Source organism: Canis lupus, chromosome 27, assembly GCF_048164855.1.
Source record: "Canis lupus baileyi chromosome 27, mCanLup2.hap1, whole genome shotgun sequence".
Classification (NCBI taxonomy): Eukaryota; Metazoa; Chordata; class Mammalia; order Carnivora; family Canidae; genus Canis; species Canis lupus.
In genome coordinates, this window is record NC_132864.1 from 45,309,848 (window position 1) to 45,454,026 (window position 144,179).

Below are 144,179 nucleotides of genomic sequence, written 5' to 3' on the forward strand. Positions count from 1 at the left end.
CAGCATTCCAAGATGATTTTTGAAAATTTTTCAAAGAGGAAGGTTAGAAATTATTGTGGTTATTATTTCACGAATGATGAGATATGATTTGGCTATTTGGTACATGATTCATCCACTGTATTGACAAAATGTTCTTATATTTTTGAACTAATTAAGATTATCATTCTAATATCCAGAAAAAAATGCCTTTGGACATTTCCCTCTTCAATTTTAGTGGTGTATTATTAAAAGATTTATGATAATAAAATATCCTTGCTTTCCTACCTAAAGTCATGTTTGGGAAGACATTCATATCTGTCACTGGAAAGAAGTCAAAGCTATAGTCAAGCTCTAGATTGGCCCCAGTTGTGAATATGAGAAAGTAGAGAATAATTCCAGCAAAATATTAGTGAAGTAGACGTCCATTTGTATTATGGCAACCTATGACTAAGGTTAAGTATATAGGTGCATGGGGGCTTGTGATATATTTATCAGATACTGGTTTCCAACAGCATATACCTCATATGTTTCTGTATAGGAAGATATTTAATTTTTATCATACTCATGCCTTTGCTCAATACAAAACAGTATCTTTGCTCAATATCAAGCAATGATACATGTGAGCAATAATGTCTGCAGTTCACAGAGAGCTGAACTTGATGTCATCATATATTTTCAGAGCCTTTCAGATAGGCTTTATTTTTCATTTATTATTCTGTGTATTTTCTCAGCTGAATCACATATATAATCTTTCTAATTCTCTGTGATTAAGTAGAGTAAACGTCAGGATGAAAGCTAATAATGAATAACCTTTGAAAACACATTCATTTAATGTTACATCCATTTCCCATTTTAGAATGTTTGCATAAATTAAAGCAATGTTAATTTTCTTTCAAAAGTATGTTTGATATAGTAGTTCTCATTTCTTAAATGAAATACCATAACCGCCAAAGTGTTCAAACAAATTTTATCCTTTCCCACTGCTCTATTACATTATTTCCTCCCATTGTTCTCAAAACCACTCTTCTACATAATGTGTGAGTCTATTAGATGTCGGCATAATGAATCATGGGTCTTCGTAAACTCCAGTACAGAAAGGATGATCCTTGGGTGATCAAGCCTCATCATCAGAAGCACAGAGACTCTCAGTCTGGAGCTGTTGTAGTTCCTGACTCACAGCAGAAGTCTCTCAATGGAGGTTCTGGGAACTACTGAGGTTAGACAAAGATCCAGTTCAATTTTTAAAAGATTGCATGAAAAGGGTCCTTTAAAGGACTCGCCAGAAAAACAGTCAGAGGCACCAGATTCTACCGGAAATTCAAATGCTTCATATAAAGTTATACTCTCTCTTCATACCAAACATTAATCCCTAGAGCTTGTCTCAGATCCTAGTTCCTCAAAAAACCCTACCCAACTCCTGCATACTTATCTGAAGGCTCTGTATATCTCTTGGCAATGTGCTTTAGAATCAGACTTGTACCAGACTTCGTTTTAATTGTGTATGCAGCCTCTCCCTTACTAAATGGTGAGCTTCTTTGATATTAGAAGCTCAGACTCAAAGGGTTTGGTGTCACTCGTTACTTTTCTGTCTCTAGCAGTTACAACAACCACTATAAACCGAGGGCAGCCAATTGATATTTAATTAAAGGTCAAAGAGTATTCAGGAATTATCTCAGTTTCATAGCTTTTCTATTGAGGGGACCATTTCTTCCTTTATCTACTTGGTTCTTACTGCAGGAGACTGCACCATTTGTGATTTTTAAGACATTCAACTTTATATAGCTTCATGATCCTCTCACTTAATCAGTACTGTGTATTTTCCTTAGCTTTTCAGCCCTGGGTTAGGGGATTAACATTATCCATGGTCACATAATTGAGATAAGACAGATCCCCCCAAGAAGACTAAGGAAGCCTGGGACCATTCTTGAGTTTCCTGCATTATCCAGCATCCCAGTGCATTTTTATTATTTATGTTTACTAATCAGAGGACCATGCACTCCTAACAACACAATTTTATCAAATTTTTGGTCTTACAATGTGCTATTCTGTTATATTAGTTCTTACATTTACTTTTCAGTAATCATGCTCAGGTCCACTACAACAAAATGTAAGCAGATGTGGGAACAATGTGGAGAATTTACATCCTAAGACTGGATATATCTTTATAAACGGAGCAGGATGCATAATCCTGAGCTGCTCATTTTTCTTTAAGCCGGTGGATATCTACTATTCTTAAATTTAGAACTATGTACTCAAATGATATAAGACCTAGTATCATCCACTAAGAAAGATCTGTCACTTATGAGGGAAAAATATGACAAAGATGTCACAAGGAATTATATCATAAAATCGAGAAACACAAGGCAGTTACCAAAAACACACATAAATATTATTTCTTGTTTACTTTGGTTTCCAGTTATTAAGACTGAATGTTTATTGTAATAGTTTTATGGACTAAGGCAAAAAAAATAACTTAGAAATATAAAAGCAAACTGAAATTTAATTATTTGAAATTCTACTAAATACCATTCACTGACTCTAAGTGCTGTATGTAATGTAATGTTGTTTACTAATTACACAGAACATTTTTAAGTGCCTTATAATTCAAGGTCAAAATCACTGCCAATCTATAAAATTATCAACTCAAACAACAGATGTTGGTGAGGATGCAGAGAAACGGGAACCCTCATACTGTTGGTGGGAATGCAAACTAGTGCAGCCACTCTGAAAACAGTGTGGAGCTTCCTCAAAAAGTTAAAAATGGAGCTTCCCTATGACTCAACAACTACACTACTAGGTATTTATCCACAGGATACAAACTAGTGATTCGAAGGGACACCTGCACCCAATGTTTACAGTAGCAATGCCCACAATAGCCAAAATATGGAAAGAGTTCAGATGTCCATCAACTGATAAATGGATAAAGATGTGGTCTATATATAATGGAATACTACTCAGTCATCAAAAACAATGCAATCTTGTCATTTGCAATGACATGAATGGAACAAGAGGGTTATATGCTAAACAAAATAAGTCAGAGAAAGACAATTATCATATGAATTCATCATATATGGAATTTAAAAAAACAAAAAGATAAACAGGGGAAGAGACGAAAATTAAAATAAGATGATAATTGAGAGGCAAACCATAAGAGACGCTCAACTATAGAAAACAAACTGAGGATCCCTTGAGGAGAGGTGGGTGGACAGGAATGAATAACTGGGTGATGGGATTAAGGAGGGAATGTGGGCAGCCCGGGTGGTTTAGCGGTTTAGCGCCAACTTTGGCCCAGAGCGTGATCCTGGAGACCCAGGATGGAGTCCCACGTCGGGCTCCCTGCATGGAGCCTGCTTCTCCCTCTGCCTGTGTCTCTGCCTCTGTGTGTGTGTGTATGTGTGTGTGTGTGTGTGTGTCTCGTGAAAAAATAAATAAAATCTTTTTTTAAAAAAGGAGGGAATGTGATGTGATGATTATTGGGTGTCATATGCAACTGATGAATCACTAAATTCTACTTCTGAAACTAATGAAAAAAAAAGCCATTGCCAATCAATATGGAGAACAATTTCAAATAAAATACTGACATTTGATTGTAGCCATAATTTCACAAGTATATCCTCTGGATAGTAAAATAGTAACCTTAATTATAAAAAAATTAATATAAATACATATTTATATTTAAATAAATATTATTTTAAGATGTACTGTTTTGGAAATACTCAAAATGTGCAGCCAAATGTGTAAAGTTAAGTAATAGTAGTACATGCACACAACAGAACACTATGTGGCCATCAGGAAATATAAGAAATATCAATAATATATTTAATATATACTTACTGTCCATAAAAGTAGACTAACATACTGTTCATACATATCTACACAGATACGTACTTGGACACATATTTTCAAATTCTTCTACATTGCTTCAAATTTTTATTGGTTCAATAAAAAGGTCAAAACTTTGGAGGCGTCCCAAAATTCTCAGGAAGCCATAGGTATGGTGCTCAGAGATGATTAATAACAACAACAGATTCAAACTTTTCTATTACTATTTTGCTTTTATCTTCTCCATCTAGGAACATGACTTTCTGTCTAAAATAGAGAGGCTGAATATTATGGAGAAGATTCTGAATTCCAATACAATTGCAGAACTGCTAGGCAGCTTTTACATGACAAATGAACCCAAGTCTTTGCCAGAATGTAAGATGGCTCATGAATTGAGTCTTGGCAGATGTGATCATTACAGAGTTCGAAAGTACAGAAGAGGAATCAGAAAGCCAAAGATGGGCAAATAATCAGTTTTCCAAAAAATGAAGGAGGATACTGAAAAATATGTATCAGTGAAGTTAGAGTAAGCCAAAAATAAGATTTTTAGAATGACTATTTAAGATGACAATTTATCAATCATATCTGCAATTATAGAAGTGAGTTTCTAAAAACTAATTAATAAGCCACTTTCCCTCTTTCCTTTTCATACACTCATTATAATACTTTGAGATTCTGGAAATAGAATAAATTATAGTAATAAAGCTGAATTTGAGCAAAGAATTGATAAGTTTTCCAAAACAGTTTTGTGAGAGAGACATGGGCTTTGTACTTGTCTAATACAACTTTAATCAATATTTAAATTCTAAAACTCCAGTATAATTTAGAATCAATTCCAAATTGGATATTTCAACTACGATACTGTATTTAGCCTGTTTTAATTTAATATAACCCTGAGACGCTATAGAAGTTTGTTGGTTTATATTTGAGGAAGAGACAAAGCGGGAAGGCTTCTTGGATACGTTTGATAACAGACTGAAATAGACACTGGCAGATCTAAAGCAGCACATTAATATTCACAAAATAAACATGGTGATAAGTTCAAGATCCTACACTTGGTTCTAAAAAAATGGTACATTCACAATGGAGAAGAGCTAGCTAAACAATAGTTCATACGAAAAGGTTAAAAATTAAATTTATTCAATGCAATTCCGAAGTATGAAAAGTTCAAGCAATGGCTGCCTTGATTTACATTCCACGAGAGGTGATCATCCCATTATATACCAGACAGAAAGGCCATTCACAAGATTTTGTGTTTCATTCTGGACAGTACTTATCAGGACACAATCTACCGCATGTGTATTAATATTAAGGTAACAACAACATTACAATGAGAAACTAAAGATTTGTTTGCCTGTAAAAAAAAAAAATACTGATGGATCAGAACCTATAATAATTGCTGCCCTCAAGTACTCCATAACCCTTCAGAGGAATGGGTACAATGACACAGCATTGGTTGTGCACAGAGAATCTGAGCTAGAGCAGGAAAGATTTCATCTCAATGGCAGTATGGATTTCTTATTGTAGAACCAGTCGCAAGGTGTTGTGGCATTAATGATGCAACTTTTTAATCAGGGAGGTATGTATGTAAGATGTGATTCTGTCCCTTGATGAATGGGAGACCCCAGGAAAAGGAGGCAACGGTCTGAGCTTCAAATCCGTACTCTGTGAAAGGTGGATACCAATACTTCTACGGAAGTGTTGGAAGGATCAAATAGTAGTGTGCACAAAATACTTAGCACAGCGCCTGTTACAACAGAGAACACTCAATACGTGGGGACTATTTTATACTTGGTGTAATTCAACAAATGTGCCTCACCAGTCATAATTCTTGGTCGCAAGCAACAGAAATGCGCTCTGACTCTGTTAGCTAGACTTAAGCTTGGCTGAAGTGACAACAACACAACAAATTCTAAAATCCCAGTTGCTTAGAGTTGTAAACCCGCTAAACAAGGCCTTTTATTGGCTACCATCACTTACCTTTATTACTTTTACACTCATTTATCACCTTCCAAATAAATACTAGACTGGAATGCACAATCTTAGGTCAGAGTCTCTTACTTGGGTGTGGGGGGTGGGTAGGGGATCAAGCTTAGAACAGCTCACACCAGAAATGCTCCTAAGAACTAGAACCCTCATGTCGATTTGATGAACTGGATCACCCTCTGAGCAGACAACAAGAACCTTGTGATTCTCATGGTGTGACGATAAATATGAGGAGCACTGATTGAACAACCCATACAAGTGTCCTACTAAAGATCAGGACAATAGGGGGAAGGAAGTCGGACCTTACAGCTTAGGATGGGCTATGTAGCTGGATGTTTTGAGAACTGCAAACCCCCCCCCCCAAATTTACCTGAGTAATCTGTGATAAACAAAATCTTCACCCTCTGCACTTGAAGCAGGCTGCGTCTTCTGGCCCAGAGACAACACAGAGCTTCACTGGGTGAAAACATCTCAAGAAGGTGCTTACCCCCCTGGAGATGTACTTACCCCCCTGGAGTTGTGCCCTCGTCTTCCTGGGACGTGTCCAGTCTGTGCCTGGCAGTGGGGATGTGCAGACAGCCTGGTAAGAGCAGTGCTGTCCTTACTCTGGAGGAAAGAGACTAAATGCGCAGGGGCCGTGGCTGACCTGTGCCAAGTGACTCTGGGAAAGCACGTGCAGGAAAGGATTTTGGGCCTCTTGGAGCAACGTCCCTCAGGCTCAAGTACAAACCAGAGCACTGCCATGGGTTCTGCATGAAGAATAAATAGGGTGTTTTGGGTTCTGTTTATAATTACTGAGATTGTTATCCTTTCCTTGAATAACTCTACCATTTAAACATACAGTTCCCCCAGGAACACAGGGGGTTGAACTATGAGGGTTCACTTAGATGGGGACTTTTTATGAATACAGTACTGTAAATGTATTTTCTCTTTCTTATGAATCTCTTCATAACATTTTCTTTTCTCTAGTTCCTTCATTGTAAGAATACAGCAATATAATACATATAATGTACAACATGTGTGTTCATGCACCATCAATGTTACCAGCAAGGCTTCCAGGGATGAGTTAGTAGTTAACTTTGGGGAAATTCCATAATTACAGACAGATTTTTGGGTTGCAGGGTGGAGAGGGTCAACTGTATACAGTCGGAAACTAAAGACTGGAAGTTTAAGACCTGAACTTAGCATGCAAACCTTTAGTGTTTAGCAGACGCTGTCAAATGTTTACAGATAATAGTACATGAGAGGCTTCTGGGCAGCACGGTCAGTTAGGAGGCCAATTCTCTATTTCAGCTCAGGTCATGAGCTCAGGGTCCTGAGATCGAGCCTCGTGCTGAGCTTCGTGCTCAGCGGGGAGTCTGCTTCAGATTCTCTCTCCCTCCGTGCCCCTCACCAACTTGCACTCATGCGCTCTCTTTCTCTAAAATAAATAAATCTTTTAAAAACAGTAAATAAATAAATAAATAAATAAATAAATAAATAAATAAATCACATTATAATGCCTACAGCTGGGTCATGCTGTCAAGATCATATAGCCAACACTGTCTCCAAGAGTCTTATATCTATATTTTTCAGGTTATATTTAGCTATATAATTCCTGAAGAAATTTAAGACTATAATCCTCTTTTTAATGGTTGAAACTATTTTCTCTTAGGCCAATGGACTAAATATTTCCAAAATGAATACTCCCATATCATTGCTGATCTTCATATTGCTTAGCACAGATACATGTTTAATAAATGTTCATTTATTAATGAGTATGTTTAGAATTTCATATGAATTTTGTTTCAATGAGAGCATGCCTTGATTACCTAACTATTGCAGAGGATTGCAGACGATATAAATACTCTGCATGGGAACTAGAAAACCATTATATTTTTTTCCATTCCTGACTACTCTTTTATCCTCTCTCTTTTCCTTTTTTTCCCTTTTATTTATTTTCTTTTTTTTTTCATTTAAAACTAATCAAATTGAATATATATGTTTTAGTATTTCTTTCATGTTTATGTTTCTTCCACTTACAAGAATTTAAGCTCCATGTGGGCAGGTATTTTGGACTATTTCATTCACTTCATCTGCTCAGAGCCTAGAATAGGGCCTGGAATATAGCTAGTGCCTGAAAACATTTGTTCAATCAATAAATGAAATCTAAATAGGACTTAAATAGGAATAGGAAAAATTATATCAGTATTCAAAATTACACTGGCAATACTGTATTCCTATAGTAGTAAAGCCATCAGGGTGGATGGAACCAAAGGATGAAAGGATCCAAACCCCTCCTACTTACAGAGTCAAGTAATCACTTGGCCCCAACATGCTGCCAACAACAAACTGCATATATCTAAAAAGTAAAATGTGATCAACGCAACATATGACCACACCTGTGAAACCACTGCTACAATCGAGATAATAAACATATGCATCACTCTGAAGAGTTTCCTCATGTTCTTTGCTAGCTTCCCTCCTGCTCCTCTGTACCCACCACTAACCTACCTCCCAAGTCCAACCACTGACTTCTCACCCATCACTAAAATTAGTCTGCTTTCAATAAGGTTTCCTGGCCTTTATTAGCAGTAAGCATTCATTTAGCTCACAAGTCTGCAGGCTATTTAAGGGTTGACTGGTCTAGCCTAGAGTTGTATCTGCTCCATACATCACTCACATTTCTCAAAAGACAAGTAAGTCACCCCTGCTATGTCATCTCCTGGTGATGGCAGTAGCAAAAGGGAAGGATCCCAAATCCGCAAGCAACTTTCCACCATTTAGTCACACCACACATCCCATTAGCATTCCATCAGCCAAAGCAAATCTTATAGTCAAACCAAAGTCAAGGATTGGAAACATCTACTTTTCCTCTGGTGGAAGAAGCTGTGAGGCCACATGGCAAAGAATGTAGATTCAGAGATGGAGGAGGTGTGAGAAGTAAGGAATTGTGCTGTTCATAAAATTAGCCGCACCATCAAACGAGAGGCCTACTCAATTTTATGGATTCTCATGCCTTCCATAGTATGTTCTTCTGAAGTTATCCTAGTGATCTAGTAATTCTTTGTGCCAGTGATCTCAGAAACTTTAAAATAAATTACCAAAGATTCTGTTCCTTTATATCAAGCAACACTACCAAACTTTCTTCTAAGTCTTCTATTCCATAAATTTAGTTGATTTGTAATCTTTAAATCTCCAATTTTCCCAGAACATTTTTTCAATATGTAACAATGAAAGATAAAGTAACACATGATGAGTAAATGAATGAATTACTAGCGAGCTCTTTCCTATCTTATTTCTTCATGTACATTTAAATAATCAGTAATTATAAGTAAATTTAAAATAGCTCCAGTTTCGACTTGTGATGACAATCAGGTCTTTTGGTGCCAGAAATAACCTTTTATGCCTATATTATCCGTTTTTCATATTAAATTTGCCTCCCATTAGTATTTTTTAAGTCCTCTTTATTTTTCTTCCACTACACCAACAAAAGCAGGCTTGTTTATACAGATTATTTTATCAATGTGCAAAATGGCCAAATGTAATATTTAATAAGCAACTATTGATACATATAATAATGTCATGTGCTTCAAATCATAATAAATAGACACTAGCCACAATGCACCAGACATTGGAACTACAGGGTACTTAAACAGTTTAAGAGTTAAAAAGTATACATTTTGTATGTACATTTTGGAAAGTATTTGAAAATATTTTAATCACTGAAAATCAATAATCTAAACCTCTTTGAATTTTTGCTGTTACATGAACTTAACATACTAACTTGTCATTGTTTCAATATTGGGTGAACTTTGGTTTTTCTTTTCTTTTTTTTTTTAGAATTATTACAATTCTATAGCTAACTACTCAATTATAGAGTTTATATGAGAACAAACACAGATTTGTAAAATACCAAACTGAAACTTACCTTTCAAAATAAAGCTAACAGGGAGTCTTTAAAACTCGGCATTTCACCTACTCGTATCACACAGAGGTTGGATCAAGAGTCAAAAAAAAAAAAAAGTCCAATTAAATTAACATTAAATACTTGTCAACCTGAATGAGAGGGAATGAGAGTCAGAGACAAGAGACTGGATCCAGTTCAAAGGAAGGGCTGGTAGAGAAGTCAGACCATCTTATAAACAAGGAAATCAGTTCTGGAGGGCTGAACCCAAATATGCAAGATGCATATACAAAGCACAGGGCACATTCAAGTAACAGTGGAATCACAGAAGTTCTTGGACCACACCAGATTTCTCTCTATTTTCCCTCAGAGCCTGCAGCTGCTCTTCCCACACCATAGCCACTGGCCATGTGCCGCCGCTACTAAGCACTGAAACTGTGGGTAGTGTGAACTGAGATGTACCACAGGACACTACAGGGTACTACAGGGTGAAATACATGCTCTTTTTGAAAAATTAGGTCTAAAAAGTGATATACAATATTTCACTAATAATTTCATATTACTAATGCATTTGAAAGATAATATTTTAAATATTTAATTTCTACTATTACTAGAAGCAAATTTTCAATTATGTGTCTAGCTGCCATTATATTTCTATTTGACAGTACTAGACTAGAGAAAAGCTAAATCTTCCAAGGTAATTTTTCCCTAATTCATTTTATTTCAGATATACTTAACAAAAATATCACTGTGGTATCTGGGTGGCTCAGTCGATGAAACATTCTTGAATTTGGCTCAGGTCATGATCTCAGGGTCATAGGATTGAGCTCCTGTGACAGTCTCTGTGCTTAGTAGGGAGTCTGCTTGAAATTCTCTCTCTCCATCTACCTCCTACTGCCCCTCCCCCCACCATGTGCACATGCACTCACTAGTACCCTTTCTAAAATAAATAAATGAAAAAAAAATAAATGAATCTTAAAAGAAAACCAAAAATATCATTAAGAATATAAAAAATATATGTATTGTAATAGTGACCCCATATAACTCATACTTTAACAAAACTGGAGGTAAGATACATATTTTTTGTTTGAATCAGGTTAACTTAATTAAGAATTATCCTAATAATCACATGCAAATTAAAAGTTAGGCATTGTATAATGATTCTTAGAATAAATAACATTTATTTGCTCAAATATTTTTTCTGAATTATTAAAATCTAGGGCCTCAACTGAGTAATATTTCTGATTGAATTTTATAACACTACGGATGCCAAAAGAAAGTTCCATAATGAATTTTAAGAACCTTGAGAGAGCCAAATCCAGAAATGTAAGATTTCAATAAAGCAAGAATAACTTAATGCAAATATTATATGTAATTTAGTCTAGGTATGAACAATTTAGGCCACAAAGAAGGAAAGTCTCATTACTTTTACTTGACTTTCACTGTGAGTGATATGGTTCATTTGATCTTGAAATACATAATATAATACAACTTTGAAACCCATGAAAATCAATTTTGGAAAAAGCCTTTATGGTGGATGTTTCATGTTTTTACACAGTTATGGTTGATGCACTTTTGGGTTAAGATAAGATTATCTTACTCCTCTTGGTTTATAGTAAACTTCCTTATCTTCAATAACTTGTATTTTTTCACATTCTTAGAGACATATTACAGGTTGACTTTTTTTAACCATGACAGCTACCAATATATCATTTCATTTTATATCCACATGCAAATGGCCTAAGTTTTCCATAACTGGATATAAATATGATTGAACTGAACCAAACATAAGTAAATCTCTCAGGTAAGTAAAAATGTGTATTCATGGGAGAGCCTGGGAGGCTCAGTCTGTTAAGCGTCTGACCCTTGATTTTGGCTCAAGTCATGATCACAGAGTTGTGAGATTCAGTCTCATGTTGGGCTCTGCGCCGTGGAGTATGCTTAATATTTTCTCCCTCTGCCCCCATCTCTCTTCCTCCCTCTTAAAAAAGAAAGAATATTAATAAAGAGGAATAATATCAAGAACGTTCCATTTAAACATGAATCCTTTCTACATTAAGCTAAACTGCTATTTAAAAAATAAATATATAAATAGCAAAGAAGCCAACTTTCCCCTACAGCCAAAAGGTAAATCCAACATTGAAAATGACCTTTCAGGGGATCCCTGGGTGGCTTAGCGGTTTAACACCTGCCTTCAGCCCAGGACATGATCCTGGAGTCCTGGGATTGAGTCCCACATCGGGCTCCCTGCATGGAGCCTGCTTCTCCCTCTGCCTGTGTCTCTGCCTCTCTCTCTCAATCTCTCTCTCTCTCTCTTTCTCTCTGTGTGTCTCTCATGAATAAATAAATAAAATCTTTAAAAAAAGTGAAAATGATCTTCCAGCTTACTAAAGCATCTATCATTACACTAGTAAATGACATTCATATACAATTTTCAAAGGAAATTTAACTATGATTAATTAAAATTGAAATACCATTTGTTTTCAAAACTGTTTAATATTGTGCTTTGGGGATACTATAATTAGTATATTTATCCAGTATTTATTTTATAGAGAAGTAATGAATAAGAAGATATTTCAAAATGTGTTTTCACCAAGCCACAAGCTTAACTGTGAGGCATCTGTGAGCTTCCACAATGTAAGTATGAATTGGAATAATTCAGAACCAGGACTAAGGTCAAAGGAAGTAACTTTCCCCAGGTCAGCTTTATTCCCCAAAACAGTGAGCAACAGCACATGTTTACCCATAACAGAGACTGATGCTAATACTGTAAACATCACATCTGACAGCGACGTACTCCACATTACTGTCAGCATCTGCAAGCACAGAGATGTGCTCGTCTTGGTCTCTGGGCCCTGAACCCAGTACGAAGCAAGAACAGTCAACAGCAGCAAAACCAGACCATGTTCCCACAAGACTGCATGCTGTAGTGGAACCTTTTGTGCCATGGTTTATTTTAGCTCGGGACTGTGTTTGGTTTTGAGTGATAAGAAGATTAAAAACTGAAGGTCAACTCAACTCAAGACTATCTAAAGGATATAGTCAACTTTCAACCAATTTCTTTGTCATTCTCAGGAAGTTTTGGATGCAGCCTTGAATGGATTCATCTGTAGAGGTTCCTGCGTAAAGTTCAGCGCTGTGAAGTTAGAAAACTTGAATTATTACTCTCACCAATTCTCAATCCTGTTTTCCCTCAGAAAACTAAAAGATAGTACCTACCTAAGCTTATAGCAGTGTTTTTAAGAGGTATACGAAAAGTTGCTTTATAGAGGACGCTATTTTACAAATCTGCAAATTTTTTTTGTTACTACTATTGTTGCTGTCGTGGTAATGATAATTTTGCTGCTGGAAACCAGCTAATAAACGTGCTAATATTAATATCTTGATTTTTGCATGGACTTGAATAAATGATTCATTCTATCATATCTTTTTTTTTTTTTTTTTTTTTTTTTAGTCTTTTAGGTTTTATGCAACAAGCTATCTATTTTCATGTTTATATGTGTGGAGAAGGAGAGGTTTGCCTGGTGCTTGACTCATTCTCAGTGTCTTTAGAAAGAGAACAAAGATCCCTCCCCGCAACTTTTTTAGTGTCCAGAGCTCAGCCACAGGACTCAGGTGTTTATCAATGACTGCTTTCAGAGTATAGCCCTGAAAATTTAATTACTAAGAAAATGTTACTGAATAATCAATCTGTGATGAAGACTTGCTGTAGCACAAGGGCAAGACCTGAATTAGTGCATATAACCAACTCATGTGACATCATAGGTGGCAGGAAAAAGCAAGAGTGGAGAATAAATGAGGTGAGAAGAAGGGCTGGGAAATGGGGAGTGACTACAAGGGATGGAGGAGGTAGATGCTGAGGAAATGAGAAGGGCTCTGGAGACAGCCCCAGGAATGTGAGCCCCCCCAGGGATGCTGCTTTCATCTGCAGCCAACCAACTTCCCTCAGCACCAGAAGGGCTCTTTAAAGAGGTTAATGGGAGCCCAGCAGAGGACACCAGATGCTCACTTAGCATGACAAATAAATCTCTCTGTCGTATCCAGAGGCTTTCAGAAAAAATCCAGAATTTCTGACAACCAGAAGTTTAAATATAAATATGCTCCTAGAGAGAAAAAGATGACTTGACCTAAGTATACTACAAGAGCACTTTGGGAAGTTAACTGTCTCCTCACAATCCAAACTTTGTAAAAGAATATCTAAAACCTATTTGATTTATAAAGCTAAATAGGTGGCTTATTGGGTTTTCCTGGGATGCAAATAAAGGCCGAGTCCATCTGTTTTGATGATCACAGTATCTATGCTTCTACTCTAACGAAGTGTTTTGCTGGCATAGACGGGGTGCGGAGTAACAACGATGAACCCTCACTGATGCAGCAACTCTGTTCTTCTGCATAAAATCCAGGTGAAATTGTTTATGCACCTGTGATGGGAGAACATCATAATCACAAGAATTATGACGAAATGTCCAACTGCATCATGGCCCCATCCTTATGGACTGTTCTCTTCACAGAGGCCAGGCGCTCTATACTGCTTCCTTGTTCCATCCTCCCAGATACTCTGTAAGGTCATGTTTTCTTTTCACTTCACACATACTGAGGCTGAAATAAAATGTTTCCCTTACAGATTCTTAGATTTTACATCCAGGATCTTGGCAGCTCTAATCTTCGTAAAGGATACTTCTATAGCTATGATCAAATCACTCAAGAAAGAGAGTATCTAAGTCAAGAATTATCTGTTAAACCTCGATGAGCACACCACACACAGAACTCTATGACTCTATCCAACAGAATGCCTCACCCTGTATTTCTCTACATCAAGGAACGTACTAGACTTTTTTTTTTGTACTAGACATTTTTTATGGAAGCTTCAACTACTACGACTACAAGACTGCTGCCAGATTTTTATTATTTTTTTTTTTTATTTATTTTTTTTTTTTTTTGCTGCCAGATTTTTAAACATGGACAAAGCTGTACTTGAACCAAGTGCTTTAAAAATAAGAACCTCCCAGAATCCAGTCACCAGTACTATAAATGACCAACCACCCTATGTTGCTGGGACTGCGAGCCTAGTTCCCAGGATCTCCAGGGCTGAATCCAACAAAGTCTTAGGCCAAATGGAATGCACTGGTCACTCTACTCGTGAGATGTGCTGTTCAGATGCCTTCATCATGAAATTAAGTCCAAAACATTCCCTTCTAATTATAATAAGAAATATCATTTGTCTCACATTGGTCCTTAAAAGCTATTTTATTTATTTTTTATTTTTTTAAAAGCTATTTTATATGTTACGCTGGAGCTACCTGAGGTAGGCAAAGATCTGAAGGACCATGCTCTAACACATTTTTCCCCAAGACCAATCAATTTGGGGTGTTCTAAATCACCAATTAGAATACTCATGAATTTTTCCCCAGAATACATGAGATTTCTGCCACATAATTACGTTTCATTTATTCGTGCAAGGACCAGAATTCAGTGTTTAGAGGAATATGCTAGAAATAGATACTATGTGTTTCATATCAGGAATCAGAATCAACAGATTGTAACAATAACCCCTATAGGTGCCCTCAACCTATTTATCAAAAAGCTTCCCTCTCCCTTGACATTTTGAGTGCTCTGTACCACAAGATTTTTCTCCTCCATTAATCTTGAAAAAAAAAAAACCACTCATAAATCTAAATAGCAACTTTTTAATGTCATGCCTTGGTTTCTGTGTAGAGTATGAAGTGATCCATTGGGCATCCATTCAACTAGCATTACAGATCTGTTGCTCACGCCATGGGACTATACACAATTTTGCGTCTGGCACTTAGTAACCTGCCTAGCAGAGAAGATGACCTTGATACAGAGCTGTTGGTACAATAAAAGATTCCCAATGGAAATACGTATAAAAACGTATTTTTACTACTAACTTCATCTTTTAAGAGCTTATAGCCTCTGAGGGGAAACACATCATCCATTAAAAACCATGTTTTCTCAACTTCAACACTCCTGGATATTTTGGGCCAAATTCCTTGTTGTGCTGGGCTTTCCAGGACATTACAGGACATTCTGCAGCATCCCTGGCCTCTACCTACTAGATGTCCACATCTATACCGTAAGCCTGTTCTGACCACAAAAGTATCTCCAGACATTTCCAAAGGCCTCCTGGATGACCCAGATTGAGAACCAGTAGTATAAAAAGTCAGTCACTAAATCTGAGATAACAGTAAGGACAGTTGTACCCCTACCCTGAATGTGACATGAGCCTTTAGAGGGCCACCTGATATTGAGCGGCAGTGAATGGAGGGAGGGGTTAATACATTTGCAGGATCTGGGGAGAAAGCTCTTGAAATAACCAATTTAGTACCAAATCTTCCGGGGCTTTTTTCTTTTTTTAAAGATTTTATTGATTTATTCATGAGAGACACACAGAGAGGGGCAAAAACACAGGCAGAGGGAGAAGCAGTCTCCATGGGCAGCCCGGGTGGCTCGGCAGTTTAGCCCAGGGCGTGATTCTGGAGATGGGATCAAGTCCCAAGTCACGCTCCCTGCATGGAGCCTGCTTCTCCCTCTGCCTGTGTCTCTGCCTCTCTCTTTCTCTCTCCTCTCTGTGTATTCTCATGAATAAATAAGTAAAATCTTAAAAAAAAAAAAAAAAAAAAAAACAAGCTCCATGCAGGGAGCCCGACCTGGGACTCAACCCCAGGACTCCAGGATCATGCCCTGAGCCAAAGGCAGACGCTTAACCGCTGAGCCATCCAGGCATCCCCTTCCAGGGTTTTACAGAGGACCATTTAGTCGTATTTTTATGGGGTCAAATTCTAAATGGATTTTGAAATGATAATTTTTTGCATATGCCCAACCTATTCTTTAAATGCTTTAGAAAATTCCTAAAGACCAATAGTCTAGACTATCTCTCAATAAATCCAGCACTGCCTATTTCTCCCCCAGCCCCGGCACACTTTACTCCTCTCCAAGCATCGGCACATAAAGTGGTTGGCTTGTTCTTAGCAGTTATGCTGGATTTGAAAAGTAGAGGTGCATTCTAGGCTATAAACGCTTCAGGTGCAAGAGTGAAAACTACTCACATTATTTAACACATTTTTCATTGTTTAATTTTTTTAGGTTTTTCCTTTATGGCTGATGATGTATAGCTTCGTTTGTGCAAGTAATTTAAACGTGCCTTTGATGTGGCTTGTCTCTATGAGACAAAGAACGGAATAAAAGACCATAACCTAGAAGGAGGGAGAGATCAAAGTTGAGCATGCAAATTGGAGCCCGGAGGAATTCCCAACATTGGGAGGATGCTGCTGGCCCTGTCAATGTGCTCCTGGGTGCAGTCAGCATGAGGATGGAGGGTTAAGGGTGCTGCTCCAGTCAGAATAACAATGCCAGGAGCACCAGAAGTTTGAGTTGAGGGACAGTGGGGACCCGAGGGCTTGCTGAAACACCACTGGATGGGCGGAAGGTATTTATTTGGAAGCTATGGAGACTGTACCAGGAAAAACTAAGAAAAACTAGCAAATCCATGAATAGGAGCCCATCTTGGTTGTTCGGGAAAATCACCATAAACGGGTTTGGAAGGATAGTGTAAAAGGAAAATTTGGCACCAGACACTTGTTATGAACAGCAAGATTTATTTTATTTGAGCTACTGTGGTAGAATTGAGCTCGACTCTGCACACAGCACAGACGTGAGGGGTACGGGGGTGGAAGGTCACTCAGAAGAACCAGACTGGGTATCAAGGCCAGGGGGAGTCTGCTAACTGGGATCAATGGAACTCTTGGTGAAGGTGGGCCAAGGACTCAGACGTCCACCTACTGGCTGTGCAGCCTGGACTAAATTACTTAACATCACAGTAGTTGTCTTCTGTCCTAGGGCATGAGCATAGGGCATGTCAACCAAGTGTTTTTGCAGAAATATATTCAATTACACGTAGTACTTGGAACTTGACTTGTGTGGATAAAAAGGATGGCAGCAACTTTTTTCCTTTAGGTATGGGTGCAACGTTTACAACTATCTAACATATTCATTAAAAGAAGAAATTTTATCTCATACATTTTGTGAGCCCCTCATCATTCAATACTGATAAGTATATGGCAGTTTCTCACAAAATATTTATTGATCTGCATCAGTAAGTTGATTCACTAATCCCACATAGGACATCGGTCCTAGAAATATTTAATTTTACTTCTTAATTCTAAGGACGTCATAGGATGGTGTTAAAAGCATTTCCCAAATACCTCTGATAAACTGGGCCCTAAAACAAATATTGTTTTTTCTTGAAAGTGAAAATTGGCCTCAGTGCTATTTTATAATTCTGGCACATTGCAGTAATGTTCACCCTCTCATTCCCTGGAATCACATTACCTCAGTGCTCTAAAATTAGCTAATACCTTCCTCCAAAAATTTCTGATTTTAACAGTGAAGTAAGATAGTAAAGAATTCTTTGAGAATTTAGAGGAGTAATAAGTAAGTTTAAACAAATTTCCTCTTGCTTTCACATACATGCATCCACATGCACACATACAAACATACACACACAAGAGGAATTTTTTTTTTTTTTTTAAGAATTAAATTCTACTTCGTTCTTTCCCCAAGAGATGGGCTCTTAGTAGAGGAGCTGCTTCAAGAGGCAACACTAAAGGAATGTCTCACAAAGAAACTGGTATGTTGAAGTCTGGAATGAACTATTTTCTACCGGTTGGTGGCTATTTCTTACACGTGGAATCAGAGCTTCCCAGAAGCTTAACAAGGAACCTGCCCAGAGTGGTGAAATTTGGGCAAGTTCATAGACCAAGACTCCAGAGGAAAACACACAGAAACATTCAAAGAAATGCCTTAAGCTGTAAAAACACCATGTGCCTGGGCAACAACCCTGTTCTTTCATTTAAAACAGAAAAGCAAAACAAGCACATCTTTTCTGCTTATTATTGCATTCACTGGGAGAAAGCAAGGAAATGGTAGGAGCTTAGAGAATTCGAGTTCTGGTCTCATTAAAAGAACATTTAGGTGGAAGAAAAAGCCTTCAGCATGAAAAATGCAACAACTGCAACCCAGAAAAACACTAACTATCCATTCTACTTGGAGGAAGAGAAACAGAGCCTCATAAAATGGAGATTTGTCAACAATAGAGGGGGAAAGACATCACTAAAAACCTAGGCTACAATCCTACCAAATTCTAAAGGGAAAGAAACATGTCTAATTCTGTATAACTGCCAAAGGCACACAACTTGCTTCCACATATTCTTTGATAATAATGAGACAAAGCAGAAACGTTTCCATGCAGAGGAACAGGTGAGTCAATCAACGGCCAATTCGCACCCCAGGTAAGCCAAACGATGGGAAGTAGGGGGGAGCCACACATGAGGAGTGAGAGACAATTCTACCATCCTGCAAGTTTCCTGGCATCTTCTAGCACCACAGACTTACATCTTAGATATAGCCTTCATTCAAAAAATACCCGAGACAACTGTCCTTCTCACATTGGCCAGACTGAAACAAAATAGTTGTCTCTTTCTATAAATCTATCCCTAGCTTTATGAACTATGGCTTTATCCTTCTGAAAGTTGCCATATGCACGCAACAAATCTCAAAGAAAGGTCAGTAGAATGATAAAAACTGTACTTGCAAAATAAATAAATAAATAAATAAATATAAATTAATTAATTAATTAATTAGTTAAAAAAAAACTGTAAAGTCCCGTGGGCAGGCATCTTCAGTTAAAAATAAAGATATCCAAAAATAAATAAATAAATAAAAATAAATAAAGATATCCATTTGTTTTGCTCCTGGGAGTACATCTCAACCCATCCCTAATTTACGCTCCAGCTTACCCCAAAGACCTGGAAGGGATTTGCAGCTGTCAAAGGGCATGAGTCCCCGACCCACCTGGCCCGCCCCGGCCCTGGGCATCACAAAGCTCTCTTGGTGGGCTGCTTTGGTATACATTTCTCTCCTACTTGGGCTACTGCACCTTCTTTAACATAACTACCCTTTGCCAGCAGTGAAGACTGCCTGATAAATTGGTGTGTTTAGCAAGGTCAAACGTATCCCTCCATATTTTATTCCATATTCCAGGGAAGTCTCTTTCCCACAGAGAGGTAGGTAACAATTCTGAACCACTATAAACACTCACTGAAATGAAACAAATATGTATGAATAAAAACAGAGGAGCAAAAATCCATACAACCAGTAGGACGATTACAGGTGCACAAGTGGAAGAGGCCAGAATCATCCTTGCAGTGGATGGATCAGAATCCGAGGCACCAGTGTGAACTCATGTGGAGCTTTACATAGATATAGTCACACATAAAAATTCATACAGAAATGTTTATATTCCCTGGCTAATACACTCACGTGTTTTTTCTTGCTCTGTCATCTTAGAGGGTCTAGAAGCAACGCCACTCCAGAAACAATGGACATGCCCAGTACCCAGACTGTGGCTTTTTTTTTTCTTTTTTTTTTTTTTAATTTTTATTTATTTATGATAGTCACAGAGAGAGAGAGAGGCGCAGAGACACAGGCAGAGGGAGAAGCAGGCTCCATGCACAGGGAGCCCGATGTGGGATTCGATCCCGGGTCTCCAGGATCGCGCCCTGGGCCAAAGGCAGGCGCCAAACCGCTGCGCCACCCAGGGATCCCTAGACTGTGGCTTTTAATGCAATTCTCTGATAACAGGAAGCAGGAGGCCGGGAGGAAATGGCTGATTCTAGAGTGGGGCAGTAAATATAGGAAGGACCCAAACAGCATCCAACGAGCCCCGCACTGATGAGACCATGTCAAATGGGCTCTGAAGCAAACTTAAAGTGCTTTCTACCTCTAAAACTGGAACAATTTGAGCAAGAAAATAGAGTAGCATTGGATTATAATGTAACATAAGTACTCACGAGTTCATGCTGGTATCAGCAAATTATTGTACAGATAAACAAACTGGGGAAAAGGGAAAATCTCCCACCACAATGAGAGTTCACGTCACACTTTTCAGAATGGCTCCCACCAAAAAGCGAAGAAGTGCTGGCGGAGATGTGGGGAAAAGAGAACCCTTGCAAACCGTTTGCTAGAATGTGAACTAGTGCAGCAAGTTTGGAAAACAGTAGGGGCCTCCTCAAAAAATTAAAATAGAAGTACCATATGCCATAGAAATCCTACTGCTGGGTATATATCGAAAGGAAATGAAATCATTGCTTCAAAGACTTCTCTGAACTCCCACGTTCACTGCGGCTTTATTCACAATACTCAAGGTGTATGGTAATTACCTAGGTGTCTGTGAACAGAAAAATGTGGTAGATATATGAAATGGAATACAATTCAGCCTTAGAGAAGAAAGAAATCCTGGGGCCCCGGGGTGGCTCGGTCGGGTAAGTGTCTTGATCCGTGATCAAATGTCCTGCTATCAGGTTCTTGAGTTCAGGCCCCGTATTAGAACCTGAATAAACAAACGAACTAAATAAATAAATATTAAAAATAAAAAGAAGAAGGAAACTTTACCATTTGTATGAATACACGTGAAGATGGAGGGCATGATGCTAAGGGAAATAAGCCAGACAAAGATAGACCAACTTCATGGTATCACCTCCGTGTGTCAAGGGCCACGGGGAGGGGTTGGTAAAAGAGAACAAACTCTCAGTTATAAGATGAAAGATGTCTGAGACTCTCACGTATAACACGGTGCTATAGTTGATAGCACTGTATTACATAACAGAAATTTGCTAATAGAGTAGAACTTAAATTTTATCATAAAAAGAAACCTCCAACACGGAATACTTCCAAATAACTCATGAAGATACACCATTCACAGAAGACGGAGCACAACTCCCCGGCTCCTGAGTGTGGCTGCACAGAGTGACATCCTTCTGAAGAAGCCTGACAAAGGTGGCCTGAGCCAAAGGGCATGCTTACATCAACGGTGACAGGTCACGCTGACAGTGTGCACCCCAGATGTGATGAAAGGACACTACTTCTATTTTCTCCAAGACACAAAGCTCTCTTCTGGTCACAAGATACCACCAGACACCCTCCCAAACATCTACCCAATACTCCTCAAAGCTATCAAGGTGACAAAAACAAACATTCAGAGAAACTGTCACAGCAAAAAGGAACCTTAGGAGACAGGATGACCAAGTGTAATGTGTCACACTGGAAACATCTTAGCCACGTAAGGGACCCTGAGAGTCAAGACAATTATTTTGTTGGAAGTCCATGATTTCAACTGATATCATTCAGGTTTTTAGTTTTGAGGTTAAAGTCTCTTCAGCTGTCCCAAGTGAAAATGTCAATGGAGCCCAAAATAATTAAGATATTAATGAGTTAGTCACTACCACCTTAGTCTTTAAACTTCAGTTAAATAAACCAACAGAAAATTACCTGAAACTGGAAATCAGAGAACAAAACTGACAGTATAATATTTAGAGCAAATACAGTGTGGGAGAGAAAAAAGAATGCACACCCATCAAGATAAAAAAGTGTTATTTCAGAGAAAGGACATATATTAATGGTACCTTTTAATAGCAGAATATTTTTTTTCTTGGAAAAAAAAAAAAGGTTTTATTGACTTATGTGAGAGGAAGAGATAGAGAACACAAACCAATTGGGAGCAGCTAGGGGCGGAGAAAGAGGCAGAAGCTGAATGGGGAGCCTGGCATGTAGGCTCAGTCCCAGGACCCTGGGCTCATGACCTGAGATGAAGGCAGATGCTTAACCAAATGAGCCACCCAGGTGCCCCAACAGTAGAATTTCTGTAGAAACAAGACATTTTTAGAGTTTGACTCAGTCAAAAGGAAGTAGAGAAAATGATGTACAAAATTGACAGTCACATGCTCTGATGAACATTTCCTTACAACTTGATTTTGCCTGGGATTGGGTCTGATGGGACATCAGAAATATAAATAAGGCAATTCATTTTATTAATGATAAAATGATAGTAATATAAGATGAAATATATTTGCATTCATGTATAGTATTCATTACAATTTTATTTGGTAAAAACCATTTGGAAGGTATAAGTAAGAAAAAGAGATGGTTGCATTTGAGTGTATTTTAAATATTTGGTTGAGTTACTCAAGTTAGTATAATAAAGAAGAAAAATTTGCATTGGTCATTATATTAGCAGGTAAAACCAAATTACATTATACACTTGTAGCCTCAAGACCAAAATAAATAGAATTTTTCTGGATTAAATGTCTCTTGCTCAAGTTAATGATCACATAATGAGATAACAGATCAATTAATTAAACAGTAATTACTGACTCGTCATAGGTAGAAGAGCAATATCATCCTTTATCAAATGTCTGGATGGGAGTTTGTGAGGAAATTGTGGGGAGCAAAGGATGAAATCTCAAGCAGATAGACACACGTTGCAAATAAAAAATGGTTGAACATGTTTCCTTAAGAACTTCTTAGATGGAGTAGAGGTTTCTTCGATTGATTGAACATACTCATTGTAAAGAAAACAAGCAGTTTCATAGATCCTCATTAGTCCAATTATTCTTGCTGTCAGTCTTGTTCTATGAAAGGGAACGTGGTCCGAGGCCCAACAGAAAGGCCTGGCTTGGGTCTGTGAACTGCCGAATAAGCACAGCAAACACTACAGACTTCTGCGTAAAGTGCTGATCCTTCTTCTTTTGTGGAGGGTCGACTCCCCTCACAAGAGGGCTGTATGTATAGAATAGGGGGTCAACCTGCTCTAATTTTAAGCTTCAGTTTAAAAAGTACAAAAAGAACTCTTTCATGAGCCTAGGAAAATTGGAGAAGTGTACTCCAAGCACCTTAGGTTTCTAAAGTTCTTTTTTAAAAAATCGATAGCAATATCAGGCGGTACTATATACTAAGAGAAATTTCTAAAGCATTTATACAATCCTCCATCTTTCAATAGAGAGCTTTGATTTTAAGTCCCTGTCCCATTGACACAAAGTATTGATTTTTCTTCCCATTGTTCACGAGGTCCTTTTATTTGTATAAGAATACTACTACAATCCATCCATCAATTCAGGGGAAAAGGGTGAATACACAAACTATAGTCCAGAAAAAGCTTTACTCTGCAAAAATATAAAAGAATGCAATCTATGCTTTTACACTTTATGGTCACTCTGTATATTGATGCGTCATAAATACTGCATGGTTGGTCTAGGAAGGAAATCATTACTTTTATCATTATTTCAGGATCAATAGCGAGAAAGACACTCTAGTAACAGAAGAGAGTCTAGAAAATAAAGCCAAGTCTGTCAGTCTAAGCCCTGCTTCTCTTCACCAGTGACCACAACTGAAGCATTATCCAATTTCAATGTAAAAAAATAATTTTTGAGTTACAGTTTAAGGAGTTAGGATAGTTTTGGTCCCCTTATGTAAAAAAGATCTGCACGTTTCTGACCTAAATCATCTCCCTCTGTCCTTTTTTAAATAAACCCAGATCCACAGGACATTTCTCTGGAACTTAATTATTCTTTGTTTTTTTTTGTTGTTGTTGTTTGGTTTTTTTTTTTTGGGGGGGGGCCTTAATTATTCTTATGTCATGTCTAAGAGCCAAGAGATGTTGATTAAGTACTGTCCTATCCCTGCCTCACACTTCTTTTTTTTTTTTTTTTTTTTTTTATGATAGTCACAGAGAGAGAGAGAGAGGCGCAGAGACACAGGCAGAGGGAGAAGCAGGCTCCATGCACCGGGAGCCCGATGTGGGATTCGATCCCGGGTCTCCAGGATCGCGCCCTGGGCCAAAGGCAGGCGCCAAACCGCTGCGCCACCCAGGGATCCCCATCACACTTCTATTCTTCTATTTCTTCATGACCAAACCAAGACTAATTAAGAGACTGTAAGACTGTAATAAGATTTCTAACTGCCAGAAGGCAACAACAGTCTCACTTTTTAACTGACCATCCTAGTCTCTGGTGGTCTTCTTCTAGAACTTTCAACACTGTGGTGAAGTTTGTTATGGCTGAAAAGAGGTGTGATATAAAGAAGGAAGGCATGCATATATGCAAGGACAACTTTAAAACATAATTTTAGCACATAATTTGCCTATAGGTGTCAGCTGAATTATATTTTTTCACATGGAGCTATTTTTATCTCTACTTTAACAAAGTAGTAAGTTCAATTTTGAAGGACTAAACACTATTTTATGGAATTGTCTGATAGTTTCTTATAATAATATATTTTATTTGGGCATACAGAAGTTTTTTAGAAGTCTTCACTAATTTGAAACTTGAATTACATGACACAGACTTATATTTTAAAGTATATTTTCATTCTAAAAGGTATAAAGTTAGAAAATAACAGAAAATAAAGAAAAAGATTACAATATGTTCATAATCATCCCTACTGGAAATGATAATTTTATTTTTTTTTAAAGATTTTATTTTATTTATTCATGAGAGGCACAGAGAGAGAGAGAGAGAGAGAGGCAGAGACACAGACAAGGGGAGAAGCAGACTCCATGCAGGGAGCCCGACATGGGACTCGATCCCGGATCTCCAGGATCACCCCCCGGGCTGAAGATGCCACTAAACTGCTGGGCCACCAGGGCTGCATGATAATTGTAAATGACAGATTTTCTTGACATATTTATCCTATTTGTATTTGTTACACAAATTTGGAAACATTGAATACACATTTTCAAAAGTACCCAATTTCATTTAATAATATATCATGCAGTCATATAATTAAAATGATTTCTAAACCTTCTTTAGTGACTGGCATTAGATTCATATGGCTATAGCATAAGTTCTGTTAACTTACATCTATTTCTAGGCACTCAGTTTGTTCCCAAGTTTCTCCCTGAAAAAAATAATACTGCAATGTTCAGTTTCCAGTTCTGCACATAAGGGACTCAATATCCTAACAATGAGTCATAAGCTGAACAGATTGAAAATCAACAACTACTTTTGATCCTTAGGAGAGGGCAAGACCAGGCAAACATCCCCCTGAGTCTGCAGAAACAGACAGGTGAACACATACAGTCAAGGTAAGTCTCTGGAGCAGAGACTCATGCGAGATACCACCAAGGGAACCAGTTACAGGGTAGGCAAACCTGAATTCTAACTGTCAAGATGCTGGAGCTCAGTATGGACAACATGAGTATTAGGAGTTCCCAGCGGACTCAGAGAGAGGCCCTCACAATACTGGAGCTAATAAATAACAGGTCATAGGACACAAGTTTGATATACAATAGTCAATTGCTTTACTACCTACCAGAAATGAACAAATGGAATTTGAAATTAAAAACATAATACCATTTACATTAGCACCAAAAAATGAAATACTTAGGTATAAATCTAACAACATGTATACAAGATCTATATGAAGAAAACTACAAAATTGGGATGAAATCAAACAACCAAATAAAGGAAGAGATAGTCTATGTTCATAGACAGGAAAACTCAGGATTGTCAAGATGTCAGTTCTTTTCCCAACCTGACCTATAGAATCAATGCAATCCAACTCAAATCCTGGTAAGTTATTTTGTAGATATCAACAAACTAATTCTAAAATTCATATAGATAGGCAAAAGACCCAGAGTAGTCAACACAATATTGAGGGATAAAAACAAAGTTGGAAGAAGGATGATTTCACCTTACCACAAAACTACAGTCATCAACGCAGTGTGGTACTGGTTTTAACACTGATAAATAATACATCAAAAGAACTGAACAGAAAGCCCAGAAATAGACCTTAATAAATATAGTCAAATAACCTTTGACAAAGGCGCAGAGGCAAGAAAACTGGGCAAAGACAGACTTTTCAACAAATGGTGCTGAAAAGGTAGACACCTACATGTAAAACAAAACAAAACAAAACAAAAAACTCTAGATACAGACTTAATTCCCTTCACAAAAATTTATTAAAAAGGGATCCCATATCTAAATATAGAATGCAAAACTATAAAAACTCCTGGAAAGTAGCACAAAAGAAAACATAGGTAATTTTATGATGACTCTTTAGATACAATATCAAAGGCATGACCCATGAAAGAAATAACTGATAGGCAGGACTTCATTAAAATTAAAAAGCTCTGCTCTGTATAAGACAACATCAAGAAAATGAAGAAAAAAAAAAGAGACAGACTGCGAAAAAATATTTGAAAAGGATACATCTGATAAAGGACTATTATCCAAAATATACAAAGAACTCTTAAGACAGTCCAGGTCAAAGATGAGTAAAAGATCTTAATGGACACCACAGCAAAGAAAATATAAAGATGTCACAGAAGCATATGAACAGACGCTCCACATCATATGCCATCAGGGAAATGTGAATTAAAACAATGAGATACCACTATATATACCTATTAGAATGGCCAGATTATGGTCATTTGCTGGCAACAGCAAATGCTGGTGAGGATGTGGAGCAATAAGACCTCATTCATTGCTGATAGGAATGCAAAATGGTGTGGCCACGTTGGAAGACAGTTTGGTAGTTTCTTACAAAATCAGCCAAATTCTTACCATATGATACAGCAATTGTTCTCCTCGGTATTTACCACAAGGAGTTGAAAATTCATGTCCACACAAAAATCTGCACACAGATGATTATAAGAGTATAATCACCAAAACCTGGAAGCAACCAAGATGGATAAATACCCTGTGTTATATCCAAAAAATAAAATATTATTCAGTGCTAAAATAAAATGAGCTAACTGTGAAAAAAAAAAAGTATGGAGGGACTTTAAACGCATATTATTAAGTGAAAGAAGCCAATCTGAAAAGGCTGCCTACTGTATGACTCCAACTATGTGACATGCTGCCGGAAAAGGCAAAACTGTGAAGACAGTAAAAAGGTTAGTACCTGCTGGGAGTTGGTGGGGGACAGGAGCTGGGAGGGATAAATAGGCAGAGCACAAAGGAAAATACTCTGCATGATATCATAGTGACAGATACATGATATTATAAGTTTTTCCAAACCCAAAGAATGCACACCAAGAGTGAACCTAAATACAAACTATGGACTTTGGGTGATGGTGTATTACTGTGGGCTCCTTACCTGTAACAAATGTGCCACTCTGGTGGGGCATGCTGACAGTGGGGGAGGCTATGCACGTTGTGGTGGGGGGGTGTATGAGAAATCACTGTCTTCCTCTCAAATTTACTATAAACCTTTAACTGCTCTAAAAGAAATCAAGTCTTAAAAAATAATACAATAAATTCGATTGGCATAAAATGGACCAAACTTGTGTGATATTTTGCTCGAGTTCAACTATGGATTGAATTGTTTCCCCTCAACATTCCTACGTCGAAGCCCTAACACCCAGTACCTCAGAATGGGTATTATTTGGAGAACAGGACCTCTAAAGAGTTGATGAAGTTAAAACAAAGCCATTCAGCTGAGACCTAAACCAATTTGACTGGTATCTTTGTTAAAAGAGGAAATTCAGGTACACAAAAAAGAGATACAAAGGAGGCATGTTTATGGAGGAAAGACTGTAGGTGGACACGATAAGGAGGCAGACATCTGTGGTTCAAGGAGAGAAGCCTCAGAAGAAACCAAACCTGACAACTCTTGGCCAATACGACTGTAAGAAAAATAAGTTTCCATTGATTAAGCCACCTCATGTGTGCTACTGTGTTTAGGCAGCCCTATCAAACCATTACAGGTGCATCCAGATGTGATAGCGCTGCATGAAGCCCATGGACTTCTGAAACTCTGGATTCACACTGCCGTTTGGCTTTAGAAAGAGTATGAAGATTTCTGTTTTATTATCTGCCCACAGAAATATTTGCTTATGTGTTTAAAAGAACAAAGGAGGAGCACCGGGGTGGCTCAGTGGTTGAGCATCTGCCTTTGGCCCAGGTCATGGTGCCGGGGTCCCAGGATCGAGTCCCACATCAGGCTCCCCCAGGGAGCCTGCTTCCCTCTCTGCCTATGTCTCTGCCTCTCTCTCTGTGTCTCTCATGAATAAATAAATAAAATCTTTAAAATAAATAAATAAATAAATAAATAAATAAATAAATAAATAAATAAATAAATAAAAAAGAACAAAGGAAGGAAATGAAGGAAGGATGGAGGGAGGCAGGAGGAAAAGCAAAGGCATTGCTCTAAAAATAACGTCCAACAGAGTCTGACATCTTTTAGGGTAAGAGTCTATCTTTCATCTGATGTATTTGTCTTACCTATAATGTAGCCCAAAGCAATTTTTTTTCTGTTAATAAACACTTGAGATAACTCTGGGTTCCTTACACACCAAATACAGGGCAAGGAGTTATACGTTATTTCCCTTCCTCTTAATTACAATCTACAGAATCTGCAGAGAACAACAGAAAGGTAACAAATGTTCTGGGACCCTTTGACAGGAATCTCAGAAGGTGATCAAGTAAGATAATGATAACCAGTGGTAAATCAATATATAAAAAATGTTTTACTCTATACTGTACCAGACTATGATTAGTCCTTTTCCAACACTATGAGAATCTGAAGAATTATCTCACCTACATTTTTGTACAGAACCCTATGATCTAAGGTAGTAAAATACTAGACAAAACTGAAAATAACAAGCCAAGAATAAAACCTTACAGGTAAACTGAATCTTTACAATATAACGGCAATGATTATTTACGACTTTCTTAGTACATTAATCAAATGTCATGGCTTTAATAATTTAGAACTAAATCTGGGCAGGTACGTGTTAAGCTGGCAATATAATACAATCTCTAATTATACAAAATCAATAATAGAGTAGTCATTTAAATGAGTCTTTGAATTTCAAGAGGTTTGCTTGGGGGAGAATCTTTCTCTATTCAAAAACTGATAAAACCTGTTAATGTATGTAATACGGGCAAATGAGTTTGTGTTATACAATATTAGATCTAGATGAACCAGAAGATGCTACATTATTATTAACAATACACGAGTCCCAAGGCATGTTAATTATGTAATTTTGTGTTGCTTCATAGCTGTGATAGGGCAATTAGTTTTTTAAGTGACAACTATACTCGAGAGTAAGAATTTTATATTATTTTTATCATTTTAATAAAGGTGAAATAAAGTTTCAATGACAAATATTCATTTACAGTATTATTTTACATAACTGCATTTGGCTCTAATTCCACACTCACGGGACACACTTGCATCAGCAAGCCTCTCTTCAGCTCAGTGTGTTCGTACTAGAGTCATACATTACATACTGCTTGTTGGTAATCAGAAAATGTATGGGTTTTATCAACGTGTAGCAAACACTTCTACATGAAATATTTTTATTTGGTAGATGGGCCCAATGACCACAATCTTTTGAGACATTCTGGATTAAACAGTTACGCACTCTCTTTTCCCCTGAAGGAATTCTAAGACCATTAATATGCCAAAATGCACTGGAAATCGCTAAGAGAGTACAGATTTTTCAATATTTGCTAAGGTCAGACTGATGATGTTGTTAATAACTATCAAATAAGATTCTGGTTCTAGCCCTATTTATTTCATCACTGTTAAACAACCACGTATACAAAGTCAACATCAAGCTCTACAAAGGAAATAACTCTAAATTCTAAACAATTCTGTTCTCATCCCCATTGCTAGTATTTTGGTTCTGGGCCTACTCTTGCTACACTATTACAATAGTTCTGCAAACATCCTCATCCCATCGAAACCAATTCTTCCCACAAATGGGATGTTTAAATCAGATCTCAAGAAGGCTTCACTTTCAAGGAAGTGTATGAGAATAGCGACTCACATTATGGTAACACGGTCTGTGTGACCTTTAGGGTTAACCCTAACCCTAACCCTAACCCTCTAACCCTAACCCTAACCCTAACCCCTAACCCTAACCCTAACCCTAACCCTAACCCTAACCCTAACCTTAACCCTAACCCTAACCCAGGGGTGCCTGGGGGGCTCAGGCAAATGTCTGCCTTTGGCTCAGGTCAAGAGCCAGAGAAGGCTGAGCTGCCAAGTGTCCAAGGAGTGGATTCAGACAACTGGCCAATCTCCCCCAGTCCCTGGCAGCCACCATGTTACTGTTTGTAAGATTTCAGCTTTAAGACACTTCATAGAAGTGATACCATGTGGCATTTGTCTTCATCCAGCTTATTTCCCTGAGCATAATGCCCTCCAAGTTAGGTACAGGCTTTCAACTAGAAGATGAATTAGTTCTGAGGATCTAATGTGGTGATTATGGTTGATGATACTGTATTGTATAACAAAAATTTGCTCAGAGGGTAGATATGGAGCATTCTCACCCCAAAATGGCGGGGTGATGGATGAGTTCATTAACTTGGTGGTAGGAACCCTTTCACAACCTGAGTATATATAGTAGTTCCCCCACCCCCATCCATGGCACCTGTTCCAAGACTGCGGTGGGTGCCTGAAACCATAGGTAGTACCATACCCTGTACATCATGGGGCATTTTTTCTATATGTAGATATCTATGATATCAAATTTATGAATCAGGCATTGTAAGAGATTAACAATGATAATTAATAAAGAATAGTTTTAACAGTAAAAAAAAAAAAAAACCCTCTTTGCCTGGGGTTCTGGGAGCAAGTCCCATGTGGGGCTCCCTCCTCAGCAGAGAGCCTGTTTCTCCCACATCTTCTGTGCTCTCTTGTCTTCTTTCTCAAATAAATAAATTTTTAAAAAATCTTTAAAAAAGTGTATCAGCCAGCAGAGAGAATATATAGGGAAAAATGATGCCTTTGTAAAACATCCAGTTTGTGCATCAACTGTATTTCAATAATAATAAAAAAAGGTTTTCTCAAAGGAAGAGCCACAAATTAATATAAAATAAAAGATATCCAATTCATTATGATTTTTCACTAATTCCACTGTAAAAATACATCCTTATTTTTTTTTTTTTTATTTTAGCTTCACCTACTATCGTCCTATACTTTGAAAGGAGACTGTTGTGGATAAGATGGCAAACTCCAGCTACGGAACTAGGGTAGGAAGATCTGGGTGCTGGAAATAGGGAGATGAAGGATAAATGAGAATGGTGTCATGACTCCTCGTTTGATTATTTCTTGGATGCCTCTGTGCTAGGGGACTTGCTAAATACATTTACTAGTATCTATGACGTATGGAAAGACAAGAAAACACGAACAAAAGGTGAAGTCAGAGGGCAAACTATTTAGGTCTTACATCCATATAACCATGTGAGTTTTGAGCTTTCACTAGGTGTCAGCCACTGTGCCAAAACCAATGACAGAAAAACGAGTAACTAATTCCAATTCTCATAGAGCACACAAACTAACGCTATGTGAAGACTGCTGTATAAGACATGAAAAATGCCACAAATGACTCTAGAAGCTGCCTGTTATGAGTCCTATCTCCCCAAAAAGTGCTGATGCCTCAAATTCTAGTACCTCATAATGTGGCCTTATTGGCAACAGGGCAGATGCACATGTAATGAGCTAAATTAAAATGAGGTCGTATTGGAGTAACCTGTCCTTATAAGAAGAGAAGAAACACAGAAACGATACACATGGAGGGAAACCACCTGACAATGGAGGCAGAAACTGAGGCGCTGAATCTGCATGCCAAGAAAGATGAAGGATTTCTAGAAAATCACCAGAGGCTAAAAGAGGCATTCAAGGGCATTCTCCTTGACAGCTCTTGGAGGGAGTGTGACGCTGCCTGCATTTTGATTTCAGACTTCAAGCCTCCATAACTGCGAGACAGACAATTCCTATCATTGGAAGGTCTCATTTGGCGTACTTTATAAAGGCGGCCCAAGAGAAGCTCACGGAACGATGAACATGAAATTTCCATATTTGAGCTAGCTTGTGAATTAGCACTCAAAAGAGGAGATATTAGCTTTCCACAGAAAATGGACATTCCGAACCAAAAAAAAAAAAAAAAAATAGAGAGCAATTTGTGGAGCAAGTCATTAATTGATTTGAGGAAGTTTTGTTGACTTAGATATTGCGACGATTCCTTATTTTCTGGACAAAGCAACCCTACCAATGCATATGAGCTTCAATTCGAAAGAGAAGAGGCCACGTGGCACAGGACATCAAGGACTTCCATGTGTCTCCCGTGGCCTACCAGTCATTTTCAGGCAATCTAGCATTAACAGTGACATAATCTTACAGGAACTGACTTTCAAGATTTTCTGTCTCCTTTTATATGTATAAAATATATATTTTATATTTCTCTCTCCAAGATTTTCCTACGGTTTCAGCTGTGTGAGAAATCTTCAAGATTTCCGTCCTGTTTTCACGACCTCATTGGTTACTGACGTACAACATTCCCTTTAACTGCATCATTATACAGCAAACAAAAATTAGTGTGGGCGTTGCGAGACATGTTTATTTCCAAGGACTCAACACCATGCATCAGCTCTGTCAATATTCATATATTAAAGGTTCTACCTATAAAAACACTCAGCAGTTGAACAATGTAAGTCCTGTGTTGGAAATCTTTCCCCAAAATGGCTATTTCCATGCCTACATCTTCAATTTCCTTGAAATATAGAGGTCATTTTAGTTTCATTCCACTTTGTGTGTCTGGAAGTGTTATTTGTATTTTGTTTCTCCAAAAATATGTGTTTTTTCCGTATGGGAATTCTGGTGCTCACCTTACCCCTGATTAGCGGGAGGCATTTTCTACAAGAAGATTGTGCCAGAAGCAGGACAGGATGAAGCTGCAGAATGTATGTCTCCAGGAGTTGAGTGATTTTTGTCTTATTCATCAAGAGACTCCAGGGCTTCAGTCCATTTTGCAAAAGGATACACTCCTCAGTTCTTTACCGTTTTTAGTTTAATAATCTGATTAACATTTAAGAAGTGCCATTATCAACCCTGTTCATTGCTTCTGATTATCTGGCTGATAGATTTACCAGACTCTTGCAAATCTCCCTGCTTCCCTTCTCCAATATTCACATTGATCTGTTCCACTAATAACAATTCATAGTCAAGAGAATTTCAATAGCACATTTTCTTTCCTATGGTTTCAGCTGTGTGAAAACATTTAAAAACCGCTGCATGGTGTCCAGTCTGCGAAAGGTTAACAACTTTTTTTGCTTTCCAGACAAAAAAGCCTTCATCTTATTTACCTTGCCATTAATCATCAATGCAAGCACATATGGTGAGTGTTCACGGCACTTATTGCTTGATGGCTTTTATACGATTCTTAAAATCCAACTGACATTCCGTGTCATTTTTCCTTCTTATTTATACTTTAAAGCAACCTTTTGCTTTCCCATTTACGTTTTTGTTTTTAAGAAGTTTGCCTACATTACTGGAGAGCGCTAGTATCCTTCTTTTGTTAGTTCATCATAAACCATGATCAAAGAGAAAGAAAATTATTTAATTAGTATCATAACAGCATCCATTTTGGAATAACATTTTACAACTTCTGCTTAAAATTATCATCTGTTCTTTCATCTCCCTCAAAGTGTCAAAGGTGAAATTAGAACTTGTCATATATTTGTAAAAGCTTAATTGAAAACATGTTATTTATTTCCATCCAATCATGACATAATGGAAATGGCCTTCCTTCCGTGTTTACCTGCTCTCTCTTGCTTTCTATAACTTCAATTTTGCCCTTTCTAGAATTTACATAAATGGAATCAAGCTGTATTTAGTGTAAATTCTCTATAATTTTGCATTTAGTTATTGTTTTTCAGCACCATCACTTAATGTATCATACATTTTGAATTTCCACAGTTAGCATGCTAATTTATACTGTTAGGTTCTTCTGCAGAATTAACCCATTTATTATTATAAAATGAAATTTTTTACCCCTTGCTGTGAAATGGACACTGGCTGATCCTAATATAAACACCTCTGTAAAATAAAATAAATAAATAAATAAAATAAAATAAAATAAAATAAAATAATAAAATAAAATAAAATAAAATAAAAAACACCTCTGCTTTCTCTGGACTCTCAGGTAGCATCCTATCTCTTCCCATCCTTTACGCTGTAACTTCCCGCGGTGATATTTCCTAAAGTGCATGTGTTGCATGGAAAACCTGGGGGTGCTGGGTACGTTTAGCTTATTGATTATGGCAGTGGCTTCATGGGTGTTTATGTGTGTTAAAAGTGATCAAATTGTTCACTTTAAATAAATGTGATCTATGATACATCAGCTGTACCATAGCAGAGGTGCTAAATGTAATGTTAGATGAGCATAACTCGGAAAAAAACGTAAGCAAGACAAAAAGGAACACAAAACAAAACAAAAATAAAGAAAAGAACACAATACAAGTAATAGGGAAAATAGAAGACAGCAATTTATTAATTTAAACTCCATCACAAATTTAATTACATTAAATATAAACTACTCATAGTAAAAAAAAATTGTTCACATTGTGTAAAAAAGCAAGATCCAAAAATATGCTGTATGCAACGCATCTGCTCCCCCGGGGTGCGGATGGAGGGGCTCCCCGGGTGCGGATGGAGGGGTCCTCCCCAGGGTGCAGATGGAGGGGCTACCTGGGTGCGGATGGAGGGGCTCCCCCGGGTGCGGATGGAGAGGGTCCCCACGGGGTGCAGATGGAGGGGTTCCCCCAGGTGTGGATGGAGGGGCTCCCCCCGGGTGCGGATGGAGGGACCCCTCGTGGGTACCGGCAGATGGAGGGGCTCCCTCCCGGGTACGGATGGAGGGGCCTCCTCCGGGTGCAGATGGAGGGGCTACCTGGGTGCGGATGGAGGGGATCCCCCTCGGGTGCGGACGGAGGGGCTCCCTGGGTGCAGATGGAGCAGATGGAGGGGCTTTCCCCGGGTGTGGATGGAGGGGGTCCCCCCAGGGTGCAGATGGAAGGGCTCCCCCCGGTTGCGGATGGAGGGGGCCCCCCCAGGGTGCAGATGGAAGGGCTCCCCCCGGTTGTGGATGGAGGGGGCCCCCCCAGGGTGCAGATGGAAGGGCTCCCCCCGGTTGCGGATGGAGGGGTCCCCACAGGGTGTAGATGGAGGGGCTCCCCCAGGTGTGGATGGAGGGGCTCCCCCCGGGTGCGGATGGAGGGGCTCCCTGGGTGCGGATGGAGGGGCTCCCCCGGGTGCAGATGGGTTCCCCCCGGGTGAGGATGGAGGGGGTCCCCCCAGGGTGCAGATGGAGGGGGTCCCCCCAGTGCGGATGGAGGGGGTCCCCCTGTGGTCTAGATGGAGGGGCTGCCCTAGGGTGCGGAGGGAGGGGCCCCCAGTCCCTGCTCCCGGGCAGGGGCTGAGACTGCGACTGCATAGTTTTGGGGCCTTGTAATCATCCCTGATAGTCTTTAAAACCATGAGTCAAGGTGTAAAGACTTTCTTCTAAGACACTTGTGGTCTATTGCTTCATATTTCATTTATTCCTGAAATTACACTTCTATTTTGAATCATCTGTGTTCAATGCAAGGAAATGTTTTCTGTACCTCGTTTTCATGAGATTTTAATAATTGCTGTACATGTTTGCTAAATACGTTTTATATTGGACGAATGCACCCCTACTTCATCTGTTACATGCTGCCATTAGTGCAGAAGATACCTAAGTACTACTTTGTAAAAATATTAAAAGAGTGAAATGTTGGCATATGCTGATATTTATTAAATATCCACCAGTATGATTCTTTACCACAGCATACAATTTAGCATAACAAAGCTGGCTACATTAGAAATTCTCCTACTTTGGGACACCTGGCTGGCTCAGTGGTTGAGCACTGCCTTTGGCTCAGGTCATGATCCCCGGGTCCTGGGATCCAGTCCCACATCCCGCTCCCCGCAGGGAGCCTGCTTCTCCCTCTGCCTGTGTCTCTGCCTCTCTCTGTGCATCTCTCATGTATATATAAACAAAATCTTAAAAAATATATTCTCATAATTATCAATAGTGCAATGCGGGTAACACCCCATATCTCTAGAAGATAAATTCTATGAATCTCCTGTCATGTGAGTAAATAATCATAATATAGGCAAATAAACGTAACAAGTTTAGATGCCATGCATATGTGGCTATGCAATATATAAGATAAATTGATAATAAATATGATATGATCAGATAAATTATTGATATTGAAATATCTACCTGTGAGTAAATAATATATGTTTGCAACTCCATCAAAACTTGGGAAATTATTTTCCTGAAAAACCTTTTGACCCAGACAAATTTGACATCTACTGTAAAAATGCAAATGAAAAATATATTTTTACACGTAAAATACATAGTCCACATAGGGTACTGATTTACTTTTATTTTATATGCAAAGCTAATGAACTTGGGTATTTGGCCATCGATACTTCAATAAATTTAAGAGACAGGGCTCACTGAAATGGCAGGGCAGTTGAAGAATTAAAAAGTGAGCTCTTAAAGCAAAAGAAGAAACTAAACTTTGACATAACTTTGGTAAGAATCCCTATGTGATTTGAGTTTTTTAGCATAGCATGAATCAGCATTACATTACATTACTCTCAAAAGTATCACTTATTTTATTACTGGCACAACAGAGTGCTACAAATTACATGTGTTTATGGCAATGAGTCATAAAAATAACAAATATAACAAGTCATTGCCACTGTACTCTTCTGGAAAAGCAATAATTGCTTTGGGTGATTCCCATGACAAGTTGAAATAACTTTCTGGCACCAAAAAGAAAAAAAAAAAGGTAACATTTGCTCATCTAGAAAATTTACATATGTGCCATTATTCAGGGAAATAAACACATATGTTTTTACATGTATTAGAGAGGAAATAGCTAAATTACAGGGTTCAATTGGTAGTTGGTAGATGGTTAAAGTGAGGTAGTTCTCACAGGTTCTTTAATAACCCCTAAATAAAGACCTCCAAAGTACTCATTTCTTTACATCATTAAAAATGTATAGAACAACAAATCATACCCTGGCTTATTCTCTGTCTTACTGAGTATGAATATATAAATCCAAATTGAATTGCAGAATTGTATTTATTGGATAAATCATCATTTTGCTGACGGAGAAACTGTCCTCCTAAATCATTGCACTCAACAAATAAGATTTGCTGGTTTTCTTATTTACCTAACATTCTTCAAATTTTCAATAGCACAGTGTAGTGGTATATGCTATCTCACCACTTCTGGTGCTCTTTTTCAAATCTGCTTTTCCAAATTCATGGGTGGAGGGGAGGACATTTGCAGGAAGGTGGTCCAAAGGTACAAACTCCCCGTTGCAAGACAGCAAGTCCTAGGATGCAGGTATGGCATCCGCTGAATGACACATAGGAAAAGTTCTTAAATGAGTAAATCCTAAGAGTTCTCATCACAGGGAGAGTTCTTTCCTCCTTTATTCTTTTCATTTTCTTTTATCTACATGAGAAGATGGAAGTTAACGGCACCTATCGTGGAAACCATCTCACATCATGCTATGCTCCCTAAACTTCTGCAGTGATGTATGTCAATTATTTCACGGTTAAACTGGGAAGAAAATAAAAAATCATGCTGTAGTAAAGCCAATGAACTATGACATTTTTGTTTTAGGCTGATCTTGTAGTATTACAGCTGCTATTCTTAGACTCTCAGCCTACTTTCATCGAGAGCTTACAGTAGGATAAGCTACAAGATATAAACTATATATTTGCCATATAAAACTATAATTTTTGAACTATAATCTTTTAAAGCTATTTTTAATCTTTCTCGTTGTTCTTGTGCTAATATATTGAATTAACATATTTATTGGGTTTGTTCACACTTTTTGTCTTTTACCATTCAGTGGACGGCTATCATATATGAAGTTCATAAACTCCACGTAGCAAAAGTGAAGCCTAGTTTTATAAAACAAAAGAGAAATACAGAAAATTTTTATTCAGATAATTAGTTCTCCCAGATTTGTTGGAATTTACTACCCACCCCCAAAACAAAATCACTATAGATGATACTTGTTCTTACACTGAAGGAAACCCGTCCGATTATTGTGTTCCTCGGTAATTTCCCACGGTTCAATAAGCAATAAACCCCAAATCGTATTTAAATAACTCTCCTTCCAAATGAAAAGGTCACAGAAACCGCACCATTGCAGAGAGGATATTACACTAAACTTTATTTATTTATTTATGTATTTATGTATTTATTTATTTTTTTTTTAATTTTTTTACCTCTAAACTTTAATGTCCTGCAGCCAATCATTCTGATGTATGATGTGACCAGGTATTTTCCAAGAGCGTTCAGGAGGTGGGAATCCAGCCTGTGGCTTTCCCTGAGAGAAGTATGGCAAGAACAGCTCCCAGTCGACGCATCTCAGGCCTTAGAACTGATTGTTAAGACTAAGGCTGTTCAACCTTACACGTAAGCAACACTGCCTGGCGTTATCAAAGCTCTGTTCCATCCCATGGCTCCTCAGTGCTGTAATAAGAGGCGTGAAAGGCTGTGAGCTCCTGACACACAACCTACTGGGAAGGTTGGCCGGAGTATTGGCTGAGGGACGCCAGCCCTGCCCCCCACCCTGGCTCCTTGTTCACTTCCATTTTTTCATTTAATTCATGTGCTTCACTTTCTCCATCCACTAAGCAATAAATACTTTGTTCACCTTGCTCTGAACTGCTGGGTCAGCGACATAATGACACCCCCCCACACCCAGGGTCACTTGGGTCTTGATTAGATGCCTTTGACTCTGGAGACAGGGCCTATCCGATGATTTAGGAGTGACCTGGAGGACGTTCAGGGTGTGATGCACCCGCTAGGCCTCAAACCTCCTGCTTCTTATGAATGCTGATGCTGTCGCCCAGAGTACAAAATGTGAAGATGATGTTATTTAATAAAATAACTGTAGCATTTCAAGAAATAGAAGAGGATGAGCTATAGCGTTAAGTGGAAAGGCCCGATTCCTGCAGGCAGTGCTTTGGAGCAGCCTGCCTTCTCTCACTGGAGTTCAGATAGATCGACAGCATTTAGGAATGAAGCGAATTAATGTGACGCCCAGAGAGACAACCGTTCCCCCACGTTGCACACAGTAGATCTGAGATGGTGACTGTTCTCTTGGGGAGCAAGCGATCCCAGAAGGAAAAAGCTAGGGTGAGAGTAAAGGTAGCAGGAGTAGTTTCCCTAAGTACTGATTCTACGGTGTCGGGATGGTACGATGAGGAGCTCAACTGGAGATGTTTAGAGTCTTGGGCTGGAAGAGGTGGTTAGGGTAGAAATGGGTTCACCCGTCTCATCCTAGGGGCAGGGGCCTGTGGTGTTGTGGCCGCTGCTTCTTCAGGCAGCTCAGGAGTAGATCCTGACCATTCCACCTGTTGGCCTCTTCCCGGCCTCCCTGACAGCGGTGAGAGCTCTCATGAACCCAGACAGGGATCATGTGAGCTAAACAGAACCTTCCAAAGTAACCGCTGTGCATCTGGAGACTCCCATTTATGATCAGGTTGTGTGAGGCCTGCTGTTGCCCTCATGTCGCAGCTGGATGAGTGATTCACTGTCTCTTGGAGGCCTGGTCCCAGGGGTCTCTTCTGTGCTGCTGTCCACATGCTCCCTCCCTGTAAGGCTGAACGTTGCCCGTATTTCAGAGCCTGTTTGTCGTGGGCTGGATAATAGTCCCATGTGCTGGGTCATCTGAGTGGACCCGATGCCATCAAGGGATGCTTACAGGTGGAACCCAGTCGCTAAAAGTGAGCAGCGGAACACTTGGCCAAGGAACAACTGGCGCAATGCAAGGAAAAGATCATGAGCACAAGAAAAGGTGAGGAGACACATTTTTCTCGAAGCCTTCAGAAGAAACGCAGCCTCACCCCCCTCTGGTTCTACAATCCTGACCTCCACCCCTGCAGAAGGATACGTTTGTATTGACTTAAATGCTGCTGAGCTATGGCCAACGTGTTACAACAGCCACAGGGAACAAATACATGACAAATCATTTTATTGACACCCATAATCACCATCCCACTGGTACATCTCGGGATCCGACCTTATTTACCATTTTCTGTAGACTAAACACATTTTCTAGGACATGGTGGTCCCGACGTTGCCGCTGCAGCAGTTGGAGAAATAAGTCAATGTTTATTTGTTAAGATGATCTGGTATTCTTGGGGGCACTACTGGACCAGATACAAAGCCAGGTAACCCCATGGAAGATGTCAAAGGGGCGGAATGTACTAGCATTCAGTCCTGAGTGGTTAGAAACGACAGCAGATGGTGGGGCTGATTTACTTATATTCCTGGTGTCCTGCACACACTTTTCTGACAGGGACTCCTTCAAATTGTGCTATTTCATGATCAACCGATATGTGTTTTTGTAGCAAAAAGGGTGCAGGAGCAACTCCAGTGAAGTAATTGTTGTTTTTTTTTTTTTTTTCTTTCCTGCTAAAAAATGCACTTGACACAGTAGAGGGGAAATTAACTATATTTGATGAAACTATCACTCATTCCCTGTCTTGCTTTTCAAAAATGTAATATAACTGATCTTCGTATAGTACTTTGGCATTCCCTGCAAGAAGTACCATTATAGTCTAAATTAAGAGAATCTCTTTAAGCCATAAGATAAAGTATGGCTTTATAAAGCAACCATGTGTTCCAGCTGGTTTTGAAATAGGCAGTGATGGAAGATAAATTTGAGATTTTTGGTATAGAAAGGTTTAGAGAGCTCTTCTTCCGACACAGAGGTAGATAGATGCAGAGAGAGAGAACACAGAGAAAGAGAGAGAGTCCAAATTGTGGAAGCTCTCCCGTGTGGCCGCAAATACCACAGGGCAATGCCGTCCTAGAGACTGAGCATTGAGACACAGTCAAAACAAATTTAGACACGATTTTTTACTATATCCTTCATTCCTATCAGAGTGAAAGAATATGCAATTATTATTATAATACAGGAGCATCAAACGAGATAACCCCTTCAAGTTCCTACTGATGTATGATGTCTTCGCTGTTCTCATCATTCAGAGACAAAACAGAGATGTGGATTTGAATATTTAAGTGGATTTGAATATTTAAGTGGATTTGAATATTAAAAGGACTTACAAAGTAGGAAAAAAAATAGGTACTATTATTTCACTTTGCAATTTAGTCCCTTAAATGTACCTCCTAACTTAATGTACCTTAAACACCTCCTAACTTGGGGGGTGTTTACCGTTAAAATATGACCTCCAAAGTAGCCAGTAACTCATCAGCGCCACTGACAGGTTAAGTTACCTGTGTCACCTCCGAGTCCCTCCCGGTAGAACCATAAATGGAATATCCCGTCATGGAGCTCATGGGCTATCGTAAACATCAGTGTGCCAAGCACCAATCGATTTTAGTTTTAACATTGCTATTTCCTGAAGAAAAATGATGTATTTTTTTTGGGTTTTTTTGTGTGTGTTTTTTTGTTTTTTTTTTTAAATGATGTATTTTAAAACAAGACGTTTTTATAACACCAGACTTACAAAGCAGCAATTTGAATACTTGAAAGATTCAAATTAAAATACTCAGTTATAAGAAAAAAAAATTTTTTAACTATTAAAGTTACAATGAGAAAGGAGGAAATTTGCTTAAAGATCCCAAGACCTAAGACCTATCTCTCAGCAAATACCTACTGTGAACTTCCCAGGTAGCACTACCCAACTCTTTATATTTCTCTCTCCATAATTTCAAAACCCCATCTACTTTCTTGGAAAAGGTTGGATTTTTCTACTTTTTAAGTACTTATAAATGTTACATCCATCCTAAGGAAAATAAAAGTTTGGAGTTTCCTTTTCTCATGTTACATCAAAATACATATTTTTTTTCAATAATGAAGATGACTTTTTGGTATCATTTCAAAATTGAGTATGATCTTCAGAATCATTCCCTAAAGACAGGATATTTCTGGACCCTTAAAGAGTAAATATTGTGGGAGAGAATACAAGATGTATTTATGTCATAAAGTCTTCCTAGATTCCTAGTAGAAAAATCAATGATTTCAGAAGATGATGTGTAAAATGGACTCTTGAGTATGTGTCCTAGAGAGGAGGAGTACGAGCAGAATCATTAAAGCGTAGCTGGAACTGTTTGACCTGACAGTGAAGGAAATGAGTCTCCTTTACCTGAATGCCGAGGAACATCCTTTTTTTTTTTTTTTTTTTTTTTTAACATCCCTTTTCTCTGAATGGTTTGTGCGGGAACTTTTGCTTTTAGGAGTAACAAAATGCATCGGTTGAGTTAAGCAACAACACTTTTGGATAAAGACAATGCAGAATTTAGATCTGGGGCATTTGAGAACCAAGTCATAGTTCCCAAATGAGTTACCTAAGCCTGTCGGTGGACAAATCCCCGGGGAATTCGCAGGTTGGAGCCTGCGTTAGACACACAGTCAATATCTGCCTCTTGAAAGGGGAAATCTTGGACACCCTATCAGCTACAAATTGAGTTGGTCCCCTAATTGTTTCCCTTTTAGCAAAATGTCAAGGAAGAGTAAAGACCTTATTTGCATTCTGCACAGCTCTGGGAGACCCCAAGAGGAGGATAGGATATAGACCGCAGCGTTGAGCAAACTCCAGGGGACACACTTCTGTACATCTCGGAGCACATGACACACTGGACACACCAGTTACCACTCACAACTGCAAAACTATGTGGGAAGTCATGGCCACTGGGGCATCTGGGTGGCTCAGTGGTTGACTGTCTGCCTTCGGCTCAGGTCATGATCCCGGAGTCCCAGGATCAAGTCCCACATCTGGCTTCCCACAGGGAGCCTGCTTCTCCCTCTGCCTGTGTCTCTGCCTCTCATGAATAAATAAGATCTTAAAAAAATAATAATAAATATTTATTTATTTATCTTGCGGGGGAAGGTGGAGAGGGAGAGAGAATCTCAAGTAGACTCCAGGCTGAGCATGGAGCCTGATGGATGGGCTGGATCCCGTGACCCTGAGATCACCACCTGAGCCAAACCAAGAGCCGGACCCTGAACCTACTGAGTCAGCCGGCCACCCCCAAGCACCATCTGCTGCTCTGGATGTTAGCTGTGGGCAGTGGTGGCTCCATCCGAGGCCTGTTCCCAGCTTCTGGTGGTTTCTCAGAAACAGGCCATGCTCCTTGGCCTGGCGAGAGCCTGCCTCGTCTCTGCCTTTGTTTCCACACGGCCTTCTCCGTGTCCCTCTTCACACCCTCTTCCTTCTGTGCATGCCTGTCTCTGTCCAAAGGCCCCTCTCTCTAAGGGCAGCCAATCTTTTGGGGCTACGGCCCCACTCTAATGATTCTTCCCTGACTACCTCTGTAAACCCTGTCCCCAAATTAGGTCCCATTCTGAGATCCTGGGGCTTCAAGATACTCAGTTCATTACAGCCCCATTGACTTACTCCATAATTACACAAGAGAAATTAGCCCAGGCCCGACAGTTAATGGATTAGCTCTCAAACACTGAGGCCTATGCTCCTGGGGAGGATCATCTTCAAATGTCACCAAAGTTCTACACTTGCCATGGGACATGTATACGTTTGCAAAGGGCACTTTCTAACCCATCATCTATCCATCCACCCAGAAATCTTTCGGAAACAGAGAATAGTTTATTCTAAGACATATTACCCCCGAGAGGCAGGGCTGAGTCATGATGGTGGTGGCGGGGTGGGGGGGCGGGCGGGCAGCGAGCAGAGGGCCAGGTCTGCCAAACCTCATGGTATTCACGACACAAGTGTGGCCAAGAAACCAGATTCATAAAACACAGCCACACGATTTATGACCCACTGGTCAATAAAGAACGACTAGTTAAGGAACTTAGCCCTAAATTTGATTTAATTGTGCATTAAAGTAATAATTATCCAAGAAATTAACATCAAAAACTTTTAAACCATTAAAATTAAATAGGCTTTTAAAATGTCATTTTTAAAAATTAAGGCATAAAACTTTTTATGTTGAAATCACATTTTCTCTATTTCCCCCTGTGTCAAATGCTGAAGTCTATATAGGAATGCAGTTTTCACACTCGCTTTTGTGTAATGTAATGGAAGATCATTTCCAATTGTGGAAAGCTTTCAATGAGTTGCTAAAAAAGCATTGTGCCTGGATGAATTCTTATACAAATGGATGATTTTGATTTCACTTAGATAATTTTATGTAATTTATATCATAAAAGGCTTTACTGAAGGTTTTTATTTTTTTATTTTTTTATTTTGGTTTTACTGAAAGTTTTTAAATACGTACGCTTTAAAAATATATTTAAAAAATAAAAAAATATATTTTTATTTATCTGAGGGAGAGAGAGGGAGAGAGAGAACATGAGATGGGGGTGGAAAGGGGCAGAGGAAGAGGGAGAGGGAGAGGCAGGGGCACCCCGCTAAGCAAGGAGCCCGGTGTGGGACTCGATCCCAGGACCCTGAGATCATAACCTGAGCTGAAGGCCAACACTTAACTGACTGAGCCACCCAGGTGCCCCCAAAAATGTATGCTTTCAAATGTCAGGTTTAAAGGTATGGTCAGGTTCTTTGACAACGAACCAAATTATAAAAAAAAAAAAACCCTACACAGGTATTATAACAGAGGTGAATAAAATTGCACGAACTTAAAGTAATTACATTGAAATTCTTTTTATCATAATTGATAATAATCACCCATTTTTAAGGGACAATTAAATTAAAGAATACTTAATGTACTAAAATGGATCTTCCTCGAACTCCATGACATCGTCTCTTACCAGCTCGTATATCACAGGAGACAGAGATGCTCACAAGATGACGTTACTATTTCAGATGGGCCTGGACTTGAACCCTGACCATTCGAGGACGCAGATTCTCTATTTGTAAGATGAAGCAATCAAACTTACAGACATCGCGGTGCCTCCCAATCCTTTTCTGTAGGGGGAAGCCTAAGTCCCAGGTTAACGTTCATTCTGCTTCACTCACTTCATCCCACCGGCTAACTACCCTTCCAACTATCCTTTGATCCATTCGTCGAAAATCTAAACCAGTACTGTGGGGCGGGCAGGGTGCTAGCAGCCCGGAATGAAATTTGGAACAACACACACGACTTTCCTCCCGCTTGGAAGGTATTTCCCCAAGAACACAGGCTGCCAGGTCTCTCTGTGGCCTTATTATTTCACTGCTGCTCCAGCAGTCGGAAGGCCCATTGCACCAGCAAGTAGATCATTGCTTTCAGCTTGCGTCAGAGTGTTTGCACCTGCTGTGCTCAAGGAAGACATCGTCACGGTCTCCAGGTCCAGGCGATGATGCTTTCATTGACCTCCTTCATCCCTCACTGTTGCTATGACAATGTCACTGCTCTGGTGGCCTGGATTCCCCACCCGCAGGTGGTGTGTGGTCACAGGAAATGTCTCTCTGAGTCACGTTGGATGGCCTTGCCTGGCCCTCCAGCCTGTTGCTCTCTTCTCCCACATGGGGTCCCTAAGCCCTCAGGCCCCCACTTGCTGCCTGACTCTGGCGCTTCATCAGCCCTACTGGCTCTGCCCCATCCAAGCGCCCTGCAAGCAATCACACCCCCGGCTGTAACGCTCAGTCACTTTTCTTCCGGTTAGCCCACCGAGTCAGGTTACCTGCGCAAGGTGACACCAAACGTGTGTGTATTCATGATCACACTCTTCATCCCAATCCATCACGGAGGGGACACAAAGAAGCAAAAGTGAAGATATTCTGAAAAAGTGTGGATAACCCACTCACAGGCTATTAGGGTGACATCACTTTTGGCTTACTGCGTCCGCTCATTATTTATATTAATCAGGTTGGACTCTGGCCGACTTCGCATTCCATTACATGGGAGGATAAGTATGGACCAAGTAGGCACGGTGTTCCAGAACCTAAGACACTACAAGCCCTTTAAAATTAGGTCACACGGTTATATTTAGAAGTAGGTTCTTTAGAGCCAGAAAATCCTTTTAATCTTTTTCCTCTATTGATTATTATCACAGTGATTTGGGGAAGCTACTATAATCTTCTGAGGGTCAGTTTCTTCATCTGTAAAATAAGGGCGGTAGCATTTAGTCCATAAAGTTATTTTTATGCATCTAGGGACCAACATATTTAGGTCCCTTATCAACGGCTCAGGAGGGTGAAGGCATAGAGATGCTCCCTATGCCATCACCATCCTTGCCATCAGCAGATGCTCCATGAGCTCACAGCTTTAAGGATGATTATTTCTGTAGTGCTTTGCAGTTTAGAACAGTCAGTAAACCGTGGCCTGCGTGGCAAATCCGGCCATCTACCCATTTTAGAAACGTTTTGTTGGAACTCGGCCACACTCCTTCGTTAGTACACATCCGGGCTGCGCTGGCATCACAATGGCACAGCTCAGTAGTTGCCACAGAGACCTTATAGTCTGCAAAGCCCAAAATATTTACTCTCTGATGCTTTCAGAAAAAGTCTGAAAACCTCCGGTTTGATGGAAAAAGGAGTTTCCAGGATAGGCTTCTGTGTCACCCAGACTGGTGACCAGCAAGGGTAAAAACCCACAGTCTGTTTCTGAGGGAGATTAGCCAGAGAAAGCATCTCCTTAAAAAAAAAAAAAAAAATCATAATGCTGGATAAGAAGTGAATTTTGGGGCTACTGAGAATCCTTACGTTATAAAAAAAAAAAGCAGGATTACTTCTCAATATGTATTATGACATTGTGGCTTTTTCAGGAGAAAGAATGCAAATGAAAAAAAGTTATATCTGATAAGCACTTTGACATTTGCTGGAAAATATGAACATGGAGGTGACACATATATATCTGTTACACAGAAAGTGGTTCTGGTTCAATCTAGGAAGAAAAAAAAAAGACTATTCCTTAGGATTGTGACTAATGTGTTCAAGAGAAACTGTTAATTTTTGTGTCAGGGAAGAGGAGCCAAATTACACATTTTTGTTAAAGCCATTTCCCCTCTGCATGTCTGCTATTTCTCACCTATTACAGGAAAGGGCTGTGCTCGATGCATTCTATGCTTCCTTCTACCTGAGAGATTCTTTTTTAAAGGTTTGTTTATTTTAGAGAGAGAGAGAGAGAGAGAGTTGGGGGTGGTGGGCACAGAGGGAGAGGTAGACCCGAGAAGATTTGGTGCTGAGCACTGAGCCCCACAGGGGGCTCGATCCCATGACCAGAGATGACAACCTACACCCAATAAAGGACTGTGCCACCCAACACCCTTACTTGGGAGGTTTTAAAATTCTACTTAAAAAAAAAATTTTCTATTTCAATGGCTTTCCTGAAATGCAACAGACCTTATGATAAATGGTATGCTTTTGATTATAAATTCACTAATTTTTGACATCTGTGAAACCATCACCACAATCAAGATATGGAACATATTCATCACCCCAAAATGTCTCCCCAAACCTCTTCCTATCCCCCTCCTTCCTATCCTCTGATACCTCGATGTCCGCTTTCTATTACTGCAGAACAGCGCCCTTCTTCTAGAATTTTTTTGAACATTGAAATATACAGTATGTACTTTTTTCCCCCCATTTTGCTTCTTTAGCTCTGAATAAGTATTTTGAGAATCAAGCACACCGTGTCATGTATCCGTAGCACATCCTCATCTCTCACCGGGTAGCATTCCATCCAAGAATAAAATGCGGTAGGTGTGTCTACTCAACAGTGATGGACGTTGGGTTACTACAAATTACACTTTTAATTATGACAAATAAAGCTGTGAACACTCATTTACAAGTCCCCCTGTGTACATATGCCTTCACTTCTCTTGGATGAATATCCAGGAAAGGAATGTTAACATTTTTAAGGTCATTGCAACATTAGATATTCTAATTAGCACTGCACGGGCATTCCAGCTCATCTACGTGCTCGTAAAAACTGGGCATATCAAGTCTTTTAATTTTAGTAATTCTAATACGTATGTAGATGTATGTCATTTTGGTTTTAATTCACATTCACTTACTAAGAATTATGTGGAGCATCTTCTCATGTGCTGATTTGCCATCCATATATGCTGGTTAAATGTTCAAGTCCTTTATTTTTAATATCTTATTCAGTTTTGATAAATTATTAAGGACACAAGTGTTATAACAGATATACGATTTTCAAACATTTTTACTAGGCTCGTACATTCTGGGGCCTTCGTTTTCATTCATTCAGCAGTATTTTTCAAAAAGAAATTTCTAATTTTGATGAAGTCCAATGTAACAGTTTGCTCTTTTATGAATCATGTTCTTGTTGCTGCTTCTAGGACATTTGCCTTACTCCAGTTCATGAAAGGCTTCTTCTTAGTCCCCTTTAAAAAAAATATATGGTTTTAAGTCTTGTATTTAGGTGTATGATCTAGTCTAGCTTACTTTTAAAATGAAGTATGAGAGAGGCATTAAGGTTGATTTTTTTTGTTTCCGGATTTTTTTTATAACCATTCTCCCCATAATCAATTTTTCCAGGACCACTTATTTTTTTTAATTTAATTTAATTTTTTTTTCCAGGACCATTTAATAAAAGGCAAATTCTTTCTACTCTGAGATGCTTTTCAACCTTTGTCAAACAAGAGTTGTCCATATACATCTAAGTCTAGGTCTGGATTCTCTATTATGTTCCATTGATCAATTTATCTTAGTTCCACACTTTTGTGATTACTTATAGTAAATCTTAAAGTCAGGTGATGTTAGTCCTCTGATTTTGTTCTTTTTTATCTAAAATATTTTGACCATCTAGGTCTTTTGAATTGCCATTGGAATTACAGAATCCATTTGTAGATTTCCACCATAAAAATCACAATGGTGGTTTGATGGGATTTAGTTTATCCAATTTTGGAAAAACAGATATACTCATAATATTTATTGTTCCAATCTGTGAAAAATGTCCCCATTTCTTTAAGCCACATTTAAATTCTCTCTCGGCAATAATTTGTATTCTCATTTCATGTTTCTTTTGTATCCTTTTAAAAATGTTTTTATTTATATTCCGATTAGTTGACATACAGTGTTATATTAGTTTCAGGTTTATAATATAGTGACTCAACACTTCCATTCGACACCCACTGCTCATCACAAGTGTTGTCTTTCATTTCCATCACCTACTTAATACGTGCCCCAGCCACCTCCCCTCTGGTGACCATCAGTTTGTTCTCTATAATGAAGAGCCGGTTTCTTGGTTTACATTTCTCTCTCTCTCTTCCCCTCATTGCTCATTTGTTTTGTTTCTTAAATTTCATATGTGAGTGAAATCATACATTATTTCTCTTTCTCTGACTTTTTTCACATAGCGTAATACTCTCTAGCTCTATCCATGTTGCAAATGGCAAGATTTTGTCCTTTTTGTGGCTCAGTAATATTCCATTCCATTCCACATTTTATCACTTTATCCATTCATCAGTTGATCGACACTTGGGCTATTTTCATAATTTGGCTATAGGTGATAATGCTGCTGTAAACAGTCGAGTGCACATATCCCTTCAAATCAGTATTTTTGTATTCTTTGGGTAAATACTTAGTACTGCAATTGCTGGATCTTAAGTAATTATATTTTTAACTCTTTGAGAAACATCCATACTGTTTTCCATAGTGGCCACACGCCTTGCATTCCCACCAACAGTGGAAGAGGTTTCCCCTTTCTCCACATCCTCACCAACACCTGTTGTTACTTGTGTTGTTGATTTTAGTCATTCTGATGGGTTTGCAGTGATAGTTTCATTGTAGTTTGGATTTGTATTTCCCTCATGATGAGCAATGTTGAACATCTTTTCATGTGTTTGTTGACCATCTGGATGTCTTCTTTGGAAAACGTCTATTCCTCTCTTCTGCCCATTTTTTCATCGGATTATTTTTTGTGGGTGTTGAGTTTGTAAGTTCTTTATATATTTCGGATACATATCCTTTATCACATATTTCATTTGCAAATATCTTCTCCCACTCCATAGTTTGCCTTTCAGTTTTGTTGATTGTTTCCTTTGCTGCACAGAAACTTTTTATTAGTCCCAATAGTTCATTTTTGCTTTCGTTTCCCTTACCTCAGGACACATATCTAGAAAGAAGTTATTACACTCAATGTCAAAGGGGTTATTGCCTGTGTTCTCCCCTATTTTTGTGGGAAATGTCTCACATTTAGGTCTTTACCCATTTTGAATTTATTTTTGCATTGTAGGAAAGTGGTCTCACTACATTGCAGTGTAGGAAAGTGGTCCAGTTTCATCCTGTTGCATGTGGGTGTCCAGTTTCCCCAACACCATTTGTTGAAAAAAAAAACTGTCTTTTTTTTTTCTCATTCCATATTCTTTCCTGCTTTGAAGAAGATTATCTGACTCTATAATTGTTGGTTCATTTCTGGATTTTTATTCTGTCCATTTTTGTGCCAGTACCATACTGTTTTGATCACTACAGCTTTGTAATAGGATTTGAAGCCCAGAATTGTGATGCCTACACTTTGCTTTGTTTTTTTTCAGAGTTGTTTTGGCTATTTGGGTTCTTTTGTTGTTCTATACAAATTTTAGGATTGTTTGTTCTAGCTCTGTGAAAAAACCAAACACTATTTTGATAGGGGTTACATTTAATGTGTCAATTCTTTGGGGGTAGTATAGACATTTTAACAATATTTGTTCTTCCAATCCATGAACATGAAATGTTTTCCATTTCTTTGTGTCTTTTTCAATGTCTTTCATCAATGTTTAATAGTTTTCAGAGTACAGGTATTTCACCTTCTTTGGTTAGATTTCTTCCTAGATATGATTTTGGGGGCAATTGTAAATGGGATTGATTCCTTGGTTTCTCTTTCTGCTACTTCATTATTAGTGTATAGAAATGCAACAGATTTCTGCAAGTTGATTTTGTATCCTATGACTTTACTGAACTCGTGTATCAGCTCTAGCAATTTTTTGGTGGAGTCTTTCAGGTTTTCTATATGGAATATCATGTCATCTGCAAATAATGAAAGCTTTGCTTCTTCCTTTCTGATTTGGATGCCTTTTATTCCTTTAAAAATGTGCAATGCTTCATGAAATTGCAATGGGGGCTATGTTATCTCCGTATGGTTCCAATTTTAGTATATGTGCTGCCAAAGTGAGCATTGTTTATTTTCAAGTGAGTTTGGTAATTACTGTCTCTCAAGAAATCTATCAATGTTATATAAAAAGTTTTAAAATGTATTTATATAAAGTTCTTCATAATATTCTTTTACCCTTTTAGTATCAGTATATTTTCTCTTGATGTCACCTTGCTCATTCCCAATACTGGTTACATTTGTCTTCTCCATTTTCCTGATCAAAATGCCCAGAGATTTATCAATTTTATGTATCTTCTCAAATACTCAGCATTTAGTTTCACTGATTTTCTCTGTTATTTTTCCATCATATCTCATTTCCATGTTGGTCTTCATTATTTCTATTTATCCTTGCCTCAATTTTGTCATCCTTTCCTGGGTCCTCAAAGGAGGAAACTAGTATCATTGATTTGAGACCCTTCTTCTCTAGAGTTAACATTTAGCACTGACCTTTGCCTCCAAAATCACTTTCACAGCATCACACACATGTTGATGATCACACAAATCACGCTTTCATGTTTACTAAGTTCAGATAGGTTTTTAACTTAATCTTTGAATTTTTTCAGTGAACAAGGAGTTATTTGGGGTTATGTCATTTAATGTCCAAATTTGGGAGATCTGCCAGAGGTCTTCTGTTACTGATTTCTACATGAGTTCTACTGTTTAATGGAAGGATGGATACTTTCTATGGCTTTAAATCTTTTCCATTTTATGGAAGTTTGTTTTAGGGCAAAGAATATGGACTATCTTTTTTTTTAAGATTTTATTTATTTATTCATGAGAGACACAGAGAGAGGCAGAGACACAGGCAGAGGGAGAAGCAGGCTCCATGCAGGGATCCTGATGTGGGACTCGATCCCGGGATTCCAGGATCATGCCCTGGGCTGAAGCCAGCACTAAACCACTGAGCCACACGGGCTGCCCATGATCTATCTTGATAGATGTTCTGTGTGTACTTGGAATACAGTATAATATAATAATAATAATGGATAATTCTCTCGATTGTGTCAGGTCTGCATCAGTTTTGATACACTGATTTTCTCTTCTTTTCGTATGGTTTTATGGTCCTTCCTCCAGGCTGCTTAATAGTTTTTAATAGGATGCCAGGTACTGAAAATTTTACCTTATTCATTGCTGAATATTTTTGAAAGATATTCACAGTCTTTGTTTTTAGACATAGTGACATTAGTTTTCCCTTGGAGTCTTGCTCCTAAGACTTTTAGGCAAAACTGGAGTTGTTTTCTGTCTAGGGCTAATTATTCCCCTTTCCTAAAGCAAGACCCTTCTCTACACTCTAACTACTGCCTTAGAACCAAGAGTTTCTCCAGACTCACTATTGGGAACAGGCCTCCTCCAAGTCCTGTACCTCTGGGGGTTTATATCTTCATTCCTTTTTGGTGGTTTCTCCTACCTTGAGTGTGGTTTCATGGATGTGTCCATCAAATCTTAACTGAACACTGGAGGGGGTTTCTGAAGATCTCTGGAAGTCTATCTTTATACTGCTCCTCTCCCGCCCCCTTACTTATCTGTGAAAACTCTGGTGCCTTGTTTCCCCCTGGCTCTCGGCTCCCACCTTTCAACTCAAGGAGCTCACTGGGACTTGCCTGGATCCCTCCTCCTGTTGCCTGGGCCTAGGAATGCTCTGATGGCTGGGCAGACATAGGGCTCACCGCAGTCATCCCTGAGCAGTGGGGCTATGATAACACTCACCTTATTTTTATCTCTCAGCTCTCAGGAAACACTTCCTTCTGTCACCTGAGAGACAGCATCTTGAGAAATGTCAGTTCATAAGCCTTGCACAGTTTTTCAGCAGCCCAGTAAATTCAGTCCCTAATAGTCTATCTTGCCCAGAAGTGGAAGTCATACATCTTATTTGTCAATACTTTGCTGGCTGTGATAAACTTTTGAAACGATTCCACTGGGAATGTGAAAACATGGAGAAAAAACTCACTTTAAAAATATTTTGTACAGCAGCTTCCCCTGGTTCATTGCCTTACTAAAGGGTAGGAAAAGGGAATTAATCTAATGAGATAATTAATCTTGCAAGGAGTATAAAAGAAATCATGTTTACAAGGACTTAGTGTTATACAATTAGATTCATTCCTGATGATATGCCAAATTATAAAAATCTCGTTTGTGTGTTTCCTACCTGAGCACCTTTTTAGATAGCCTGAAAACTTCATAAAAAGCAATTATTGTATGTCAATTGTATTCAATTAAATATAGTATAATTACCTATTTTAATTCTGATAGGTTATATTAAAATAACATATGGATAATGCTTTTTAATTGTTTATTGACTTTTTTGTCTATGTATGTCATTGCTAGAACAATTACCAGAATTCAAATGTGAGTAAATATATTTTAATGTACCAAATGAATTCAGGTATTAAAGCTATTAATGATAATCCAATTATTTCCCCTTAGAAATTTAAAAAATCACAAACCCACCCTTTCTCAAGTTGCAGTGGTTGATAGCTTTACTATCACGTCTTACTGGATATTGTGAATGCTATTTTGAGGAAGTCAGTACAATTTTTGGTGACATAAGATAACAAACCAGGGGGAAAATGAAGCATCTTTGTTTCCTGAAGTTTTGTTGATATTGTTGTTGCTGTTTTTCTTATTTATATTATATGCCACAAGACTCAGCCAAATAGCCGTCTCAGCTAAAAAGTGAAACATGAAAGCGCCTTCAGCTTCAGTATAAAAACCAAGATCCCACTGCACGTTTCACTTTCTTACTTTCCCTATGTGAGAGGTGAATTAGGTCATCTCCAAGACCTACGAAGAATCACGGGGACTATTAATGAGCCTTAGTAGAGAGGAAAACCACATAAACAAAGTTCTAGACTGTCTGATCATAGAGATAAAATAAAAGATGAAAAATTATATGAAACTCCTTGCATCTCAATGTAGACTTCTAGTGCTCTGGCTGACGACTTGACTAAATATTGAAGCCTGGGGGTTAGGTGGTAACTTGGAATATTATTTGCCTACTGAATAGTCATAATGAATACTTTGAAATTAAATAATGAATCTAAAACTCTCTTTTTTTTTAAATATTTTATTTATTTATTTGAGAAAGAGAGAGAGAGAACACAAGCAGGGGTGAGGGGCAGAGGGAGAAGCAGACTCCCCGCTGAGCAGGGAGCCCAATGTGGGACTTGATCCCAGGACCCTGAGATCATGAACTGAGCTGAAGGCAGACGCTTCACCGACAAAACCACCCAGGCCACCCAAGTATCTAAAACTCTTTAGTTCTTGAATATCAAGGTGACAATACTCTTTAAAAAAATCCTTTGGTATTAAAAAATTAAACAGAAATATAAATTTGTGAATATTCTGTTAATTCTTAGGGGTCAGACCTTAGCTCTACTTCTGTGTATTTGTTCCTTTCTTACACGTAGATCATGTTGGTGGTTTGAGGTTTGTTGTTGTTTTTTTTTTTTTTAAGATTTTATTTATTTATTCATGAGAGACACAGAGAGAGAGGCAGAGACACAGGCAGAGGGAGAAGCGGCTCCCTGCAGGGAGACCCTGGGATCATGACCTGAGCCAAAGGCAGATGCTTAACCACTGAGCCACCCAGGCGCCCTGGTATTTTGAGTTTTATGTTATTATTAAGTCAAAAAAATATTAGATTGTTTACAAAGTCTTTCCTGAATATAATTTTGAATCACAAGAATAATATAATAGGTTCATTCAAAAACTTTTGTGAAGGTTTATATGATTCTACATATTATATTTTAAATAATTCTATTTCCTATGAATAATTTAACATGCCACCTATGATGTTTATTTAGAAGTTTCTCAAAACTACTATACCTAAATATTTTCACCTCTCTTCATATACCTTTTCTGTTTACCTTTAGCAAAAATACCTAACTTCTACTAAATTCCTAAGATATGTCAGAAGATTTTATCTTTACCTCAATTCATCTTTACAACTAAACATCTTATAGGACAGGAAAGATAATAAGAATCTGCCTTCATTGGATGCCTTGTACAGGACATATCTCAATTTCCATCTAACCCTAAAGTTTTCTTAATTTCCATCTAACCATAAAGTTTTCGTGCTACATATAATGCTCCCTAATAAGGGGAACACCTAGGTGGCTCAGTTGGTGAAGTATCTACTTTGGCTCAGGTCATGATCTCAGGGTCCTGGGATCGAGTCCCATGTCGGGCTCCCTGCTCAGCGGGGTGTCTATTTTTCCCTCTGCCCCTCCATCTGCTCATGCTCTCTTTCTCTTTCTCTGTGAAATAAATATTTTTTAAATTAAATAAATACATCTTTAAAAAAAAAGTACTGAATGCTCACTACTGTTTTCTTGTCCCATTAAACTTGACCCAAACTCATTTGTCTATAACTGAGATTCTGGATGTTTGTACTTGTTGCCCTAACACCCATCACATCACAGAGAATTAACATTCTCTTACCACCTTAACGATTTGGAAATGCAGGTCTTATTAGAGCTACACAATGGCAAATATCACCCTTGTGTTGTCACTTTTGAGGAGAGTGCAATAGACAAAGATATTCACTTAAAATATTTGGTTATTCATCGAAAACTTCAAAATGTTCAATACTATAAAGCCAGCTTCAAAAAATTACAATTTTTCCCAAATATGTATTGCACATTTGAAAACACAACTTCTGGGGATCCCTGGGTGGCTCAGCAGTTTAGCGCCTGCCTTCAGCCCAGGGTGTGATCCTGGGGTCCTGGGATCGAGTCCCATGTTGGGATCCCTACATGGAGCCTCCTTCTCCCTCTGCCTGTGTCTCTGCCTCTCTCTCTCTCCCTCTCTCTCTCATGAATAAATAAATAAAATCTTAAAAAAAAAAAAAAAACCACATCTGCTATTGGTTATTTTAGCCCTAACCAGTCTCCAACATCTCTATCTCAATTAACCGGAAAATGGGATGTCAACCGTACAATGTTGAGTCCTGAACTGTGAAGGATCTGATATGTTATGCTAACTTGTAAATTAAGAAATCTGCTTGTTACTATTGTCAGATTCTCTACTCGGTTAGAATTCAGACTCTTGCAATGGTTTGGGAGGAGAGCACCAGAGCATCTGCCTTCTGAGTAAGACTCCACGAGCATTCTGAAAAACGGAGATCATCAACACACCTCTCTCTTGCACCTTTTGGGGTCTAACGTGTTCTTTCCTTAGATATAAGGAAAGATATAGGGACTTGTACCATCCCTCCAACATCATAGAATCTCATGTCAGTAGTTATAATTTCATTTCTTCCCCAATCTTCCCCCACTTACAGATAGACCTTTGCCCAAAAGGGTTGAAGGCAAGATGCAAGAGGAACAAGACATTTTCATAAAAGTTAACCTGATTTAGTTTCAAATCCCCTAGACAATCCTTCAACCAGGCTGCCAGCCATGGGGTTTTCCCACCAGAGTGGCCTAGTTGCTGTGACGATAAAGGGATACATTATGCCCAGGACTGATCACAGCAAAATTTTCAAACTACCTCTATGTGATTCCCGGCTCTTTCCTTGTGATCACTACTCTGGAAGCCGCTTAGTGGAGATTATCCCATTGTAGGAATGGCTGCCTTTAATAATCAAACTGCCTTATTAATGCATATGGACCAGGAAAAGGTGAGGGAAGTAGATGACCAGCTTGCTGTTGAATAGCTTCTGCCTTTCTTACAATCATTTTTCATGAATACAAAACGAAACGCTGTGACAGTGAAATGCCAAGTAAATAGGGCTCTCTGGGCTTCTGGGGAAGTAATTTTTATTTGATAAGGAAGGAGATAAGGCAAGAACTTCCCACTCTATCCTTCCAAGGAGGTTTTCCAAAGATGGCAATATATCTTCAGGTTTCAACATAAATCACCATCATCATGGTATCCAAGTGGATATTGGCAAAGGCCTGTGCTTTGGGCAAGCCTCGGACTCTACGGCATAGTCCAGACCCACGGCTTCCTGATTCTCAGGGCTTCTGTAGGATTGTAGCAACTACTGTGGGATCTGCTCTGCTGTTTCTTTAACTCTGTCCCCGTGACTCCAGGTGCCCACCAGTGACTTAACGTGTCCTGCAGTGTTACCTGCTATTGAGTGGATGGGGAAGGATGTAAGAATTATTTTTTTTTCTCACTACAGGTTTTACTTCTGCTAGTCATTATCATCAAGATGCCAAGTACTCCAATAAGCAACATGAAGCTATAATCTAATTTATTCCTAATCTCCTTAATCATATATTATAGTGATTGCTACAGTTCATATTTTACGAATGGGAAAACTGAGGAATGATGGATTCAATCACTTACACCAGGTCCCACTGCTGAAAATGCTGGAGCAGCTTTTTTTTCTTTTTTTAAGATTTTATTTGTTAATTCATGAGAGACACAAAGAGAGGCAGAGACATAGGCAGAGGGAAAAGCAGGCTCCCTGCGGGGAGCCCGATGTGGGACTTGATCCCAGGACCCCAGGATCACATCCCGAGCCGAAGGCAGATGCTCAACCACAGAGGCACCCAGGTGTCCCATTGGAGTAGCTTTTGAATATGAGCCTCAGACGCCAAATGTAAGCTCTTAACATGGACCTATAGTTTTATATTTTACAAGATACTCACTGATATTTACTTAAGTACAGTCCCAAACTATGTGTCCATGACTACCAGGAATAAGAAGTTCAATAAAATCACTATCCTAAAAGCCATGATCAACTTTGCCATATATAGTACAGTTCTGTGGACTCTAGTCACGGAGACGTGCATCACCTGGTCACAACTTCTTCATTTTACAATTGCGGGCTGGTCCCCTGTGACCAGCTTCTCCCTGACTCCTCCAACCCCAGCCCCTGCTGACCACACTCTACTCTCTGTTTCTGAGAATGTGGCATTTTCACACATTGGTGATATCATACAGCCCTGGTCTTTCTCTGATTTATCTCCTTTGCATAAGGTTCACAAGGTCCCCTCAAGTTGGTGCAGATGCCAGGATTTCTGTCTGTAAATTGCATTGCAGATATGCCACATCTTTATCTACTCATCCATCGACGCTTGGGTCGTTTCCAAGTCTTGGCTGTTGTGACTGATGTGGTGATCGTGGAAATACAGATATCTTTTCAGAGCCCTGTTTTCATTCCTTTGGCTATATACCTAGACATTGGATGGCTGGAGTACGTGGTAATTCTATTTTAAATTTTTTGAGGCATCTTCATACTGTTTTCCAAAGTAACTGAGCCAGTTTGCATTCCCAAACAAGACCCAAAAGTGTCTTTTTTCTCTACATCCACACCAACACATTATCTCTTGTGTTTTTGATGACAGCCATTCTAACAGATTTAAGGGTGTACCTCACTGTGGTTTTGACTATTGCCATTTCCCTGATAATGAGTGATGATGTTGAGTGTCTTTTCATGTGTCTGTTGGCCATCTGGATGTCTTCTTTTTTTTTTAATAATAAATTTATTTTTTATTGGTGTTCAATTTTCCAACATACAGAATAACACCCAGTGCTCATCCCGTCAAGTGCCCCCCTCAGTGCCCGTCACCCAATCACCCCCACCCCCCGCCCTCCTCCCCTTCCACCACCCCTAGTTCGTTTCCCAGAGTTAGGAGTCTTTATGTTCTGTCTCCCTTTCTGATATTTCCCACACATTTCTTCTCCCTTCCCTTATATTCCCTTTCACTATTACTTATATTCCCCAAATGAATGAGAACATATAATGTTTGTCCTTCTCCGATTGACTTATTTCACTCAGCATAATACCCTGGATGTCTTTGGAGAAATGTCTATTCAGTTGCTCTGCCAATTACTTATTTATCTATCTATTTATCTATTTATTTATTTTTAAATATTTTATTTATTATTCATGAAAGACACAGAGAGAGAGAGAGAGAGAGGCAGAGACACAAGCAGAGAGAGAAAGCAGGCTCTATGCAGAGAGCCTGATGTGGGACTCAATCCCGGGACTGTGGGATCACGCCCCAGGCCGAAGGTAGGCACTTAACCACTGAGCCACCCAGGCGTCATTCCTCTGCCAATTTTTTAATCAGATTTTGTTGTTGTTGTTGTTCTTGAGGTGTATAAGTTCCTTGTATATTTTGGATATTAATCATTTGCAAACATTATCTCTTGCTCTGTAAGCTGTTTTCTCATTTAGTCAGTGGTTACCTTTGCTGTGTAGAAGCTTTTCCACTTGATGCAGTCCTGTTTGTTGATTGCTGCTTTTGCTGCTTTTGCTTTTTGTGTCTTTGCCAGGAAATCACTGCCAAGACCAATGTCAAGAAGCTTATCCGCTGTGTTTTCTTCTGGCACTTTTATGGCTTCAGGTCTCATGTTTAAGTCTTTTAATCTCTTTTGAGTTAATTTTTGTGAGTAATGTAAGATAGAGACTAGATTTCAAATATTCTCACCACAAAAAAGAAATGATGATCAATGTGATATGATAGAGATGTTTGCTAACCCTGTGCTGGGAATCATATTGCAACATATAAATGCCTCACCTCCAAATAGTACACCTGAAAATTATACAATGTTATATGTCATTTATAGGTCAATTTCAAAAAGACGTCCTCAACTCAGTGATCTTACCTCATTTCTCAGGTTAAGGGCCTCAATTTTACCTTTTGTAAAACATCAGTTCCTTAGTGCTTTATGCTAATCTCTGGTGGAGTTAAGGTCGTGTGTTTTAATTGCAACAGTAGATCAAAATCATTGACTCTTTTTGAAACAATGGGAAATTTCCAGTTAAATGTAAATCTTAGGTGTGCAGTGGGATCACAAACGAGAGCTACATTTATCTTGATTTTGAAGCCTGTTAAATGATTCTGGATTGGAAGACTCTCCAGCAGTTGGTTCTCAGTCAGTTGGTCACCAGAGCTTACTTGAGCTGACTAAAAGTCAACATTACATTATTGGAATAATTTTAGTTCTGTTTCCATAGAAATAGTTTTGCACATAAGACAAATGCTAACATTTGTATTTAGCTTTCTATTTTTTCTTGCAGATGACAGCAGTGTTGTCTTTTAAATCACACATCTGAAGTAGTTGAGCTTTGGGGGTAAAGATAAAAGCGCCATCATATTTCATCGCATCTATCATTCTCAATATGATCTTTAGGTAGGATCACATACTGCTAATTCTTTCTTCTCCTTGATGTGTTTTTATCTGAACTTTAATAAACATTATTAGGAAAAGTTACCCTATAGAAATGGCTATTGAAGATGAGATGAAATATAATATATATAAATATATAAAATATATAAATATAAATACAACCTGTATTATGTAACTAGATTGAAACATCTCACATACAGCAGCTCGTGTGAAAGGAAAATAAAGATTAAGTGTGGACAAGCTCAATATAGTCATTGAAATAGAAAACCTTTCTGGGGATCCCTGGGTGGCGCAGCGGTTTAGCATCTGCCTTTGGCCCAGGGCGCAATCCTGGAGATCCGGGATCGAATCCCACGTCGGGCTCCCGGTGCATGGAGCCTGCTTCTCCCTCTGCCTGTGTCTCTGCCTCTCTCTCTCTCTCTCTGTGTGACTATCATAAATAAATAAAAATTTAAAAAAAATATAAAAAAAAAGAAAACCTTTCTGCTACACTGGCCATCTTTAATGGAAGTATTCTGTTGTAAACAAAGGGGACCCTCTTTCTCAACTCATACTTTGAAATCTATTGCTTGAAGGTGATGCTCATTTCTATCTTCCATTCTTAGACCAGCTGAGGAAACATAACTCAAAGAGTTAATGAAGGATCTTGATGTCTTAAAACAACTCAAATGTTAAAGAAACTCAACAGCCAGACCTGGGGGGAGGGGGGGGGGCTAGAAGATACTATGGGTATCTTAAAATCGTGTCCCTTTCGAGGGCAGAGGTAAACTTCATTAGTTATCTGAAGTTGTATGGAAGCAGTTTTTGACACCAAATAACAAAACCTCTGATTTTTACTTTCCTTTTCTATAATCACTTAACTAGCTCTTTTACTATTTTTTAAGATTTTATTTATGTATTTGAGAGAGAGCGATCGCACATGAGTGGGGGGGAGGGGCAAAGGGAGAGAGAGAGAAAATCTCAAACAGACTACCGGCTAATTGCAGAGCCCAGTGCTGCTAGGGTTAATCCTGGGACCCTGAGATCATCACCTGAGCCAAAATCAAGAGTCCATTGCTCACCAACTGAGCCACCCAGGTGCTCCTTTACTAACTCCTTTATATACATTATGACATTTAATACCCCAACAGTTCCATAAATGTACTTTTTCATATTTTTTATGGATCACAAAGTTGTAGTTCAGAGAGGCTAGGTAACTTGCCAAAAGTCACACAGCTTCTAATTATTGGTATTGAGTTTGTACTACCTGTTCCCTGTTTCTTTCACTATTCCAAACTATCTCCTTACAGACTATCCTATACTCTGATGAATATTATATGGATAGTGTTTTCCTATTAGGTTCATAAGAAAAATAAAAAATCCTTTTCAATTCCTTTAGCTTTTTTTTTTTTCAGATTTTATTTATTTATTCATGAGAGACACAAAGAGAGCCAGAGACATAGGCAGAGGAAGAAGCAGGTTCCCTGCAGGGATCCTGATGCGGGACTCGATCCCGGGACCCCAGGATCACACCCTGAGCCAAAGGCAGATGCTCAACCCCTGAGCCACCCACATGTCCCACAATTGCTTTAGCTTTCAATAAACTCCTCCTGTACCTAATTTTAGTTGTTTGAAAATACCTCCCAAGCATACATATTCTTATACTAAAACTTAAGGATCTTGAAAAAACCTTCAAATTTCCTCACAATGAATAGGGTTCCATCTTTTGAAAGAGATGAATTCAGAGACACTTCAAAGTCCCCTAGACACTCTCCACTTTTACAATGGGTAGTATGTTTCTTTAAATTATGCTCATAAAATGATGAATTAAGTCAAGGAATGACTAGTCCTATTGTCAAATTTAATGAATTAATGTTTATTTCTATTATGTTCTCTCTCTAAATAGATGGCTTACAACATAATGCATTTTTTTCATACATTCCAGGTTACACAATTTGAGTTAATTCCTCTGCCTACTTTAATTCAGAGCCCACAACCTAATCCTAGGAATTGACGGCAATGGTTTATAGCAATTCTATAGCCAATATTTGCTCAAATAAACAAACAAAACAAAGTCCCATACCCAATACAACATGCATCACTGGCTATTCTTCAAGATCTCTGATTCTTTTCTAAAATTAAGCGTTATATGCAATGTAATGTGTGTGTTCACATGCATACGTGTGTGAGTAAAATAGGGTAAAAAAAAGTAAAAGGAAGATAGAATTGGAATTGTTTGGATCAAAGAAGAGGAACTATGTCCATTTCAGGCAACCGTACTCATTTTGCAATTGTTATTGTTGACTGATCAATGGTTGTTTATTTGTAAAAGGCTGGCCAGCTTTGTAAACAATGACTGTGTTTTAAACACATGACTTTCTAAACCCCGTCTTCCACTTTATAATTTGGAGCAAACTCAAGTTCTAATTCGACCATTTTCTTGACTGAAGAGAGAGGAGGCCACTGTAAAAACTCTCATGCGATCCCAACTAAAACATGACATTACCATGAACACATATTAACCATGTGACATGGCATCCCTGCAGAGCTCTGATTTAAAATATCTGAAAACTAAACTAAGGCTAACCTGAAAGTAAACTAATTGCATGATGTATAGCTACAGAGTCGGAAAATGTATGGACGTTGGGTTTGCTTCTGAGATCCGAAGCTGCTGGAGAGTAACCGGATACCATTACAGCACCCGTTGACGTAACCTACACTCTAAGCTCCTAAGGGATCCCTAAAGGGCAGGGCACCTCAAGGAATGAATATCCTGCATATTCCATATGAAAATACAAAACAGATTAAGCCATGGTTTACACTTGAGATCATCAGTACGTAACACCCGTATTTAGAACTGTGAATCTAGGAGGTTGAGTTATGCAAATGGAAATTTATATATCACTTTTTAGTTATCAAATGCATTAGGTTAGAGCTTGTTCTCACAGTTGAATATAAGGCCCATAATTTTACTGGCAAAAAATAAAAAAAAATAAAATAAAAACAGCTATTTTCCTCTGACAAGACAGCAGCCATCAAGAATAAACTCATAAAAGCCTCCATAATATTAAAAAAAAAAGCAATTTTGTGCTGAGGTCAGTATAAGCTAAACCTAAATGTGGATCCATACCAAATATTGAAACAGCCTGTTATAATTACTACGGCAGCATACTTACACAATCAAACCTATTCTTGAAAAAAACATCGGTTGGTTAATTTTAGTTATCTTTAAATCTAAATTAACTATCTGCGCAACGGTGTTTGGCATATTGACAACCTGGATCTGGTAGTCGGAATTCTAGAGCGGCTCCACCCCTTGGTATTATTCCTTGGTTATATCATATCACAGGATGGAAAGCATTTTCCAGATGTCGCTAAGGTCATTTATCAGTTAATCTTAGAGGATCTGGATACTGCTCACCTAATCACATGACTGCTTTCATAGCAGAGCGCTGCTGGCTATGTAGTGTAGAAGTTCATGATTCTTCCCTGGAGGGGGATCTGATGTCTTGTGTTTTCTGCTGCGTGAAGGACCCACAGCACAGGGACCTGCAGGCAGTGGAAAGAGGCACGCAGCACACAGCCGACCAACAAAGCAGGACTGTAGTCCTGGAACTTCAAGGAGCTGAGTTCTGCCAATGACATACATTAGACTAACAGAAGGAGCCCAGCCTAGCCAACACCCTGATGAGGGCTGTGACACCCCGAACAGAGACCAAGCCACACTATGCTGGCCCGCTGACCTACAGGACCATGAGCAATACAAGCAATACATAGGGGCTGTTTTCAACTATTGTGATAGTTGTGATACCTTGTTAGGCAGAAAGAGAAAATCAAGTCAATGACCCATACTGAGTGAGTCTCAATTAATTGTTACATAATGTGTATCTTGTACCCGATTAGCCAAAAAATCCTATGGGCACACACAGAAAATCAAAACCTCGCAGACTAAAATACTTGTTTTAAAAACCTCACTCTTGCAATTCCAAGATCCTCACACATTTTTTGTTCATCTATCCATTCATTCATCCATCCATAGATTCTCTCAAAAAATTACGAGGAATTGTATGTCTCTACAAATTCAATGCTGAACAACATCATACATTTTCTGCCCTTATTGATTTTATAACCACCTCTATAAGAGTGATTTCTTCTTTGCTCACTTAAATTTGAGCCAAGTGTGATAACTGTATTTTTAGTAATATAAGTTGCATGACATTCCCATACTTTTGAACTTAAATTTGAACATATATGTTGTAGGGACGTGAGTTTTCATAAACTCTAATTAACGTGTTTGTCATTAGTGATTCTACAACAGCAAATTATATATTATTAGAAATGAAAAAAATGTTATGAGGTAGGGTAGGCATACATATTAAGATGAATTTGGCCTGTTCTACAAATTATTTGGACAATAATGGAATGTGTAAATAACTGACAGGGCACCTTTGAAATATATCAACTAAGAACATCGTGATAGTCTAAAATCTCTGTGTGCTGCAGATAATTAGAAACATTAGAGTGGAATCTTCAAAACTTCTCTTAGACGTTGATGTATTATTCCTAGTTTCTTAGAGAAGGGAAGAACAAATAGGGGATATTGTGATACGATAATGAAGATCTATTCTGAGGGTAGGACAAGATTCTAGGAAAGATGAAACTGTTTGCTGGAAGATACCAAAAAGTTCTCAGTGACACAGTGTACCTGCTTGTACCACCAGCCCACCTCACTGATAGAACGGGTAAGAACCAGGCATGAAAGATGATAAGGATGGTGAAGAAGAGGAGGAATTCCAGGCAGGCAACGTTATTTATCATATTTGGGAGATTCTTTTATGTGCCAAGATCTCTGGGAAGAACAGTATATATATTTTATGTTTATTCCTCACTGCATAACAGTAAGTTAAGAATCAGTTATTCCTATTTTAGAAATGTTCCTAGTTTATATAAGTGAGCAGCAAACTGTTAGATTTTAAATAATTTGTCCTGCCTTTTTTTTTTAAAGAGATTTTATTTATTTATTCATGAGAGACACAGAGAGAGAGAGAGGCAGAGACACAGGCAGAGGGAGAAGCAGGCTCCACTCAGGGAGCCCGAAGTGGGACTCGATCCCGGGTCTCCCAAGATCACACCCTGGACTGAAGGCGCCGCTCAACTGCTGAGCCACCGGGGCTGCCCGGTAATTTTAAATGACCCATTTTCCTGACATATTTATCCTATTGTATTTGTTACACAACATTGGAAACATTGAATACACATTTTTGAAAGTGCCCAATTTCATTTAATAATATATCATGCGGTCATATAATTAATGACTAAAGCATTTCAACAAAGGATTTGAACCAAAGACCATGCCAACATCTATGCCCTGAAAAATAATAACCACGAATTTGCCTCTTCCAAAGCCGCTTGTCTAAGCCAATCCACCCAGACTTCTAAGTCAACTTTATGAGAACATAAAAAATCTCCAGCTCTGGAAATAGGAATAGAAATCAGAGCAGACGGGCTTCCTGCAGGGAGGGATGGGTGGCACGGCCTGGGAATCAGACTCCACTTCAGCCTTCCTAGCCTTTGGGGCGTCTTTGTAGAACAGCCTCGTGTCAGACTCGTACATTCAACTACTTACTAAAGGTCTCCCCCTACATTTACAAGGTCTCAGCAGACAGTATCATCTCCCCCTTTTTCTTTGCTTTCCCACATTTACACCCCCTCTCTTTGTAAATCAGAGTGATGCCGTGTCCCAGGCCAGCTACGTGACTCATTCAACCTACGTCTCCATCCCCGCCCAAGCTCTCCACCCAGCTCCAGCCAGGCCCTCATTGTCTCTTTCCTAACCTCCTCCCACCACCTCGTAGCTGCACTCTCTTTGTCCAGCGCCTTGTTATTATGATCACACTGATGCCATGATGGCCCTTTGGGGGATGCATGGCCAGTCGTCTGCATGGCAACCATAGACTCAACTTGCCTATCACACAGGACCTCATGTCCATCTTCCATTCTCTTTAGTCTCATCTCACGTCATCCTTGCAAACTCACTGCTTTCTGCAGCTGTACTTCAGTGCCTGGGTTTGGGGAAGGCGTTACATGGTCCACGACTCTGTGTTTTTGATTCGTTTGCTCCCTGTCCTTGTGTCCTCCACACTGTCCCAGTTGCTCCTCTGCTATTGGGCACACATCTTCAGCTTTCTTATGTCTCTCTGCCCCTGGATCCTGAGTCTCTGGAGGGTAAACTAGTACCAAGTAGTTGAATACCTGTGGTTCCTTACCAGATACTTGAAGGGTCAAGATGAGAGAAGAAAAAACACTATTTACATAGAGCCCTCCATTATGCCAAGTGTTTTCAATCTGCATAATTGGTACTTTGAAAGAGAGATTCAAGCCAAGTATCAATTCAATCCTGAAAGAGAAACAAAGGTGTTAGACTAACATTCATGAGAGTGGTAGACATTGACTTACACCTAAAAAGAGACAATTTTTAGTAGCATGAGTGATATTCTAGGGCACACGCAAAGGCATTGTCAGGAACGCGTAGATTGTGGCCAGGGAATACAAATCTAAATTCCATTTTATTGGGCATTTACACAGGAGTCCTAGGAGACGACAGTAGAAAGCTTGGGTCATGACATCAAACGCTTTTAGAAACGAGCGGGAAAATCTATAATTAATTCTGAAAGCAATAGGGAGTTAGTAAAGATTACTTCTGATTTCCTTGAGACCTAATTAAATCTCTGTTTAAGCAGATCATGGAAAGTTCTTTTATGACTCAAAATGAGATTTATCAATATCCAAACTTCCAATCTTATTTAAAAGTAAGAATATTTCAAATTATTACTATCACACAATTATATAAAATAGTTGGATATTTACTTAGCCCCACTACTAAATGAAAAACAAGTTGGGAAAGTGTCCTACCTTTTTCCTAATGAACCTAAATCTAGTTTATTCCTCTTTTTAATTTTTCCAGGCACTTTGGGATTTTGCAGTCATCGGGGCGATCGTTATAAATTCTCACTCACTCTTTAGGATTAAAAAAAATGAGTATATAAGATTTTTTTTTTCCTGTTTTCAATTCTGAATACGTTCAGTGTTCAGAAAGAAATCTTTGCTCAGGGTTCAACTCAAGAGTCAGATCTGTACTTACTAAACATCTCCATTCAGACTTACCTTACTATACTATATATTTAGTCCGTTTAAGAAGTTTTACCTGCTTATTATTGCACTAGACCATTCCAAGGGTTCTCTGTTGCAAGCACCAGCTTCACGTTGTTTAGGAGATACTTCCTACATTCTGTTACCCCTACAGGCACTTCTGTGCTTGTCACACTTCTGTGCATTGTGGTTTCTAGCTCTTAGGAGGCTGCAAAAAGGATATTTTTTTTTTTTTGCATTGAAGTTACACAAGGAACTTGGTAGCTATTTTACAGTTAACATAATTCTTCTTTTTAAAAATCTTCTATCCTCTTGGTTGTGTTGGGCACATGATATAGGATAAGGGGACACAGAGTGTACAAAAGACCAGATCAAATATGATCACCTAATAGGGTCTAGAACATTCAAACAGTTCTCCATGTGTAGTTATATAATCTCTCCCAGGGTAAGTGTTGCCTCGTTAACTTGCTTCATTATGTAAGTGCCATCATCAACGAATTAAATAAAAAATATCAAGCCAACAAAAACTTATTAAGCACCTTTTAATGTGCAAATTGCTTCCCTGGGCACCCAGAGTAAGATGGGTTTTCAAATAGGTAGATGAACATACTCTCTTCTCTGTTTTATCTTTTTTTTTTTTTTTTTTAAGATTTTATTTACTTATTCATAAGAGACACAGAGAGAGAGGCAGAGACACAGGCAGGAGAAGCAGGCTCCCTGAGGGGACCCCTTTGAGGGACCCCGGGATCACGCCTTGAGCCAATAGCAGAGACGTTCAACCACCGAGCCATCCAGGTGTCCCTCCTCTGTTTTATTTTATAATTATTTTCTAATGATCACCGTAATGTCTTTAAGTCTCTTTATCTATTTTCATGCTTTCTTGTGGTGAAAGCTTGGGTATTTGAGAAAGTTCAGTTCACTTTGCTGAGGACGTATGTAACATGGCAGAGAAAGTGGCAGGTAGACCTTCGCTTGCCCTGTCTCCATCCGTTGTGCCTCCACCACCGTGTTACTGGGCCAAGGAAGTGACGGACATTCCCAGGAGGATACGCGGAGCATTTGCCCAGTGCTGGGCCACTTCACGGAGAGTACATGAAGTTGTCCACACCTTCCAGGCGCCTGCACTTAATTGGACTCATTATGACTGGAATGGAGCACTTCCTTTAGGGTAAGACATTACTTCTCTGAATGAGGTACTGTTGGGTCCACTAGTCTCATTTTATAGATGACATTACCTGCTCTCCTTTGTAGGTGGCAGAAATAAACATCTAAAGGGCAGTCTGCTGGACACCAAGCTTGCAGCCTAGAACCCTGTTCTATGCTCGGCTCCCTGTAACTTACTTCCTTCTGAGTCTGGATCCAGAAGACAGTGCAGCCCCGCAGGGCCCAGATCCCCCATTGCAACACACAGCCCTACGTACAGTCTCCTTTACCCTCTCAAAAATGAAACAGTTCAGGGAAAATAGAATCAAAGCATACTCTGTGATATAAGCAAGTGCTATCCTCAGAGAATAGCCTGGAAAATTTGGGGAAGAGTGTACATCGGGCTCCCTTCCTACCTAAATTCCAACAGAGCTATCCAGCAGCTACAATGATGCCCTGATGAGAAGGACTGGATGCTGCACAACTTCTAGTTTGAACTCAGTAAAAATGAAACTTCCTGAAAGACGTTTTTCTGTCATGTTTAGAAGCCCAGTGGGTGACGGAGTCGGATATGAACAGTTAGGATAGCTGGCTGTTTTGAGGATTTCCGAACGGAGTTAACTTATTGCCATCATCTGCTTCCTAAGCTCATTTGCAGTCACCAGCTGTTAAGGGGAGGTTTTTATATTTAACAATAGGAAACATGCATCTGGACACCAGATTTCTTGTAGTTTTTACAGACATCTATAATATACTACGAGAAAGGAGAGAACCAATTCAGTTTTAGTTGTAAAATTATCTCAGAATATTTATTATGGATTCGTTTTACTTATGTGTATGTTTATGTGTGTCTGCATATGTGTGTGTGGCTATAGTTTTAGTTTAGAAGACTCCTCTAACCCATAATTCTAATTTCTCATTGATCCTGAAGTATACTCAGTGATATTAAAAAAATAAAGTAGAAATTACCAAAAGATGACTATAGTACAGTTTATTGATAGTTTTCCATTCTCTGAAAATGAGTTCAACAGCACTTGTGAATTTTCTATATAATTGAGAGCAAAATCTTTCATGTCCAGTATAACAATTTTTTTCCAGCAGAAAATACATTATCATAGATTTGTAATGTTCTTTGGGAATAGATCCTAATGCCATTTTAATTCTGTTTTGCTGACACTTTGATAAGTAGTTAGCTTATCTAATGAGGTAGGACATATTGTAAATCATCCTATACATATCAATTAAAGAAAAGTAATTCTGAGTTGTGGATTGGACAGTGCCTGGGCTCTTGCTCTCTGCCCTCCATTCCTTCAAATATTAATGTCATTTAGATTTTGTGTTAGATTTGTGTCCCAAATAATTACGTAGTATGGAACTTCAAACTCAGTCTTGAATAATAAATACCACAAATATTAAAAGTAAAAGAATTATTCTGGCTGTTTTTAGGCTCTTTTCAATCACTTTTTATTTTTGAACCATGATCTATAAGCTATAAATGACATAAACATTAAATAAGTGAAGTGTGGTTTCTCCAAATACATTAAAGACTTAAAATTGTCAAATGGGCTATTTGTGGGAAAGAAGGGCAAGGAATAAAGTATTCTAAATATATCTGTATTATAGATATATAATTACAGCCTGCTTGGAAGAAATTCAGTAAAATAGAATCTGATAGGCATGTATATTATTTAATTTATGATATCTAATACATTATTTCTGGGGCACCTGGGTGGCTCAGTTGGTTAAGTGTCAGACTCTTGGATTAGGTTCAGGTTGTAATCTCAGGGTCATGAGATCGAGCCCCACATCAGGCTCTGTGCTTAACTGAGTCTGCCTGGGATTCTCTCTCTCCCTCTTCCCTTCCCCCTCCTCTCTCTCTCTCTCTCTCTCTCAAATAAATAAATAAATAAATAAATAAATCTTCAAAAAATAAATAAAATAACACTGCACATGTAAGTAAGCTCATACAGCATCACAAACTAATTGACCACATAAGCTTTAGGTTTATTTCTGGGCTCTCTATTCTGTTCCATTGGTCTAGGTGTCTATTTTTCTGCCAATACCATACTGTCTTTTATTACTATGACTTTGTGATATACTTTGAAATTACGAAGTGTGATGCCTCAAGCTTTGTTCTCTTTACTCAGGATTGCTTTGATTAATTTAAAAAAATAGCAGAATTAAACTACTAGGGCTATACCAGATTTGAAAGTTTTTGCACAGCAAAGGAAACCATCAACAAAATAAATAGGCAACCTATCAAATGGGAGAATATATGATACAGGAGAATATATAAATGATATATCCAATAAGAGGTTAATATCCAAAATATATAAAGAACTTATGCAACTCAACACCAAAAAGCCCCAAATAATCCAATGAAAAATGGGCAGAGGACCTGAATAAACACTTTCCAAAGAATGCAACAGACACATGAGAAGATGTTCAACATCATGCATCAAGGGAAATTCAATTTAAAAATCACAATGTGGTATCACCTCATACCTGTCAGAATGGCTAGAAACAACAACAGAAGAAACAAGTATTGACGAGGATGTGGAGAAGAGGGAACCCTTGTGCACTGTCGGTGGGAATGCAAACTGGTGCAGCCATTCTGGAAAACAGTATGGAGGTTCTTCAAAAAAATAAAAATAGAATAATCATGGGATCCAGTCATTCCACTACTGGGTATTTACCCAAATAATGTAAAAACACTAATTCAGAAAGATATGAACACTCTGATGTTTATTGAAATATTATTTACAATAGCCAAGATATGGAAGTAACTAACCCAAGTGTCTATGAAGATGTGACTCTCTGCCTCTCTCTCTCTCTGTCTCTCTCTCTCTGTCTCTCTCTGTCTCTCTCTCCCTCTCTCTCTCTCTCTGTCTCTCTGTCTCTCTCTGTCTCTGTCTTTGTCTCTCTCTCTCTCTCTCTCTCTCTCTATATATATATATATATATATATATATATATATTCTGTCAGGAATATTATTCAGCCATAAAAAATGGAATCTTGCACATTGTACAGCAACCACATGGATGGATCTAGAGGGGATAATGCTAAGTGAACTAAGTCAGAGGATGACAAATACCATATAATTTCACTCATATGTGGAATTTGAGAAAAAAAATGTACAAAGGAAAAAAGAGAAACAATGGACTCCTAAATACAGAGTCAGATACAGGGGATTGCCAGAGGGGAGTTGGGTGGGAGGATGGGTAACATAAGAGATGGGGATTAGGAACTACTATCCTTGCTGTGATGAGCACTGAGTAATGTACAGAAGTCTCCTTTTTTTCTTACATCTTTATTTCATTTATTCATGAGAGAGAGAGAGGCAGAGGGAGAAGCAGGCCCCCTCCCAGAGAGCCCGATGTGGGAATCCATTCCAAGACCCCAGGATCACACTTTGACCCTAAGGCAGACGCTCAGCCACTGGGCCACCCAGGTGTCCCAATGTACAGAATTCTTGAATGGCTACATTGTACACTTGAAACTAATATAACACTCTATGTTAATTATACTTCAATAAAAAAAAAAGAAGAAAAAGAAAAAAATTAAAAAGGAGTAATTGATAATATCAGAATTAATTAGTTAATTAACGAGCTTATTTACTGACTAACTGACTAACGGGTCACTTCATTATTTAAATTATTTACTTCAATAGACTACTTTCTCCTCACCCTGTTAGATAGGAGAGTACCCTGATCTTCCATTAGCTAAGTCATTTTGCCAGCTAACGTCACTTTCAACCAGTTCCTAAGTACCTCAACAGTACCTAAGTACCTTTAGGGCTGTGTCTGTCTTTATGCCTCACTGTTACCTTGATCCCTATGGGTAAATTATTAACATATAATGGAAATTATATAGTTTTGGAAGTTCGGTGGTGCTGGGTCTGCATCCTAGTTGAGAAGGTCCCTATGTGTGTAACTTAGAGGAAGTCATTTCTCAAGCTTAGGCTGTATGAACGTGAAGTGCACCACACAGTCCTGCTCATCCAGCACATTCACAATACACATCCGGCACTGTTTTACCACTAAACAGACTCAGGTTTTGTGTTTAACAATCTAACTCTCAGTAAGACAAGATGACTCCCGCCTGTAGACTCACAACAATTAGTTGGAATCCTTATTTATTTATTTATTTATTTATTTATTTATTTATTTATTTATTTTTACATCTCTTATCAGACTGGTTCTCTGGGGAGCTGAACGGTGGTTCCCATCTGGCCCACTATCTTACGGTCTCATGCAATATGCGGACTTCTCACCAAGAACCATGGATGACTTTGATGGCTGTTGGCTACCTGAACAGGTTCTACCAGGATGTTTATCTGAAGCTTCTTGGGTATGACATGTTGTTTGACCCACAAAAATGTCTTAACTTTCCTCATCTCTACACTGGAAATAATACTATGAACACAATGCATTGTTTAATTAACTATCATTACCAAACATTTATCACGATGCCTGACACACGTAGACTGTTCAAAATATGGTAGCTGCAATTATAAATGTCTTTAGTGTTATACACGAATGAATATTGTAATATTCCTAAACCAAGGTCAGGATCCTCATGTCCCTTTTGTCCTTAAAGGGCTTAGATGATTTAGCTACCTAATAGAGGCAATTCTGCATTTCAGCAATTTTCCCTGGGCCCTTACTCCATTTGGTTTTGCTTCTTTATCCATCTTATTCATTGATATTTGTAGACCTGTCAGACAATCTTATAATGTCATTTATTTAAATAAAGCAATGCACCTTGTACATTAGGGATTGCTCTATAATCCTGATGGTACAAAAGAGATTTACAATATGGTTCCAAGTGCAGTGAGACTTTGCCCCACCCTAGACCAATATGAATCTGTTAAAAGTAATCTAACAGTGATACCTTAGATCTTCCGATGCAAATCGACCTTCTTTTACATTTAAATTATACAAAAGTCTCAGAATATTCTACTCATGAAATTCTAATATTTCACCTTCATGTATTCTTAAATTTTCTGTTCTTTTGTAGCTGACTGGATTCAATCCCTGGAGTTCTGAGAAAAGTCTTGTCCTGAGAAAATGTAGGGAAGAAGCAATACCCATCCGTACATGTGGTTCTTTGATCGGGTCTAGGTAAAACATCTGAATTATTTTAATGTTTGTTCCACATGGGTGTAGGTTTTGAGGCAAAGGGTATATTCTTTAATCCTTTCTATGTTTCTCTTTATCAGAATGCTTGATCAAGAGCACTGATAATCTGCTGCCTGGTATTTCCCCAATCATGCTATATTGACAATGAAAAATCTAGAATGAAATGCCTGAGAATTTTTATTCCCTCCTGAGGGCATATTTTTATGACTATATGTTAGCACGCTAATTATCTTACCTAATGCCTGTGATTGCAAGTAAAAAAATAATGATAAAATTTGCATCCAGAAGTGATAAAAGTAATTGTTTAATGTATATCTTTAGGTCTTATTCTCACAGCTGAGTGGATAAAATCTTATCGTGCCAAATTAATGTGATTTAAAGACCTAGGCAATTATTCCCAACCATCACCAGTCAATCAGGACCACGTTAAGTACAAGAAACCCCACTATTTAGTAGGATTTAATGTCAAGATACATGGACTTCAAAGTCTTTGAATTCAACAGGCATCATCTACCATGAGTCTGGCTCTGTACATACCATCTCTGTCTTGCAAGGATAGCCTGTGTGCAAACATCTTTGAAAAGATAATTGAGATAAAAAGTAGTTCTTCTGCTCACATGACAGGCAGAAACACAAGAACCTGTGGCGCGGTCTCCCCCAGAAAGCATGCAGTCAATTCATCCTGAGTGATCATGATTTATGGAGATTTAGTAATATATTTGATCAATTCCACTCACCAGTCTGGAATCAATATTAATGATGCTGTTGAAGGAACATATGTCACAGGAGTAATAATGGGAAAGCAGAGGAGGGGGAGGGGGAGGTAAATGAACATCTGATCAACACCCTTGGGTCCTCCACTTCTGGCTGAGGCAGAGTAAGAGGCATAGCAGTCACCCTTCCACCCAGAACAGGGAAACAACGGGACAAAGACACAAAACGACTGGTACCACACCCTGTGCAACAGATGGGCAGGACAGAGATCTCTGATGAGGGGAAGAAGAATGAAGTGATCCTGGTGATGGCCCTGGCTGCCTCGAAGTAGCTCCCAGGCTGTGGCTCAGGCCCGAGGAACACCCAGCCCACATGTCCTGCTGGAGGGAGGGGACAGAGCTGGACGTCCAGGGAGGCTCGACGAGCTAGGGCACATGGGCAGACACGGAGGGGAAAGCAGCGAGCAGAGAGACGCCAGCTTCGGGGGTGTGAGTCCTTGTCGTGTCTTTTTTTTTTTTATATATAAATTTATTTTTTATTGGTGTTCCATTTGCCAACATATAGAATAACACCCAGTGCTCATCCCATCAAGTGCCTACCTCAGTGCCCGTCACCCAGTCACCCCCACCCCCTGCTCACCTCCCTTTCTACCTTGTCATGTCTTTTGATGAGAACTGGCCTCCAGAGGGAGGACCACCCTGGAAGGGTACAGGGCATAAATACAGGGCCACATGGGGCTGAGAACAGCAACGCTTTCCAGCAGCCTGACTGGAGAAAATACTTGCTTCAGGCAAAGTTTTATTGCTCACAGCACCACTGCAGGGACCATAAAAAGAAACAATTGGTCAATTAGAATTTCTGCTCTTCCGCAGACAAGAGAATGAAAAATAAAACTATAAGTTGTTTTCAGATTATATATTTAATAAAGAACTTGTATTTGCAATATACAAGGACTCACAAAATGAAGAAGACCACTGATTTCTGACAAATAGGCAAATGATCTGAGCTGGCACTTTAGCAAATAAGATATACGAGGGTAAATGAGTACATGAAAAGATGCTCAGCGTAATTAGCTACAAACTAATTAAAAATTAAAACCTCAGTGACACACCTTTCAGAGTAACACTACCCCCTCCAAAAATGACTAAAATTAACGAAGCTGGCTGTACCAAGTGTTGAGGACAAGGAATGGCTGGGATTCTCTTTCACTATCATGAGATTGTAAAGTGGTTTTAGGAACACTTGGAAAGACAGTCTGTCAGCTTCTTCAAAAGTTCCTGACACGTCCATATAATTCACCTTAAGCAGTTAGAGGGATTTACCCCAGAGAAATAAAAGCACAATTTCACACAAAGAACTGTACAGGAAAGGTCACAGCCACGTTACTCATGATAGCTAAAACTACGGGAAAAAATAGCTAAAACCAGGAACACCTCAGATGCCCATTAACAAGCGACTGAATTAAAGAATCATGGTATGCCTGTACAATAAATTAAAAACATGCAAAAAAATAAATAAAAATAAAGAAATAAAAATATAAATAAAAATAAAATGCAATGAGCAAAGGATCCACACAACAACACGGTGTATCTCAAACCGACTAAGCTAAGTAAAAGAAGCCAAACAAAACAAAACAGAAGACTGCATATTACACGATTCTGATTATATAAAGCCCTAGAAAGTGCAAACAAACTCATGGAGACAGAAAGCGCATCAGTAGTTGCCTGGGATCAGGAGCTTGGGAGGGAGGGGTTGCCAAGGAGCAGGGCAGGTGTCTCAGGTGACACGTCCAACACCTTGGCCGTCACCATTGTTTCGTTCCTGAACATGTCTGCGGAAACCAATCCAACTGTACATTCTAAACATGTGCAGTTAATTGTGTTTAAATAAAGTAAAAATGTCTTGACAAAAGACTCAAATAGTATTGATGATCAAGAAACGGGAAGTGGAAACCATGAAAAGTGTTCATTTTGTAAAGTTTAAAACTAAAATTTCCCTTTAAATCTCACTTTTAAATGATCTCAGTTTAGATTATATATATATAATCTATCTATATCTAGATATCTAGATATCTATATATATCTATAGATATATCTATATATCAAATATATATATTTGATATCTATCTATATATATTTGATATCTATATACACATAGATATATAGATATACCAAATCCAGCAGAAAAAAAATACTCATTTTCCTGCCAGAAGCTTTTTTAATGGGATGGCCATGGTGATATTAGGAAAAAGATGTATATAATAATATACATAGATACACTTATGGGCTTTTCCAGGCAAAGTACTATAATCAAAGCAGCTCATCAGGACATACAGTTCTGTCCCACGCGATGTTGCATCAGAGATGCTTACACAGATGATAAATGAGTAGGCTAAAACTCTGCAAAGTATCCTGATCCTGGATCCAGAGAGTAGGCTGTTTCTACAACTCACCTGCTAGACCGAGAATGACGTTTTGTGCCGTCGCTACCTGCCCCCCTAATGATATATGATAGCTGCGCTGTGCTCTGTTTTAACAAATGACACCTGACACAGCAAAGGACATACATAGGTCATCGGGTCCAGGTCACTGGAACTGCCTGGAAAACCAGGTTCTCTTGAAGGGAGGGGGTGAGAAGTCTGAGTCCAGTGAATTTATAAGTGCTCGGCGCCCTCAGCTGCCAACAGCAGGGGGCAAAACCTGCCGAACTAGAGGCAGAGCAAGGAGCTAGGCACCTGGAAGTAAACGAGCCCGAGTTCACTTTCCATCATCAGAACCGAGTGAGAAGAGAGGAGCTCCAGGCTACCCCCAAAGAGCTGGGCCTGTGAGAATGTCACAGTGGCCCCTGCGCTGGGACTCTGGAGGCCAGGGGACACCTGGAACGGAGACAGGATGGAGACAGAAGGTGGGACCAGACCACCCACCGTCGGGGGGAGGAGGGGAACTGAGGCAGAGAGTGACGTAATCATTCTTGATTTCACGTGTAGAAGAACCTCTTGGGGGACTTTGTGAAAATTCAGATTCCTATCCTGGCTCATGCTCGCCCACTGGAGTCAGATTCGTTCGATCTGGGCTGGGGTCCAGGACTCTGTAATTAGAGAAGATGCGTGTGGTGTGGCCTGCGGACCACACTGGGCAGAAGTACTGAGTGGTTACGAGGAGGCCTTTGTCCCAGTCCCGGCCGTGGGGGTAAGAGCAGATCTAATCCTCACCCCCTCCCAGTTTCAGCAAAAAAGAGGAATTCCCTTATCTCCAAAAACAGTGTGAGGATTAAGTATAAAACATTAAGAATAGAGCATAGCACAGAGAAAACACTCCAATTATTTGTAACCAATGGGCTTCCTCTTTATCATTATGGAGGGAGAACCAGGCAAAGGCCGACACGTGTTTGGTAGCCGCATAATTATGAAATGTTCGACTCTGGTTCTGAGAGTGCAGAGCACACTGTGACAGGGGGATGGAGGGCCGGTCCCCTGGGTGAGGGCCAATGGCATCAGCTGACAGCCACAGCTGTAGCCAAGGTTACTCTGGTAAAACAAGATGGCGGTAAAAAAAAAAAAAAAAAAAAATGAGAAACTAAATTCTAAAGCAAAGGATAAAAGCAATCTGTAAAGATTTAAGAATTCACATCATGAAGGAAACACATAAGTTCTAGATGTTTTATATAAAAATCTAAAATAGTATTGTATAATTTTGTCCTTTTTATGCATTTCTGAAACAATGAAGACCACACTTCAGCCAGTAGGCCTCCATTTATGCTAATGTGAATAGCAAAGGCCAAAGGAAATAGTTGTAGGACCACAGGAGAGAAAATAATAAACATTTTCAAAGAATAAAAATAGAATTGTTATCATTCTATTTGTAAAAAAAAAAAAAAAAAAACGTTAATACCTCAAATAACTTCAACTGTGTTTTAACCAGAATCTACAATGAATTTTTTCGATTATTTCAATCTTACGTTATGGTCATTGATGGAGCCAAATGTACACAATCTTTTTACAGTGGTAACTTTCAGCAGTTTCTTATCTATATTCAAAGCAAAAGGACAGTAGTACTTTAGGGATTTTTTTTTTTTTTTTTTTAAAGCTCTGAGGTGGGTCACCTGGGAGGCTCAGTCAGTGAAGCATCTGCCTTCAGTTCAGGTCATGATCTCAGGGTCCTGGGATCAAGCCCCGCATCCGGCTCCCTGCTCAGCCAGGAGTCTGCTTCTGCTTCTCCCTCCCCCACCCCCCTGTTTGTATTCTCTCTCTCTCTCTCTCTCAAATAAAATCTTAAAAAAAAAGCACTATTGATCATTAGGTTATAGTGACAAAAGATGCACATAGTCATATGTCACCAAGCTTTTGAAATTAAAAAAAATGTAATGAATATAAACTGATGAAAATAAATCAGGCAGACTGTATTTTTAAGGGAGATTTCATTTTTTAGCAGTTTTAACTTCACAGTAAAATTGAGTGGAAGGTACACAAATTGTGTTTTTCTTTCCAAGTAACATAAGAAACTGACATACTTATAAAAAGGACAAATATCACAACTGTGAATTTATCTGAAAAGCCCAAGCAAACAACCTTCCAGCAACATCAGTGGAGGTCAAGGTGTGTAAATTGTGTGAACACATTATCATCTCAGCCCAAACAGTCTTTTATTGTTTGGAGACTCCAACAAGGGAAAATGCTTACTTTGGGACGGTATCTTGAAGGTTGCTTTTGAGGTTTGAAATCCAAGAGAATGACCCATTTTTAACGTTTCCATCTGCTATGGACCTTGAAATCCTGATAAAAAATTGTGTGCTTCAGAGGCATTACCTTTGAAAAGTCACCCAGTTCTTTTTTTTTTTTTTTTTTTTTTTTTTAGATTTTTATCAATTTATTCATGAGAGACAGAGAGAGAGAGAGAGAGAGGCAGAGGGAGAAGCAGGCTCCCTGCAGGAAGCCCGTGTGGTGCTCGATCCCAGGACCCGGGATCACAACCCGAGCCGAAGGCAGATGCTCAACCGCTGAGCCACCCAAGCATCACATCCACCCAGTTCTTTAATGACCACATCCTTTCTAGTAGATGTAATGATCCCCTGCGCTTGTTTTCTGCAGCTCCCCGCGGAGCCCTGCTCAGCCCCCCATCCTCCACACTCCAGGGTCCCCCATCCCCGTGCCCTCAGCCCCTCTCCTTCTCCATTCTTAGATAACATCATCTCCTAACTCAACCTCATCTCCTCTATCTCTGATTCCCTCAGGATTCTTGGTGATTGAAATCTTCACACAGATAATGCTTCTACGTCGTGTCCTTCATCTGACCTCAGCCATTTATTCCCGCAGGCCCATGCCTTGTCATTAGGTAGGACACCCTGGATCCCAGTGGAAACAGAATCACCAAAGCTCCGCGGCTGCAAACAACACAAGGTTCACTGCTCTTCTCATAACATTTTCCGTCAGCCCAAGTCCTCCCGGGAAACGCCCCCCACCCCACGTAGTAAGTAGCTCAGCATCCGAGGCTCTTCAACTTGCACCAAGTCCTCTTCAACACGACATGACAAGGTTCTGCAGCATCAAGGAAAAAGCATGGAGAATTCTGGGAATTAGTTTACAGACGCATCAGCCCAGAAATCAGAGAACTACTCTCAACTCTGGCTACAGCAAATCACATGGTCACACTACTCCCCAAGGGTGTGTGTATATACATATATTTTTTATTATGCCGTTTTCTTGGTCAAGACTTTAATTCTGCTTAAATTCCATCCTTAGCCTAGGCTGTGTGTCCACTTGTTCAGGGTGAGCTGGGTACTGCTGAATCCACCCCATGGACCTCCACCAGGCAACCTCACCACGTTTCTGGGATTCAGCAACACTTAACCATCCTACGCAACATCTACCGACCTTCCTCTCTTCCCATAGCTTCAGCACATGCTCGGAATTCTCATTCTCAGCTCAGAATGTCTATCCCCAGGACAATATATTTTTTTGCCTTTTCGTAAAATATAAGTTACATAAATCGCTGCGTAAGGGCTGATTCTCCTGCCCACTGGGGGAATGGTGAGAAGCCTACTGACTCCCCCTCCATCAACACCCTTCTCTGTCCTGTGTCTTTCACTGGCTGCCCAACAGGTCCTCTGCTCTGAGATCTCGTCTTGCCGTCTTGCAGGGTTGGCGTCCTCCTGGGGTTTTGCTTTTTTCTTCTGACGGTTCTGGACACATCCATTCCAACAGTTACAAATGAGGCCTACTGCAGAAGCATTCAAGATCTTATTGCCATTGCAGACCTCACCCCTGATCCGCACACTTGCAAACGCAGCTGGTGACTCAGCCACCCCTTGATTTCAACCTCACACCTACCCCTCACTCCACCCCCTGAACCTGAGCTCCTAGCAGGTGACCCACATCTTCACTCTACACGGTCCTTCCACATCCCAGTGGGTGGTAAGTCCACCTTCCCAGCTTCTCAGGACAACACAACCTTCAGCCCCAATTTAATGTGTCTTTAACCAAACCTTACCCCATGATAACCCCCCGTCCTCCCCTGGCCATTCTCCCCCACCCCCCTACCTGCTGTACTTTTATTCATAGCACTTTTGCTGCTATGTTTTAGTTATCGGTCTGTTTCAACATCTGCACTAAAATGTAAGCAGCAGAAAACTGGGAAAGGAGGTAAGAATTCTGAATGCAACTACCACGTAGGGAGTTGAGTTTAATGAGGTCCTAGAGCTAGGAAATGATACAAGGAGGGAAATAAAGCTGAAATAACATGAAAAATAAAAAGAATCGCATTTCTGCAATGGTATTTTGGCTCAATATCTTTTGACTGGAGTTCATTTTCTAAAGTTATATGTCATATAGAGAATATCAGAAAAGAAAATGGATTCTAAAAACCAATATCACATTACGCTAACCCCAGAGTTTATTTTATACGGTTACCTCCATTTTGCAGTAATTATTTAGGCACAAGACATTTTGGAAAAAACCTTTCTGGCATTGTAAAAAGAATGTGAGTTTGGGGAAAAGAAAACCTGACATGTTCTGTATCTGACTTCATTAACGATTCTGAAAGTAGTCTCTCATCTGAATTATTTTTATAAATTGCTACTGGGAAAAGTATTTCCTATTGTGTGTGTATCTGTGATTGGCACGCAAGCATATCCTGAGACACCATACAAATGAGCAGCGTCAAAATTAAAATGGAGACGATGTGCATCAAATGTGCCAACAGTCATCCTCCATGGCGGTGCTCCCATCTGTGCAGCCCCAGCCGGCCCATCGCTTGGCGGGGAGACCTCATATTCTTCCACACCTGGCTCATGCTTATGATAATAAGCCAGGTTCTCCTCAGCAGGATGGCAGCCTGTCCAGCAGCTAGAAATGGAATTGTACTGTGGGCACATTTATCTTTGAGTTTCTGAAAGTGCCTCCATGTGCTTTATACGCCTTCATCACATCTTGGCATCCAACTCCTAGGTTGTCCATATTTACAAGATACAAAAGGGCAAACTTTGTTAAAGTTAGTGCTTTTCTTCTTAAAAGTTCTGAGGGAAAGATGCTCAACATCACTCACCATCAGGGAAATGGAAATCAAAACCACAATGAGGTATCACCTCACACCTGTCAGAATGTCTGTATCAAAAAGACAAGAAACAACAAGTGTTGGCAAGGATGCAGAGAGAGAGGAGCCCTTGTGCACAGTTGGTGGGAATGCACACTGGTGCAGCACTGTGGAAAACAATATGGAGGTTCCTCAAGAAGTTAGAAATGGAATTACTCTCCTATCCAGGACCCATACAAGTAGGTATTTATCCCCCCAAAATACAAAAACCACTTCATTCAAAGGGATATGTGCACCCCAGTGTTCACAGCAGCAATGTCCACAATAGCCAAACTATGGAAGGAGTTGAGATGTCCATAGACTGATGAATGGAGAGAGAAGATGTGGTGTATACACAATGGAGTACTACTCAGCCATCAGAAGGAATAGGAATGAAATCTTGCCATTTCCAATGACATGGGTACAGCTAGAGGGCATTATGCTAAGTGAAATAAAGTCAGAGAAAGACAATTATCATATGATTTGACTCATTGGAACAGAAGAAACAAAACAAATGAGCAAATGAGTGAGAGGGAGAAACCAAGAAACAGATTCTTACAGAGAACAAAGCAGATACCAGAAGGGAGGTGGGTGGGTGAACAGGTGATGGGGATTAAAGAGGATAATTATGACAAAAATATAAAAATAAACACAAAAGCAAAAAAGGAAATTCAGTTTGTGCTTTCACACCCTTCATTTTCTTTCTTTCTTTTTTTAAGATTTATTTTTTAAGTTGGGGAGAGGAAGACAGTGAGCGTGTGAGCAGAGGGGAGGAGCAGAGGGAGGAGGAGGAGCAGACTCCCCACTAAGCAGGGACCCTGACAAGGCCTCTGCCCCAGGACGTTGGGATCATGACTTGAGCAGAAATCAAGAGTCGGTCAGCCACTTAACCAACTGAGCCACCTAGATGCCGCTCTTCCTTTTCATAAAACGAAGCAAAAGCAGACAGAAATGTGAGCCTGAGACTTCGGGGAAACTGTAGAGTCATAATCATCCTGATGCTCCACAAGAAGTTGCATTTAAACCAACCATCACTGTATCTGGACATAATTTCTAAAGTTAGAGACAGATAACCTTCCCATTGTATCCTCCCAAACATTTTATGCACAAAATCATACTTTTAATACAAGAACAAGAAAAAAATGCCCTTTTCCTCACAAAAAAAGCTTCCAGGGGATGCTTAGGAAGCAAGTTTTACTGTCAGCAGCTCTATTAAGTTATGGAACGATCACTGAATATCCAGCTTTTCCAGGAGCAGCTGGGATCCTCTCTGCACTCTGCTGGAGCCAACAGGGAGTGCAGGTGATCAGGGCCTGGGGCCGGAGGCCCTACTCGATCACTTAACTAGTCATTCTGAGTATCACACAGTTTCCCTACCTTTACAACACAGGTGACCTGTCTCCAAATCTGAACGTATTTAGCACAGTGTTTGGGTCACTGAAGTAGGCGTCTACGAAGGGTTGTGACCATGGATTAGTAAATGCTGGTCATGACACTCACTTGTAATTTTTAATGTTACTGATCAAGACCAAAATGGCTAATGCTGGCTTCACCCATCACTTTAATGGGTCATTACTTACGGATACGTATGAAGGAACAGGACAGCGAGGGGCCCGGGTGGCCGCGAGGGAGGGAAGGGCGCACTGCGGGGCACTGTAATCTCGGGCTCCTGTGGGGCCCGCAGCTCTTCTTCCCATCAGCACTCCCAGCTTTCTGTTATAAATGCTGATTCTTTTCCACATCTTTTGTAAGAGCGTGATTTTTGCAATTAGTTTCCCTAGTGTGACAATTTTGAATAGAAAAAGTCACGTGCAAACATGCAAAAACGAGACAAAACACCATGGCTGGTGGGCGCCAGCGTGAGTTGAAGACACCAACAGGAACACTCATGAGTGGAAGGCCCACTGAGTGGTTTACCTCACACAGGTGCTTACCTGGCTCTGACCAACCGGGGGAACGTACTAATGCGATCACTTATGCCTCACAGTTGACTGGCAAAAACTGGGCTAGCAAAATGTCCTCCCCAACGATCTGTGAGGAGTACACATCCAGTTTATATTCCAATTCTCCACAAAGAGAAGAACAAAACCCAGGATGGTTTTTATAAATGTTTAACATGAATTTTCTGGGGACCTAAGGTACAGTTTTCTAGAATAGAAGTTTTCAACATTATTCCTTTTTGGTTTTTGGCTCTTTCTGTTCAGCTTTTTTGAGAAATAATTCACAAATATAATTCTAATATGTTTGAAGTGTATAATGTGATTTGATATAATGTGAAAGGGCGCCCACCAAGTTAATGAACACATCCATTATCCTACACATTTACCTTTTCATTGGGGCGCAGAGCAGAGAACCAACTGAGCCACCTAGTATTTGAGTTGTACTCTATTAGCAAATTTCAATTATGCAAAACAGTAATATCAACCACCGTCGCCACGGCATACATCAGGTCACCAGAACTTACTCGTGACTACTGAGAGTCTGCACCTGTTTGAGATCCAATTTCCGTCATCCCTCAGCCATGGCAACCACCATGCTAATATGTTTCTATGAATTTGCTTTTTTTTTTTTTTAAGACTCCTCAAAAAAATTATACCAATACAGTATTTGTCTTTCTCTGTCTGGATCATTTCACTTTGCATAATGCCATTCAGTTTTCACCCATGTTGATGCAAATGGCAGGATTTCTTTTTTTTTTTTTTTAAAGCTGAAAAATATTCCTCTGTGTGTGTACTGCAAATCCTCATATTTCCTTTATCCAGTCACCCATCGACAATTAGGTTGTTTCTAGACCTCAGCTACTGTGAATTATGATGGATGAACACAGGATTACAGATAAGTTCTTGCAATAATGATTTTATTTACTTCTAGAGGTGGGATTGCTTTAGCATACTACGGTCCTATTGTTAACTTCTTGGGGAACCTCCATACTGCTTTCCACCATGGCTGCACAAGTTTGCCCACCAAGAGTGTAAGGATTCACTCTTCTGCACATCCTTACCAGCATTTACCTTTTGTTTTTATGGTAACAGGCCTCCCTCCCAACAAGTATGAGATCTCCCCTCACTGTGGTTTTGGATTTCCCTGGTGATGAGTGATGCAGAACATCTTTTCACATACCTGTTGGTCATGTCTAGGTTTTTATGTTCTTTTATTTTTTTTAAGATTTTATTTATTTGGGAAGAGAGACAGAGAGCAACAGAGAGAGCAAGAGAGAGCATCAGCAAAGGGGTGGGGGAGGCAGAAGCAGGGTCCTCGCTGAGCAGGGAGCCCAACACAGAACTCGATCCCAGGCCCCCAGGATGATGACTGAGCCGAAAGCAGATGCTTAACCCACTGAGCCACCCAGGTGCCCATTTCTAGGTTTCTTTCAAAAAATGTCCTTTGCCCATTTCGGGAGCGGAGGGTAATTTGTTTCTTTGCTATTGTGTCATAGGAGTTCATTATAGATCTGAATATTGACTCATTGTCAGATTTGTGGTTTGCAAATATCCTCTCCCTTTTCGGAGGCTGCCTTTTCATTTTGTTGATAGTTTCCTTTGCTGTGCCGAAGCTTTTTAGTTTGATGTAGGCCTATTTGTTTATTTCTAGTTTTTTTTTTTTTTTTGCCTTTGTTTTTGGTGTCAAATCAAAAGAGTCATTGATGAGACCAATGGCAAGATGATTTTCCTTGTTTTCTTCTAGGACTTTGATGTTTTCAACTCTTGTGCTCATGTCTTTAATCCATCTTGAGTTGATTTTCATGTATGTTATAATACAGGGGTCTAGATTTGTCCCTTTATATGTGGGTGTCCAGTTTACCTAACACTAATTTACATAAGAGACCATCCTTATCCCATTGTAAACTCTTGACTTTGTGGAAAGTTCATTGACCATATATGTAGCGGGTCAATCCTTAGGCTCCGTGTTCTATCCCATTGATCTATGTGCCTGTTTTTACGCCAGGACCATGCTATGTTAAGTTTGAGGTCAAGAAGTGAATGGCTTCCAGTTTTGTTCTTGATTGCTTTGGTGTTCATAATCTTTTGTGGTTTCATAAGAATGTTAGGATTCTTTCCTCATTTCTGTGAGAAATGCTATTGGAATTTTGATAAGGACTGTATGCAATTTGTAGATTCATTGGGTACAATATTTATTCTTCCATTTACTCCAACCTATAAACACCAAGTATCTTTCCATTTATCTTTTTAGATTTCTTTCATTGATGTTTTATAGTTTGCAATGGATATATCTTTTTACTCCTCAGCTGAACTTATTCCTAAGTATTTTATTGTTTTTGATGCTATTGTAAATGGGACTTAAAAAAATTCTCTGGTAATTCATTGTTAGCTTATAAAAATGCAACTAATTTTTGTATATTGATCTTGTATCCTACAAGTTTACTGGATGCATTAGTTCTAACAGCTTTTTGGCCATCTTTGTGGCTTTTCTATATAATACCATGTCACCTGTGAACAGAGGCAATTTTACTTCTTCCTTCTTTTTGGATGTCTTTTATTGCTCTTCTTGCTTAGTTGCTCTGGCTACTGTTTCTAGTCTGTTGAACAGAAACAGTGAGAGCGGGCATCCTTGTTTTGTTCCTGATCTCCACTTTTCACTGCTTTTGTAAGATTTTAGTCATGGGCTTGTCGTATACGGCCCATACAGGACTCCCCTGCTATCCAAAAGTTCCCTTTATGCCACTTTGCTTTTACAAAAGACCTACATTAGCATCTATTTTTGCTAAGCAAAAATCCAAAGATGGTTTTTGCTTTTATGAAATAATTGCTTTACAATCAAGGTCTCCTAGGAATGATCTGCTTTTGGGTACTAGAGGAAATCATCATGTTGAGGTGCATTCCTTCTACACCCAATTTATGATTACACTTTAATCCCCTTATTACTGATCTGTTCAAGTTCTCTATTCATGATTCAGTATTGACAGGTTATATGTTTCTAGGTACTTGTCCATTCCTTTCAGATAATTTGATTTGTTGGCATAATTGTTCCTAGAATTTAGTACTTAGTATTTCTAGGTATTAGCTATAATGTCTTCTTTAATTTCTGATTTGAGTATTCTTTTTTTTTTTTTTTTTGGTTTAAATATTGGTCAATTTTCTCATTTCATTGATCTTTTCTATTATCTTCCTAGTCTGTATTTCATTAAATCTCATGATCTGAGTTATTTCCTTCTTTAATTTGTCCTTCTTTTTCTGGTTCCTTGAAGTGTAAATTTACATTTATTTGGAATATTTTCTCTTAATATAAGTATTCATCACCATAAACTCCTGAGAACTGCGTTTGCTGCATCCCATATGTTTTGGTATTTTGTGTGTGCATTTTCTTTTATCTCAAGATATTTTCTGATTTCCTTTTTGATTTCATCTTTGACCCATTGGTTGTTCACTAGCATGTTGATTAATAACCACATATGTGTGGATTTTCTAGTTTTTCTTTTCTTTTCTTTTTTAAAGATCTTATTTGAGAGAGAGAGAGAGAGAGAGACAGCATGAACATGAGCACGGTGGAGGGGCAGAGCAAGAAACAGACTCTCCGCTCAGCAGGGAGCCTGATGCAGCACTCGATCCCAAGACTCTGAGATCATGACTGAGCCACCTAGATGCCCCATGCTCTTTTCTTGTAATTTTCCGTTTCAAATCGTGGTCAGAAAAGATAATGAACATAATTTCAATTTTTTTTTTAATTAAGATTTGTTTTTTGGCCTAACACATGATCTACCCAAAAGAATATTCTACATGTGCTTGAGAATATGTGTTCTGTTGCTGTTGGATGGAAAGTTCCCTGTATCTTTTAGGTCCATCTAATCTAATTAAGTTTGATTTTGTCCTTACTGGTCTTCTTTTGGAGTGTGGAGTACTGAAATCCCCTACGATTAGTGCCTTGCTGTTCATCTCTCTCCTGGGATCTATTAGTATTTACTTATATGTGTTTCAGTGCTCCTATGCTGCTCAGCTGGTTTCGGGATTTCTCCCAGAGGGAAATGCTCTTCTGTGTGGAGCTACATACTTGGTGCATACATGGAGGACAGAAAACTCAGGAGCCTCTTACGTCGCCCTCTTGGTCTGGATCCATCATGACTCATTGTTAACTATTCTTATAATAAAATAAGACAAAGGGAAACATCTGGGACTAATTTTCAGTTAAGTGTCCAAAATAGATGAATAGAACTGTTTTTGTCAAAGCTAAGAATAACGAACTCACGTGAATAATTACATGTCCTGGCATTAAAGATGGAATTCAATCCAAAAGGCACTGCAGTTACAGCTCCTGTGGGATAAAATCTTCACATATTCAGACCGACTCTTAAAGGAAAAGCCACTGAAGGTGTAAACTGGCCCCAGCTCTGCTTCTATTCGACTGTGTGGTGACAGTGAATTACCTTTGACATTTACACCTTAGTTTTCTTCTCTATCAGATAAAATACTAAGTTCCCCACCCCCCAACACTTAAACTCCAAGATTCTCTGATCCTGAACACTGGAAAGCTCAGTATCTAGGAAAGATTGAGAGATTGCCAGAGGTGTGTGATGTGCTGGTGAGAGCCTTTGCATCACCGCTGGTTAGTACAGATGGGGGAGCTAACCTCTGTCTGGAAGTTCAGCAAGCTCCTTCCCAACACAGAAATGTGGCTGCACTTCTCTCGAGCCTATCAGGTCGTGAACATCAAGGTGAAGGAGAGACACATGATTAGCAGACCATTACATTCCGAGGGCAGCAGAAGGACAAAGGAAGTGCGAACAAACGCTGGAAGGCTGGTGTAACAGGCAGTCTGAGGTTGTCCCAAGCTAGAACAACTCCATCCTCCCCTGTCCAGTCACAGCATTCTCAGTTTTAAGAAACAGTCTATGTGGTTCAAGACAGCTCTTTTATCTCACCCTATTTATTACTTTGGATATATGCCATGTGGTATCATTAGAGGTACTCAAGGAGTATGGAGACCCTGGCTAGATAAATTCTATCAGAAAAAGCAGGGCCACAGCAGGCCTTCACTTCACCACAGGACACTACTACACCTGTGTACTTGTCAGGAACTCATGGCAAACACATCCTGTCAGCCTGAACCTCAAAATCCGTCCGTGATCTAACAATTGATCCACACCTCCAATGGTACTCGCCAATCCAAGCACCATCACCTTTGCCTTCCTGCATTTTATCTGTTTTATTTTCCATGTAGTAGCCATGTGCTCTCTTAAGGTATGAGACAGACCATGCCCATTCCCTTGCTCGAAATTCTTACCAGCTTCCTAACTCACTCAAAATAAGCACAACTCTTTACCATGGGCTACAAAGCCCCCTACTGTCTGGCCCTGAGCTTCTCCTCAGACATTCTGTACTTCCATCCTTACTCTCTGCTCTAACCATCCCAGTCATCAAACAATCCACAAAGACACGACACACTCTCCTGTCCCAGGGGCTCAGCTTTACTACTTTATTGCCAGGACACCATTTCCCTCAGTCATTGGTTTGAATTTCTGCCACATTTTGTTCCTGTCTCTGCTCAATGTCACCCTACTAGGGCGGGCCATCTATCTAAGAAAATTTTCATTATATCCCTTTAACTTTTGCTTCATCTTTTTACAGAGTACGATATGATGTTGTAATCCATGTTCCCCATTTGCTCAGTCTCCTCCACTAAATTATGGTACTAAAGTCAGGAACTTTGGCTTCACTGCTGTATCCCACATGGTGAGAATAGGGCATCACACTAATTAAGCACTGAATGTGCTATGAGAATGAATACCTTTACTGCTGTTATTTAAATGTATTTAGGGAGATCATAAAAAGAAAAGGAACTTAGTGAAATGAATCGCTGGTCCAAACGATAAACACATATATTTTTCCAGCAGAGCTGGAGTCAACAGAAATGCAGTCATGTCTGAAAAGGTGAAACACGGATACAAGAAATCCAGGTAGGAAGACCCCAAAATTTGAGTGCTAGGCTGTGGTGTCTTCACATTCTCACCACCACATACGAATCCTTCTTAAACACAGTGCTTGTGATGGCGGTGGAGGCAGTGGAAAGGTGGTAGTGGTGGTGGTGACGGAAGTGGTGGTTGTGGTGATGATGGCAGTAGTGGAGGTGGTTGTGGTAATGGCAGTGATGGTCGTGGTGGTGACTGATGATGATGGTAGAGATGCTTTGCTTCTAAAACTAAAAACCATGTATGGCAGATTGTTTAAGAACATTCTGCATACTTTAATACTCTGAAAATTTATAAATACACCCATTTAATAGTTTCTGAGGTCATTTGAACCTGGGTTAATCTGTGATTTCAGTGGATAACGGCACAAAACTCTGAGCTTTCTTTGTATTATTAGTTACTAGTTGAGACTAAATGTCTGAAATTCAGGTTTCCCATTTACGAAACTGGATGAAAAACAATTTAGCTTATATATGGTATTTGGAGTTATCAAACAAGAGTCTGATAATCAGTTGTGCAATTTAATATCACATAATGGAAATGGTCTAACCTGGCTCACACCTGAGACTCTTTGATGGATGGGTGCAGACAAATTTTGGCGAAAATTTCTATTCAGTCACATGTTCTCAGTGTTCTAAGGTTATTGCTTTCTTTGGTGAGGCTAGAAATTTTAGCTCCTCAGAAATATAGTGATGGTTAATACACTTGAATGCATGAAGGGTAAAATAAAGCATAACTTCCTTCTCTTTGTTGTATTTAAAATAAATAACTTTTCATCCAGGAGTTTGCATTAATTTGTTTAAAGAGTAGTATAACAATACTAAGAACCTCACGTCCATATGTACTCATAACTTTTCTTTTTTTTAGATGTATTATTCATTTTAGAGAGCACACATGTGATAGGAGGGGCAGAGGCAGAAGGAGAGAGAATCTCAAGCAGATCCCACCCTGAGCGCAGAGCCTGACAGAAGGCTTGGTCTCATGACCCTGAGATCAAAACCAAGTCAGATACTTAACGGACTGGGCCACCCAGGTGTCCCTGTACTCATAACTTTTCTATACATATCAATTATTTCTTACTGCAAGAAACCGCAGTTCTTTTGGTGATGAATGAGGACTTTCCCTGCCCAAGGAAGTTTTCTGGGCACATATGCAAACTGCCAAGTTGATGACACTGATGAGAGCAGTTCTCAACCAGTGATGACCCCTTCCTCATTCTTTAGATACACCAGCTCCCTGGGGTCTCGAGAAAGTGTGTTAATCAGTCACCCGTGCAAGGAGCAGTCACTGATATACCTGTACTCGATTCCTTCCTTTCTCATCCATATGACTCCCTTCCATTGCAGTGCTGTTTGGGATCATTTCCTAAATAAACTACTCAAATCTATGTATTTATTTTTTGGGGAGACCCAAACAAAGAGCACTGGTGCTACATGTGGTCTTAGAAATTGGATTTTTAGGGATCCCTGGGTGGCGCAGCGGTTTGGCGCCTGCCTTTGGCCCAGGGCGCGATCCTGGAGACCCGGGATCGAATCCCACATCGGGCTCTCGGTGCATGGAGCCTGCTTCTCCCTCTGCCTGTGTCTGCCTCTCTCTCTCTCTCTCTCTCTCTCTCTCTGTGTGACTATCATAAATATATAAAAAAAATTAAAAAAAAAAAAAAAGAAATTGGATTTTTAGGATGGGGTTAGGTGATCTCAAAAAACGCTAATGGGATTGCAGTCGCTAATGGTAAGCTGCATGGTGTTAGCCTACGATTATCTGAAGCAAACAAGTTCTGAGGCTCAGAACCGGGATGAGGCACAGTAGACAAAGCTGCATTCACCTTCAAGGTATCCTGAGGCTTATCAGATTTTAAGCCAAATGTAACTGTAAGCCAGGGCTCTGAAATTAACTCAACAAAAAATACAAAACAAAAAAAGTAGGCTAAAGCCAGCCTTCTCACCCTGTGCATGCTGTGCCAGCAACGGCCAGTGAAGTCCTCCTTAGTAAGCTTGAAAAGAAACTCACTTCCTCCTTCTACAGCCAAAGAGCAGAACGTGTTAAAAATGAAGATGAAGACTTTATTGCTGGGGGTGAGGGCTTACAGTGAGGCTGAACTCCTAGCTGCAGCAAGCTGCCCAAGCTAAAAGACACTGAGATGCTGAGATCTGGCAGGGGACAGTCGAGCGGATGCTTTGGAGAACTCCAGACTGCCCGTGACAATAGCATGACCTGCTTCTAGTATGTACTTTATCACCCTGAGAGTTCCTTCCCAGTGGTTACTGGACGGTTGGAAGGGCTTCATTAAGGTACAGCTAAGGTGAGATGGCCAGCTTGGAAAAGACACCAGTGGGGCTGGAGTCCTGTGCATCAATGGTCCTGCATCTCTGGAGCTCAAATACATGAGTCAAGGAACCAAGGGTGGTGGTTAAGAGTGGCCAATCTCACCATCATGTTCAGTGACCCAGGGCGTAATCTATACTTCCCATCCCTCTAACATTAGAGTCTATGCAATCAGGTTCTATACTAGATGAAGGCTGGGTGGGAGACATTCCTCCTAGAAGAGACTTCAATTTCTATAAACATAAAGCTATGAAAACCACTTAGTTATCTGCGGTTTCTCTTGCCAGGACCCCTGCAGGTGGCCGAGAGATAACACACTATACTACTGACTGGAACCAACTAACCCTTAGGGGCCAGGGGATGGGATAGTGACAAGCAGGGACAGAATATATGTATCTTGAGCTCAGGAGACTGACTGGGGCACCTTGTGGGACTTCCATCCATGGGGATGACCTTCAGCGGGCAACTGGAGAAATCATGGTCTGAAGGGGCAAGACCCCCAGTGTTCTTATACTTTAAGGTCACGTATCTTCATTATTTTGCAAGCAAGCAACCTGGATGGTCAGATGTGTGGATGCTGGCTGAGGTTAATCTGGAATCTATGGGATAAAAGGGAAAAATGATTATTAACGATACGCTCTAAGCTAATTGCAGTTGGAGAAAATGAGTGAAATACCGATCTTTGTGTTATTTTTTTAAAGTGCATGTGAATTTACAACTACTATTCCAAAACACACAGTTTTTCTAAGTGTGTAGGTAAAATCTCGATGGGCCATGATCTCACTAAAGCAAAGATGAGATGTGAGGAACAGAACGTGAGATGACAATGGGTCTGAGTAGCGCAAGTGGGGGCTGTAGAAGCAGCTGCCGGAACCCCCCACTCATTCCTGTTGTCGTGCGAGTTTGTCCACTGCCCCGGCGGGAAGCATGTCCTCTGTCTGTGCACAGGGCAGAGGCTGAGCACCAGGAAGCCCATCCTCTGAACAATCTTAACACAGGACAACTGAAAGCTGCCCTTCTACCCTGGGTCTCCGCACTTAGGACAACTCTACACGTTTCCATCATCACCTGGAGGCCACAGTGGTAATACCCCATTACCCACAACAGCAACGGGCTCGTTAAACTCTGGGTATTGGCTTCCCTCCTTCCCATCTCCGCGCGGCCCACACTCAAGGCCAAGACTTCCTCCAACTGCCTCCCAAACTACGTGTGCTCAGATCTTGATCACAGGTCTCCTCAGGCGGACATGAACCAAAGACAAGTAATGCTATGAAATTCTCTGAGGGGACTTACTTTTACATCTAGTACTTTGAGGAATATTGAAAATGGAGACAAACAGGTTTTACTGCAAAGCACATCAGGAAACACAATTCAGAGAACAGCACAGTGGCTTTAGCCCTGTTACCAAGCAGGTGCATGAGAGTTGTGAGTACATTCGTTCCCTCTACTCAACCTCCCAGCTTCGCTGAGGCTCTTGGGCCACCATGAAATCCGGAAGGCTGGGGAACCCTCTGCTATGTCCTCCAGCTGAACCACCCTTTATACTCAGTCCCCTAAATCTTTAGTTGTTAAGACGGCGATCTTTTGAGAACCCACAGCTGCACAGGTATTACTTCCCCCGTGGCACTCTCTACTGGACACGTGATCCCAAAAGTATCTCCACTGTTGGTAAAGGGAATAGATAGGTCCTCGTTATTTTTGCCAGGGTCATTATCTTTCTGTCTAGGGCGAAAAAGTTCCTTATTCTGCAAATTAATTTCTTTTTTTTTATAGATTTTTTTTTTATTAATTTATGATAGTCACACAGGGAGAGAGAGAGAGAGGCAGACACACAGGCAGAGGGAGAAGCAGGCTCCATGCACCGGGGGCCCGATGTGGGATTCGATCCCGGGTCTCCAGGATCGCGCCCTGGGCCAAAGGCAGGCGCCAAACCACTGCGCCACCCAGGGATCCCTGCAAATTAGTTTCTTCATGTGATTCTTATTCCACTCAGGGTTAAATGTCTACAACCATCACCATGAATTGGTCTTATTTCAAATAATATTGCATCGCATCCACAGAACTTTGAGTTGGAGAGACAACTGGTTTCCCTGGCATACAGATGAAGAAGAGTGCAGTTGTGACTAGCTTATGAAGAGACTGACGCTCACATAACGTCAGGGACTCGCCTAAGGTGGGACCGTCAGCTAATGAGAGAGCTTAGACCTGAACAAACAGAGACAGGAAGGCACAAGCGAAGGCATGAAGGACATGGCACGTACACGGGGAAAATGGGATAGTTACTCTAAGACAAGAATGAGGACAGCTGTTAATCAAGATGTAATGTTTCTAACTGCACCGGTTGCTAAGACTCATACTGATTGTAAAGATATTAAACTGTAGAAGTGAGCATGTTAGAATCAGTACCATGATGACGACAAGGACACTCACAGAATGTCACGCCCGAGTGACACACGTACATTACTGAACCCTCACAGCAATTCCTGTTGATTTGCTCTATTAACAAAATCTGTACCAGTAACTCAATACTAACCTACTTGGGAATTGTTTCTTTACTCTTTTTAAAAGAATTCAGATAAGTCTTACCCGTTATTTTGCTATTGGAAAAAAAGAATTGAGCTACTGGCTTGCACATTTTATTTTGCACGAGCATTACCTGGGTTATTTACTAAAACACAGATTCACGGACTTCACTCAAAAGATTTCAGTAAACCTGGGTGGGAACCAGAATATACTTTCTAAGGAGTGTCCTGGGGATCCTGCTGGTCTTCAGACAATGCTAATAGAGGGCTGGCTTAACTGTCCTTTTTTACTTTTTTTTTTTTTTTTTTTCATATTAGTCTCTTGTTAGGGACAGTAATAAAAGTTGTGCTACGGGCAATGGTTTTTGCAGTAGGTATGGTAGCCTGAGTAGAATGGGATGAACACTGATAAAAAAAGTTTACAAAGACAACCGAATTTGAGCCTTTGAAAGGAGAGAAGCAGGACCGTGGAGGAACTTTAACACAGCCAAAAACTCAGCAATGCAGAGAGGAAAGATGCCACTGTAAGTTTGCGTCATTTCTCTGAGCAACCCGAATACTTTCATTTATTCACCATGAATACAATGTATGCAGTATCTTGTAGTAAGTGCAACAGCAACTCTCTGCCTGGTTTCCCACCTAAGATATGCAGAGGGGATTACAGGGTTGAAACCAGGCTCCCCCCCCACCCCCCCGAATCACTGGTGCTAAGAGCCTGAGAGGGAAAACTTCCACATCAAGCCCTAGGAGACCCAAAACACAAGTCCCTAGGCCACGAGTAAAGGGTAATAGCACACTCTTTATGCCTTCTAGCCTCCTCCCCAGACACCTGCCCGCACCTCTCCACACACGCACATCCACACAACACGTTTGCACTTATTAGGTAACAGCATTAAGCAAATGGCAGATGCAGAATAGTTGGGATAATCTGGTTAGGTCTCCAGAGCTAACAACGTAACACAGCCTTTTTGATTTTCCATAACATCTTAGGCAGCTGCCAAATGGCCTCATATTTACAAATTACTCATAACTAAGTGCATGAGTAAGAGGCTTAATGACAGGAAGTTTCATAGCTTTGGAGTTAGGAAGGGAGGGAGGATGGAAGGAATCAAACACCTAGACTGGCTCCCAGGTAGGCCACGTGTGACATACAAGCTCTTGAAAAACTACTTGAATGTTCATAACCTCATTCTCCGCTTTTTAAAAATACTGGTTTTCACGTTTGTTGTAATCCTCAAATAAGATCAACACAGATACCATCAGACAGCATTCTAAGAAGATCAACCGTTTTGAGCTTTATGACAGCTTACAAATAGCAAATAATATAGCAAGATAACTGGTGTATGTTACTTATTAGCAGATGCCTCTGTTTATATGTTTGACTGTCTGTGACTTTCAAAATTTGTCTTTTTATGTAACCTGAGTGTCTCTTGTATATGTCTTAGATCATTTTAAAATTTCTTCTCAGAATCTCTGCAATTCTTGACCAAATTTGCTAGGTCTTAACTCACATCGGTGAGCTTCACTTTTTGAAACACCTCTGCAAAACTTAGGAATTTTTCACCTATTTTTGAACTGTTTTATTCACATTTTGATGGACTCTTCATCATTTCATTATTCTTCAGTTCTCTTTTCTCTATCATTATTGACATTCATGAGCAGAAAAAAATGGTATAAATTAACAGTATCATATGTAGAAAATGTGAACTAAAGAAATATCTGAAAATAATGGAAGACAGTGGCATTGCACTAATTCTGCACAGAATTAGCAAGTTTCTAATTTCTATCTTATTTTATACGTCCCTTTATTATGTTTTTGTTTAGGCTTCTCTTGGATTTTTTTCCCAGCAGTGAAGAACTGTAGTACCCACAGCACACTGAGTAGCAGAAGCATCATGCTCCTGGTGGTCCCCTCGCCCTCACGCCCCATGGGGCCACCATGGAGGTGTCACCTCTACACCACACCTGAGTGGGTTTGTGTCGCACCTGAGGAACACCGACCATGGAACACCCTCCCCTCTTACCAAAGGCAGTAGGCAAGCCTGCTCTTTCTCCTAGAGGGAGCGACAGCTGCATTCCTCAGGGCCACCTGCTGCACATAAAACACTGGGACACAGACCAAGCAGAGCGGTCAGGGCTTCGTATTCCTGCCACGCCCAGCAACAACATTCACGAGTGCTCAGGGCCTGTGGCAGTTTGCTGTCCCCAATACCTGACCCTATGCTTTCTTGGCTGAACTGGAATAATCACATGAGTATACCACTCCACCTGCCGTTCTGGTAAATCTGACCAACAGGGACTGGGGCTAACAATATTCGTCTTGTACAGAATATGATCAAGGCTATTCTCAACGGAACGTCAAGCAGCAAGATGAGGCCAACCCATCATAGTATCAGCTTCAACAGTGCTGCCCAGGGCCCCAAACTCAGGCCCTTGTGAATAAGCCTCCAACAGGGCCAGTGGGTCTTATCTCAGACACTGGGGACATAGTTAGGCAGCAGTCAGTGATCAGAGCACATTATGGGTACTGGAGGACGGGTCCTCACTGCTCGCCCCGGCTTCCTGCAAGCCGCATGCAATGTGCTCCAGGAACATGTGAGTGGCTGTGCGCTGGGGCCTGGGCAACAGGTAAAGTTGCTGAGTTCAGATACGGGGTGACTTTGGAATTGGTCACAATTTACCGTCTGAGTCATCCCCTGAAAGTTGTAATGTCTCCAAAGTCCCAAAACAGGTTAGACAGGTCCTACCAGGTGACTGGTTGCCTGGGTGGGGAGACGGACTCCTGGAGCTTCCTATTCCGAATCCTCTCCTTTTTTTTTTTTTTTTTTAATTTTTTTTTTAACTTTTATTTATTCATGATAGGCACACAGTGAGAGAGAGAGAGGCAGAGACACAGGCAGAGGGAGAAGCAGGCTCCACGCACCGGGAGCCCGATGTGGGATTCGATCCCGGGTCTCCAGGATCGCGCCCTGGGCCAACGGCAGGCGCCAAAGCGCTGCGCCACCCAGGGATCCCCCCCGAATCCTCTCCTTGAAGCCCTTCCTACACAGGCTTGTATGCGACCGGCCTGGTTGAAGGACAGACCCAGAAGGATACGGCCACATTTTTTCCATACTTGGATCATTTCTATTTTGCCTGAATCCCACTTATGCAGGTGTTAGGACCAAGTTTTCTTGACCAAATTTGCTAGTTCTTAACTCACATCGGTGAGCCTCACTTTTTGAAACACCTCTGCAAAACTTAAGAAGTTTTCACCTATTTTTGAACTGTTTTATTCACATTTTGATGGACTCTTCATCATTTCATTATTCTTCAGTTCTCTTTTCTCTATCATTATTGACATTCATGAGCAGGAAAAAATGGTATAAATTAACAGTATCATATGTAGAAAATGTGAACTAAAGAAATATCTGAAAATAATGGAAGACAGTGGCATTGCACATTTTATTAATAAAAGAAGCATCTATAAATAGCAACGCACATTAGACATTTATAAAGTGTAACCATCTTCAGTTATGTATAATTTTATAAACAAAACGAAAAGTGTATTGCCCAAAAGACGTTTGTGGCTATTATTCATGAACATTACATTTTAACATCTAAAGTAAACTCCGTGTTTATAGAATTCCGTTTGCTTTTAGAAGCCTCCTCAAGTATATTTTGTTGTATTTTCCATGCTATGATTTCTGAAAATAAAGAAGAATCTCCTTTTGTGTACACAAATTTTCTTCATGGCAGTGTAACACAAACAGGCCTCAAGTCCTAAAGTAAACAATAATAATTTTTTAGGCAATAAGCAATATTAAGCAATCTTATTTTCTTTCATATTTGAATGGCCAGTTTCTGGGAGTTTTCTGGGTGGATCTTGCATATGAATTCCATATAGTTTCTTCCATCTTTATGAACCTAATTTCTTTCTTTTTTTTTTTTTTTTTAAAGATTTTATTTGAGAGACAGAGTGCACACTCATGCACACATACAAGTGGGAGCGGGGAGCAGTGGGGAGAGGGAGAAGCAGACTCCCCGCTGAGCAGGGAGCCCAACATGGGACTGGATCCCAGGACCTTGAGATCATGACCTGAGCTGAAGGCAGACCCTTAACCAACTGAGCCACCCAGGTGCCCCTAACCTCTTTTATTAAAGAACTTGAACCATATTCTCCTAGGACAAAATCAGAGAGTATTTAGGGTGTATCATACAGTGTTATTCCCCAACAATCCACTCTGCCAACAAAGAGCATTTCCTCCAGAAAAATGTCCAGATATGTGTTCTATTTTACCTTGAGGGCAAAATCCCATACAACCTATAACAGTAAGGCTGGGGTAGGCGCATGTTGATTTAAGAGTCTTAGATCCCAATCTTCAGTATTTTCATAAGGGCTACTTGTTGGCCTAATCCAAAATGCTTTCAGTAGGTGTGCTCTGAGTAGGTGCACACACAAATATTCTTAAGCTCACTCATATAGCTTTAAAATTTAAATTACTACCTACATTCCTATGTTACAGAAACAGAGAATTAGATATAAAAGAGCCTTCAAAAATCATTTAACAGTCATTCTCATTTTACAGATAAGACAACTGAATCACGAAAATACTAGTGTTGTTCATCACCAGGTTTGGAACATGAATCCATGTTTCTCAAAAGCAGGGTCACCACTCTCTGCACTATGACATGTGCCCTTAGTGTAAACTACACACTTTCACCACAGCAAGGTAAGTGATAGCTACTAACCACTGACTTTACTGGTGCAAACACACATATGTAATAGTGCAAAAGTGAGAGACAGCACTTAGCACATTAAGCCAATCCCTTCCTTCCAGAAAATTGAGGAGGAGGAAACACTTCTGCTAGATTGTGTCCCTCCCACAATTCACACGCAGAAACCCTCACCTTCAAGGTGATGGTAACAAGAGCTGGGGTCTTTGAAAGCTGACTGGGTCATGATGGTGGAGACCTCGTGAATGGGATCCGTGCCTTTATAAAGACCACCACGGAGCTCCCACATCCTTCTACCATGTGAGCACACGATGGGAAGGTGCTGGTTTGAATCAGAAAGAGGGCCCTTACCAGACACAGGATCTTCTGACACTTTGGTCTTGGAGTCTCCAGTCTTAAGAACTGTGAGAAATATGTTTCTGTTGTTTACAAGCCACCAGTTTATGGGATTTTTTTTATGGCAACCTGAACTGACTAATTCATGCTATGCAGCTAGCATTACCCTGATATCAAAGCCACACAAAGAAAGACAACAAAACTACAGACAAGTTATTTCTTATAAACATCAATATAAGAATTTTCCACAAAATACCATCAAAACAAAATCCAAGAATGTGTTACAAGAACTATTCACAACACCAAGTAGGATTTATTCCTGGAATGCAAAAATGGTTTAACATATGAAAATCAAACAATGAAATACATCACAGTAACAGAATGAAATAAAAAATCCCATGATTACCTCAATTGGTGCAAAAAAAGCTTCTGACAGAATAAAACAATCCTTCATGATAAAAGCACTGAACAGACCAAGAATAGAAGAAAACCTTCTAAAATAATAAAGGCCATATATAAAAAACACATGGCAACCATTATACTCAAATGTAAGAACCTGAAAGCTTTTCCTCTAAGATCAGGAACAAGGCAAGAGTCCCCAAGGCATGTTCCACTTTTATTCAACATAGTAACGTGAATCCTGCCAGAGCAATTAGACAAGAAAAAGAAATAAAAGTTATCTAGATAAAAGAGGAAGAAGTAAAATTATCTTTGCTCACAAATGACATACTCTTATACGCAGAAAATCCCAAAGATGTCACACACAAAGTCTACTGGAATTAATAAACAGATTTAGCAACGTTAATAAAAATAAGCCCTTACACATATGGTAGTAAAATATCTGATAATGACACAGAACCATTCAAGGGGGAAAAGCCTCATTTCAACAAATGGTGTTAGAAAACTGGATACCCACATGTAAAAAAGAATGAAGTCAGATTCTTGGCCTGTATCACATACAAGATGACTCAAAATGGATCAAAGGCTTTATATTAAGAACTAAAACAATGAAACCTTTAGAAAAATACATAGGAGAAAAGCTTAACTACATTTGCTTTGGCAATGATTTCTTGGATAGGACACCCAAAGCAAGGCAACAAAAGAAAAGAAAAATAGGTAAGTTGGATTTCACCACAATTAAAAATATTTGTGCAACAAGGACATAGTCAAGAATAAAAAGGTAATCCACAGAATGGGAGAAAATGGTTGCATATCATATATCTAATAATGGGGATTAACAGAATTCAGCCAAAAAAACAAAACACCTGGGATCCCTGGGTGGCGCAGCGGTTTTGCGCCTGCCTTTGGCTCAGGGCGCGATCCTGGGGACCCGGGATCGAGTCCCACGTCGGGCTCCCAGTGCATGGAGCCTGCTTCTCCCTCTGCCTGTGTCTCTGCCTCTCTCTCTCTCTGACTATCATAAATAAATAAAAATTAAAAAAAAAAAACACCTGATTAAGAAATAGTCAAAAGACTGAACAGACATTTCTCTAAAGAAATGACCATCTAGTGTATGAAAAGATGCTCAAGACGGGCAACTGATAATTGATAGGGAAATGCACTCAAAACCACAATGAGATACCACTTCATATCCATTAGGGTGGCTATTATCAAGAACAAAAAAACTAGAAAAGTAAGTTTTGGTGAGGATGTGGTACAGCTGGAATCTCTGGGCACGGCTGGTGGGAATAAAAAATGGTGCAGCCACTGTAGAAAACAGTATGGGGGTTTCTCTGAAAATGAAACATAGGGTTACCATATTCTCCATAAATTCCACTTTTGGAATTTCAAAATAAGTGGAGACAGGGACTCCTAAGGATATCTTTATCCACATGTTCACAGAAATGCTGCTCACAAGAGTCAAAAGGTAAAGCAACCAAAGCACCCACTGGTGGATGAAAAAAAGAGGCAAAAAGTGGACTATTCATACAGAATGGTCTTCAGCCCTAAGGAAAAAAAAGTTTGACATTCAAAAAACTGTGCTCAACGTCAGCCAGTCACGCAGGAACAATTATGGTATGATTCCATCTACATGAGGTATGTATCAAATTCATAGAGACAGAAATTAAGAGTGGTGGTCGTTAGGGGCTGGAGGGAAGGAGGAATGGTGGGGCAGTGGTTAACGGGCAAGGAGGCACAGTCTGGGAGCACGGAGAAGTTCTGGAAGTGGATGGCGCTGACAGATGTACAGCAGCGTCAATGTACTTCATGCCCCTGGACTTTTAGTTAAAATGGTAAATTCTGCTATGCATGTTTTTCCACCATGAAAACAACTACATCGATATATCACAAAATGTTAACACTGTAGTGTGAACAAGCTTCCCTCATTCACTGGGAGATTTCCTCGAAGGCTCCATCTGCCCCAGTCCATCTGTATATCCTCACATAGTGCCTGGCTTGAACGGAGTCCATGTCCCTGAGACACAAGGTTCAAAAGTCATGAAAAGAACAGGCAAAGGAAACAACTCTTGGATACCTTCCATGAAAGAGGCACCATATTTTGTAGTAATAAGATACAAATAAATAAATTTGATAAAGTGTTAGCACTACATTCCATAAAATATAGTGAGTGCAGAAGCACAGAGGAGTGGATCCTGGGTCTCTGCTGGGAAACGCCAGAGATAGCTCTGAAGAGTACACACTTTTCCAAAGGTTTGTAGAAATACTACAAATGTATCTCATATTTTACTATTAAAAATTATAAAGTTGCAAGTTTTACTACCTACAAAACAACTTCTAGCTGATGATAAAGATCTACCGCATAAAGTCATAAAAACAGCCAACGGAAATACGCGGGGAGACAGTACCAATTAGGGACAGATGCGATCAAAACATCTTAAGTTTTCTTACGTTTGCACAGCTAACAGGTTGCTATGGCAACTTAGTTACCTTGAGATACTCAGACATTAAACAACTATAATGTAGAAAATCCACATTTTCACTTTTATTAATTACTTTTATTTTTTTATTAATTACACTTTTAACAAAAAGATGAGTTACTGCAGATTATTATTATTTTTTAAAAGACAATATTAGAAGATGTTGTTCACAGACCAATGAGTTCAGGAAAATAAATGAGGAAAAGGGCCACCCCCAAACTCTCATCACCCTGAAGAGCTCTAAGCCTGTGTGTGCATGTCTGCCTGGGGACGGGGTGAGAGGGGACCTGGGAATGTAAAACTTAAAACGTGACATGTGACACGTAGCTTCTGAAAATTAGAAAGCAAGAAAGAGGAAATCATTGCAGCTTTTTTTTTTAAGATTTTTATTTATTTGTTTATGAGAGACCCACAGAGAGGCAGAGACACAGGCAGAGAGAGAAGCAGGCTCCGTGCAGGGAGCCCGATGTGGGACTCGATCCCCAAACCAGGGATCACGCCCTGAGCCACCCAGGGGTCCCTCATCTAAGCTTTTTAAAAAACATCCCACTGACGCATGAAGTCTTCAAGAGCACCTGAATCCAGAACAGCAGCCGTGATTTACGATGCTGCAGGTACCGTGGAGACCACCCCGGAGCACCACGGTGACGGCCGTCCCCGTCTGTCCTAGACTCTGTGCTAGCATCAGGGAGAAGGCAGCTTGGGTGATGGGAGGGCACCAGACCTCGCAGGGGCGCATGGGACCATCTCAGCACAGAGCACACGGCCACCGAGCCAACAAGGACACTCTGAGGCCAGAAGCATGAAGTGTTTTGGGGTCGAGTGCCATCCGGCAGCCTCCCCGCTTACAGGCTGACGCCCCTGCCTGGTGCCTGGTGTCCGGAGCAGCCAGAGCAGTAGCTCTGGGATGATTCGCTGCTCACGTCCCAACCCCTGCTAAGGGGGATCCGTAAACTTCCTCCTCCTTCCCAAGGGTAGGCAAGATGATTGGAGCTGCTCAGAGTTCCTAAAACTCAGGGTGATTGTAGGACTTCCTACGGTTTCTGCCGTGAACAGTTCAGGGATGGAGGCTTCTAGTGAGGCAGGTCGTGAGGTTTCAGCACCACCGGGAGAGGGGCTGCGGCAAGAGCGAGGCCAGCTGTGCGTGCCCTTTAGTGTGAGACGGACCACCTCGAGAAACTGCTGCCCGTCTTCAACCAACACTCCATCTGCTGCCTACAAACCTGTTCCTGGGCACGAGGACCCTCGGAGGAGTGGCTTTCCCAGTCTGGCAGACGTTTCATTATTCACCGGCAGGTAAAGGGGCCTTCCTGGGGAAAGCAGAGGTGTCAGCTGTCTGCCTCAGTGGCTCCGGGAACACAGAACACTGGTCCTCACAGGGGGGCCCCAGGCCCCTGCACACACGTCTGCACCTTCCCCACCATCCTCAGCAACCGCCCCGTGTAGCCAGCAGAGGAAGAGACCAGGTGCTCATGTCACGTCTTCACAAGCCAGGCTTGGAGGTCTCGTCTGTCCCCTGTGTCCCCACCGTAGCTCAAGTCCAGACATAGGGCCTCACCGGATGAAACAGGCCAGTAGGAATTTAGCTTAGCTGTGGGCTTGGGGCGCGATCTATAAATTTATATTTATATTTATATTTATATTTATATTTATATTTATATTTATAAAGGTAGGCAGTTTATTTCCTCACGGAGAAACATTTTCATTTCCTGAATTTATTTTCTGGGGGAAGAGAGTGAGGAGGTGTACGGAGCCCACACACTTCCGTCTGCATGTACAAGTGTGCGCGCCGGGCCACCCCGGGGGTCTCGAACCCTCAACCCCACAGCACACGTCCGCTTCCGCGCCCTCCCACTCCGCCCTCAGCCGCAGGCCGCGTGTCTTCTCCCCTTCAGGCTCCTGCCGCAGCCCAGAGCTCCCATCCTCACGTCATGTCCGCCTCGCCCAGGTCACCAGTCCTTTCACAGGCGCCCACTGTGTCTCAGGGATGACCTGGCAAGCTGATAATACAATGAACGCTAAAGTCTTAGCAGAAACCAGGGAGGGTTTCCCACAAAACAGTCCCTAAATCCAGCGCATCATAATCCCTGGAGGTGTTTGTTACGTTTGCAAAATCTAAACCATGACCTGGGAAGTAGGATCTTCCGAGGCAACTAAAATCAACATTTAGAAACAGCTCCAGGTGACTCTACTGCATGTGAAATCTTAACAACCAAAGGGTTCGCTCTACGTCTTCCCAGGTAACATATCGGATCATCGCAGCCAGGGACTGTGTGCGCGTCAACCATGGTGCGAGGGAAGAAACCGGGCATAATGGCCCGAGTATCACTGGGATTGAGTCTACAAAAGGTAACAATCCTATTTAACCAGTTAATGCCTAAGAGCATTAAATGTTCATCTCTTTAAAATTTGTGAACTGACAAAAATCTGCTATTTTCACGAGATAACTGGAAGGTGACAAAATCAATACGAAGTTTTGACATCTACTTGCTTTTGTCTCTAACCTTCGAATTTTGAGGACGTCACTCAGCACTGGTTGGCCAACCAAGGCCTCTAACATCTATCTCCCAGTCACACACACACCCCCCACAGCCTTCCTGTGGCCATGTGGCGCCTCTGGGGTTCCTCCGCACGGTCCTGTATTACTCTACTCATCCCACACATGGAATTTTGCTTAGTTTACCTTACTCTAAAATTCCCCGGCAAAACATACATTTTACAAAGGCTTCTTTCTCACCCCACTATTTCTAAACATTCCCTGGATTTATTCCAGAAAAGTAGCTCCCCACTTCACATACTTCTGTAACACACACACGTTATGTTATGTTGATTTCAACATATTTTAGCAGGCAGAGCAAAAATATTTTCCTTATGTGCCAAGGTCTATCAATCAGGAGTGGCTGCATGGGGTCCTGGGGCAGGGCAGGGGAGTGGTTGTCCATATTTATGGCCATTATGGAAGAGCCAGGATTGAGTAGACATTTGTTCTGTGACTGGGGCTGGGAACGGCCGGCAGTGGGAACTCTTACATGGAACAATTTACACCTGCAAGCGTCACGGATCATTAGAATCAGCCCCACCATAATTCTGCAGCAAACTTTCATTCAAATTCACACCATAAAACCCACTGTCACAGATTGCCAATGATGTCTGTGGTCAAAGGATACTTGAATTGTTATGATTAAACCAGAAGAGTCTCATTTGAGCTCTCAGACCTTCATCCTCTTAGTCCGTGAACTTCACATAGATTTTTGAAAGAACACTTCGGGAAGGCAAATGCAGAGTTCCAGGCGCCTGTGCTTGCCTTCTCAGAGCTGCTCACATGCCAGGCTGACTGAAGTCAGCACAGGCTACATAAACAGAGATTTAGCAAGTTCAGGCTTCTCTGTTTTCCCAGGTATTGGCCGTTCAGCCACAATCACCACTACAGAAGCAGGCAACCATGGCTGACGAGGTCTGAGCAGTAATAGTTCAGGTTCTTTTTTGTTTTCCTTAAAGATTTATTTATTCATGAGAGACACACACACACACACAAAGGAGGCAGAGACATGGGCAGGCTCCTCACAGGGAGCCTGATGCAAGACTCAATCCCCAGACCAGGGATCACACCCTGAGCCAAACGTAGGTGCTCAACTGCTGAGCCACCCAGGCGTCCAAATAGTTCAGGTTCTTATTCAAAAGCATAAGAAGAGTAAAACCAATGAGACAGTTGGTCCAAGGAAGATGTTAACGTTAAACGTCAATACAAAATGCCTTAAGGGGCTACAGAAATTGCTAATCATGGGCCTGAGGATTTAAAATATAAAACCTTTTGGAAATCTCTGGAGATATGATACAAGGATGGAGATTCCTCATCCACACTTCTGTGAAGACAGTGAGGCCTGGAGGAAGACATTAGATTTTTAATTTTTCTACATTTTGTATTACACATATTTTCATATACTTAACCATCTAAGAAATATTAGATAGGCCTCAACTGACACTAAACAAAGTAAGTAAACTGCTCTTGCTTCAGAACTTTAACACTGTCCAACCAAAACATCCAAGAAGCAAACATCTCTCGAGTGAACTCTGCCCCTAATACAAACTTTAAAGTGAGCTAGTATGTCCAGTCAATTTTTTACAAATAAACTGGATACTCAGATAAAAAGCAGCAGACTATGGATGGCAATCACTACTACAATAAAGTGAGAAAGGTTTCCCATAGCTGCCAGGTGTCTTCATGATTAGAATAAACGACTCCTTAGAAAACAACAGTAAAATTAAATTATAAAGAGAGAATAATACCTGCCTTCATAGCTTAGAATATATGTAAGATATCTAGCTAGAAGAAACAACACAACATTAAACAGCTTTAAACTTAGGTTTCCAAACAAAAATTAAATATTGTAAAAGATGTCTGATAGAAAACACAGTTTGTGAAGAGTATTTAACAAAGATATCTCACCCTAGCGACTGAGAACTAAGTTCTAGAGATACACACGCTGCACGGCAAAGGCCCACACCATGCCCCTCGTTGGCAGAGTTGACACTGGAGGCAGCTGCAGAGGCCGTAGCAGGACGGACCCCTCGCCCCCCAGTAGCACTTGGGTTTATGAGGAGGGACCTGTGACTGAGGGGACAAGAGGAAGGGGAAGGAGTCAACAGAGAATACCAACATGCAGTGAAGGAACGGGTTTCCTGCCATCTGCTTCAGAGTTTCAGCAGGAGGACCACCCATGGACCTCTGGATACGTCCCACGTGAGGATGCAATGCCAGGCCCAGGGCACCCCAAAGCCCCAGATGCCAAGCCCACAACTCCCCCCACTCTGCCACCAGCCAAATGCATCCACAAGAACCAACTATTACAGGAAAAACCACCAATGAGCTACAGCGCCACCTTCCACAATGAAAAAGAAAGGTTTCTAATGGCCACCCTGTTAAATCAGAAGATCCAAAGTACACATAAAACCTTAATTAAGGAAGGTGATTGCTACTTCAAACGCTGAAGCAGAAGTCCATGTCTTCAAACACCATGAACAATCAAGGAAATAGGATAGCACACAAATAATTATCTGGCAGCCAAACCCAAAGGCACAGAATACTACAATCTAACTGATAAAAGAATTTGAAGTAGTTGATGTGAAGATATTCAACAAGCTACAAGAAAGCTCAAGACGGTAATTCAGTGAACTCGGGAACAAGATTAATGAACAGAGTAGTTATCAAAGAGATTATTAAAGTTATAAAGAAGAGCCAAACAAATTCTAGAACTGAATAATTCAATAAATGAGATAGGGAATGAAGCATAAATAACTGGCAGACGAGATGGAAAAGAGAGTAAGTGACCTGGAGGATAGAGATGTAGAAATAATTCAGTTCAATGAGGAGAGAAAACTAAGATTTTAAATAGTGAAGAAACCCTGCAAAAGCTGTAAATTTCAATCAAAAACGCCAAAAAGGCAAATACAAGAGTAACTGGTGTACTAGAAGTAGCAAAGGGGAGAACGGAGGTAGAAATAATAGCTGGAAACTTCCCAAACCTGGGAAGAAATTGGTATGAGGCCACAAAATGACAATACCCTATTATCTCAATGCAAAAAGATCTTCTTATTATAATGAAACTGTTGAAAATCAATGCTAAAGAACCTTAAAGGCAGCCAGGGAAAGGAAAGTAATCCAGCAAAGGAACCCTATTGGCAGATTTCTCAGCAGAAACTCCACAAGCCTGGACAGAGTAGAATACCATATTCAAAGTGCTGAAAAATAAAAATTGCCAGGCAAATGTACTTTACCTGGCAAAACTACCCTTCAGATATGAAAGAGAAATAAAGGCTTTTCCAGATAAACAAAAGCTAAAGCAAAGTCCCCACAAGACTTGACTTGAAAGAAATGCTAAAAGGAGTTCTTTGAGCTGAAATGAAAAGATGCTAATCAGTGACGCAAAAACCTATGAAAGGACACCACACCCTGCTACAGAATCGGAAAACCCTAGCCCTGCATTATAACAGCACTGTTGCTACTATACTTTGTCAACAAATTCACATTATAAAATCAGTAAACTGACATTTAAAAAAAAGGGGAGGAATAAAAGGGTGGAGCCTTTATAAAGGAATGAAGATAAGCTGCTTTCAGCATAAAATGATGTTTTATCTATGACATGTTTTACATAAACCTCATGGCAGTCACAAAGCAAAAATTTAGACTAGATTCACAAAACAGTAAAAAAGGAGGGGCAAGGGGCACTGAGCTAATAATCACCATGGAAAACCACCAGAAAGCAAACAGTAAGTTGGCCATTGCAAGTCCTTCCCTATCAATAATCGCTCCAAAATGAGTGGACTGAGTTATCCAATCAAAGGCACAGAGTGACTCAATGGATAAAAAAACAAGACCCAAACATACGTTGGGTCATTTCAGCTCTCAACACACACAGGCTCAAAGTGAAGAGATGAAAGAAGATCCTCCATGCAAGTGGAAATCTAAAAAAAGCAAGAGTACCCATATATAATCAGAGAAAATAGACTTCAAGCCAGAAACAGTAACAAGGGACAAAGAAGGCTGTCATATAATGATAAAGGGCTCAATAAATCAAGAAGATAAAATCATAAACATTTATGCACTCACCATTGGGACAACTAAACACAGTAAGCAAATACGAACAGGTATGAAGGGAGAAACAGACACCACCTCAAAAATACTAGTTAACTTCAACGCTCCAAGGTCAGCAATGGAGAGATGATCTAGACAGAAAATCAACAAAGAAACACTGGTATTGAACCACGTCTTAGACCAAACGGCTAACGGACATACATACAACATCCCATCCCCAGCAGCAGCATACACATTCTTCTCAAGTGCACGTGGAACATCCTCTAGGGAACATCGTATGACAGGATGCAAAACAAATCCTAGCAAATTTAAGGAGACTGAAATCATATCAAGGATCTTTTCTGGCCACAATGGTATAAATGAGGACTCAGCAGAGAAAAGCTGAAGGGTGCCTGGCTGGCTCAGTTGGTAGAGTGCGCGACTCTTGATGTGGGTGATGTGGGTTTAAGCCCTCTGTTGAGTGTGGAGGCTACTTTAGAAAAATAAAATAAGAGAAAAAGTGAAAATTCTTCAAATATGTGGGAACTAAACAACACTCTTCTGAACAACCTCTGGATCAAAGGAAAAATCAAAAGGGAAATAAAAAATTATCCGGAAACAAAAGAAAATGGAAATATATCAAATCCTATGGGATGCTGCAAAAGCAATTCTGGGAAGAAAGTTTATAGTGATAAATGCAAACATTAAGAAATTAGAATGATCTCAAATAAAAAAACTAATTTTACATGAAGGAACTAGAAAAAGAAGAACAAATTAAGTTCAAAGTTAGCAAAAAGAAGATAATAATAATGATCACAGGAGAAATAAATGGAATAGAGACCAAAAAAACAATGGAAAGGATCAATGAAATTACAAGCTGGCTTTTCAAAAAGATAAACAAAATTGACAAATCTTTTGCTAGACTAAAAAGACAGAAGATTCAAATAAATAAAATTAGAAATCAATTCATACAGAAATATGTAGGATCTTAACACACTATGATAAACAAACATATGCCAGCAAGTAAAACCTATAAGAAATGGATGAATCTCTAGTAACACAATATACACAAAGACTGAATAAGGAAAAGAGAAAATCTGAACGGACCAATAACTACTAAAGTAATTCAATCAGTAATCAAATACCTAACACAGAAAACTCTAGGAGCAGATGGCTTCACCGGTAAATTCTAACAAACATTGAAAGAAGAATTAATGCCAAGTATTCTCAAACTATTCCAAAAACAAAAATCAGCAAATGGGAGTATATAAAGCTTAAGAAGCTTCTGCACAGCAAAACAAAGAAACAAAAACAAGTAACAAAATGAAAAGGCAACCTACAGAAGGGGAGAACATTTTTGCAAACCACATATATCTAACAGGGGTTAATATCCAAAAAATAAGCAATTCTGACAACTCAGTAACAAAAAAACAAACAGTATGATTAAAAACAATATACGGCTACAGTAACTAAACAGACACTTCTCAAAAGACATCCATTGCAGACAGGTACATAAACAAATGCTCAACATCACTTATCAGGGAAATGCAAATCAAGGGGCAGCCCCCGTGGCTCAGCGGTTTAGCACTGTCTTCTGCCCGGAGCCTGATCCTGGAGCCCCGGGATCGAGTCCCATGTCAGGCTCCCTGCATGGAGCCTGCTTCTCCCTCTGCCTGGGTCTCTGCCTCTCTCTCTCTGTGTCTCTCATGAACAAATAAATAAAATCTTAAAAAAAAAAAAAAAAAAAAAGACCACCCTGAGGTATCACCTCATACCTGTTAGATGGGCTCGTATCAAGAAGACACAACACGTATGGATGTGGAGAAAAGGGGACCCTTTCTAACCGTTGGTGGGAATGTGTATTGGTTCAGCCAATATATAGAATAATACAGACGTTCCTCAACAATTAAAAACATATCTTCCACATGACCTGGCAACTCTGTTTCTATGTATACACCCAAAGGAAATGAAAACAAAAAAAAAAAAAAAAAAAAAGGAAATGAAAACAATTTTTGAAAGACATATCTGAACTCCCATGTTTACTGCAGCATTATTCATAATAGAGGGGATGCGGAAACAACCTAGATGTTCATCCTTGGATGAACTGATGCGATGCATTTATGTTATATTTAATATTATCCATGTATATGGTATCTATTCACGTATATACACATATTATACGTTATCCAGCCACATGAGGGAAATCTTGCCATTTGAGACAACATGGATAGACCTTGAGTAATTATACTGTGAGGTAGGTCACAGAAAGGCAAGTAATGGATGAGATACTTGCATGTGGAATCTAAAAAAGCCAGACTCCTGAAAACAGAATTCGTGATTACCCAATGATGAGGGGGTGAGAAATAGGACTGACACTGCATAAGGGACACACTTGCACTGAGAAGTAAATAGGGCCTAAAGATCTAATGTACAGCGTAATGAACAGAGACGGTCTTGTAAGATCCTCCTCAAACTTGCTGAGACTAGAATTATCCCAACCACTAGAAGAAATGATAGTGTGACAGAGGTGCTCACTATGGACCTCTACACCACAATGGCAATCACTGTATAAGACATATACTATCAAATTAAGATGTTTTACATACTAAATTTACTCAATGTTACATGTCAAAAATATTTTTTATTAAAAAATGGAAGAGTAACTGACATATAGGTGCTTAGAAAAGTTTAAGTCCATCATCAACAAATACTAATAGAAAAAAATTATCGAGTCAGTAGAATTCTGAATATACATGTAATTATCAACTTTTTCTCAGAATATAAAGGAACACATCTTGCATGAATATGACTGGGTATGTGCACACACATGCACATACACACACACACACACACACAATTTCAGAAGAACAAACAAGTCAAGATATTTGCCAGAAATTGCAAACCCTGTAAGGAGATTCTCACTACCATCTGCCAGACTGTCCCCCGTACAGCTCGGCAACGTGACTGCTCGACGGCAGGTGCTGTGACTCACACCAGTAACACCGTGGATAGTATCCAAGAGCAAACAAAACTAATTTCATTACTTAGATAGAAAACAAAACTGTTTCCTGAGGCACATGGAACCCCACAGCTTTAGCTGTTCTCCTAGACAAGAGGTATACGACTTTTAATAATGATTATCAGAATTACTGAATCCCTACCAGCCCTTCCTTGTTATAAACGTCACATTTGTTTCACTACCCACTTCTGCAGACCGCCGCCACCACCGCTCCAACAGTTAGAATTAATTAACGAATTAGTTTCTGAAAATTCCTGAGATGGGGTAGAGATGTGTGGAAGGAGTAAAACAGAAAATCTCATGATAGCAACCAAACTTTTAATCAAATACGATTTCCCTTATTCTTCTTCAAAAGAATAGGAACAGCAAGCCCAACAAACTGCAAGCAGAATGAATGAATAAACAAATGAATGCCCATAGGAGAGCCCTGACGTATAAAGATCAAGTGGGCAAAACAAACCAAAGTAAACGAGTGAATGTGCACAAAACACCGTACAGAACAGGAAGTCCGGCTGCGAGAACAGAATAAGCTAGAAGGAATACACTGCACAGAAATACCTCATTAGTTCAGGGTATCGTCAATGGTCAAGTCATCTAAGCTTCCGTACTTGTTTAGGGAGATGGAGACCCCTTACACTTAACTCTAGACTTTACTGACTACCAAAGCTAAGCGGGAATAATCATCAGTGAGGCACTTCAGAAGAAAAACAATAAAAGGAATGAACAAAATGATAAAAAAATAAAACCAAAGGCAAAAAAGGAATTTATAAAACACAAGAGAGAAAGTAAAAATGGACACAAATACGAAATCTTAGGGACAAAAATTATGAAACTAGATGTTTAAATATAGACTAAAAGTGACAAACATAGGATAAAGAAAGGTTGAAACTGAAAACGTTGTAGGAGCCGTGCAAGCAAAGGATGAATGGGGAGCTGCCAGGCGGTGCTGGTGTCCATCAGACCTGGAGCCGGGGCCCAGCCGGGGATGAAGGTGGCCCCCACGGAACAGCCACATCCAGCCTGGAAGAAAGACACGGTGTAAACTTGTCGCGCCCGAAGAAAGTAGCCACAGAGCACATAGAGCCATTGACCAGAACTGTAGGAAATAAATCCACTCTCCTACCTGGAGACCCCAACACACCCCTCGGAAGGTGATCATCAGAAAGCAAAAAGTAAGTATATAGAAGATTAACGGAAAGCGTAACAAGCATAACCTAACAGATGCACAAAAACCACCACAGGTGGCAATTCCTAAACAGACACGCTTTTCACCTCCACGTGAAACACAAAGACACAGAGCCAGACCGCATTCACGGCCGCAACTACTTTCCTCGTCAAATTTCAAAGTTTTTATTATATAGATGATGTTCTCCGACCAAATTAGAATAAATTTACATTATCTTCCCAAGAAACTCACAAATCAAATCATTATAATGAGAAACAGAAAATTCTGTGAAGTGAATGTACAAATATTTAGAGAAAACTAAAAGAAATGTATAGCCTTCCAGGTTTATTTGAGAAAACACATCAAGATCCAAATACACACAGTTATCAACCGATACAAATTAGATGTTTACGAAAAAAGTACGAGAGAGAACGTAGGAGAGGCCCAAGACAGGAGTACAAACCGATGAGTGTCAGAGTAGACATACGACAGTGGATCACGAAGCCGGCTCTGACTCTTGAAATATTTGAGATGAATGAACGTCTGAAGATAGATCAAAGGGAAAGTCAGATAAGGCGCAAAACACCAGGAATATAATCAGGCCATCCTACAACAGGCTGCAGATCTTAAGATAAAAAATATCATGACAACTATACCAATAAGTTTAAAAAATTAGAAATGAGAAACTCATAGAAAAATATTACAGTAGCTAGGAAATAGGAAGTAAAAACTCAAAAAAAAAAAAAAAAAAAAAAAAAAAACAGCCACAGCAAAATAGTATTTGCCACCAACAGAAATTTTGTTTGAAAGGAAAACTTCATTCTTATGGAAATCAGAGAGCTTTTCTGTGGTGGGACTAGGGCCACTCCCCGTTTTGTGGTGAACAGAGCATCCCTCCCTCCCTGTCCCTCACTGGTCTCCCTATCCCTTGACCTTCGACCTTGGTCACATGGAGGAGGAAGAGGACACCATCCACTCACAGGGCTCTGCGTCTGCGTGCAAGACACAGGTTCCCAGGGGAAGCCCCCCACCCTGCACATAGTGTACCAGGGCCTCTGAGATCCAGCTCTACATGAAACCCCAACTCCTGAGTGGGAGTCAGACCCAAGGATCCAGGCAATGGACCACCCCGGCCAGGAAACACCCAGGCCCCTCTCCCCTTCGGCCTCACAGGTGGACTGTGTCCGTCTCAGCCCCGTCTCTCCCAGTCCCTGACTCGCCAGGAGCATCTCATGGTTATCATCCTTGACCTCTGCACGCAGCCCTGCAGGGGGTACATTCGCCATGTGCAGGGAATGTGACTCAGCACTATCCCACCCCACACCCCAGTGGCCCCAGCAGACCCTCCATTCCCAGGGCATGCTCCTGCTCCCTCTGCCTGCTGTAAAAGCTTCAGGGTCTACGAGATGACAGACATAAACCTGAACGTGGGGGATGGGGCAGGACGGAGGCAGGCAGACCTCTAGAAGGCTGCATTCAGGACCACGTGCAGTCTCATCAGATGCTCTGTTCTTCCTTCCAACGTCCTTTTAAATGCCTTGGCGCCCTTACGTAGGCACCGAGTGGGGTGGATATTAGAGGTCTTCGAGGACCACATCAGGATGGAGTGAGGGGTCTGAGGATTGAGGGCACTTCTCTAGGATCAGGATCTGTGCACGCCCTACGTAATGAGGCCAAGGCATTTAAGAGGACAACTGGGGAGAGGAGCAGAGCATATGATCCGAGTGCACACGAGGATCCCAACCTCTTCCCAAGAGAAGGCACCTGGCCTGAGACACCAGACCATGGCCTCTCGCCACAAGGCCCCGGTGCGTCTTTCTCAAAGAAGCCTAGGTCTTTCTTGCACACACTAGTCCTGTCCGCAGGTGGACAACGGGCTCCCAGGGCCCTGGTCTCCCGTCTCCACGCCGTCCCCATGCTGGCCCTACGCCCAGCACCGCACGCACACACACAACACATATTTGTGTGTGTGAACTCACAGAGAGAGGAGGGTCTCTCCGCTCTCTTACCACGGCTCTGAATTCATCATGCTCTTGTTATAGCTGGTGTTCAGCACGTTTGCCACACCCTGCAATCAGGTATTGACCTGTTTACACGTCCGTGCTCAGGATGCTCCACAGAGCGCAGGACTCATCAGACAAGCCCACTGCTGTAGCTCCAGTTCATGGCAAGGGGCCCAGCGCAAAACACAGATTCCATCAATATCTGGGTCAGCAATTAAAATGACCTTCCCACATCTAGCCACCTGCACAAGGCCTTCTCCCCCTCCCAGAACCGATCAGCTCAGCCCGTGTGATTCCTATGGACTTGGACGAGCAAGCCCCAAGGCTCCAGGCCAGGGCCCCGTCCCACCAGCACCCTCTCCATTCACGCCCGTCCCAGCACCTGTCACATTGTTGGCCTTTCAGTGTGTGGCTCTTCCCACCAACATGTGAACACAAAAGAGAGAACTCACAGAGCCCTACGGCTTTTCATCAACAACCCAGAGCCCACCTGCACCTGGGTCACGGTCAGAAATCAGGCTGTACTCAGAAGTTTCACGTCCACCCGGCAAAAAGGGTGGGACCGGAGGGGCTGGGAGGACAGAGAGGGGTTAGCCCAGGGCAGACTGGGCACAGGACATGGGGCTGTGCTTCAACCACAAGCTAAGTCCCTGCCCCTTCCCACCTGCAATCCCCTTGGTGGAAACAGAGCTCTGATGCAGAGACAGGAGACACCAGGTCCTCCCTCCACCGTACCTGCAATCCAGGACACAAGGGTCTGAGCCAGTGTCTTACCTGCTCTACGTTCCTTTCCCATGTTGCTGTCCCTCAGGAAACCAACGTGAGCTTGTCCCTCGGGCAGGCTGCAGGCCATCGGCCTTGGGAAGGGAAATGTGGTATGGGTCGGGGGTGGGGGTGGGCAGTAAGGCCTGTCTCCTGCCTTCTTCATCCCCGTCCCTGCTCCTGCCCATCGCTCACTCACCTGGGATGGCACACTCCTGTCTTTCCCCACAGCATCCCCAGTGTTCTGCTCCTGGGGCTTAGCCTCAGGAATACCCAGCTCTTGAGGCCGCTCCGTCTCTGCCCCGGGGAGCAGTGGCTCACCCTGCAGTATGTGCAGCAGCCGGAGGAAGGTCTGGTGCCTGGCAGGAAGAGGTGGGTGGTAGAGGGAGGAAACTGGGGCACGCTGGGTCGGCAGCCCACACTCCCAGCCTCACCTCTGAAGCCTGTCCCGCTTCTGCCCGGCCTGCTGTTGTAAGGCTCCAAGTTCCTGACGCAGCCGCTCAAGCTCCTGCTGAGCTCCTCTCTGCCGCTGTCTCACCTCTGCTGAAGCCTCTGCCAGATGCTGCAGACGCTTCTCCTAAGAGGAATGAGAACCAGACACAGCTCGCCAGGTTCGCCCGTCTCAGAGCACTCCAGGCTACATCCAACTTGGGGCGGATACCCACAGATGGAAAGAGGGACCCTACCCACCCTCAGGCAAAACAAGGGGCCTAGAGAAATAGTAGGGTCAGAACACACTATCCCAGTGTGACGCATTTTGGAGGACACAGACACAAGAATGGTAACACTTAGTTTGCTACCTGCCATATGTGCAGAGTGTTCCTTCCAGTACTTGCTACACTAATGACTTGATCAACTTAATCCTACAGAGCAGGTGCTAGTGTTGCCTCCACTTCACAGACATAGGAGCAGCACAGGAAGTGAGGGGACGGCCCGACGTCGTGCACAGTGAGCGGCAACACTACCACTGAGGCCGTGCTGGCACCTCTATGCTACCACCCATGCTACATGCCTCACGAGGGAAGAGGGGGGCAGAGGTCTTTCAGGCAGATGACAGAGCCCATGCAATGGCGTAGTGGTAGGAATGGAACATGCTCCTCGGGGTGTGGACCTACCTGTTGCAGCTGCCACTGCTTCTGGGCTGTTCTCGCTCTCTCCATGGCCACTTGCTTCTGCAGGTAAGCACAAGAGGGGAACAAGCAGAGGAGGAGTGTTCTCCTAGCTGGATTCTGGGAGGTGGTTGGTGGGTCCCACCCAGCACGCCTGCCCTCTCCTCCCTCCATCCCTCAGCCTGGCTGCACCTTGGCCTGGAGCTGTTCCAGGGCTTCCTGGAGCTGCACCCGCTTGCTCTGCGCCTCCTCCGTCTTGGCCAGGGCCTGGGTCAGGGCACCTGTGATGGCTTCCACGTGCTCCTGGTAAGTGGCCTTCAGCTCTTTCCATTGCTCCTTGACTGCAAGTGCCTTCTGCCCTGAAAGGAGCCACCACGGATCAGAACACAAGGGAGACTGGCCTGCCCGTCGGCAACACCGAGGCCTGGGTCTTCCCATCAACCAAGGAGCTGACCTGACAGGCGTCTGCTCCTTTCCCATCCCAGCCCCCCCGCCTACTCACGGCTCGTGTCTTCAGAAGCCAAGGGGTCTAGTCCCTGGACGATGCCCTCCTGAGCCAGGAAGTTCTGCAGGAAGTCTACTACCTGAAGCTGACTGCAGAGCAGCTTGTCCTTCTTCCGGGAGTCCTGTTCGGGGAGTGGGCAGGGGACAGCACAGGCGGAGTGGGCGCTGCCCCGGGGCCCTGGGGGCGGTCCCTAGCTTCTCGTGCTGCACTTACCATCACGAACTCCGCCAGGATCTGGGCTGGCAGCTCTACCTCCTCTTGCCGGCCCACGGGCTCCAGGATGTCCCCCAGCGCGGCCAGGGCCCTGAGGGCAAGAGATGGGGCGGGGCGGAGGGGGGGCGGGTGCTACAGACTCAGGGGCGCCGGACAGGCCCCAACGGCTCTCCCTGCGCGGAGGCGCGGAGCTGCCCTGAGCTGCAGGCCGCGGGGCTGTGGGCACAGGCCCAGGGCGGACACGGGACCGCTGCCTGAGCACGGCGGGCAGAGCCGGGGGCGGGGGGGGCTGCCATCTCCGGAGTCAGTCGGAGACGCGGGGCCGGGAAGGGAGGGGCCGCGCTGGGCTGGCGCCGGCACCTTGCCCGCCCCCCCCGCCTCCCCCGGGACCGCGGCGCCCCGACCCGGCGGCCCAGCGGGGCCGGTGTGCGCGCGCCGCGGCCTCGGAGGCTGAGCGACCCCGGCAGACGCGTCCTGCGTGGCCGAGGCAGGCGGCGCGCGGGGACCCCGGGCCGGGAGCAGCCCTCCCCCCCGGCCCTCCCCGCCGTCCCCCGGCTTACTCGAGCGCCTGGGCGCGCGCCCCGACCTCCGCCTCCGCCTCCGCCATCCCCGCCGCCCGAGCCTCGGCTCTTCCGCCCGCCGCCCCCACCGCCCTTTGAATTCACCGCCGCTGCGCGCCGGGACCGGCGATTGGCTGCGCGCGCGGTGGGGCGGGATCTAAGGGCCAGAGTGCACTCTGATTGGCCAGCGCGGACGAACGGTCGGCCCGCCGGATGTTTGGCGCCGGCGGGGTCGTGGCAGGGCGTGGCCGGCGAGCGGGCGTTCTGCGCATGCGCGCGGCCTTAGGCGGTGCCGGAGCTGGGGCGGGGCGGGGCCGAGGGGCGGGGGCGGGGCCGAGGGGCGGGGGCGGGGCCGAGGGGCGGGTGTGGGGGCGGGGCCGGGGCTGCGGAGCGAGGTCTGTTCCGACTTCGCGGGACCCAGAGAACGAGTCCCCGAGTGCGGGTTTCAGGGGAGACTCTGGGCAGTGAACTTGCTTAAAAAATTATGTTGCGGTAGAGGGAGCACACCGCGTGTGCCTCTGCAGACGCTCGGCCTCGCTGGGGAGGAACAGGCGGACGCAGGGGCGGGTGATGCCGGGGCGGGGCCTGCCGACGTGTCGGGGCAAGTCCTCTGGCCCCAGCAGCCGGAAGTGGGGTGCGCCCCTCCGCCCACCTGCCGGGGTCCGCCCACCTGCTGGCGTTCCTCCCACCTGCCAGGGTTCCCCCACCTGCCGGGGGCCACCCACCTGCTGGCGTTCCTCCCACCTGCCAGGGTTCCCCCACCTGCCGGGGTCCTCCCACCTGCTGGCGTTCCCCCACCTGTCGGGGTTCCCCCACCTGCTAGGGTTCGCCCACCTGCCGGGGTCCTCCCACCTGCTGGCGTTCCCCCACCTGCCAGGGTTCCCCCACCTGCCGGGGTCCGCCCACCTGCTGGCGTTCCCCCACCTGCTAGGGTTCGCCCACCTGCTGGCGTTCCCCCACCTGTCGGGGTCCGCCCACCTGCTGGGGTCCTCCCACCTGCTGGCATTCCCCCACCGTCCGGGGGCCACCCACCTGCCGGGAGCCACCCACCTGCTGGCGTTCCCCCACCGCCCGGGGTTCCCCCACCTGCTAGGGTTCGCCCACCTGCCAGGGTCCGCCCACCTGCTGGCGTTCCTCCCACCTGCCGGGGTTCCCCCACCTGCCGGGGTCCCCCCACCTGCTGGCGTTCCCCCACCTGCTAGGGTCCGCCCACCTGCAGGGGACCAGGTGTGTCCCCTCAATCCACCTCCCAGGCTCCGCCTACCTGTTGTGAGGCCCAGGGGGCTGCCCCTAAAGGGCTTAGGGAGCCAGGAGATGCGGAGAGAGGAACCATGACTGCACCAGCTGGGGGCGGCGGCTAGAGCACCCACATGTGTGCCTTCCTGGTGGGGAGCGGTGACCTTAGACTGATCACCCCTCTAATGCGATGTCGCATCTCAAAAGCAAGACCCAAGTGGGTGAGACTGTGAGCAAATTAACTAAATATGTGACAGACCAAAGCACAATATTTATAGAAACAGAAAAATGTCCAGCAGCCATTAAGGTACAATTTGCAGTGTCTGCCTCCATTAAAAACTATAAAGTTTGCAAAAAAAAAAGGAGGAAAAGAAAACCCATAATGAGAAGAAAAAAAAAACAAACACTGATCAGAAGAGAAATAGATGTCAAAAACAGTTAATGTTAAAAAAAATAAGTAGAGTTATAACAAAAAGTATAATGAAAGGTAAGGACTTGCAGAAAGTGGAATGTTGGTTATTGCTAGTTGGAATAGAAAATGATGCATCTACCTTGGCAATTTAGCAGTTCCTCAAAATGTTAAAAACAGAGTGACCATGTGGACCTCAATTCCACTTCTAGGTATATATCTAAGAGAAATGAAAGCATGTTGGCAAAAAACTTGTACACAAGTGTCCATAGCAGCATTATTTACAAGGGCCAAAAAGTAGAATCAATCCAAACATCCATCAGCTGGTGAAGTGGAAAACAAAATTGACATCCATTCAAAAGGGTATTTTTCAGTAATAAAAGAGAATGAGGTATATGTTCTGAAGCATGGATGAACCTTGAAAACTTTGTGCAAAGTGAAAGAAACCAGTCGCAAAAGACCATATTGTGTGATCCCATTTATATGAAATGTCCAGGTCAGGGAAATCTAAAGAATCAGAAAGTCGACTTGTGATTGACCCGGCTGGGATGGGGGTGAGGGAGCTGGTGGGAAATGGGAGGCGGTGGCGAGGGTATGGAGAGGACATGGGATTTCTTCAAATTAAAGTGTTCTAAAATTAGATTATGGAGAGATCACACAATTGTATACAAAAAATCTATTCAATTTAAATGAGCCTCAATAAAGCTCTTTAAAAAGTTAATCAGAGATATGAAATATAAAGACCTAAGTCAAACTTGTACAGGTGAAAACTATAATGTGATAGATGAAAATAGGGTAGAAGCAAATTAAACATTACATAATGAAAAAATGAAATTAAAGACTTAGCTTTAGAAACTAACATGAATTATAGAAAATTAAAACAAAATAAAAAGAACAAAGTAACAGTGAGCTGTGGAACAATTTGTAACATCCTAATTACACTTATAAATGAAGTCCCTGAAGGAGGCAAGAGAAGAGGAGAAAAAAAGAATTAAGTAATGATAGCTAAAGATTTTGAAATTTGATGAAGACTTTAAATTAGGAGAAAATCCTGAAAAAATAGAGATAAATACATATAAAATAAATAAAAGAGAAAATGTTGAAAGCAGCTTGGGCAGACAGGGAGGTATGTTATATAAAAATAAATAAAGATAATTACAGTAACTTTCTTAATGCCAACAATGCAAGAAATAGCACAGCAGAGCAACATCTTTAAAATACTGCTAGAACATAAATGGACAAGTAAATAAGTAAATGTACTATTAAAGGAAACAAACCTTCCAGAAAATGAAGGTTAACGAAAGACACATTTGGACATACAAAAGCTGAAGGGTTTTATCATTAACTGATCACAAGCACTATGAGAGTCTATTAGGAAGAAGAAAATGACACTAGATTGAAATCTGAATGTATCCAAAGAAATGAGTAGCACCCGAAATGGTACCTACATGAATAAAATGTGCCTTTCTTAAATACTTAAATATTTTTTTAAAAAGATAAGGAATGGAGTACCTGGGTTGTTCGGTCGGTGAAGCATCTGCCTTCAGCTCAGGTCCTGACCTCAGGGTCCTGGGATTGAGTCCTGCATCCGGCTCCCTGCTCAGCGGGGAGTCTGCTTCTCCCTCTCCCTCTGCTGCTTCCCCTGCTTGCATTCTCTCTCTCTTTCCCTCTCATATAAATAAATAAAATCTTTAAAAAGAAAAGATAATGAACTGCATGAATAGAAATAGCAATATTGTGGGGTTTATAACATATACAATAGTAAAATGTAGCACAAAAAGAGTATGGGGGGATAAAAGAAATAAAAGTAAATTATCTATCTTTGTCATTTATGTAAAGCTGCGTATCAGATGAAAGTAGACTCGGGTGAAACAAACCGTGGACTACAACTCTTTAGGAAGTGGTGCTGACAACCCCCAGGGTGGCCACCAATGCCACTCAGATCATCTTTCTCGGTGAAATCTAGGACTTTTCTAAACAATGGAATAGAGCACTAGTGGTGGGGTATCATCTGTCCATTAGGCTACCTTAGGCAAAACACATCACTTCTATGACTTCACCTCATCATATAATGCTCAACAGCAACCCGGGGACAGAGCTCCCTTTCTGGCCTTGAAGAAGCAAACAGGCCTGTTGGATCTGCCAGCGGTGAGGATCATGTGGGCTCGAGGACCTGAGACTAGATTCTAGCTGGTAGCGAGTAGGATAGGGCCCTCTGTCACACAACCACAAGAGGCTAAGGTGGTGCTTGGAAGCAGATTTTTTTTTCCCTAATTGAGCCTACCAAAAGAGTACGGCCAGGTTAACATCTTGATTGCCACCTTATAAGACCCTGAGAAGAATGCAAAAATCCTGCCCAACAGAAACTGCCTGAAATCCTGACCCATGGAAATTGTGAGATAACAAATGAGCCTTGTTTTAAGATGCTGAATTGTGGTGATTTGTTTTGCAGCAAAAGAAAACTAGTGACTTCTAAAATAAGAAAGCAGAGAGTTATAGCTACTAAGCCAATAAAATCGATAAAATAAAATCTAAATAATATTGACAAATCCAAAAGAAGACAGAAAAAGGGAAGAAGGAGGAAAAGAAGAGATGAAGGAAACCGAAAGTAGGAAAATAATAGATTTTAAGCCTGATTACATGAATAGTTACATTAAATGTAAAATACGCAATGGGCAGAGATTAGCAGATTGAATCGAAAAGCCAATTACATTAAGAGATGCAACAAGGGCGCCTGGGTGGCTCAGTCAGTTAAGCATCTGACTCTTGATTTCAGCTCAGGTTGTAATCTCAGGGTCCTGGGATGGATGTGCTCTGCATGGAGTGGGCTTGAGGATTCTCTCTCTTTCAACCTCTACCCTCTCCCCCTCCCCACTTGTGTGTACTCGCTATCCCTCTCTTTCTCTCTCTTAAAAATAAATAAAGACTTATTTTTAAAGATGTTATTTATTTATTCGTGAGAGACACAGAGAGAGAGAGGCAGAGACACAGGCAGAAGGAGAAGCAGGCTCCTCGCAGGGAGCCCGATGAGAGACTCTATCCCAGGACCCCGGGATCACACCCTGAGCCAAAGGCAGACGCTCAACCACTGAGCCACCCAGGTATCCCTAAATAAATTTAAAAAAAAAAAGGAAAGAAATACACTAAATATAAAGACAAATAGATACAAGTAGAAGGGTGGAAAAAAATTGCCATGCTAGTGCTAATTAAAAGAATGTTGGGGTGGTTATTTCAGTATACATGTGAGTATTCAGAGCAAAAATACTACCAGTAATATACAAGGTGATTTCATAATGATTGAGTGGTCATTGATCAGTTCATCATGTGAACTTAATAATCACGTTGATTTACACTGTATAAGAGAGCATCAAAATATATGAATTGAAAACTGGCTGATTTGAAAGGAGAAATAAATCTATAGCTACTTACGTTGGGATTTCAGTAGGCCTTTTACAACATTCGATAGAATACTACACGTAACAGCAGTATATTCTTCCCCAGTGCACACCAAATGATCAAACAAGTCCATATTATGGATCATAAAATGCATCTTAATAAATATAAATGAATAGAACCATACAAGTATGTTTTATGTCTGTAAAAGATCTAAATAATTTCCTCTACATGTTTTTAAAATGACGATGTACTCTAATAGAGCAGTCTATTTTTTTTATTTTTAAGAAAATCAAGTTAATTCTTAAACTTTATTTAGATTTCTGCTCCAAATGCTTCACCTATAATCCTAGATCAAACCTCTTTATCATAGATACACAAAACTGTGGATTTTATAATACTGATTGCAGTTGCATTTTTACATTTGATTATACAATTATTTGATTGATATCTTCCTCCTTTCCTAATCAGCAAACTCATTGAGGGCATGAGTTGGATATATTTTTGCTCATAATCAATGGTAAGCAATTAATATTAATTTGTTTTACGCATGTCATAAGAGAGGAAGCTTTAAGCAAGGTCTTAATAAGCCGTTTTAAGAATGTTGGTTTTATCCTAAGAGTAATTACAAGCTATCAAAGGTTCCTTGGTTATTAGATGGTCAGATTTCACTATTAAACCTGAATTCTGGGTGAAAAAGACAGACTGAGAAATGATTCTATTATAGTAGTGTTAGTAAAAGATGAGAACATTTTTGGAGTATATGATTCAATCTGGTGAAGTGGCAGTGGCGGTAGAAATAACTTCATGTATTTGGGTGGGATAATCCATACATGCATGATAGAGTGGATCTGGACATATTGAAGCTGCTAAAATGTGTATTAAACATGAGCTTAGGGGATCCCTGGGTGCCGCAGCGGTTTAGCACCTGCCTTTGGTCCAGGCCGCGATCCTGGAGACCCGGGATCGAACCCCATGTCGGGCTCCCGGTGCATGGAGCCTGCTTCTGTCTGTGCCTGTGTCTCTGCCTCTCTCTCTCTCTCTCTCTCTCTCTCTCTCTGTGACTATCATAAATAAATAAAAATTAAAAAAAATTTAAAAAAATTTAAAAAAACATGAGCTTAGATTTCTGACTATGCAACTGGGTGAATTATGTTACAATTTCTTGGAATAATGATTCCTGGAAGAGAATCCCATTTGGGGAATGACAGGGAAAGATCTTTGATTTGTCTCTGTTGACCTAAGTATTTTGACTGACCAAGTGAGTATTTTTAAGATGCTTGGACAAGTAGGTTTAGAATGTGGAAAGAGACCAGAAGGGGAAATCTGAGTTTCCTAGTTATAAATACACAGGCAATTGGAGCCATGGAGATGGATGCCGTCTTTTGGGTTAATAACATGTCTCGGAAAACAACAGATGGCTGAACCAACGCAATTGAGAAACTCTGGTGTCTTATGGATTTCTGGAGAAAGGATGGATTTTAATTAGAAGAATCTACAGTAATTAAAAACACACACACACACAATCAAGGGTGATATGCTGTAGGCAAGGGAAAAGAAGGTTTCCAAAAAGAGAGAGACACTGAGCGGAAAAGTAAGCCGGGATAGAGGTTACTTACTGAAGTTAGCAACAAGGTGATTATTAACTCACCCCAAGAGATGTTTGAGAAAGTAGGAAGAACCTAGAAACTGGATTATGTAGAGTTTAAATGAAATAAATTAGAAGTATTAAAGCCAAGAAATGGAAGTATGTTTCACATAAAGTTCTTAGGAGAATGTTGACAGAAGACTTTGGAAGGTGGCCGTGCCAACTCTCAAATCAGTAGTATTTCACCAAAGTTTTAATAAACTCTACTCTAATTTGTATTATATATATATACTTCTAGTGGGAAATGCTTTCCCTATGGTTTCAGTAAAGAATCTTCCTGCCTGACTACGAAGAGTCCTTCCTGCTTCATGCACTTTGTAAATATTCTATGTATATATAGTGGAGACAATAAATGATACTTTCTTGTGGGGTTCTTTTTTATGACACTTTAGGCACATGTGATTAGACTAGCAAGAATTGATTTTGTTAATCTGTTTATGTTTGAGGGTTTGGGTCTCTTTTATCTATTTATTACAAATTTCTCTGGAAATATTGACTTTTGAATCATTTTTTTCCCCAAATGTATTAAATGACCTCACATCTAAATGTAAATATTAGTAGGGTAAACTAAATAAAATTTAAAATTTAGTTTTGAGATCACATTAGCCACATTGCAATGTGCAATAGCAAATGTATGACCAATGGCTACCATATCACACAATGAAAGTTTTAGAAGATTTGCACTGATGGTGGCTCCTGGGTGGCTCAGTGGTGAATGTCGACTCTGGATTTCAGCTCAGGTCATGATCTCAGGGTCATGGGATTGAACCCCAGGTCGGGCTCTGTGCTCTGCATGGAGTCTGCTTGTCTCTCTGTCTGCCTCCCAAGCTTGAGTGCACTTGCTCTCTCTCTCTCTCTCTAAAATAAATACATAAAATCTTAAAAAAAAAAAAAGAATATTTTCACCGATGGAAAGTTCAATTGGACAGTAATGGTTCAAAAAAACTCATAGATACGTTAGACATGTATATCCTGTACTCATACAAAAGTTTACATTTTATGTCAACATTACTAACAGGTTAAAAATTCTATAGTTTAAAAAATACCACATTTGCAAAATATTGTGTTTATAAATTTATAGATTTACAGAGTGCTTGTTTGCAACTCTAATGCCCTCCATAAATACATACAGAAATTTTGTGTTCCTCAACCAATCTTCCTGTTGCAGAAGTAACAGTACAACCAGAAAGGAAGTGAATTCCCTTCAGCATATAATTGATATGGGTATTATATTTTCATTATTAAGATGGTGACATCTATTCAGTCATTGAACAAGCGGCAAATAAAAAAAATAAAGCGAATGTTCCTGGAAACAGAAAAATGTCCTCACTCATTTTGAAGCATTTATTGTGTAGCATATGTGAGATGGTTTTGAAAACAGTACTTATGCCAGCATTCAAATGGAATGTCCTCTGTTGTAGTGGGATGCATGACGTGATTATGGGGCAGATCCAGCTGAAATTCATAGAGCATTAAGCAAATAGAAGTAATGTGATAAGACATATCTTTGCAATTGCCCCCAGTACTTTATAAAACATTACAGACAACATAAACAATATCTCATGTTTTCAAGACTGATTTCCAACCACACAGAAACTTCTGTTTGGTATGTCCAGCCTTCTCACATCATTCTAGGATTTGAAATTGCATTTTCAGACCTTCTCTACCCTGTGGCAAGTTCCTCTAAATGGGTCAAGGGGAAATCCAATGAATAAAACATTACATATAAACAGGTACATATATTCATAACGATCTATCTATGTCTTCATACAAGTCTTAATATATGTGTTTATATATTTCACGCCAGAAATACCAACTGAAAAGTCATATTTTAAAATCTCTTAACTTTTCTCCTCGCATATTAATACTAGCCTTTTTTCTCTGTAGAAATCCTGATTTTTTTTGCTTTCCATGTCACAATCAAGCACAGATTACTAGTATGTAATTCCATTGTGATTTTTATTAATTCAGAGGCTCAAGTGATAGTGATTTGTGCCAGGATATCTTTTAAAAATGCTTAAAAATGTGTTAAATTTTATTCATTGTTGAGATACAACTGTCAAAGGTGTTTCTTCTTTTCTACCTTCCTAAACATGGGAATATATGTCTATGTTTATATCATTTTAGACCATTGCCTGATGGATTTTTTTTTCTATATCTCAAATATTCTCCAAGTAGGGCTTAAGAACTTACATAATTTAGCATGATGAATTTTTTTTAACAAGTTATTTTTAGTAATAGTAACTTTTTAGGCTGTTTTTCAATAGCTAGCATTATGAAATATAAAAATTTTATCTAAAAACTTGATTATTCCTTTGGTGCAGGTGTTTTAATTAAGGTGAATTGTATATCTGGTTGGAACATCTATGCAGCAAGATAATCATACAGCAGACAATACAAATAGTTAATCAAAAAGTGTTCATAGCGACTCAAACTCTTAATGAGGAAATCTTTTGCATTTATCAATCAATAAATATATCCTCTGTGGTGTGTGTGTGTGTGTTTGTGTGTGTGTGTGTTCAGTTTTGCTCTGAGAATAAGGGATTCCAATTGGCTTACTTGCTTTATAAAATAGCTTTATTGAAACATGAATTAAAATTTTAAGTATAAATGTAAAATTCAATGATGTTATTATATTTAGAGAGTAATACAATCAGTTTTAAGACATCTCTATCACTCCTAAGAGATCTGTTTTCCTGTTTGCAATGAATCCCTGCTACCACTCATGCTCCCAGATCGGCAGCGATGTATTATTTTGGCTCTAGAGAGACTAGCCTTTTCTGGACAATTCAGAAACATACAATATGTTGGGAGTTTTTTTGTGTCTGGATTCCGAGCCTTAGCACATGGTGCAAGGATGATCCATATTGAAGCATGCATCAGTATTTTGTACTTTTTTATTGATGAATACATTCCAATGTGTGGATATGCCACATGCAACGTATCTACTCAACATGCAATTTATCTATTCCAGTTGATGGAAATTGAATTATTTCTAGTCATTGACATTTACAAATAATGCTGTTCTGAACATTCCCTTAAAAGCATTTATGTGAACATATGTGAATAGTTCTCTCGAGTGGATACCTAGTAACAGGAGTATATTCAGTGGTTTTGCCTTATAACCACTCTAGTGGGTGTAAAGTGGTCTCTTGTGGTTTTATGTGCATTTTCCCCTGAAGACTCATTATGATGACCATCTTTTCATATGTTTATTATCCATTTGCATACCTTCTTGGATGATTCTACTCATTTAAAAACAGTTATTTGTTTCCTTAATATTGAATTTTTAACAGTTATATCAATCCTACATAGAAGTCTTTTCTATCAGGTATAGGATGTGAAAATATTTTTTCCCAGCATGCGCCTTTTCTTTCATTTTCTTAACTGAATCTTTATTAAGAATACTTGCATAGCCAAAGTTATATAAGGTTTTTTGTTTTCCTCAAAAATATTTAGTTTTATTTATTTATTTATTTTTTAATATTTAGTTTTAATTCCTACATTTACATTTATGATTCATTTTTAAGTTAATTTTTTAAGTGTGTGGTAAGAGTCTAAATTCATCTTTATGCATGTGAACATCCAGGACATCCTATGGTTGTATCACCAACTATTAGTAATAGTAAAATAGTATTTTAGTAATAGTAAAATAGTAATAGTAATAGTAAATAGTTTTTTACTATTAGAATAGTAAAAAAAAAAATTCTTAGTTTTTTACTATTCTTTCTTCAAATAGTTGTCTTTGCACCTTTTGTTAAAAATCAACTGGCCAGGGGATCCCTGGGTGGCTCAGCGGTTTAGCGCCTGCCTTTGGCCCAGGGCGCAATCCTGGAGTCCCGAGATCGAGTCCCATGTCGGGCTCCTGGCATGGATCCTGCGTCTCCCTCTTCCTGTGTCTCTGCTTCTCTCTCTCTCTATCATAAATAAATAAATAAATCTTTAAAAAAAAAGTCACAAAATATCAACTGGCCATAATGTGTTGTGTTTTCTGAACTCTCAATTCTGTTTCATTGGATCAACATTTTTATTCTTACGGCAGCACCACATTATTTGGTTATTGCACCTTTAGAGTATTTTAGAAATTGGGAAGTGTATGTCTTCCAGCTTTTTCTTCATTTACAGAAACAACTTGGCTGTTCTTGGTCTTTTCCATTCCTATATACCTTTTAGAGATAGGTTATCTATATCTGCCAAAAGGCCTGATGGAATATTTTATGGATTGCATTGAATTAGGGTGGAAGATATGTGGTATGGTCTATTTGCTTCTGGTTCTGTTTGTTTGTTTTTCATTTTGTTTTGTTTTAATTTACCTGTATTTTGACCACTCTATGGCATTTCAAAGTTTGGCTGCCAATAGTTTTTAAAGAAGACTTAGTACCCTTACAGCGTGAGACACTGAACCTGCAGGTGCCCCCAGGAATATCCTGGAGCTGGCGAGACCAAAGTCAGGCCATTAAACTCTTCTTTCTCCAGACAAATATCTTAAACATGGGGATGGACCAGTTAGATTTCTGGAAAGAATTTTATACTCATATCAAAGAACTTGATACAATAAAAAATCACCATATTTAAAAGAAAGTAGGCACAGAGATTAAATACTTCATTAACAGGACACAGTAATATATTGATAAAGTGAGATAATTTGCTCTGACACATTAGGGACTTCTTTCCCTTATAAAAATGCGAGAAAACCTACCCTGCCTGAAAATTTCAGGAGCCAATCATCTTAGCGTTTTGTAAAAAGCAACAGTGTATTCTCAACTGAGGTGACTGTTTTGAGATTTGGAAAAGAAAATGGACCAAACCTGATATCTATGGGAACTGTGCGCCAGATGGCTGAAATTCTCATTTACTAATCCAAAAGCACTGCACTAGATTTTCAAACAAAGCAAACATGTTCTCATTTAATTGCCACACAGGAGCTCTCAGAACTAACTTGCATTACTTCCAAATGAATATTAAGGACACAGAAACTCAGGGAAGTGTACACAACCAGAGTCACTTAGCCACAGCCCCAGAGCTACTGAGTCGCAAAGCCACATCTGAAACAAGTCTGTGTGGCGCCATGTGGAGTTGGACCTGGGAGCTTTGGGGCAATGGAACTTCGTGGAAGGCCCATGTGCCTGGGCGGCGGCAGCATCTGACTTGCTGCCTGGTTCTTGGTCCACATGTTTGAAGTGGGTTTGAAGGGTTTTGCTATGTTGTTCCTTTCTGTTCTACTACATGCAGCTCTAGTGCTTTACCCCCCAGACTCATGTGCCTTATCTGTATGGTTTCTGAAACTTTAAACTTAAGCTTTCCATGGACTGATGGTTTCAGATACTAAGACAGCCAAGAGGGGGCCTATGTTAGTACGTACAGATTTTGGATTAGTCTTCATTACAGCACTCCAAAGACTAGTTTGTTCAATGTTTTATACCTTCAACTGTTTTTTTCTATAAATGCTTTGTAGCAAAGGTGAGGAGGATAAGGAATGCACCTCAGATGCATTCCTTAGTTGACACATCCTTCATCAGAGGAAATTCTGTTATGCCTGAGGTGCTGGAAACCAGGTTTCTAATAGCACCATTCACAGCACAGCACAAAGCATGTGGTCTTTGACCTCCAAGAGGTTCAGGTTCAATCTCAACTTAAGGTTCTGATAGAATTTGTGACCTTGGACGATTTATGTAAAATCAAGAATTTGCTTTTCTCATTTCTTTTTTCTTTCTTTCTTTCTTTCTTTCTTTCTTTCTTTCTTTCTTTCTTTCTTTTTTTTTTTTTTTTTGCTTTTCTCATTTCTTACAAAGGGATAGTGATGAGCAGTTTTCTTTTTTTATTTCTTTTTATTTTATTTATTTATTTATTTATTTATCTATTTATTTATTTATTTATTTATTTATTAGATGAGCAGTTTTCTTGTGAGAAACCAGACAAAATAGTTTCTAGGAAATATCTTGCCCCATGTTTGGCACATAGAGAAAAAGATTACCATCGGAGTCCCCACTTCTGTGAGTCTCCTTTGAGAGTCATATTCAAACAAAGCCAGAGCATGAACAACTGCAAGAATTCTGTAGGAATAGTCAGTGGTGTAAGTGCTCAGTAAATGCGTAGGTGTATACAATGTGGATTAGACTTGTTTTCTAGTAAACTGTATCTATTCCAGCTGCATTAATGCTTAGCATGATCCACAATCATTACCTTTCATGGTTTCCTGTGGTTCATTATTCAGCATCAACTTGCTCAATAAACTTAGAATTCTAGTTCTGAGTTTCAATAAAGCAAGTAAGTAATAGTCTTCCTGGGGCCGTTGGGTGGCTCAGTCAGTTGAGCGTCTGCCCTTGGGCTCAGGTCATGATCTCAGGGTCCTGGAATCAAGTCCCACATCAGGCTCTCTGCTCAGCGGGGAGTCTGCTTCTCCCTCTGCTCCTGTGATCTGTCTTGCTCTCTCTCAAATAAATAAAATCTAAAGGAAAAAAAGAGAAGAGGAGAGGAGAGGAGAGGAGAGAAGAGAAGAGAAGAGAAGAGAAGAGAAGAGAAGAGAAGAGAAGAGAAGAGAAGAGAAGAGAAGAGAAAATACCCCTCCCGAGGCTTAACTTTATCTCATAAAGCCATTACTACTTCCCCAGGAACTATGATTCCAAGAGTCAGTGATAGTCTGGTGTTAGCTACCGCTGTGCTTTGTTGGAGTTTTCAGATCAACACACAAGTTGTCATTTGAGGGCGAATTTCCATGTTCAGCATCTAAATTGCAGATCATAAAGCAATTCTCACCTTGATTTGCTAGTTCCAGATGGATGGATTCCCACTCTGCTCAGCATCCTATATCAGCCCATCATGCTTTTAACAATGCTCAGCATCCATTGCAATTTGGACACGAACCATCAGAGCTAAATTGCAAGACCCCCGTGAGAAAGAATGTCTCGCTAGGAGCATATGCCCATGAAAGCCTTTTGAATCTTTTCTAATCACTGTCTCACCCTCCAGCTTCTTACTCTTTGTTTTCTGACAGTAATGAACCAAAACATGGTGATGAAAGCCTGAAAGCTAAAGGGATTATTTTTTAATTCTGAAACTCATTTTTATGGATCTGTTGCACTTATAATCAGGTTTAGATTGTTCCTGTTGCTTCCCCTTAATTTTCAAGGGAGATAATTTCACTTACTATAAATCTTTCCCTTTCGGTTCAAGAAGAGTTACCTGTTTCCCTTCATAGATTAAGCTGAGTACTCAGTTGATTTGGTTTTCATCGCTGAACAGCCTTTGAGACTCACCCAGGCACAGCTGTGTCCCCCAGGTGTGCAAAGTGAGTGACTTGGGAAAACAAGCGGGGAGCAGACGTAATTCAGGGATTTCCCCCCATTTCATTTATATCCATCTGCTCTACAATATTATGATATTGCTATAGAAATTACTAATCCTTTTGGATTATTTTTGGGTGTTTATACACGATAATGGGAGAAAGGTCATAAATCTTCATGTAACTTCACATTTCCGTTAAAGACAGTACATTAAAAAAATAAATAAAATTCAAGTCACTGCCAGCAGTTTCTCCTTTATGTGTCTCTTTATATCTCATGGACACGCCATGTCCAAAAGCAACATGATTTGGACAGTTATTTTAGTTTCTAGGTAAGTAAACATTTTTACAAGTCATGGCAATTGCAATACACGCTTTCACTATTTCAGTGTCACAAAGTACTGTGCCATTATAAAAGTAGAGATTTACTTGTAATGAGTAAGTGTATATCCACTAGCTTTGTTCATTTTCAGAATGGCTTTGGCTATTTCAGGCACTTTAAATTACCATTTTCATTTTATTTTAGTTTTATTATTTTTTAAAAGATTTTATTTCTTTATTCATGAGAGACACAGAGAGAGAGGCATAGACATAGGTAGAGAGAGAAGCAGGCTCTATGCAGGAAGCCAGATATGGGACTCGATCCCGGATCCTGGTATCACACCCTGAGCCAAAGGTAGACGCTCAACTGCTGAGCCACCCCAGCGTCCCTTGACATCACTTTCTTTAAAAGATTCCCTTAGTTTTGGATCGTGTTTATATGAAAGTTGTAGGACGAAGTTTGTGAGGATTGCCATGTTAACAGCATCCACTCATCCAGTCCACGCACAAAGATAACCAGCCAATTCTTCATGTGCTCTGCAATAATTCTGGAAATGCTTGGCAGGAACACTTCCTGTACTTCCAAAAGTTTTCTCCATTTCTTTTTTTTTTTACGATTTTATTTATTTATTCATGAGAAACAGAGAGAGAGAGAGAGAGAGAGAGAGAGAGAGAGGTAGAGACACAGGCAGAGGGAGAAGCGGGCTCCATGCGGGGATCCTGATGTGGGACTCGATCTTGGGACTCCAGGATCACACCCTGGGCCGAAGGCAGGTGCTAAACTGCTGAGCCACCCAGGGATCCCCCAGTTTTCTCCATTTCTTCTAGTTATCTGAACTATTGGTATAACAGGTTAACGATTTTTCATTATCTTCTATGTCTTGAGCATCTGTAATGATGATCTCTCCCCATACCCCTCAATTAGTTGAGCAAGAGTTTTATCAGTTTGTAGATTGCTTTTTCATAAATAGCTTTGGGTTTATTGATTTTCCTCTATAGATTTTATTTTCAGTATCATCAAGGTAAGGTCTTACCGCCATTATTCCCTGGAGCATTGTACACAAGTGAAACAGAACTGTTGGCTGATCGCATGGTCCAGAGGGCCCTGATCTGGCCCCTCTTCCATGGTGTGGCTTGCTGAGCCGCTGAAGGGGAGTAGGAAATCCACCTGCCCTTGTGGACTCTTCTCCCTTCAGCCCCACCCACTGTCCTCACACTGCTTACACCTGGTTTGGTGCACACACATGTGGGACCACTGCTTCTTATTGGAGGATCTATCTTTTCATTGTTACATGATGTCCATCTTTGTTCCTGGCAATTTTATTTGTTCTTAAGACTATTTCTTATAATATTCATTTAGGTATTGTTGTACTTTGTATCAAAGTATGAGTGATATTTTTTCCAATTAGTTTACTTTCAATCTTTTTTGTTGCGTATGATTTTCTTGTGTACAGAGTATAGATGGGTCATGAATTTTTATCTATTCGGTCAATCTCTGTCTTTTACTTTATATAATTAGATATTTTCATATATAAAGTAAGTATGTGTATGCTGGGGCTTAGTTTTGTCATTATTTGTATTTTTCCTTGTGTTTCTTGTTCATTTTTTTTTCCTTCTTGTCCATCTTTAGATTACTAGAATATCTTTTAGGGTTATATATTTTTAATTTATTTACAATGATTTCAAGTATATCATTTTGTACAGTTTCTATGAATGGTTATTAGCAGTCTTGCTATGATGTGTATAACTTATCACAAGCCGTCAGTGTCAATGTTTCACAACTTAGACTGGGGTGCAAGACATTTGTTTCTCTTCAGGTCCCTTTCTTTTCCACTTAAAAAATATAATTATCTTAAATATTCCTCTGCAAACATTTAGCACCACCTCAAACAGTTGTAACTTTTATTCTAGCCAAAATATTTACTAAAAGAAGCTCATGCAATGATGGACAGTTGATATTATATTAATAAAAGATAGTTGGAAGGCAGGTAGGGACAAGGGGTCCCAAATTCTTTCCCATGCCATAGGTAGATGACCCAAACCTGACTGACAGGTACATGGAGAGCTAATCAGATTAAAACCGCCTGCCAACAAGTCCCCAAAACCCCTTAGAAACTCCAGTGGCAACACTCTCAGGTCCCCTCCCTCTCTGGGAGCCTTGTACTACAGCTCAGTAAACTTTGCTTTGCTGCCCACCACTCTTGGGCTGGTCCACCTCTTCATTCTTTGAAGCCATCTGATCAAGAACCGAGGGTGCCAAAGGAAAAGAAATCCTGCAACAAGATTTCCTTCGATGTGCCCATTGTTTTTTCTCCTTTTCTGAAGATCCCTTCCTCTTCTATCACCATTTCCTCAGAGTTCGGAGAATTTCTTTTAGCCCTAATTTAGGGGTAGACTTAGTAGCAAAGAATTATTTTTGTGTTCCTTTAACTGAGAATGTCTTCATTTCCTCCTCATTCTGGATGGACAGTTTCATTACTGGATGTAGAATTTCCAGTTGTTGTTTTTTGGTTTCGTTTTGTTTTGTTTTATTTATTTATTTATTTATTTATTTATTTATTTATTTATTTATTTATTTTTGTGTGTGTGTGTTCCTTGAAAAACTGTCTTTTCTTTTCTTGCAGCACCCAAAGGCATGCTGGCCTCCATGGCCATGGGCCACAGATGGGAAATCTCCTGCACTTCCTATGGGTGTTCACCAGCAATGCAGTATTTTCCTCTCCTATTAAGATGTTTTTCTTTTTATTTAATTTTTGGAAGTTTAACCATGTTGTGTGTTGGCATGGATTTCTTTTGGGTTATTTGAAGTTCTTGCAAATTCGAATCTGTACATTTATGACTTCTGACAAATTGGGGCAGTTGTCATTGTTCCTTCAAATACTTTTTTGGTACCACACTCTCTCCTTTTCTGTGTTATGAACGTTTGCCCTTTTACATTTTTTCTACAGAAACATAAGACTTAATATTTTCTCTACATTGGTCAGACTGAATAAATTCTGTTGACCTCTGTTCCCATTCAGTTGCTCTGGCCTTCGCAGCGACACTCTATGGAGAAAAGCTAGTGAACTTTCTGAAAAGACCTCAGTTATTACAGCTTTCAGTTCTCGAGCTTCTTTTCAGTTCTTTTACAGAACTTCTATTTCATCGTATGGTTTCACTCATATGGGGAATATAAGAAATAGTGAAAGAGATTATAAGGGAAAGAAGGGAAAATAAGTGGGAAAAATTAGAGAGGGTGACAAAACATGAGAGACTCCTAACTCTGGGAATTGAACAAAGGGTAGTGGAAGGGGAGGCTGGTGGGCTGATGGGTAACTGGGTGACGGACACTGAGGAGAGCACTTGATGATATGAGCACTGGGTGTTATACTATATGTTGGCAAATCGAACTTCAATAAAAAAATAATAATAAAAAGAACTTCTATTTCTCTGCTGAGACTTTCTATTTACATGCATTTCGAGAGAATCTGCAATTGATTTAGAAAGCATTTTTAAGCTATTTGTTTTTTAAATTCTCATCAGATATTTCTAATATCAGATTAATCTCCATCTCAGAGTTTGTTGATTGTCTTTTCTCATTAAATGGTAGTTGTCCTGTTTCTTGGTATAAGGAGTGACTTTCTGTTCTATCTTGGGCACTTTATTTTGGTGAAGGACTCCTGTTCTTATCTGAGGATTGTATGCTAGCAGGTGGCTGCCCTGTTCATGTTTAGTGTGTGAGTCATAGTAACTTATCTGAGAGTTAATTCCCATGAAAGTTTTGTTTTTGAGTCTTTTCAATGTCATGTTTATTGGCTCGTGTTCTGCTGTTGCTGGGACTCCTGTTCAAGCCCTTCCAGTGCCATGTGTGGGGTCGCTGGGCAGTCTTCTGGTGTGGCTAGAAACCACCAATGGTTCTAGTCCTCATACCACTGGGTGGTCAGTGAGCCTCAGGTTTTTCTCCCAGGGCTGGGCTCTGGACCACGACTCTACTGCTGCAGCAGCTAGAAGATCACACCGGTCACCTGACCTGAGGCATGAACCAGGGCCTGGGTAGCTGAGCCTTCACTGATGTAACTCTCTCAGTGATGCAGATCACCAGCAGAGGCCCCACTGGTAGAGAAGCATGCAGGGCAGCCCCTGTCCCCCGTCTTTCCTGGGCTTCTACTTCCCCAATTCCTTTGTCAGAAAGAGTAGGTGCTACTTTTCTCTCCTTTTTTCTTTTGTCTTCTACACCTTCTCTTCATTACTCAGTCTAGAGTGTGTGAGCTCCATCTCAAGTATGCTGCGGTGCTTGGACAACATTGATGCCATAGAAATTGAGCTGTGTGTATGAGTCTTCGCCGATTAAATAGCAGTTCAGGGCTTCAACAAGGTTTTAGAGTCTGTGCTAATTTTAATAGGTACCCAGGCCACAGGAGGCACAGGCAGTACTTTTGACAAGGGGTTTAACTTCTCCAAGTATTAGTTTTTCTTATGTCAATTACTAAAAATATGTCTCCTTCACAGAATTCATAGACTTACTAGGAGGGTCAAATAAGATAATATTTAAATAGATGAGCAGAGTACCCGGCACATAGTGTGTTCTTCATATTTAGACACTAATGTTATTATCTGCATGACAGTTGTGCAATAAGAAGGACAGGTCAGACTCTTTTCCGTTATGCTACAAAAAGCCCTCACATGTCTTGGCATGGGACCATCCATTAAAATAGCTGAAAGGAGGGATGCCTGAATGGCTCAGTGGTTGAGTGTCTGCCTTTGGCTCTGGGCGTGATCCCAGGGTCCTGGGATCGAGTCCCATATCTGACTCCCTGTGAGGAGCCTGCTTCTCCCTATTTCTGTGTCTCTCATGAATAGATAAATAAAATAGATAAATAAAATCTTTAAAAAAATAGGTGAAAGAAGGGAGCCTACAGGTGGTCCAAGAGTAGTGGCTCTAAATGTAAATTGTAGTTACTGCTATTGATCCATGGAATACAATACTTTGTTTTTTTTATATAAATTTACTTTTTATTGGTGTTCAGTTTGCCAACATATAGAATAACACCCAGTGCTACCCATCAAATGCCCTCCTCAGTGCCCGTCACCCAGTCAACCCCCACCCACCGCCCACCTCCCTTTCTACCACCCCTAGTTCGTTTCCCAGAGTTAGGAGTCTATCATGTACTGTCTCCCTTTCTGATATTTCCCACTCATTTTTTCTCCTTTCCCCTTTATTCCCTTTCACTATTTTTATATTCCCCAAATGAATGAGACCATATAATGTTTGTCCTTCTCCGATTGACTTATTTCACTCATCATAATACCCTCCATTTCCATCCACGTCGAAGCAAATGGTGGGTATTTGTCATTTCTAATGGCTGAAGAATATTCCATTTATACAGAGACCACATCTTCTTTATCCATTCATCTTTCGATGGACACCTGCACCCCGATGTTTCTAGCAGCAATGTCCACAATAGCCAAACTGTGGAAGGAGCCTCAGTATCCATCGGAATACAATACTTTGTAACAATTGTTCAAGTCCATAGTGATATGGACTGAATTATGTCCCCCTCAAAATGTGGAAGCTCTGACCCTATGGTTATGTTTGGTTGCAGAGCCTTAGAGGAGGTAATTAAGGTTCTATGAGTTATAAAGGTGCAGCCCAATCCAGTAGGACTGCTGTCCTAGAGGAGGAGATGCCAAGAATGTTGGGTACCAGGATGAGGCCAAGGTAGAGAAGGTAGCCATCTGCAAGCCAAGGAGAGAGGCCTCACAAAATCCACCCTGCTGGTACCTTGATCTGGGGTTTCCAGGCTCCTGAACTATGAGAAAATGAATTTCTGTTGTTTAAACCACCCAGTGTATGATATTTTACTATGGCATCCCAAGTGACCAATATGTAAACTTTTTTAGTTTGAAAGAGGATGTGATTCCATCACTTTGAACCATCCATAATTATCTAACCATAGCCTCGAAGGTCACATACCTTTGACTATTTAATTATTGATCAGATCAGTCTTTTTATTCCTACGATGTTTTAGTATCACAACATATTTGTACTTTGGAAATGGAATTGCATTTCCTATTATAGATAATTGCAATGGTTTTATCTCATTGCTCTGTCCGGAAGGATGGGTCATGGAAAGACATTAAAAGTAATAGCATATTACTATTACTGTTAATAGTAGACACAAATAATAGTTTGTGTCCTGAGACTGAGGAATTGAATTAACTTGAAGGGACAAGTACCTGTACTTAATCATTATTTCTTTTTATTGAACACCCACATTCATACTTACACTCTCTCTCACACACACTCTCAATTACTCCATAGGACAGCAGGAAGGGAAACCAGATGTGTGTTCCTACAAGTGGCTAATTTATTTAAATAGAAAAAAATTTAATGCAGGATATATTTAATTGAAAATATAAAAAATATATGTAATAACATTTGATAATTGTGAAACTTTACTATGTTTCTCATGGAAAAAATACATTTAGGTTGCAAAATGGAGGGAATTCTCACAAAATGAATAGAGAAGTAGACTCAGAAGAGAATGAGTGTTTCTCTCCCTGAAAACTTTTCAAACTGAAGCTCTGTTGTAATTATCCACTTTCCACTAGTGAAATTAAATTCCTACTGCATCTGTCCTTTTGTTTGAGAGCGAGTCACATCTGTCTAATTTGCCATCATTGTCGGATCTTAGGTTAATGAAAATACAATAAAAATATAAGCAGAGTGATGAAAAACAGGGAAAAATACTTTGGAATTCAAATAAGAGAGGAAGATAGGGTCACCTGCTTCTGGACTTTGTTTGTAAAGGATAGGATGTGGGTGCAGAGCTTCTAGTGATGTCTGGCAATTGTCTTGGGATGTTATTAAATTAAGTAACTTTTTCCTTCACATCGGACCATGCAATAAAAAGAGAACTGGATCCATAATTAAGAGACTAGTACCTAAACTGGGTCCACCTTCACCAAGATGATGATTTTTTTAAAAAGATCAATTTGTTTATTGGAGAGAGAGAGAAAGGGAGAGAGAGAGTGGTGAGAGTGTGGGGGAGGAGGAGAGAAAGAACCTCAAGCAGACTCCCTGCTGAGCACAGAGCCCATGGTGGGGCCGGAACCCAGGACCCTGAGATTGGGACCTTGGCCTAAATCAAAAGTTAGGTGCTCAAAGAACTGAGGCCCCCTGGGCACCCCCCAACTGATGACTTAGAATGAGCTGGACATGTATAGGCTGGATGGCTTCAAGTGTAAGACAAAGACAACTGTTTCAACGACCTTGAAAGAACTTGAGACTCTAACAACTAGTAATGTTGTGAGTCTTCATTTACCTTCTGTTCTGATAGCGTTTCCTCTCTAAATCCACTGAGTGTCCCCTCAAGTGAGAGCAGAGTCGAGGTGCTCTTGAACTTGAAGCAGACAGTAGACGTTGTCTGCAGAAAAGATTTTTCTCTAGGAAAGCAGCCTCAAGTAAGTGTTTTTGTGCCTCTAAATTTTCATGTTTGTGCAAAAGTAATCTTATCCTTGTGATAAAAATATTCCCATTGTATCAATGCCAAACTCCAGGAAAAGCTGTGGTGGGCCTTCCGTGAGCTGGTATCTTCAGCCGTCCATGAAGAGGGAAGCCATCAGCTATCGGGAGTATGGGTGACGAGTTCATGCTGAGGATATCCTAAGTCCTGTCTGGACACTGAAGACCATGAGACCATGAGCACTGATGCAGGACATCCCTTTGCTGCCTCTTCTGTTTCCATTTTTCCCTCTCCTAGAAGAACAGAGACAGTGAAATAAAGGCTTTGGAGCCCTGGCTTCACCTCTGCCTTGTATCCAGGCTGTCACCTGCATGCATGCATGCACGCCAGGGCTTCCCTCTCTCACAGATACATGGTAAAGATCAACGAGGTATATGTTCAAGGTTACTGGACATTATTTCCTCATTGTTGGGTCCCTGGGCTTGTCTCTAGAAATGCTGTAACTATAAGCTTCATTAACCGGAGACAATACTGTATAGGTGGGAAGAGGGAAGATGCTCCACACTTGGGAAATGCGCTACTGAGCAATAGGTGACCACACTCCTTAAAGATGGTGGGAATTTACCACCTTTATTCCCTTTAAGAAAGGATGGAACACCCATTCCCAAAATGATGTCATTAACACAACGTTGGTAGAAGTTCATTCAGTAGTAGCTATTGCCTAAAATGCCTAAAGAGGGTTAACACATCTGAATAATTCATGAAGTGGAAAAAATAATACCAAGTAAGCAAGACAACAAAACCTAAAGACCAAAAGGCAAGCCCAGGTAGTCTAGATTTCAAGGGTGACTTAGCTGAGTTCCCATATCTGAGTCACTTGACTCTTACCTCTAAATGGGAAGAAGTCCTTATTAGGCTGAAAGTAAAGGACTATGTATCTCCTTGTGGGCTTTAGGGTTATGGTTATTTGTGTTCACAGGTTCTGGAAACCTGGACTCTGTCTTGCAATTTTTACGATTATTTTCTTCTGCTGAGACTTTTTAAATGTTGAAATAAACCTATTTATTTCCTTGATTTCTCCCATTATCAAAACCAAAGCCAACTGTTCACTATCATAAATCCTTTTTACCCTTTACCTCTGGTCCCTAGCTCTGGTTTCACTCTGAAGGAGCCACACAAATTTGTGTTTAGCTGCAGATCTTAATAACTCGTCACAAGGCCAGACCCCCCCCCCCCCGACTCCTTAATATCTACCAACACATTTGCTTTTCTCTTTTTCTTTTTTTTTAAAGATTTTACATAATCTCCACCCCTAATGTGGGGCTCGAACTCACAACCCCAAGATCAAGAGTCACACGCTCCACTGACCGAGCCTGCCAGGTACCCCCATTTACTTTTTGTCTGACTTCATTGATTTCTTGATTTCCTACAAAGCTCAATCCCCTTATTTAACTCTGCAGGAAATGTATATCCTCTACAGTGCAGAGCCCAGGACTTGTATTTGCACAAACTCTCAATGCCTCAGCTAACTCTTTGAGGAACCTCCACAAGTTTTCCAGAGTGGCTGTACCAGTTCACATTCCCACCAACAGTGCAAGAGGGTTCCCCTTTCTCCACATCCTCTCCAACATCCTCTTGTTAATTTTCCCAATTCTCACTGGTGTGAGGTGGGATCTTATTGTGGTTTTGATTTGTATTTCCCTGATGGCAAGTGATGCGGAGCATTTTCTCATGTGCATGTTGCCCATGTCTGTGTCTTCCTCGGTGAGATTTCTCTTCATTTCTTTTGCCCATTTCATGATTGGATTGTTTGTTTCTTTGGTGTTGAGTTTAAGAAGTTCTTTATAGATCTTGGAAACTAGCCCTTTATCTGATACGTCATTTGCAAATATCTTCTCCCATTCTGTAGGTTGTCTTTGAGTTTTGTTGACTGTATCCTTTGCTGTGCAAAAGCTTCTTATCTTGATGAAGTCCCAATAGTTCATTTTTGCTTTTGTTTCTCTTGCCTTCATAGATGTATCTTGCAAGAAGTTGCTGTGGCCAAGTTCAAAAAGGGTGGTGCCTGTGTTTCCTTCTAGAATTTTGATGGAATCTTGTTTCACATTTAAATCTTCTATCCATTTTGAGTTTATCTTTGTGTATGGTGCAAGGCAGTGGTCTGGTTTCATATCTGCAGGTGGCTGTCCAATTTTCCCAGCGCCATTTATTGAAAAGACTGTCATTTTTCCAGTGGATGGTCTTTCTCGCTTTGTCAAATATTAGTTGACCATAAAGTTGAGGGTCCACTTCTGGATTCTCTATTCTGTTCCATTGATCTATGTGTCTGTTTTTTGTGCCAGTACCGCACTGTCTTGATGACCACAGCTTTGTAGTACAACCTGAAATCTGGCATTGTGATGCCCCCGGCTCTGGTTTTCTTTTTCAACATTCCCCTGGCTATTTGGGGTCTTTTCTGATTCCACACAAATCTTAAGATGATTTGTTCCAACTCTCTGAAGAAAGTCCATGGTACCCTATGACCCAGCAATTACACTGCTGGGGATTTACCCCAAAGATTCAGATGCAGTGAAAGACACCTACACCCCAATGTTTATAGCAGCAATAATTCCAAACTGTGGAAGGAGCCTCGGTGTCCATCAAAAGATGAATGGATAAAGAAGCTGTGGTCTATGTATACAATGGAATATTCCTCAGCCATTAGAAATGACAAATACCCACCATTTGCTTCAGTGTGGATGGAACTGGAGGGTATTATGCTGAGTGAAGTAAGTCAATCAGAGAAGAACAAACATTATATGGTTTCACTCATATAGGGAATATAAAAAATAGTGAAGGGGATTATAGGGAAAAGGAGAGAAAATGAGTGGGAAATATCAGAGAGGGAGACAGTACATGAGAGACTCCTAACTCTGGGAAATGAACAAGGGGTAGTGGAAGAGGAGGTGGGCGGGGGGATGGGGTGACTGGGTGATGGGTACTGAGTGGGGCACTTGATGGGATGAGCACTGGGTATTATGCAATATGTTGGCAAATTGAACTCCAATAAAAAAATACACAAAAAATGCCTCAGCTAAAGGTAAGACTTACACATTTTATACTTGTCTTATGTCTTTCAGAAGCTAGACTGCAAGAACTTTGAACTCTGGGTCTTTCATCTCCCCTTTCTGTCCATCTGTGTAAGTGGGGCAGGTGGTTAATAAACTGACTTCACACAGACAGGAATTTTATATACCTTCTCTTTTGAATGAGTTCGAGGGACTCAGCGGTTGAGCATTGGCCTTCCACTCAGGTCATGACCCTGGGGTCCTGGGATGGAGTCCTGCATCAGGCTCCCCACAGGGAGGCTGCTTCCTTCTCCCTCTGCCTGTCTCTGCTTCTCACTCTGTTGTCTCTCATGAATAAATAAATAAATAAATAAATAAATAAATAAATAAATAAATATCTTAAACAAAAATATTGGAAACAAAGGGTAAAATAATAAGATTATCCAGAAAACTTCAGCATTTTTTTATTCATGGGGCTTGTTTTCTGAATCTTTCTTTTCCTTTTTCCTTTCGGTTTTATGGCTAAGTGTAACTGTCTTCCCAATTTTTTAAAATAGAAAATTTATTTTTAGTTATTGATCAAAGTTAAGGTCTTTGCATACAGAATATACCATCTTGTAACCCATTATAATTAATTCACCAATGTTATTTATTTTTATTTATATT

The 144,179-nt window shown here is 40.5% G+C and overlaps 1 protein-coding gene across 33 annotated transcripts; it reads right to left on the bottom strand.

Moving 5' to 3' along the window:
* Window positions 1-62,269: 62,269 nt before the first annotated feature.
* On the bottom strand, window positions 62,270-118,811 carry ZWINT (ZW10 interacting kinetochore protein). Of its 33 annotated transcripts, XR_012019619.1 has the most exons (15): window positions 118,736-118,807; window positions 118,176-118,266; window positions 117,960-118,083; window positions 117,650-117,816; window positions 117,464-117,520; window positions 116,783-116,925; window positions 116,548-116,707; window positions 116,251-116,321; window positions 92,792-92,974; window positions 88,712-88,774; window positions 88,331-88,396; window positions 79,765-80,097; window positions 79,243-79,335; window positions 71,215-77,651; window positions 62,270-67,774 (listed from the first exon to the last, which is right to left on the bottom strand). XR_012019619.1 is itself a non-coding variant. In XM_072803741.1 (10 exons), exons 1-10 carry the CDS (start codon window positions 118,780-118,782, stop codon window positions 113,251-113,253), a joined length of 1,128 nt encoding a protein of 375 aa, XP_072659842.1. In that variant the 5' UTR covers window positions 118,783-118,811; the 3' UTR covers window positions 112,717-113,250. The 33 variants fall into 33 exon arrangements, 14 of the variants coding, with proteins under 14 accessions (XP_072659853.1, XP_072659854.1, XP_072659843.1 ...); XR_012019618.1 differs by lacking the exons at window positions 88,331-88,396; window positions 88,712-88,774 and having other exon boundaries at window positions 62,270-66,814; window positions 67,622-67,774; XR_012019620.1 differs by lacking the exon at window positions 88,712-88,774.
* Between the last annotated feature and the right edge of the window lie 25,368 nt (window positions 118,812-144,179).

Coding starts and splice junctions, on each gene's coding strand:
- ZWINT (XM_072803741.1), bottom strand. CDS start 118,782: ATGGCGGAGGCGGAGGCGGAGGTCGGGGCGCGCGCCCAGGCGCTCGA. Junction 116,322..116,547: donor ACAGGAGTGTGCCATCCCAG/GTGAGTGAGCGA, acceptor CCTGGATTGCAG/GTACGGTGGAGGGAGGACCT. Junction 114,127..116,250: donor TTCCACCAAGGGGATTGCAG/GTGGGAAGGGGC, acceptor ATCTATCTTCAG/ACGTTCATTCATCTCAAATA.